A 144,179-nucleotide genomic window follows, 5' to 3' on the forward strand; every position below is an offset into this window, starting at 1 on the left:
GCGCGCATTGGCGCCTGTTGAATGACGTCAATCCCACGCGCCGGCGCGTTACTAAGACGCGATTGTATTTATATTAGATATAAGCTACAGGCGCCAATGCGCGCTTTGCAGGCACTATTTAAACTGCTGTTTTATCCGCATTTCTCACCATGCCACCAACGAACAAGCATCTCGCTTTTAACATAAGGTATGCCTAATATTACAGCGCTCTATAATTTGACTATTATGATTGTGATTAACTCTTTCATGCTCGTATCTACATTCCACTATTCTCTCAGCCCAGTATCTATGTATGTTTGTCTGGTATATAACATATACCTCATATGTCCTTTTTTGTAACTGACTGTAAATGCACAGCCAACTGATAGATGGTTATCCTTTTGTTATCTAAACCATTATGTATCTGCTTCTAGTAATATATAACTAGTTGTGAATGTATTTGTTCAATATTTTAATTATATATGATATGAAACGACTCCTTTCTGTTATTTATCCATTATACCTGGCACTAGACATTTTTCTATTTACCTTTTATTTAATATTTAGCTAAAATTATATACTTGTTTGTACTTTCTTAGGCCGTGATGAAGGTCCCGGGTGGACCGAAACGTTGGCCCTGAACTTAAGTGACGATTTACTGTAAAACTTGGTGGTGGCTTATAATAAAATACAAAACCGTGAAAACTATTTGCGTGTGCCGTGGAATATTCTTCAAGATTTATTTAGTGGCCTGACAGCCTCTTCACGTAGCACCCTTAATTGGACTGAAGTTATTCTGGCGGAAGTGCCATTCAGTTTATATCAATTATCTTTACAGGATGGACACTCCGAGGGAGAGTAGCAGCAGTTAAACAAATATTATATTTGTTTAATTGTGCATTAGGACGCATACCCAATACACTTTTTTCTAAAGCTTAGAGTAGCAGCAGTGCTGAACTTTCTCCATTTATAGACAATTTGTCTTACTGCGGACTGATGAACAGCAAGGCTTTTTGAGATACTTTTATAACCCTTTCCAGCTTTATGCAAGTCAACAATTCTTAATCGTAGGTCTTCTGAGAGCTGTTTTGTGCGAGGCATCATTCACATCAGGCAATGCTTCTTGTGAAAAGCAAACCCAGAACTGGTGTGGGTTTTTTATAGGGCAGGGCAGCTGTAACCAACACCTCCAATCTCATCTCATTGATTGGACTCCAGTTGGCTGACACCTGACTCCAATTACCTCTTGGAGATGTCATTAGTCTAGGGGTTCACATACTTTTTCCACCTGCACTGTGAATGTTTACATGGTGTGTTCAATAAAAACATGGTAACATTTAATTCTTTGTGTGTTATTAGGTTAAGCAGACTGTGATTGTCTATTGTTGTGATTTAGATGAAGATCAGATCACATTTTATGACCAATTTTGTGCAGGATTGAGGATTCAGGCCATTATCACATGTCATCAATATCGCTCCCTATTTTACCTTTGAGCCGACTCCACATCCGGACTCAGCTCCAATGTTATATTGGAACCGACGGTCTGGGGCCAATGCATTACAGCCCGTACCGCGGCTCCTTGACTCCAACCGTATTTGTGCTCAGCTCCCCATGTTGAGTCTTCTTCTGAAGGTGAAGCATGCATGTAGGGATAGATAGGAGCAGGGCTTACTAGAGCTACTTATTTTAGGGCAAGGTTCCTGACAGGGTCGCCCTTATCAGGGCGGGTGCTCTGCTGTTAGACTGCTACCTTTGTTTAGCCAACAGGGCCAGAACAGCACCCCCCATTTAGGGCTCAGTTAGGGATTTTTCTCCCCATTCGGTCATATATAATCACTACGTCATCTAGCCCAGGGATAGCTTCTACCTCAGTTTTGGCTTCCTTCCTGGGATCGTTGATGATCATTGGAACCTCCCGGGTTGTGGTAGGACATTTAGTTATTGATATTAGGTGCCGCCGCGCACCTGCCCTTTCCTACCACATTTTTTGTGTATTGCGATATATTATTTGATTTATTTTCAGGGATATCTCATATTAATAATATGTATTAAAAGTTATGTTTTATGCTTTACATACTTCATATGATTGCCTCTTCAGGTTGTTCACCTTCCCCTAAAGAAAGGTGCCTGAGCAACATATTCTAATTTGCTAGTGTCCTGACTTTTTCTACATTTGTCTGCCTGTGTACAGACTTCTGTTTCCTGGATTTTGACCCTTCGCTATCCAATCTGACCTCTGCTTGATCTCCATTCTGACCCTGAGCCTGCATGTCCTTACCTCAGCCTCTTCCCGACTATAGTTTCATCTGGTCTCTTGGTTCTGTACACTGGTGTTTCTTGACCTCCACGGGTTAGCCATCACTTGAAAAGAAACTACTCTAAGAGGTAGTGTGGTCTGATGGTTGCCCTGAAGCGAAGTCCAGATCCCCGTACAGAGTTAAAGGGTGAATAACGGGGGAGGCCAATTAGATAACGCCCTAAGTCAAATCTGTTCAAGTTATAAAGTCGATTTGGATCCGCTTTGCTTACCATGTATTTGTAAAAAAACTGTAGACAAACTCTTTCTTACAAAACAACTTTTAATAAAATACTGGTGTTAATGTGATATTGTTACACACAGATCTCCAGCTCCAATATTTCGGTGACAGAAAAAAAACTAAAATCCTATATCTGTAAATCTGACAGACCATACGTTTATAAAGAAATTTCTGTACAAGGCTGAAGGCATTAAAAAAAATAACCTTGGTATTCACAAAATAAGTTTAAACCATTTACTGCCACTACAGTTTTAATACATTATACTGGGAAAAAACTAACAAAAACCAAAACTATAGCTTTTTTGTAAATCACATAAAAATAAAAAAATAATTAGTTCATAGCTTTCTTGCCAACACTAAAACACTGGGTAATTCTACCCAGTCTGAGGTAATGGATATAAGTTTGTGATGGTGCAAATACTATGGTATGGTAAGTAAAGTGAATGAGAAAAAAAAATATAAAAAAATCACAGTTCTTTTCATCTCATTACAACTCATCGTGGTTCCTGGTGAGATCTTCTCCATAGTTTGTGGCCTGGCTACCCACAAACATATTCCAATTCTGCAAGATCTCATCTTTGGTCAACATTTTATCCTGCAATCATAAAAATGTAAAATTATAATAACAAACAAAAAAAATATATAGCGTTATTACAATAAAGCAGCATAATAAAATGCATTCCAAATGTGGCGGTGATTTACACAGTGATACGTAAACAATTGTACTTATGTTTTTCATTTTTATACAATTTTATTTATATTTTAATCGAGATTTTATCAAGATGTGTGCTGCAGAAGAAAATATGATGCCCGTGGATATAATCGTGTGGATCCTGTTCCGGGTACGGAGTTTACCTGCCATGCTTGTCTTGAAGCCAGGAGTGAAGCTCACACATATGGGGTATCGGTGAGCTGGCTGTTTACGTTTTTTATTTATATTTTGCTTAGTTTTATCTTACGCCTTAGTCTACTTTCACACTGGCGTTTTGGCTTTCCGTTTGCGAGATCCGTTCAGGGCTCTCACAAGGGGTCCGAAACGGATCAGTTTGCATTCTGAATGGAAAAAGATCCGCTCAGAATGCATCAGTTTAGTCTCCATTCCGTTTGAAAGACGGACACCAAAACACTGCTTGCAACGGATCCGTCCTGGCATACAATGTAAGTCAATGGAGACGGATCTGTTTTCACTGATACAATCTGGCACAATAGAAAACAGATCCGTCCTCCATTGACTTTTAATGGGGTTAAAGACGGATCCGTCTTGGCCATGTTAAAGATAAAACAAACGGATCAGTTCTGAACGGATCCGTCCATGACGGATCCGCACAAAACGCAAGTGTGAAAGTAGCCCAACCAATCCTCTGACACTCCCATACTGATGCACCCCAAGTCCCCGATTGGTCTGTTCCCCTGATCCAGCGATGACGTGTTGATGTGACTGCTGCAGTCAAACACTGGGTGCAGTAGTATTGACATATCACCATTGCAGCCAGGTATTGATTGCAGCAGTTGCATGCCATGTCGACACGTCATCGCTGGAGTGTTGGCACAATATTAGAGGGCAATTGATAAGGTGAGTATACACAGGATGGGTCATAAGTCTGATTGCTAGGGGTCTCACAAATCACAAAAACAGGGGTCTTACCCCCGCTTTGAATACAGCAGTCCATGCACAAATGAGACTGAAAAAGTTGCACTCAGCAATCTGTATCGGTTCTATAAATTTGGAATAAAAAGTGACCGCGGCTCAATTCAAATGATTAAAATATTTACATAAACTATTGGTAAAATGGTATTTGCATGAATAAATGTTATATTTCTCTACTCTGAGCATGCAAAACACTACATTTTTCAACTGGAATTGAATAAAAAAAGATGCTACTGCTGCCCACATACTTGTTATGTCGCCCCCTAGTGTTCTTTTGCTCTCCAGTCAAAACATTCACCTACTGTGTTCAGTACTGGTGGTCACACATGCTCAGTAAGACCAACTGGACACATTAGGTGTGTGTTCTGAAAGGGAATTAAAAACACGTATGCAACAACATATTTTAAATGCTGGTTTAAAAACAAACTCCAATTAAAAAAAATATGTTACATTTTGTGCGATCTAACAGGGAAATCTAATATTTAACTATGGGACAATCTCATTAAAAAACAGGTCTAACTGGTTCAGTCGCTGTAGAAGTGAAATACCTTGTCCCCATCAGACTCGTACATCAGATGCCTGGCTTCAGCCTGAGCATGGTCATAATCTTGAGGGAGAATCCAGTGTCGGATTTCATCTTTGTCCATTTTTCCGTCCTTGTTAAGGTCACGGAAATCGGAAAACTGTTCCCTTTCGGTGGCTACCCAGTCAGGTTCTGGAGTACCTTCTTCATGTGAAAACATGTCCGCTGCAGACAAAAAGGGCAGTCAATTATCTGCACAAATATTAGTTTCCTAGATATAGATATATAAATGGACCTATAAATATTAAGATATTCAGCACAAGTAGTCCAAAATTCAAAACATTAAAAATGCACAGAACACAGTTTGGGGACATACAGTCAACTGCATCTTTAGGCCTCATGCACACGACCGTTCCGTTTTTTGTGGTCCACAAAACACGGAAGCCGCCCATGTGCCTTCCACAATTTGCGGAAAGGAACAGGTGGCTCATTGTAGAAATGGCTATTCTTGTCCACAAAACAGCCAAGAATAGGACATGTTACTTTTTTTTTTGCCGGGCTACGTAACGGCTCCATTAAAGTGAATGGGTCCGCACTCGAGCTGCAAAAACTGCGGCTCGGATGCGGACCAGAACAACAGTCGTGTGCATGAGGCCTTATGCTGAGACTTCTGCTGGGAAGGGGAGAGAGAGCTGCAACATTCAGTGTCTGGCCACAGAGCTCCTACATGCTGTGAAATTCCAGTAGCAGAAAATTTGCATTGGCATACTACCTACCTGGGTACTTTTTGTCTTTTTTAAGGAGTATCTGCCCCCAAATTTTACAGTACAGGCTGCATATATCATTAGATTAATCTTCTACGATCTAATGAGGCTATGTCAGAATGGCTGACATTCCTGCCTGATATTAAAGTGAGCAGTTTACATGTCCAAGCAGGGAAAAGTGTCTCCCTTCTAGTTTCTCCCTGCCTGGCTTTGCGTTATTGACAGGATTGTCCCTGTTTGAAGACAAGGTTCCCTTTAAAGGCTATGTACACCTTTGGGGGCAATTTTTTTTATTTTATTATTGCATTGTACTTCTGAGCTAAAAATAATTTTTTCAATTGGTCTTTATTAAAAATATGGAATACTTTTTTCTGCATATAGTGGAGATGCTGTAGTAGCAGCCTGTGGATTTTTCCGTCATCTGGGGAGCTGACGGGCTCCTTATCTCTGACATTATAAGAACTGAACTGTAATGAGCGTTTATCTTGCGGATAAGAATGTGGCTTAAACAAGTGTTTATGACTTCTTAGTAGTTTAGAGGTAAGGTTTATTAGATGTGAAAGTACCAGTCACACAGTGAGAAAAAAACTGTTAACCCTTTGTGACAGAATGGCTCAATATTTTTAATAAAGGCCAAATGAAAATAAGATTTTTAGCCAAAAATGAGTAAAATGCAATCATAACAAAAACTGCCTCCGAAGGTATACATAGCAGTTAACTTGTTGACCATCCTCATGGGCAGGCAGCATACTCATCCTGCTGAATGCACTGGCACTGCACATGTGCGCGTATGAGCAGGCCAATGGCAGTATTACACAATGGAACCCTCCCATTCTGATTGCAGAGACTTTAGCAACTAAGAGGGAAGGGGCTGCTTCTGTCAGCCCCAGCAGCTCCCTGTAATATGATCACGAGCTGCTGATGTTTACCATGGCGCCTGGGGGCATAACGACCAGCCTTATTGGTACATGTTCCAAAGTATTACAAAAGCAATCAAATGATCTCTGCTTTAAGTCCCTAAGGGGGCCGAAAAAAAAAAAAAAAAAAAAAAAAACACACAACTCAGCCCACAAAATCCAAGTCCTAATACATCTACATAAACAGAAAAATGTAAAAGTTATGGCTCTTCGAATGCAATACTGAAATTATGACGAAAATCGCTGGTCCTTAAAAGGAGTATTCCAGCCTGTAGATACCGATGACCTATCCTCATGATAAGGCTACTTTCACACTTGCGGCAGAGTGATCCGGCAAGTAGTTCCGTCGCCGGAACTGCCTGCCGGATCAGGCAATCTGCATGCAAATGGTTACATCCTGAACGGATTTCTCTCCATTCAGAATGCATTAGGATAAAGCTAAATCAGTTATTTTCCAGTATTGAGCCCCTAGGACGGAACTCAGTGCCGGAAAAGAAAAGCGCTAGTGTGAACGTACCCCTAAGTCAATGACTGTTAGATCAGTGGGGGTCAGACATCCGGCACCCCCATTGATCAGCTCTTTTCAGCATCCACTGCTGCCAGAAACAAAACATTTGACAGAGCCAGAAGCAGAAGGCTAAATCCAAGGTGTAGAGGCCGTTCCTGTGCAGCTCAGCCCCATACATCAACAATACCAGACATGGACAAAAGTTGCACTGTTTGTGGTAAAAAATAATAATCCTAGACAAAATCTTTCACATTAAACTTTCTAAACCCTGCAAACGGTGCGAACCCAGTGTGAAGTATTCCGAGAGGCCGGCTAAAGGTTTCATGCGGCGAAGGTCTCTTATTAGCAGGTTGTGAGCTGTGTGTGATGAGAGTTATATTTATACCACTTTACAGTGAACCGAGAGAGGATCTTAAAATTAGTCATGGCCATCTTCACGGCGGGTGGGATGAGAGGATGAAATGAATAGCTCTCCTCAAGGGGCTGTCTCTAAAATTAGAGCTCGCAGATCAGATTTCTACGTCGCCAACCACTAAATCCAACTCATCATGAAATTTTACCACAGAAGGCTTCTTCTTGAGAGATACCAAGTAATAAAATGAATGAGTTTACCAAATTTCTGTGCAAGTCTGTGCCGACAAGTCAAGCCACGGCTGATCGGCCCATCACTGAGGATGGAAGCAGAGTCAATCTCATTCCTGTCTCAGTGACCAATCCCAGAGCTAGGCGGGTAAGTCTGCTACTCAGCCATGGCAGCTGCGAGTGATTGTGTATGTATCCTACCTACCTCTGTGCTTTGTACCTTAGCTCTAGGACCTGCTCTGTGTACCGACCATGGCTTGTTTTCTGGATTAACCCCTTGTCCACTGATTTAGCTTCTGAACCTCCTGGTATTAGGACCATGGCTAGTTTCTGGAATTACCCCTCATCTGCTGTTTTGGGCTATCTGTCTCTCCTGGTTCTTACCCTGCTTGTCTACTATTCCTTTCACCCTGATTCTGTTAGGTCTCCTTCTAGCAAGCTTGCACCAGTTTTCTGCTAACATACTCAGCAGCCAAGTCCATGCTGCCTTGCAGCTGGCTCTGGTGAAGAACCAAGAGGTAGGCCTTAGCTTCCTACCAACCAGAGTGGTTTAGCAAGAATGGTAACAATTTCTGAGATTGCTGGCTGTTTCGCATGGTGACCATCATGGATTAAGAGTTCGCCAGCCACCTTAAATCCTTCTAAAAACGCTTAAAAACTTTATAAGACGATAGTAGTAATACTCACATTAAAGTGCACCTAAACTTTTACATACACTTTATTAAAATATATTCTAAATGTGATATAAATGTTTGCAATATACTTTATTTTTTTTACTTTTCCATGTGAAATAGCCACATTTAGTTCAGGTGCCTTAGTGTTCTTGAATCTGTACACGCTGACATGTCAGTGCACTACTGGTGTATGGATTCCACCAGGGCCGCACTGAGCAGTGTAGAGGACGGAGCTCACATCACCGCTCCTGCCTGTAACAGCTCTGCTCTCTAAAAGCTCTGTATAGCAAGCACATCATTGATGTGCTATGCCAGGCTTTGGTGGGCACAGGTGGGAGCAGCAATGTGCTATGTAAGCCTCTGCCTCTGGAAGAATACACTAGACCCTACTGCACTGGGTGATAAAACCATGTACCGTAAACAATGCTTGCCAAATAGTAATTAGGCAAATAAAAACTTGACCTGCCAGTTCAGGGGACATGGTAGACTTAATTTAAGCACTAAAAAAAGCAAATAGTAAGACAATTAGCACTGAGGTACAAATTGCTTATTGCCAACTAGAATGTAGCATGGCTATGTCATAAGTGGTAGGCATGAACCCCATGGAGTGTAGCCTAAATTGGTTGTTCTTCATTAGCGTCTCCAACAGAAGAACATACGGCACAGGTACAAGGGAACAAGCCCAGACAAGAACCTAGGAGACCTTACTATTACTATGGTGTCATATCCATCTGCCTCCGCTCCCATATTCTCCCATCTGGATCTCCTCACCACTTACATCATGCGGTTTCACAGACACAAAGCAAGAGAATCTGCAGCTACATCCCCCTCCTCCCTGTCTACTGACCACCTATTAAAGCAGAGATTTTTCTTGTGGGCCAAGGAAACGTCTGGACATTTACTGAGATTCTGTAGGTAGGGACACTACAGGCGGCTCCAACATGAGGGAGATTCCCTTTCTCCTAATAAAAGAACAATAAATACACTTACATAGTTAATACCGTTCAAAAAGGACATATGTCGATCAAGTTCAACCAAGGGATAGGTGGGGGTGTGAATTTTAGAAAAGGGGAGCGAGATCCCGATTTCTACAGATTTTCATAAGCATTCATGTAATTTACTTTCAAGAATTAATCTTAGCTCTTTTTTTAAACTGTCCACTGTCCTGCTGTGAGCACGTCCTGAGGTAAACTATTCCACAGATTCACAGTTCTTACAGTAAAAAAGTTTTGACACGTCTGGAGACTGAACTTTTTCTTCTCCATTCGGAGGCAGTGCCACCTTGTCTTTTGAGGAGATTTCATATTTTTTGTATGGCCCTTTTATATATTTGTATAGGTTAATCATGTCCCTGCTAAGGCTACTTTCACACTAGCGTTTTCAATGCCACTTTTGAGATCCGTCATAGGATCTCAACAGCGGAAGAAAAGGCTTCAGTTTTGTCCCCATTCATTGTCAATGCATTCCGTTCCGTTTGGTTGCGTCCCCATCGTGGACAGAAAAACGGTCCGCGATGTGGTGCGGAGCAAGACGGACACACAATGTAAGTCAATGTGTCCTGACACACAATGTAAGTCAATGGGGACGGATACGTTTTCTCTGAAACAATAGAAAACTGATCCGTCCCCTATTGACTTTCAATGGTGTTCATGACTGATCTGTCATGGCTATAGAAGACATAATACAACCAGATCCGTTCATGACGGATACATGTGGTTGTATTTGGTAACGGAAGTGTTTTTGCATATCCATGACGGATCTGCAAAAAACACTAATGTGAGGGTAGCCCAAGACGTCCATTATCAAGACTAAATAAATTTAATTCTTTTAATCTTTTTCATAACTAAGACCCTCCATACTAATCAGTTTAGTCGCTCTCCTCTGTACTTTTTCCAGCTCCAGGGCGTCCTTTCTATAGACTGGTGCCCAGAACTGAACTGCATATTCCAGATGAGGCCGCACCAACGCTCTGTAGAGTGGTAATATTACATCCCTGGCCCGCGAATCCATGCCTTGTTTAATACATGACAAAATCCTAGTGGCCTAAGAAGCATTGACATTGTATGCTGTTATTTAATCTACGATCAACAAGTACACCCAAATCCTTCTCTATAAGTGACTCTCTCGTCCTTAGACATAAATTATTGCTACCCAGATTCATAACTTTCATTAGCTTTAATTAGGCCACATTATCAATCTGCGCTTCCAAAGAAACATCAAAGATTAAACCAAAATTGAGGAAACTGCGCCCTGCTAATCCTTCAATGCACCTTTCACTGGATATGGATATTACATAAAAATATAACCAAGATGAATTTTTCCGGTATAGCCAGCATATTTAGTCATTAAAAAAACCTGATGATTGAAGATGCTGGTGATATTGTTAGACATCACTACCAAGGGCCGCACTTTTCTACAGGCACAGTAGACCTGTGCCTGTAGGGGGTTCAAGGGGGAAGGGGTCTTCTGAAGGTAAAAACAGTGACACACTGGTCCATAGGGTGCGTTTGGTACTGCATATCTGAGAACTGTAATGCCACAGATAGCCTGCAGGCAAGTGCAGAACAGTTTCTGTAAGAAGGTAGCCATGTCCTTAGGTGTGACCTACTTAAAGATGTTCTCCGAGACCAGGAACCCCTGTTGAGATGGTCAGGCAGGGTGCAAAAGATTGGGGGGAAAAAATTAGTTTCACCTGTCACAGATGGTCCAGTGCTGAGCTCCCTTCTCCTCTGCTGGACAGACGTGTGACGTGCTGTCTACATGCATGCCACTGATGACGGCCAATGACCTCATCAGTGTTGGGTACTGCCACCACTGATTGGCCAGCACTGGTGACTTCTACATGCACGTCACACTTCTGGTCCAGCAGGGAGGAGACGGGAGCTCGGTGCTGGACCAGTAGAGCCTGGGACAGGTGAAACATTTCTTTTTTAAAACTTTTGCTCCTTAAGCGGCCTGTCTTGGAGAACCCCTTTAACGTGCAGAGCCTATGTGTCAGACAATCTGCGTCTACAAGCTCCTGAAATTGTAATCCCTAATAAGCCATGAACCCAATAATAAGCCATTATTCACAGGCTTACTCCACAACAACAAAAAATACAAATCATAATCTAAAATGAAAATAAAATACAAAAATCCAACATTATTATATATTCATTGTTATAAAGCACATAAGGTTGGCAACGGGGGGGGGGGGAAGAACCAAAAGGTCTCATTATGTCAATTTTGATTTGGCCACAGAAAAAAAAAAAATGTGTAAACCTCAAATAACAGAATGTCATTTTTCTGTCTCTCCACCGCTGCGAAAACAACATTCTTGATCAACACCTAAATTAAATTACTTTACCTCTCTCCATTACTGAAACCACTCTGGGAACACATCCTGTCATTACCAAGTGGGGTGCTGACTTCTATAGCACTGTGACATTGTACACAACACAATATACACAATTTGCACTACTTTACGCTCGCTGGGATAACAGCGGGGCAGTAGGTAAGCACCAGCCGAGAGAGAACTTTGACCAAAGAAACATTTTAATTGCCAATAGCCCATTAAACATCTTGGGAGACCGGTCGCCTGCTCTTATAGTCAGATGGATTTCTGCTTCATTTCATCATATACAAAAGGGACACAATTATAGGTCTAATTTAAGCGCACCTGCATTATTTCAAATCAGATGTATATGGATTTAAATATATATAAGAAAAGCCAGGTTTGACTTCTCAGTGTGAGCAGTCAAATCCAGGGAGCAGTTCCAAACTTTTCGTTCTGCCGTCAATTAAATTTATTTTTTTCGCAGTTTCGGAACGACTTTTGTCGCCGGGCAGGTCTACAGTCTGAATCCTTGAATGACCAGACCTTGTGCCACAAACACTAGGAAAGTCTCACATAGGATTTCATTTTTTTTTAATTACATGTATAGCAGAAACAACGCATGGATTTAATATTTTTTTTGTTTCTGCTGCATTTTTGTGGCTTTTGATGGCAAATGCATTTTTATTTTATTTTATTTTTTTGCGAGCCATGCGTTTAAAAAAAAGAAAAGTATGCACCCCAACCCTCTGATGTCACTCTCCCGCTAGATATCTATAAAAAGGCCATTGGAAAATAAAATGTGCTGGAAAAACCACATAAAACAAACAAAAAAAAACATTTGTGGATGTCTATGGCACAAAACAACAGCAAAAGGGCAAAAAAGACCATAGCCAGAACATGCAGCCATGGACCAAAAAAAAAACTGCATCACAAAAAAATAAATAAAAAAAAGGCATTAAAAACAAGCACATGTGTACAGCATTTCCTAATTCTCATAGACTTACAGCTAACATCTGTAGGAGACATAAAAAAAAAAACAAAAAAAAAACAAACAACGTTCCAAAAATGGCCTTAGGCCTCTTGCACATGACTGTACACCGAGGGCCCTGCTTCAAAGCCCAGCCATATGGCAGAGAACCTCTAGCAGGCGACCGTTGTTTACAATTTCTCACCTCCATTCAGCCAGCCAGGAACCCAGCTAATGGAACAGGAAAAACCTCTCTGCGGGGGGTCTAGGCCATTCCCCAGTTCAATGAACGTTATCAGACATCATGGAATCGTGGGTTCATAAGGAATTATGAATTGCCCGTCCATCAGACATAAACCATATACATATTTCTGTCCCTGTGGCCACGATGAACAGGCCCATGGTCATAGCTTGGTGGTGGGATGCCAGGGAGGGGAGATATACATATCTCCCCACAGAAACCAGATAACGGTACGATGCTTGGACTCTACTGGTAGCCGGATTCATTGGTCCCAGAATCACCTCTCTGCGACATTCTGGTCTGGAGCCATGAGCCCTAATCGGTTTTGTGGCGCATCTGCTGACAGCCCAGCAGAGGGGGGGGGGGGGGGAAACCCCTCCCAGAGGCCGGGAGGGGAGCGGTTGGCTACAGGTTAAAAGGCTTGTGCCAGCAAGTGGGCGGGTCTTTTCTTTGAAGGGAGGTCACATTGTGCCATGTGTTTAGAGGGACCTGCAACCTGCTGACATCACTGCTTCCCATGTGACTACAACAAAGAACTCATCACCACCCAAAGGACTCCTATACCTGGTAAACTTGTTCTGCTTAACCCTGTTTGTACCACGCCATCTGTATTTGGAACCTCAGACCACTGTATATCTTCTTTGTGTGTATAGTGTTATTTCTAGTGAGCCTTTAAGGCTGATTAAATATATAATTTAAACTTGTGCCGTCTTGTATTTCGATCACAAATCCCCACGTCCGTATTTCGGTCTAGTAATAAGCTTCCGCGGGTTGGTTTCTTACCCTATATAATCCCATTAGCGGACCGGGCTTATATCAAACAAGAAGCTGGTGGCAGTCTTCCCGGGCTGAAAACGCGCCGTTTCACTGGGGCAGTAAAAAGGCTCTCAGCTTGTTGCCTCTCTGTGCCCATGAGGACCGGAGGATTCTGTGAAAACTGTACCAAGACTGACCTTACCCGCTCCTCCAGAAGGGCGTAACGTCACGCCTTGGTAACCAGTGACCATACCGTATCTCGCTGGTTCTACGTAGTTGACGTCCAATGTCAGTCGGGGTACGGTATTTGTCACACTGCACTTTTCTCGGGCCCCATTGTAGAGATGCCTATTCTTGATTGCAAAACGGAAGTTTTGCCTAAATCTGGAACATAACTGAACACATAATGTGTCCTTAAAAGGTTTGTCTATGTTCAAAAAAAGCGTAGTTTTTTTTTCTGTAGGAACAGTGCCACACCAGTCAATGGGCTTTATGTGGTTTTGCATCTCAGACCTATTCATTTTAAAGAGGAGCTGTCCCCTCTCCAGACATGTCTATTTTAGTAAATACTTGAATCCCCAGTGTAATAATTACGGAGCATCTTTTCTGAGAACTCTGTTATACCACTCCTCTATTATTCCTCTTAGAAATGTAATAAATTGAAAACTGGGTGCTATCAGTTGGGGAATGAATGTCCCCAGTTTGACACTGTCTAATCAGTTGCAACGGACTGTGCGGGACATGACCCTTTGACAAGGAGAAGGTTAAGATCCAGTTGTTGATTAATTGAAATTATATTTAGGAAGGATAACAGAGGAACGACAGAATGCATAGTTCAGATGCTCCACAATTGGTATTTTGATAAAACAGACATGTCAAGAGTGGCGCCAGCTGTCATACTTGCAATACTAGTCACAGTCTGTGATAAGAGTGGCACTGTACCTGGGAGGAAAGCAATATTTATTTTCTGTTCCTGAAAAACCCCTTAAATTGACAACAAATGGCACCACTCTTCAGAATTATAAGGATTACATTCAGAAAGAGATGAATGGTAGGCATATAGTTGGCCAGGTCTAGGCAGGTTTTTATATGGCAGAATGGTTCCCAGCCTAATTAATGAGGTCAGGTCCATGTAGTCTGGAATGGGGCCTTAGCTGGTGTCACAGCTCCGAGCTGGAGCTACTCCCTATTCACAAGAGCTTACCGATATATTCATCTTCATCGACAAACCCATCTCCGTTCTTGTCGATGTCTTCAAGGGTCTCCTATAAAAGTATAAAGGCAAGTTTCATATTTGTTATACATAGCATGGTAGACAGCGACAACAAATTGCCGACAATCAAGTCTAATTTGCCAAAATAATTTTGCTCATATAGTCAAAAGCAAAGAAACATAAGGGTGCAAAGAAAGAAAAGATGGTGGTAGGTATGGAAGAGAGTCAATGCCAGTAAGCTGCCTGCTAAATACCGTATGTCATTGTTCTAAACTGAATTAGTCTCCTATGCAACTGAAGGAAGTAGCTGAGCACAGTTAGTCCCCCGGCTCCAGAACCCCATCATTTGGACCCCCACCAATCTAACATTTATCACCTATGCAGAAAGGTAATTCATGTTTTAGGCTCAGGCTGCTGTGTCCTCCATCTGCCAGTGCACGGCTTGTTCAGTGGGCATGATCTGCACCACTGCAGCCAACGTCTACAAGAGACACATTGCTGCTGAAGCCAGTCATTGGCTCCAGCAGGGCAGGTGACCATGCCGGAAGTGAACAAGCCGTAGACCGCCAGATGGACATATGGGAGCCGTCACGCAGCGTCAGAGAGGTGGGGAGCAGGCAAGTATGATTCTTTCCATAGTGGAGGCAGGCTGCGGGCTCCTGTGAAAAAGTTACTTATTCCCTTTTAAAGGTGTATTCCAGTTAGATTAAGTTATCCCCTATCCACAGGATAGCGGATAACTATTAGATCAGTAGGGGTACTACTACTGGGAACCCCACTGATCACGAGAACAGGGGCCCTGTACCTCCTGCAATGAACAGAGCGGCCGGTCGGGCATGTGTGTAGCCGTTCCATTAATTCCGGATTTAATGTCGAAGATAGTGGCGCTCTGTAATTCCCATAGAAATGAATAGAGCGGCCATGCGCATGAGCGACCAATTGCTCCATTCACTTCAGACGGCCTGCAGGGGGTACAGGGCCCGCGTTCTCGGGATTGATGGGGGTCCCAGCAGGCAAGACCCCCCACCGATCTGTTATCTCCTATCCTGTGGATACTTAATCTAACCAGAATAGCCCTTTAATTCCTTCTTTCTGTTCTCAGTAGTGAACTTCCTCCTCTGATCTTCTCTACTGAGCCTGTGCAGCACAGTTTCAGGCATTGCAAGGCATCAGAATTTGGGGGGTACTTTATCTCCTTAAGGAGAGCGCCTTAATCGGCTCCTCAAGAATTCTGGAGAGAAGGGATGCAAATGAGCTCTTAGCAAGTTCTGCATCTGATGCCTGCTGTAAAGTAGCTATCCTGCAAGTCAATGTTCAACCCTTTAAACAGGCCCTGAAACTTGGATGATAACTAAGCCAGCATCTCATCTGCAGACAGTTGTTTTGGGGTGATTTCCCCTCATCAGTGCAGAGCAGAGAGTACTGGCTTAACTGGGTGACAGCTAAGGCATCAGAGTGATATTACAAAATTGCAACAAAGAGTTTCTTCTCCGGCACTTCATAAAAAAAAAAAAATATCCTTTATTGAAAACACATTAAAAATATCTTGAAAAACAGTAAAAAAAAAAAAAGTGCTGCAGAAGAGACTCTTCGTTGCAATTTTGGAATTTCACTCTGGTGCCTTTGTCTGATCCAGGATCCTTCTCTCAGCACCCGTTGTATTCGACTTTGACTCCCCAGCCCTCTTTCTGGGCAAAACAAAGGCACCAAGTCATGGATTTGCCCCACTTGCCAAAGGGCATCAGTGTGAGTCCCAAGTGGCATATGCATCCCTTTAAGGGGACCTCCAGAAATAGAACAATGAGCACCTATCCTTAGGATAGCCCCTCAATGTTTAATGATCAGTGGGAGCCTAACCTCTGGGGCTGGTCAAACAATTATGACCTATTTTAAGCATAGTCCTTTAGTGTTAAAGGGAACCTGTCACCAGTTTTATGGTGTCCTAACTAAGGGCAACATAAATAAGTGACTGATTCTCTTAGCAAAATGCTGGGTCACTTTCTTTAATTGACCCAGTCAAACTGCCAACATCTTGTATTTAAAAGCTCCAGCTGATAATGATGAGTCCTGAATATTCATGAGCGCCTGACTCTCCCCGCCTACCTGCTGCTGATTGACAGTTATTTTCCATATGAACCAGCAGCAGGTGGGCAGGGGAGTGGCTATAGCTCTGAATTAAAAAAACCAAAACGCTGGACTCACTGACATCACGCTGGACTCAAATCAGCTCATTAGCATGCGGCATCTTTGTGTGTATATTATGAGGTAACCATCTGTCACACCAGTAAGTGAATACATCTAAGGTACTTTTTAGTAGTTAATGATTGTATATAATTAATTAGTTAGATTATACTCAAATATCCACATGACAGGTTCCCTTTAAAGACCTGGAGAATTCCTTTAACATATCTGGATTCCTGTGCTGTACAGAACAGTCCTTCAGGCACAAACTCAAGACCATTCAAAATGTAGCTAAAAAGTGAACATTAACCTAAAGGAATATGCCCAAAACTCCAGTATAATTATTAATATTATAATGTAAAATATTAAGCATAGTCCAGGAGGGCGCTCTTACCAATATAACGGTGTCCTTCATGTGCTCAAACTCTTCGGGATGAAGGAAAGCAGTGAATTCTTCTCGATTCGCTTCGAGATCCCCATTGAGGTCGGCTTGTTTAAACCTCCTTTCATCACGGGGAAGCATTTTCTTGAAGCTAAACTGCTCGGCGGCGTCTTGGAACTCTTCGGGGTTAGCTGCGCGGAAATGGCGACACAAAACGTAACTCAATCACCAGACATTTTCACTGAAAAGAGCCATTATTTCAAGGGGATGACCAGTCTTATCGAATGATGGTAATATGAGAATGTGTAACATGTTACACTATATCCATCTCACAATTCCTTGCCACGTACAAGATCTTTGCTTGCTGTCAGTGGAAACAATCATGACCCAATCCAGTGGAGGACTTGCTATACTGTATCAGTATAGTTAAGAGCCACAAGTCTGGAGTCCACGAAAAGGAAAACTATGGGGCACATTTAGCCGACGGTCTTAATAAAGGCGTTGTGCTGGCGGAGGATCAGCTGGGGTTATAAAGAGGCGCCAGCATCCTGCTCCAGTCTAAATGTAAGACAGCTTTGTCACCCACGCCACAATTTTAGACTTGGCGTGAGAGAGGGGAAAAGTCGCATCTGCACCTGAAATACACCTAATTTAGGCTTATTTCAGATTAATAAATGACCCCTATATGCATGAAAAGGGCCAAATCAAGGCATGTTATGGGAATAAGTGTGTTTCTATTCACCGAGTGCAAGCAGCAATGTTGAAAACATTAAAATGCAATGAGCAGAAGAGGAAGGCACCCGTATATCTATTTCTTGCAGCGCCCCACCTGTCTGCTGCTTGTGTTTGGTATTGCAACTCAGCTGCCCAGAAGTAAATGGGCCTGAGCTGCAATACCACATGCAACCTGTTGACATGTTTTTCTAATCCTGTACAACCTCTTCAATCACATTCACAATCTATATCCACAATGAAGCCAAATGACTCCACATTACAGGTGGTCCCAGTCCAAAAAATAAAATGGTACTTGAGAACAGCTATTTAAAGGAGCAGTCCACTTTGGACAATCCCTTTAGTAGGATCACCTGATGTAAAGCTGATCACACTGCTGGGATCAGCTGTATAAGTGGGGGACCTGGCAGCAGGTGTTCATTTGCCCTGCAGCGCCACTCCAGGAGAAATGAAGCATTACACAAACCCCACTGAAATTAATGGACTAACCATGTAGTGCATGTTTGTCTAAGGGCTCACGCACACGACCGTATGCCCTCCGAGACATACAGTCCGTGAGCGGGCCATATGTCCCGAAGCGGCATACATCGCGCACACGGGAGCGCACAGCATTATAGATTACTATGATGCTGTGCGCATTGGGCCGCCCGCGGGGCTATTGTCCCGCACTCATAACATCATATGAATGTGGGACAATAGTCCCATGGGCGGCCCGATGCGCACAGCATCATAGTAACCTATGATGCTGTGCGCACGATGTATGCCGCTCCTGGACATATGGCCTGCTCACGGACCGTATGTCTCGGAGGGCATACGGTCGTATGCATGAGCCCTAACGAGCACAAACCCTTTAAGAAAATTCCTAATATAGGAGCAGATCGTCAACAGTATGGACACAATAGTTAACTCACCCAGGTAATATCCATACGTGGCTTGCTTGTACTCTTCCCATGATATATGGTTGTCCTTATTGACGTCATAGTCCTTCCAAACTCGGGCCACATTTTCATAGACGTATCTTTTCTGGACCCGCTTAATCCACGCCGTCAGCTCCTCGGTGCTAATTAGTCCATTGCTGTCGCTGTCTATCCTGTTCACTATTTTGCTGGGAAGAACAAAGAGATTTATAAATGGAATATACTTGGGATATGACAACAGGTGGTAGTTATAGCGATGGATGAACTCGGCCACGTCTTTCAGACTTCCTCCCCCAGTGGCAATATGGGGAAGCAGCGCTGGCACCAGTCTAAAGGGCCTTTCAAAGGGGCCGGCAATCAGTGGATAGAGACTAAGGGGGTCATCTACTATCAGAAAAAAAAGCTTATATTAGGCGAATTTCTGGCGCAGATTACGGCAATCTGTGACTTTTCCCCGCTCACGCCAGGTCTAAAAAAGTGGGCATGGGAAGGGCCGGCAGGCTTGTCTCGTTCATCATGTTGTACACCTGTTTTAGGCATAGAAAATGGTCTAAATTTAAGCCAGCAAGAAAGTCGTCTTACATTTAGACCACCGGTGGATGCACCAAAGTTATGTAGAGGTTGGCGCCTCTATATAAGTTTGGCGGATGCACTGCCAGCTAAAGGGCTTATTAAGGCGAAAATGCCGGCCTTATAAATGACACCCTAAGTGTCCATAATGGGACAACCCCTTGGAGTATTTAATGATAAAATAAATAAATAAAAATCAGCAGCAGCTTGTTGATGGTCTCCAGGAATAAACTGGTTTTGCTGTGTGCAGTGTAGAAAAGAAGGTCATGAAGATGTATTACTGACATGCTAGATTTTACATTTGCTGATTACAATGTCCTCAGGCGGAGGTCCCCTTTACTGAATCCCTCAGTTTCTATATTTTACTGGATAACATTTATAACAAGTTTAGGATATTTTAAACATACAAGCAAATACATGGCTGTAGAAAAGCAATGTTCTCCCCTGAACGCACAATATGGCGCTATGTGTCTTTTTGGATTGCAAGCTCTTCTTCCCTTTTTGCAGCCAGCTATTCTGCATAAACTATAAATAAAATAAATAAAAAATACTCAGGAGAAAAAGAGAACATTTTCTTCTGCAATTATGAAATGATGGACTGTAGCAGGAACCGTTCAACTTGGAGGACAATGAATGGCTGGCAGCGCTGCGGTGCCCGCCCTGCAGATACCATCTCACCAAGTCCCCTCTTCAATCCTCCCATTGAGAGGTGTTCACTGATGCGGAGCCAATACTGACAGCTTCACAAGAGCATGTGCCACGTTATCAGCATGGCAAGAGACGCTCCTCTGATCATCTGACACCTCACCGAAGAGGAACTTCCGAGGGTGGACATACAGGGCCTTGTCCTAACGCCCCTTCTGACTCTTACTACACTGGACAGAGCAGAACTATGCAGAGAGGCAAAACCAATACTTGGATGCAGAGAAAAGGGAAGTTCTAACTATGGAACGGCTATAACATAGTACATAACGAAACTGTACTAGGAAACTGCTTGAATAGCAATTCCAGGGCATCACATTACAGGGAAGCTGTAAAGTGCAAACAATGTGAACAGCGCGATAAGGAATTGTCCTTTAAGAAATGACCTAAACAGTCAGGATATGTTCACACGCAGTGGATGTGCTACAGGTCTGCACCCGAAGAACTCTCACCCAGCTTTTCCAGTCTCCTGAATGGCTTACCCTAATTCTGGGCAGACATGCTTCTTTATTAAAGGGGTAATCCATCTGAATAGCAATGAATGTAGAAGACCCTACGCAATGCGCAGTGCGCTCTCTGTTCATATTCTTGAGATAAGAGAGTCTCAGAAGAGGGACCTGCACTTATCGGAAATGTCCCAGTCAGGGGACACCCCTTTAAAACGCAAGACACATTTGCAACTTAGGACAAAAAGCCAAGCGACAATCCCTGCAGAGCTGTAATAGCAGCCGCAACGATTGCCGTCCAGATTTTTGTGCGCAATTTACATCCTCCTCTCTATAACACGGCCTTTTGAGTCTCACCCCAGTCTTTCTTTGCTTTCCTCCGGAGTGAGTTGGTCGAAAGACTTTGCCTCATCTTTCCCCAGGAAGGCCTCGTGATCCAACTGGAAGCTCTGGTTCTCTTCATGGATCTGTGCGTTGAGTTCAGGGTCCAGGCGGATCCTCTCCTTGCGGAACGTGGGTTTGGTGAGGATCTCTCCAGCACAAAGTAGTAAGAGGTACAAAAGTCTAGGAGGCTCCATCTCCCTCCTCCTCACAGCAGCACAGGAACTGGAAGAGCACATACAGGTATACGTTATATATAGGAGAAAGGGGAACGGAGAAGACAGGATCCTAGTGGATCCAGAAGAAGGTCAAAACCTGATTTGGGACTATGCATCTTCTGGTCTTACATACACAGACGCCTACTAACCACACCTTCATAGAACATCCTATACATGGTTAGGACCTGCAAGGGTTTCCTTCATCAGCTTGCAACGTCTGCTGCTTCCATCCACACCCACATACCAGCATCACCACACAGGACTTCTGTCTGTACTTGCTCATGTTCTCCTTCACATCTCGTCCTAACCCTAAATGACGTGTGCAACCTCGGGAGCAGCACAGAGATGCCACCTCTACAATGCTGCTTGACCCCCAGCAGCACAGAGATGCCACCTCTACAATGCTGCTTGACCCCACACCATACAAACCGATCACTGGCACACTCTGATACCGGCTGCCAGACAAACACAGGGGCAAACCGCCGGGTATACTCCAACACAGTATACTGTCAAAAGCAACCAGGTGTCTAAAACGGGCGCATCCAGGTGTAGAACACTGGCACAGCATTAGGCACAAAATACCAGAAGACCACTGGTGACACATCATCACCAGACCAGGCCACCAAGACTAATAATGGGCATACTGTGGTGCAGACTAGCAAACAACCAGCTGTAGACCACCATGCCCAGATGTAGACTTTAAAGAAAACTCTGGCACAGACCACCTGACGAGGTGAAGAAGTGCAACCCACCTGCATAACCATTTGCAGACCACATTCATAGCCTAACCACCAGACACAACTTGGCACAGACCACCACCGACACGCTCCTCTGTAGACCACAACAAGCACACTCCATTGAAGACCACCGCAGGCACACTCTGCTGAAGACCACCACCTGAGGCACAGTCCACCACAGGCACGCTCCACTGAAGTCCACCACAGAGCAGCGCTCCTCTGTAGAGCACCAGACACAACTTGGCACAAGCCACCACCACGCTCCTCTGCAGACCACCGCGTGCACACTCTGCTGAAGACCACCGCGTGCACACTCTGCTGAAGACCACCGCGTGCACACTCTGCTGAAGACCACCGCGTGCACACTCTGCTGAAGACCACCATGGGCACAGCCCACCAGACACACCTTGGCCCAAACCACCACGGGCACATTCCGCTGAAGACCACCAGACAACTTGGCACAAACTACCATGGATACACTCAGATGCAGACCACCTGAGCCACAGCTTGGCACAGATCAGGAAGGGCACACTCAGGTGCAGACCACCAGGTAAATTCATGAACACTCCCTATGTGAGTACATGCAGATGTACAGCAGCCCCTCACTGAGCAGGCAGCATTACAGGTGGAGACCCCTGCAGTCCCTACCAGCACCCACCCTGCCCTCAGACCCCCTCCCCGCACCCACCGCTCACCCGGCCGGGCACCCAGACACCTACACTGAGCATTTCAAGCTTTGCACTTACTTGATCCGGGCAGGGATGGGAACCCGCTATCAGCCAATAGCGTCCCAGGACACATTCAGCCGCCGCCGCTGTCCCGCAGCTTCTGATTGGTCAGGATAGACTCAATGACTGGGAGGGGCCAGCGCGCCACGTTGCAATGGAGCCTGGAGATAGTAACTGTAGTGTCTGCCTAGTACTGGCGGGGGCCACACGGGTGACTGGGGCCCCGGTCACCCCCTGACAAATACCACACGTGTCTTACATCACAGAGCGCACATATAACAGACTGCTGTGTTCTATAATACAGCTTCCCGGGTGTTTCTATGCAGCCAGCATCTTCCACAGCGCAGTGCACAGACTGCAGTGGGTTGTGTGGACATTTTGAGGGGATTTGCCCATAAAAATTCTGCCCTGTCAGCATTTCTAGACTCCTGAACAGCAGGTCACAGTAGTTGTGCCCTTTAGCAATTACTCAGTGATTTTTTAAAAGAAAAATAGGGTCTTTGCTGCGGTTTTTCCCACAGAATCATGCGCCATTGTAATTCAGTGGAGCTGATCCACAGCTTTTGTGCGCGGAATCCATGGTTATAATGAAAAGGCTGTGGATTTTAAAAAATGCATTCATTGGCCTGTGCAGTTTTCTACAGCAGTACGTAAATACGGTATAAAATACTGCAGTCACTTTCATGCACTCGGCCTTAAGTGTTTTGTGGTCCGCAAAACACGGATCCTGACTAGGTGCATGCTGCCATTTATTTTTTTACTTCTGTAGAAATGTTGTATCCATGTCCGCAAAGAATAGGACGTTCTATTTTTGCAGGACTGCGGATGCAGACAGCACACGAAGTGTGTCCGCATATTTTAAGGCCCCATTGAAGTGAAAAGGTCTGCATCCGGGGGCGAAACTGCGTGAAAAAAAACCAAAACTAAATCCGCAAGTAACACATGCGAATTTTGGTGCAGATTTGGAGTGGAAATACTGTGAAAAACACACCAAAATTTGCATAAACTAAAGGAAAATATGCACACGGATTTGTATGTGCAAAATCCACACGTAAAATGCTATAAAAGCCACACATAAGGGGCCGTAGACACAAAAGTTTTACACGGTAAAACCCACTGTGTGAACGGGCCCTAAATATGCACGGTTTTTAGTTTGGCTTTGCTGTGGAAACACATCAAAATCCGCACCAGATTTTTTCAGTGTATTTTAAGAGGCCGATGGTCTATAGCAGTGATGGCGAACCTGTTAGAGACAGGGTGCCCAAACTGCAGCCCAAAACCCACTTATTTATCGCAAAGTGCCAACACGGCAGTATCCTAAATACTACAGTCCAGTATAGTATATTTTCCATGTACTTTATCATTTAAGTATAATGACCTGCCTACATTCAATGTGCTGTCCGTGCTGTTCATAGTGTGCCCAGCGCTGATGAATGGCTGGTAAAGTCCAGAGTATATTGGTACACCATAGACTTTTTCCAGGGTGCGGGTGCCCACTGAGAGAGCTCTGAGTGCCGCCTCTGGCACCCGTGCCATAGGTTCGCCATCACTGGTCTATAGGGAAAAACCTCGATACTAGGGATGTCCCGATACCAGACATTTGCACGAGTACTTGTATTCGTGCAAATGTCACCGATACCTCATGGCCATGCAGCGGGTCCCGTGTCCCAGATCAGCGGCTGCGGCGGCGTGTCCCAGCTTCTCTTCCGGGCAGCGGCGGTGCCGCTGCTCCCAGCCGATCAGCGTGGGGACGGCAGCGTGTCCCAGCTGATCGGCGTGGGGGCGGGACTTCTGTGCTGCGGATTCCAAGTCCCATGCGGTTGCCTAGCACTAGGAGGAAGTTTAAAGCCGCTTCCTCCCAGTACTCTGGTGCATCTGCATGGGAAGGATTGCAGCAGGCCATGTGGGTATGGTGCATGAAATGGAGGAGAAATTCAGTTTAAACCAATTAGAACATTAAACCATGAACCATATAACTTAATAACCACAGATTGGACCAGCCATAAGCTCGGCCTAAATACCAGAATAAAACTCGTCCGCTCACCATTTCAGTAAGCGACTTTACCCCTATATCTAATAAAGCAGTCGTGACAATAAGGATAAAAAAGTGGCGGGTGGGTGCAGCTCCTCACTTGCGGCTTGGCTGACAGCAATATCACCGTCAGCTGCCGCAATATATACACAAATTGATCTCCCTCCCAATAACACATCACCCAATGCCTTAACTGTTGCTGGGCATCAACATTTAATCTGCCCAGTAACGACCCTCCATAGGTGACCTGAATAGCCAATCCCTAATCCTCTACCCAGAGACAATGGATAATTTTAACCAGCCTGACCACCACTTTTGGCGGGAAAAACTCCCGCCAAAACCACCACAAAACAACATGGGATGATCAAAATCCCATGAGGATCCCTCCATATTGGAATTTCGTGATCCTATCATGGGATTATAGATCATAGTCATCAGTGTATAAAGCATTATTCTCTAACCGTCAATAAATATAAAAAAAAATAAGACACGTGGACACTTGACATGGTGGAAAGATTTGGCCACGACCAGCTTTATTAACGAACAGCTTAAACCAATTAGAACATTGAAACCATGAACCATATAACTTAATAACCACAGATTGGACCAGCCATAAGCTCGGACCATATAACTTAATAACCACATATTTGACCAGCCCTAAGCTCGGCCTAAATACCAGAATAAAACTCGTCCACTCACCATTTCAGTGAGCGACTTTACCCCACGGATAATGCCAACTAAACGGGGGGCATGGGCCCCACCCCACCCATAGCTATCTCGATCATTGGGTGAAAGTCCAAATTAAAAGTGTCAGGGCTAATGTCCGACAGGTGAATACCATCAGAGAAATAAAGGACGGGCAAACCTCCTTCCAAGTCCACGTGCCTATATGAAAATCCCCAAACTAAGGGCATACATCTCGCCATTACTCTGTTTATGCGAATCCTAATTCTATCTAGATATTTAAGATTCGCATAGGACAGCCACAATAATCGCTGAACCATTTCAGAAAAGATAAGACGGGAATCAGGAAACAATTGTCACATCCGAACCAAAGTGCGTTTTACGCCGAAGGCCAACTCCATGGTACCAAGCTTTCCCAAGTCATTGCCGCCAGCATGAAAGATATCATCAGGGTCCGGATACAGCGAACACATTTCCAAGATGACATCAAACACCCTCCCAACGAAGTCCTCTAACTCCATTCCAATAAACTTTGACATCATCTGTTGACCATGCAAGGTTATCACCGTATGATCTTTCTGATGCTCTCGGCTGGGCCCAATGAACGAAAGAATGGCCGACGATCCATACGGTGATTCCTTGGAAACCTAAGAAAAACAAACAGCATTAGATGACATCAGGAAACGGACGAACATACAGCTTAAAGCGATTAGAGGACCACCTACCAATCCTTTTAATCAATGACAGCACCCACCCCAAATCGAACTGCTGTAGTTGCAGCCCCGATTCTGAAGGAATGTGAAGTAAAGGCCAAAACCTTCTAAACCCAACTCCCTAAAACATCTATACAAAACCGTCCGAAATTGATATTGGGTTAACAGAGAAAGATCCAGATGAATAAAAAACAATGTAACCACCCGCTGGTCTGCAATACCAGAAACGTGATAACATACTCACCGGGCAGAGATCACCTGACCTGATTCTGCCCACTCGAATCCAAGAACCCCTTCCAGCCTGATCCATCTTAGAATTAGGAAGGAAAAACAGAACATAATTATAATGAATGTGTACATTTTTAAGCATCAACCCTAGGCCAGACCTACCGCTCTTTGGTAACAACTCACTAATCCTAAAAGCACCAAAAACATGCACAAAAAGACAGTAGAGAAAAGCAGAGCCTCATAATCACTCACGCAAACCTGCAGCTGTAGCTTTACACAAAGCAGCCAATAAACCAGGTGAGATAGGACATCTACTATTGGAGGAACAGCTACCTCTCTTATAACCCTTTAAAATTTGCTTCACCATGAAATAATCCAGGAAAGAAGGAACACCCAGAACCTTAAGAAAAAAGGACACACCCGATAAAACAGTTGCATGAGCCAAATGAACCTTAAAGAGTGACAGACAAAATGCCAAAGCAGAGACCTCGCTACTTGACAAAAGGAGACCAACCTCTACATTCCACAATTGACACCAACGACTCCACGAACGGACATAATCAGACTACGTGGATGGGGCTACTGACGATTGCAGATAAGACATACCTAAGACCAAATCAGATTCCACAGATGTGGAGGGCACACCTCCCCTTCCATATCGGCCCCACTCGCCAACGTGCGAAATCTCTGAAACTGAAAGCGGGAAAGGACATCAGCAATAGAGTTATCTATGCCTGGAATATGACATGCTTTTTACCAAAAATTCAATTTTAAACAGAGAAGAACTAAATGACGCAGTAGCTTAACCACAAGTGGACATTTTGAGGACAAACAATTAACAGCATATAATACCCCTTTATTATCCGTATGCAGAAAAATCCTTCTATTAGCAAAGAACCTACCCCATAAAACCAGAGCCACTATAACAGGGAACAGTTCCAAAACCACAATATTTTTAGTCACACCATTAGCCACCCAAGATGAGTGCCATTCAGACGCGCACCAGTGACCACTCCAATAAGCCCCAAATCCAAAAGCACCAGCTGCATCAGTGAACAAATCCAAAGAGGGGGCAGATACAAACTGCTCCTGCCAAAAAGAACGACTATTATAATGCTGAAAAAATTCAAATCACCCCTGCTATCCTTACACAAGCGAACATGAAAAACCGGATTACGAATACCTGCAATTCTAGACGCTAGCTGTCGACAAAAAACCCGACCCATTGGCATGACTCTAGACGCAAAAGCCAAAAGACCCAACAAAGATTGAATTTCTTTTACCGTTGCTTTCCTTCTACCTAACAGATCAGTAATCAATCAATGAACATATTCTAGTGACTTTTTGCTCAGGAAGACGAAACTCACCCTTTACAGAATTGATAGTAATACCTAAATATTCCAAACAATCGACAGGATAAACAGTTTTTTCAACAGGCAAAGGAACACCAAACTCAGAACAAATACAGAAAAAAGAATCTAACAAGTCAGAACAAACTGTTGAGTCATCAGGACCTATAAACAGAAAATCATCTAGATAGTGTGTTACCGCACCTTTCATGCACCTGACAGAGACAACCCATTCAATAAAAGAGGAAAAAGCTTCAATATAAAAACAAGACAAAATAAAATAAACCCTGAAATTGAAAACCAAGAGAATTAAAACAAGAAGGGTGCACAGGCAATAAACGAAAAGCCGACTGAACGTCGGCCTTCGCCATCAGAGCTCCCTTACCAAATGAGCGAACCAGATCAACAGCTGAGTCAAACGTTGCATACTTTACGGAACAGAAAGCCTTATCGATTTCGTCATTCAAAGATGCCCCATAAGGGAAGGACAAGTGATGAATAAATCGGAAGGCATTCGGTTCCTTCTTAGGCACAATACCTAATGGTAAAAGACGAAAATCGATAAAAGGAGGGGAAGGGAAAGGACCAGAAATCCTATCCGCCTCCAGCTCCTTCATCAATTTTGCCTGAACTACTAAAGGAAATTGATTCACTGACGAAAGATTATTAACCCATTCACAACCGGAACCTGAAAATGAAGGCAGATGAAAACCAGCAGAAAAACCCTCAAGAAGCAACTCCGCCATCCTGCGATTTGGGTATTGCTCTAGCCACGGACACATGATATTTACATGAGGAAGGCCATCGACACTGCGAGTCATTGTACGCAAAGCAAGTGCCCTTCCTCAAAGCAGACGGCTGAGAAACCATTGAGGACGGCTGCTGTCTAGGAGCGGAAAAAAGACGTGCGATGCAGCACCAACAAATTTAGCCACAGACCCACATCCTTTGCCCCCCAACGCATGCCAGGGTACACGGCCAATTTTTGTCTAACTCCTTCATTATACGAGAACCATCCGACTCCTCCAAAATTCTTATAAGCTTCTAAAACATTGTCCAAATGTTGAAATAAACCAGAACATTTCTGAGGGAATTTTTCTCCCATTACGCTACAAAAAATGCAATAAGCCTGCAACCAATAATTAAAAGTCTGAGGGATCGGACGCCGTCTGTCTTCCTCTGATTTTTCTTAACTACAAACTCCTTAAATGCGGGCAACAAAGATAAAATATCTACAAATTCATTTCTCCATATCTTCTCTTTTACGGACATGGACAAATGAAAACCTAAAGGAGATATCTCGCAAGGGAGAGCCTCCTTATAGCAAGTCTCCGCCACCCCCTTTCGCTTACAGAATAACGGAAGAGGGAGGGAACCCTCACTGTCAGAATCCCGATCCTCCCTCTGCCCGACCGCCCGCCACGCAGAAGCAACATCATCCACCAAAGCTGTGGGCCCAGCAGGTGGAGAGACAGGAGGCATCATACCTGGTAGAGAAGAAAGGACAGAGGACAATGACGTAAGAACCGGTGCCAAGCTACTAAGGCACTCACCATCAGCCGCTGCCCCAGTCCTGCGAGGAAGGGAAGACACTGTCACCTCCGGTGGCAAAGAGGGACCCTCCTGGCACACATCCGCCCGCTGCTCAACACCAGGGTGGAGCTGCTGGGCTGAACGCTGCCCCTGCTGTCCACGAGTCCTGAGCCTTCGTCCACTTCCGCCGCGAGAAGATGAACAATCCTCTGCCTGTCTTTCCTCCAAAAGAGCTCACAGGCTGAGAGGGACCGCCGGAACCATTAAAGATGTCCTCTGTTGTTTCTAGTGCTTGCCACACCTTCTATCCCCAGGTGTGGCTATTGTGGTCATTTAACCCCTTAAGGACCCGTGCCACACATGTACTGCACAGATGTCTGTGACTTAAGGACCAGCGCTGCACATGTACGCCAGCGGTGATCGGGCGGGTGCAGAAGATGCGCCTGCCCGATCCACGGCAGGGTCCGGCAGTCACTGATAGCCAGATTCTGCTTACGCCGGCATCGGTGAAATCACAGATGCCGGCGCATTAACCCTTGATGTGCCGGCCGCGGTCAGCGCTGACCGCGGCACGTGCGATGTACTTGCAGGGATCGGAGCTGCCATCGGGTCCCCTCGCTGCTGTGACGGGGACCCGATAGCAGGGAAGGCAGCCCGATGCCTTCCTTAGGCATCGTGGCTGCCCTCCTGGGAGAGCCTGTGAGATCCAGCCCCCCGGATCTCACAGGCAAACAGGCTGTAAGTGTATTACAGATTGTAATATACTTACAGCCAATGCATCACAATACAGAAGTATTGTAAAGCATTGTAAAGGGGATTAGACCCCCAAAAGGTGAAGTCCCAAAGTGGGACAAAAAATAAAGTGAAAAAAAAAGTTTTACAAAAAAATAAAAGTTTCATGTGAAAAAAAGCGTCCTTTTCCCAAAATAAAGTAAAACATTTTTTGTAAGAAATAGGGAAAAAAAGAAAAGTAGACATATTAGGTATCGCCATTTCTGTATCGACCGGCTCTATAAAAATATCACATGACCTAACCCCTCAGATGAACACCGTCAAAAAAATAACAAAAACTGTGCAAAAAAAAATATATATATTTTTGTCACATTACATCACTAAAAGTGCAACACCAAGCGATCAAAAAGGCATATGCCCCTCAAAATAGTACCAATCTAACCGTCATCTCATCCCGCAAAAATGATACCCTACCTAAGACAATCGCCCAAAATATAAAAAAAACTATGGCTCTCAGACTATGGAGACACTAAAATGATTATTTTTTGTTTCAAAAATGATATTATTGTGTAAAACTTAAATAACAAAAAGTAGACATATTAGGTATCGCCGCTTCCATAAGAACCTGCTGTATAAAGATATTACATGACCTAACCCCTCAGGTGAACACCGTAAAAAAAATAAAAAAAGTGTCCGTGAAGATATAAGTGAGGGACATGAACATGTGGAGTCACTGTGGGTAGATATACATGGAGCTAAAAACAATAATAAATTACTAATAGGAGTTTACTATAAACCACCTAATATACCAGAGTCCACAGAAAATCTACTACTAAACGAGATAGACGAGGCGGCAAATCATAATGAGGTGGTTATTATGGGGGACTTCAACTACCCAGATATAGACTGGGAAACTGAAACCTGTATATCTCATAAAGGAAGCAGGTTCTTGGCAATAACCAAAGACAATTACCTCTCCCAACTGGTTCAGGACCCGACTAGAGGGACGGCCATACTGGACTTAGTATTAACCAATAGGCCTGACAGAACAGCAGATGTGCAGGTTGGGGGACACCTGGGAAATAGTGACCATAAAGTAATAACCTTCCAATTATCATTCAAAAGAGCGTTTCTACAGGGAGGAACAAAAATACCAAACTTCAAAAAAGCTAAATTTAGCCAACTAAGAGAGGCCATAGGCCAAACTAACTGCGACAAAGTCCTCACAAATAAAAATACAGCCACAAAATGGGATATCTTTAAAAGCATCCTAAAATCTCATTGTGTGAGGTACATACCGTATGGGTAAAAGGTTAAGGAACAAAAAGAAACCAATGTGGATAAATAAAACTGTAAAGAAAGCAATAAATGACAAAAAGAAAGCATATAAATCACTAAAACAGGAGGGGAGCACGGAAGCACTGAAAAACTATAAGGAAAAAAATAGAACATGTAAAAAACAAATAAAAGCGGCCAAACTAGAGACCGAGAGATTAATTGCCAAAGAGACTAAAACTAACCCTAAAATGTTCTTCAATTATATAAATGTTAAAAAGTATAAATTTGAAGGTGTCGGCCCGTTAAAGAGTAATGAGGGGGGAGTCGCAGAGAGCGATGAGGAGAAAGCAAAGCTGTTAAATATTTTTTTCTCCAATGTATTCACTGAGGAAAATAAACTGTCAGATGAAATGCAGAATGTAAAAATAAATTCCCCATTAAAAGTGTCCTGTCTGACCCAGGAAGAAGTACAACAGCGACTTAAAAAGATTAAAATAGACAAATCGTCAGGACCGGATGACATACACCCCCGTATACTAAAGGAATTAAGTAATGTCATAGCCAGACCCTTATTTCTGATATTTGCTTATTCTATACTGACAGGGAATGTCCCACAGGATTGGCGCATGGCAAATGTGGTGCCAATATTCAAAAAGTGTCCAAAAACAGACCCTGGAAACTATAGGCTGGTAAGTTTGACTTCTGTTGTGGGTAAACTGTTTGAAGGTTTTCTGAGAGATGCTATCTTAGAGCATCTCAACGGAAATAAGCAAATAACGCCATATCAGCATGGCTTTGTGAGGGATCGGTCATGTCAGACTAATTTAATCAGTTTCTATGAGGAGGTAAGTTCTAGACTTGACAGCGACGAATCAATGGATGTCGTGTATCTGGACTTCTCCAAAGCATTTGACACTGTACCACATAAAAGTTTAGTATATAAAATGAGAATGCTCGGACTGGGAGAAAACATCTGTATGTGGGTAAGTAACTGGCTCAATGATAGAAAACAGAGGGTGGTTATTAACGGTACACACTCAGATTGGGTCACTGTCACTAGTGGGGTACCTCAGGGGTCAGTATTGGGCCCTATTATCTTCAATATATTTATTAATGATCTTGTAGAAGGCTTGCACAGTAAAATATCAATTTTCGCAGATGACACTAAACTGTGTAAAGTAATTACACTGAAGAGGACAGTATACTACTACAGAGGGATCTGGATAGATTGGAGGCTTGGGCAGATAAGTGGCAGATGAGGTTTAACACTGACAAATGTAAAGTTATGCACATGGGAAGGAATAATGCAAGTCACCCGTACATACTAAATGGTAAAACACTCGGTAACACTGACATGGAAAAGGATCTAGGAATTTTAATAAACAGCAAACTAAGCTGCAAAAACCAGTGTCAGGCAGCTGCTGCCAAGGCCAATAAGATAATGGGTTGCATCAGAAGGGGCATAGATGCCCGTGATAAGAACATAGTCCTACCACTTTACAAATCGCTAGTCAGACCACACATGGAGTACTGTGTACAGTTCTGGGCTCCTGTAAACAAGGCAGACATAGCAGAGCTGGAGAGGGTCCAGAGGAGGGCAACTAAAGTAATAACTGGAATGGGGCAACTACAGTACCCTGAAAGATTATCAAAATTAGGGTTATTCACTTTAGAAAAAAGACGACTGAGGGGAGATCTAATTACTATGTATAACCATATCATGGGTCAGTACAGAGATCTATCCAATCATCTATTTATCCCCAGGACTGTGACTATGACGAGGGGACATCCTCTGCGTCTGGAGAAAAGAAGGTTTGTACACAAACATAGAAGAGGATTCTTTACGGTAAGAGCAGTGAGACTATGGAGCTCTCTGCCTGAGGAGGTGGTGATGGTGAGTACAATAAAGGAATTCAAGAGGGGCCTGGATGTATTTCTGGAGTGTAATAATATTACAGGCTATAGCTACTAGAGAGGGGTCGTTGATCCAGGGAGTTATTCTGATTGCCTGATTGGAGTCGGGAAGGAATTTTTTATTCCCCTAAAGTGAGGAAAATTGGCTTCTACCTCACAGGTTTTTTTTTTGCCTTCCTCTGGATCAACTTGCAGGATGACAGGCCGAACTGGATGGACAAATGTCTTTTTTCGGCCTTATGTACTATGTTACTATGTGTCAAAAAAGCAATTTTTTGTCACCTTACAAAATACCAAGCGATCAAAAAGTCATATGCACCCTAAAATAGTACCAATCAAACCGTCATCTCATACTGAAGAAAATAAGCCCCTAAGACAGTCGCCCAAAAAATTTAAAAACTACGGCTTTCAGAATGTGGAGACACTAAAAAATGTTTTTTTTTTCAAAAATGCTTTATTATTTAAAACTGAAACATACAACCAAAAAAATATTTGTTATTGTCACGTCCTTAACAACCTGCTCTATAAAAATAGCACATGATCTAATCTGTCAGATGAATGTTGTAAATAACAAAAATAAAAACGCCAAAACAGCTAATGTTATAAATAACCAAAAAAATAGCCAAAACAGCAATTTTTTGTTACATTACCTCACAAAAAGTGTAATATAGAGCAACTAAAAATCATATGTACCCTAAAATAGTACTAACAAAACTGCCACCTTATCCCGTAGTTTCCAAAATGGTGTCACTGTTTTAGCGTTTATACTCTAGAGGTGCATCAGGGGGGCTTCAAATGGGACATGGTGTCAAAAAAAACAGTCCAGCAAAATCTGCCTTCCAAAAACCATATGGCGTTCCTTTCCTTCTGCACCCTGCCGTGTGCCCATACAGCAGTTTACGACCACATATGGGTGTTTCTGTAAACTACAGAATCAGGGCAATAAATATAGAGTTTTGGCTTTAACCCTTGCTTTGTTAAAAGGGAAAAAATTGATTAAGATGGAAAATCTGCCAAAAAAGTGAAATTCGGAAATTTAATCTCCATATTCCATTAATTCTTGTGGAACACCTAAAGGTAAACAAAATTTGTAAAATCATTTTTGAATACCTTGAGGGGTGTAGTTTCTAAAATGGGGTTATTTTTGGGTGGTTTCTATTATGTAAGCCTCACAAAGTGACTTCAGACCTGAACTGGTCCTTAAAAAATGGATTTTGGAAATTTTCAGAAAAATTTCAAGATTTGCTTCTAAACTTCTAAGCTTTCTAACGTCCCCAGAAAATAAAATGGCATTCACAAAATGATCCAAACATGAAGTAGACATATGGGTAATGTAAAGTAATAACTATTTTTGGAGGTATTACTTTCTATTATAAATATCGAGAAATAGAAATTTGGAAATTGGCAAATTTTTCTACATTTTTGGTAAATTTGGTATTTTTTTTATAAATAAAAATTAAATATTTTGACTCCATTTTACCACTGCCATGAAGTACAATATGTGACGAGAAAAACTATCTCAGAATAGCCTGGAAAATTAAAAGTGTTTTAAAGTTATCACCACATAAAGTGACACATGTCAGATTTGCAAAAAATGACCTGGTCCTTGAGGTGAAATATGGCAGGGTCCTTAAAGGATTAACCTTCTCTATTTATTGTTGTTTCTCCCACTATGCTATGCAATTTATAGCTTCTGTTGGACTTGTGGTTAGCTTGTGTTTGGTTCTCGGCTGAGTTCCTGGTGCTACCAAAGCTTCATTGAAGATAAGTGTTTCCTTTCCCTTTTGTATTTTGTTTATATATATGTGTGTGTTGCCTTTCCTTGTTGTTTGTCATTAGGCCCGAGGGAGACTCCTGTTCGTCCTTCCCTTTGTAGGAACAGGTAGACTCAGTCCTGACATTAGTTCCAGGGTCCTATAGGGTGAGATAGGATTCTAGGTATTCCGGTGTAGGAACTTGCCTACCATTGGGGCCTGTTCATACTGGTAGTCTGTCAGGATTGGAGTTAGGGTTTTCTCTATGAGGTGTCATTCTTCCTTCCCTAGTTTCCAAGCCTTATTCCGGTATGCCTTTTCCCTCCTATGCTCTGTGTGGTGTTTTCCTCCCACACACGAGTGTGACACTTGATCAGTGTTTTTGTAGCGTTTCTGAGGCATTTCTTTTTCTAAAGATGAACAAATTAATTAAAAAACTTCAGTTTCCAAAGAAACCAAAGTATTATGGATTTTTTATACAAAAAGGCGTCCACCATTGTACATATCAGAATACAGGAAGGATGAGAAGATGGAGGAGGATCACATGACCCTGTCCCGGTGGGCTTGCCTATAATGCCTTACAGTCAGCCTCAGCCAATCATGAGGGACTATAGCTGTGATGTCAATGGGCGTGTCATAGGTAATATATAAGGCTCCAGCCAGGATCGGCCATGTTTTTCTGAACTTGTATTTTGGAGGGATAGCATGGCTGTTAGATTGAGGAAAGAGAATACAGCTAGCTTTGGGTCAGAGGGGCCATTTCACAGTGAAGAGAAGACAATAGCTACTCAGATTTTATAATTGGGAGAGATTTGTCACAGGTTTTTCGGCACACCGTCAGCCATTTTATTGAGAGCTGCTGCATTTAAAGTGACAGTACTCAATTTATAATTAATGTGAATTAGCCTAACACCCCAATCTTCATCACATAATTTATAATCACAGTCAGGCTACCTCAGGGAGTCAGTGTTTCAGTATTGAAAGCTATGTAACTGTAAGCTATATCATGTTTTATTAGTGTGAATCAACCCAAACTTCATCACATAGTTCATAATCACAACAAATCTACAATATTAATCCTGGTGCTGATAGTGTGCCGCCTAATGTGTCACAGTTACCGACCATATATTAGAATGGACTCACTCTGTTCAATTGACCTTTTTTTGGAGAAAAAAATTCAAAGTTTATTTAAAAAAATTGACAGATTGGTGTGCCTGATGTATTGGTCTGTGTCACAGTTAACCACCAGGCAGTGTAAACGTCATCACACCTGGCCCTGACTTCTCCTAAAGTCAATCAAAGTGTAGAGGACGCGGCAGTTGCAGAGAGAGCAGAGCCTCTAGGTGTAATGGCAACGCCCCTGTTGCTCCTAGAGGCTCATTTGCATATATCAAAACATTCTTTTTTCTCAGCAATGCGGGCACATATGAACATGGGACCAACACAGATGCCTTCAGCTGCCAAGTGCACATGTAACAGGTCAGCCAGTGTCATAGGTACAAATCTGCTGACAGATGCCCTTTAAAGGGGTTGTCTCAGGATGACAACCCCTGTCTCTAGAGCACCCCCACCCCCAAATCTATAGGCAAAAAATAAATAAACTGTTCCCTAGATTTTGCTAATTGTTGATCACCGGAGATAGCAAGACCCCGCACTCTGTTAAAAGGTTTCCTCTTCATGACAATGCCATTAATGCACAGTGACCCCGATGAATCTCAGATGCATTGTATTTGAGTAGTGTGTACAACTTTCTCAGTGAATTTCCATTGAGTATTTACAATACTTTTATACTATCTCTAGTGTTGCAGTGTGGTGTCCTGTTGACATAACTTCCCCTTTTAACGCTTCAAAAGGGGGAAGTAACTTTGCAATAGGTACCGACAGTAACCTTAAAGTCAAACACTGTCTTATGTTTAGTGCAGGGCCTAACGGTAAGGGGGGATCTTCTTCTCTTTTTGGTATTTTTTTTATAGTCACGTACCGACGCTTCTGGACCGCCACATTGGGGGAAATTCACTTAGCTAAGTTCAGCAGAATTCTGGCTCAGTTTGTGCCAAAAAAAACTGCATAATGGCTTACACCCGTTTATTGTGTGTTGTAGAGTTTTTGTGCCATGCTTGACAAGGGGACATGGCTGAAAATGCGGCAGGGACAGGTCTTTTAACCCCTTTGCACTCTATGAGGTACTATCACGGCATAGAGTGCAGGTAGTAAATGGTCTGTGCCGTAATAGTACGTCACAACGATGGACGTGCTCAAGAACCTGGCCCATGCTATTGCTTGCCGGCATTGCAGTTTAACCCCTCATATTCCACAGCTTCTCAGAGGTTAGGCAGAGGGAGGAAACGCCTTCTGTCCTCTGATCAGCGGCCTGCAAATGCAATCACAGAGTACTGAGTAATTGTCATGGCAGCCTTCTGAAGGCCCACAGAACTATCGCGTCCCATCCGTTATTGCATCCAGCCTCCAGGCTGACCGCCAGTCAGAATTATTATGCACTGTGATACTACCATATTTTTCACCCTATAAGATGCAAAGTGGGGGGAAAATGAGGGTGCGTCTTATAGGGTGAATACTATTGAGTGATTACATTATTTAAGAGCTCATTAGTACCGGAGGACTGGGAAGCCGTGAATTCAGCATTCCCTGGGCTTTGTACTCACCAATTCCTGGTCCTCAGCTGCTCTCTGACGGCGCACAGAGTGAGGACGTTGGCACACTGTGACCTCACGCTGTGCGGTCGGTTTGCAGCACAGCAGGCGGCAAGAAGAAGAAGAGCGCTGGATGTGAGGAGCAGGAGAAATAATATTTTAGATTTTTTGTTATGTGATCTGAGCATGGGGTTCATTCACATGGAGGTCTGATTGGGGAACTTATTGAGGTCTGATCTGAGGTTTGAGAAGGGGTCATTCATAAGGAGGTCTGATCTAAAGTCTAATTGGGGGACTTATTGAGGTCTGATCTGAGGTTTTAATAGGGGTCATTCACATGGAGGTCTGATTGGGGGACTTGGTCTGACTGGGGGTCATTCACATGGAGGTCTGACCTGCGGTCTGATTGGGGGACTTATTATAATATGGCAAAAAATACGACTAAATGCTGTAGTACAAAAAAAATTGAAAAACACTTGGATAACGTTATAAAATATATGTAAAATATTTTTTTCCCCATTTCACATCTATAAAAAAAGATAAATATAATTAGTATCACCAAGTCCTATAATGACCTGATCTATTAAAATATCATAAAAGTGTTACATTTAAAGCATCCCCCAAAAAATGGAATACAAAAAATATACCTCAAAATGGTATGAATAAAAACTACAGATTGTCCCAAAAAGATAGTCTTCAGCTTTGTCAGTAGAAAATTATAAAATCTATGGGTGTCAGAATATGGTGAAACAAACCAATTTTTTTAGAGCTTTCTGATTTTTTAAAAGTAGTAGAACTTAAAAAACAAAATGTGGTATCTCTATCAATCGTACTGGTCATTTTTGCCGTGCCTTGCATAATGATAAAAATGAAACCCTAAAAACAATGTCAGAATTGTATTTTTTTCACACCATCATCCCACCAAAATTTTAAAAGTTATACAATATAGCATTTCTGACATTATGTTAGTAAATCTGTTGGGCCCTGGGAGGCCACTCTCCTTATGTTAAGCCCCATGCACTAAATTGTTGCACAAAAATGTCAACTTTTTAACACCAGTAAACTCACATACATTCTCGGAGGTAATACCCTCACTAATCCCACATTCATTTCCTCCACGGGTTTGATCCACCACTGATCACACATTGATATCTCCCAGGAGTTTGACCCACTACTGATCACACATTGATGGCTCTCAGGGATCAGACCCTCATGGATCACATATTGATTTCTTTGAGGGGTCACAATCATCCCACAATCACACATAGATTTCTCGAGGAGTCACATCCACCACTGTACACATTGATATCTCCCAGGACTGAGATCCATCACCAGTCACAGATGTATTCATGCCCAAGAGGTCAGGTCCACCACCGATCACACAATGATGGCTCCAAGGGATCAGATTCACCACTGATTATATCAGACCCCTACTGATCCCACATTGATACTGTATCTCCCATGGGTTTGATCCACCACTGATCACACATTTATGGCTCCCATGGTTCAGATCCATCTCAGATCACACATTATTTTCTCTGCAAGGTCAAATCCACCACCGATCATACAATGATGACTCCCAGGGCTTTTATTTACCACTAATTACACATTGATGGCTCTCGGGGATCAGACCTCCATGATCATACAGAGATGGCTCTTGGGGATCAAACTCTCACCAATCAAACATTGATTTTTCCCCGGCGGTCAAACCCCCAGCGATAATACATTGATTTTTCCCACATCTACCGCTGACCACCATTGATTTCTTTCTAGGGTCAGATTCACTACTAATCATACGTTGATGGCTCCCGGGGTCAGATCCACCACTGATCACACATTGATGCCTAGGTCATGCATGTAAACATTGAACATCCAACACTTGCAGTAAAGCGAAGTTTTTAAAAAATTCAATTTGGCAACTTCGCCGAAGTTAGCCAAGAAAGTCGATTCTTGCCAAATTAATTTGTTACAAATTGCTATAAATCAGGTATACTCAGGCCACTTTAAGTTAAGGTACGGCCACATGGAGCAGCCATGCTGCGAGCGGGTTGCGGCTATGCTGTGGTGAAGAACCGCACAGAAAATTAGCCCATAGCTGCCTTTCATTTAATAATGAAGACCGCACTGTATAGTCCTTCTTCATTGTTAATGGCTACAAGGGCTGTTACTAGTATGGGGTTTGGCTGGTTAGGTGGGGGGACAATATGCATATTATTGATGTTCTTGCCTGCAATCTCCTACAGGTTATTTGAAAGTAAACACTGAATATTATTCAGTTCTGGCATACCTACTTCTCCAACCCCAGCACTCTCCTGCCTTACAGGTGGGAGCCCTTCTTCTGCCATCTGCTTTTCCTCCTGTCACGGATGGTGTAACAGAAAACAAGAAGTTACAAATAAGGATCCGACTGGCTTGATCCGAAACTAAGGAACAAAAGGGTGACCCCTATTTAAGCCCTGAAACTCTCCCTGTCTTCTCAGCCCATGCAAAGATCTCTATGATAGAAAATTGCATGCCCTCGTGCCTCGACTGTATGACACCTGAACATCCTATAATAGTGAGGGGACACGACCACCGGCTCCCTACACTTAATACGGAGGGAGTCAGCGTCACCTAGGATCAAGCAAACAGGAAAACACAAATCAATGAACAGACTTATCTGTAGAAGGGTCAGTTGTAGCATCCAGCATGTACACACTCCAGGAAGTTGTATAAACCGCAAAGTGATGCAGTATGGGAAGGGATTTAAAGAGATGCAATCAGTGCAACTACATGACAGCTGAGAGAGGCTAACGAGATGACAAAACTAAAGCAAAACAAAAGAACCTCAAGCAGGAGGTTCTGAAGAACGTCTGTCAGAGCTTCTCAGATGTCTGGTGGTGACACCTCCTTTTCCACATCATCTAATATTGATGAGAATATGTCATCAGGGACATCCAGCTCCTTCTCTCTCTGCATCTTGCTGACTTTTCTAGGACATGGAGACTTTGAAGGATGATTTGGAAAAAGTAAAGTCAGCAAAAGGTGAGGATGGTCATCATTAAGACCTGGCCCCCCTAAGGGGTGCAGACCGGATGGCATTGGTTGGCACGCTGGCACTGGAATAATAAAGGCTTCCACCTTATTGGTAGTGAATTCCATATCTTAGTTTACTGCTGATGTAGGAATAAGTAAATGTAGGAATAAATAAAACGGAATAAGTCTTCCTGCACTCTCCCTCTCCAATATTTTCTGCAACACTGTCCCTAGCGCATGAGCGCTTACCACGTCTCTGCCTATGCTCAGCTCACAGGACAATGGTGCAGGATGAGGGGTTTATAGGGCTGTGACATCACACAGGATGGCTATCTGCGGATTGGCTGGTTGCACAGCATTATGGGTCATCCCGGGCTTCTTACTTTCACTTTGTAACACGTGCAGTCGCCATTTTAGGAAAAACTAATTTGTTACCCCAAAGCATGAGGAAATTCGGATTCGTTGCGAATCAAAATTTTCCTAAACTTTGGACAGCTTCGAATGCTTTCGTTTTGTTCAACACCAGTGCATGTGAACCTCCTTACATTTCCTGTGCTGTGGAACTATCAGAAGGTGGGCAAAGAATAATAGTCAAAATTTTTAGTAAATTCAAAATTACCGAAGCAAAAAAAAAAACTCCCAGTCACAAAAAATTGACAAGACTCTCATTCGGTGTGGCACTTGGCTCAGAGCAATCATTTTGCGTAAGAATTAGCAGATACATGTTCTCACTTAGCAATTTGCTATCTCATCACTTCTTCAGCCCCAGTCACAACCCTTTCCTGGCATAACTAGTGGGGACAGAAAATTAAGCAAAGTGTAAAAATGTGGATAATGAGGAGACCACAGATCTCCCTGGGAGGGAGAACTCTTCCTATGTGATAAATGTTGCGGACAAGGCTTTCACTACGAAAGTACATTCTGTAAGCAAATATAATGATGGAGGACTCTAGGAAGCGAAAAGTACTGTGCTAGATGGAATCCATTTAGCAGCCTAGAAATCAGAAGAGAAATGCTTGTCTTCAGACATATGATGATGCTCGTATGTGGGTTTATGATATTATACAACGTAGCATTTTAATTGGAGATGCATTGGCTCCATCAAAGATCCAAGGAGCTCAGACCTTCCAAAAAACAGAAGTAATAAGGTTGAAATATACAAGTGTGCAAGAGGCCTTAAAAGGGTTGTAGATATTGATGACCCATCTTTAGGATAGTTCATCAATATCAGTTCAGTGGTGGTCCGGCACCCCCACCAATCGGCTGTTCGCTGGGTTGTCTGTAGTGTCCTGGTTACTGCAGCTCAGCTCCCATTTATCTTTCCTAAAGCATACGGCAAACTTGTTGACAGGGCTCCATTTACTGGACAAACTGCGCCCTTTTGGTGTCCGCTTGGCAGGTATGTGTAGGTACATCAGGTCTGTATTAAAAAACTGCTATAGGCCATACATTTCCCCTACAGGGGAGATGTGGTATTACAGGTTGTCCATTCGGATGAGTGGCCAACCATGTCATACATGGACAGACGGAGTCTGCGAGAGCCACTCCACTCTAACTCAGAAGAGAATCCAGAGGGCGCACTTTCTATCTTATGGGTTCAGCTTCCAAAAGATAAGGATGTAATTCATGAATGGTCTGAGTCAGCCAGTACAGAAAATGCTTATACAAAGTGGTTCTCCATTCCCATTCATAGAGGGGTTTTCTACTGTGGGGTTTCACTCTATGATGTCCAAATTTGCCTATGGAAAGGAGTTATCATCATGAGATAACCTTTTAAGCTATGTCACTAGACTAGAGCATAGCCAAGGCAGGTTTTCAGCCATATTCACACATTGAAAGCATAGGTCTTATAAACAGTGGCAGTGATGAATGGAAATACAAAGTATATTAGGAACCTGCATAGCTTTTCATTATAATATCATAGACCTCAGAAGTCTGCCCTCTGTGCGTCCAAAGATCTAGGAGAAGTACTCAAAATATATGATAGAAAACAAAAAAAATCTCCTGAAATGTAACCTTTATTGCTACAATTAGGCTACTTTCACACTAGCGTTTTTGCTGGATCCAGCAGGGTACTGATAATACAACAATCTGCATCCGTTATGAACGGATCCGGTTGTATTATCTTTAACATTTCTTTAACCACTTCACATCCGGGCCATTTGCCCCTTCCTGACCAGGCCTAATTTAGCAAATCTGACATATCTCACTTTATGTTGTAATAACTTTGGAAACCTTTTACTTATCCAAGCCATTCAGAGATTGTTTTCTCATGACACATTGTACTTCATGACAGTCATAAATTTGAGTCAATATATTTCACATTTATTTATGGAAAAAATCCCCAATTTACCCAAAATTTTGAAAAATGCGCAATGTTCAAAATGTCAATTTCTCTGCTTTTAAAACAGAAAGTGATACCTCATAAAATATTTATTAGTTAACATTCCCCATATGTCTACTTTATGTTGGCATCATTTTGGAAATCTCATTTTATTTTTTTAAGACGCTAGAAGGCTTAGAATTTTAGAAGCAATATAGCAATTCTTAAAATTTTTAAGAAAATTGCCAAAACCCACTTTTTAAGGACCAGTTCAGGTCGGAAGTCAGTTTGTGGGGCTTAAATAGTGGATACCCCCATAAATGACCCCATTGTAGAAACTACATCCCTCAACTTACTTAAAACTAATTTTAGAAACTTTGTTAACCCTTTAGGCTTTCCACAAGAATTAAAGGAATATGGAGATCAAATTTTTTAACTTCACTTTTTGGGCAGATTTTCCATTTTAATCTATTTTTTTCTTTAACACATCGAGGGTTAACGGCCAAACAAAACTCAATATTTATTACCCTGATTCTGCGGTTTTTACAAAAACGCCCCACATCTTGTCGTAAACTGCTGTATGGGCACACGGCAGGGCGCAGAAGAAAAGGAGGTCCACATGGTTTTTGGAAGGCAGATTTTGCTGAACTGGTTTTTAGATGCCATGTCCCATTTGAAGCCCCCCTGATGCACCCTTACAGTAGAAACTCCCAAAAAGTTACCCCATTTTGGAAACTAGGGGATAAGGTGCCAGTTTTATTAGTACTATTTTTCGGTACTTATGATTTTTTGAACATTCAGTATAACACCTTATGGGCAAGGTGACCAAAAAACTGGTTGTTTTAGCACAATTTTTATTTATTTATTTATAACTGAGGGGTTAGGTCATGTGACATTTTTATAGAGCAGATCGTTACGGACGTGGTGATACCTAATATGTATACTTTTTCTAATTTATTAAAGTTTTACACAATAATAGCATTTTTGAAACAAAAAAATTATGTTTTAATGTGTCCATGTTCTGAGAGCTATATTTTTTTTATTTATTTTTTTATGATTTTCTTATGTAGGGGCTAATTTTTTGCGGGATGAGGTGACGGTTTTATTGGTACCATTTTGTGGGACATACACCTGCGCTGTCCAGCCTCAGTGCAGGGCTGATCGAGGTCTGTGAAAGACCTCACACAGCTCCTGCACTCACCGGCCCCGGTGATCACATGTTTATACAGCGATCTAGAAGGCAGGAACACCTGGGAACTGTCCCTGCCTTCTCTAAGGGTTGCCCTGCTGTCACTGACAACGGGCAACCCTATCTGCAGCTGCACTATTAGCGTGCATCTGCAATCTCTGAATGGACGTTCAGAAACGTCCATTCAGAGATAGAGAACCACCTCACGGACGTTTTTAGTCAACGTGCGGACAGGAGGTGGTGAACATAGCCAAAACAGATCCGTTTTGAACTCCATTGAAATTTAATGGAGAACAGATCCGTTTTCTATTGTGGCAGATTGTGCCATTTTTCCCAGGATGGAAAGCAAAATACAACATGTTGCAGTTTGCTCTCCGGTATGGGAACGCAACTAAACGGAACGGAATGCATTTTGGAGCACTCCGTTCTGTTCAGTTTTGTCCCCATTAACAATGAATGATGACAAAACGGAAGCGTTTCTTTCTGGTATTGAGCCCCTATGACGGAACTCAATACCGGAAAACTTTAACGCTAGTGTGAAAGTACCCTTCAAAAGATCCCAAAAATATAATCAAAGAAAACCCCAGAAAAAAAACCAACAATGTCCCTATTCCACCCTACCTAAGAGCAGAACTGCCGCCCTAGAAAGCCCTGTGCATTACTGGGGTATCCAGCTACGGGGCTCATGCACACGAACATATTTTCTTTCCGTGTCCGTTCAGCCACCAATCTTTCTAGAGCAGGGATAAGCAACCTCCGGCACTCCAGCTGTTCTAAAACTACAACTCCCATAATCCTCCTTTCACTTCTATGGGAGTTACAAGAATAGCAGAGTAAGTGTGCACGCTGGGAGTTGTAGTTTTACAGCATCTGTAGTGACGAAGGTTGCTGATCTCTGTTCTAGAGGTACGTATGGATCTCAGAGGTGGGGCCCACACCTATCTGACATTGGTGGAGTATCCTAGCGATATGCCACTAATGTCAGAGGTGACACCACCCCTTTAAGAACAGCTCAGGCACGATGGCAGCCTCCATATTCATGTTCAGGAAATAGAATACTAAATAATCTGCAACCAGAAAATAAAAACAGATAAGAAATGTCGCTATCTGGTTTTAACTGGCAATAAAAAAATTGGTGACATATTCCGTCTAGTCTTCATTTACTTGGGCACAAAGGTCCATGAATCATTATAGATTTTACATATAAATTGTGAAATATTTATATAATAACACATGTGATCATGTCAATAGGAAAATCACGCTGCAGCAACAATTTCATAAAATGTTCTGAAAATAGCAAAATATTTAGATTTTTGGAATTTTTAGTCATGCAAATGTGGAAATCTGTTTGTGAGAAAATATGACTATGAAATGATAATTTTTTTAAATCCGGGTAATTTAGTCTTCTGTGAGTCTTCATTAATTCCTTTAGAAAATCTGTTTTCTAGCATGCCAGCTCATTAATAAGCCTGCCTGATAATGAACACATTGTAAGTATCTTTTCTCCGCTGGCATTAAACACTGAGAAATGAGCTCTTCGGGCACATGAACCTTGCCTAGCAGTATATTTAGGAAGCAGCGGGCATGCTGGGAATAATGTAAGCTCTCGTAGGAAGCTTTGAGATATCTACTATTTTAAAATGAATGTCAGCTTTTATCCTCATGATGTTTTTATGATGCCCAAATTTTCCTGAATAGACAGAGCTAAATTAGAAATTCTGCAGGCTTTCAGCCACCACTAGAGGGAGCTAGAGAATTCACTGCATACTGTGTTATTATTCAGTGCTATGTATAGCAGTATGCAGTATGCTTCCTCTAGTCGTTAAGTAGATGGCGTGTTTATTTTTTATCTACGTCTAAGAGTTTTACTAAGAATATATATATATATTAAGAAATTCAAGAATTTTTGTAATTAATTATATTGCAAAAATAGTGTTCAAATGTGGACATTCACATTAGTCCCTTAAAGGACAAGGGCATCTGTCAGCAGATTTGTACCTACGACACTGACTGACCTGTTACATGTGCGCTTGACAGCTGAAGGCATCTGTGTTGGTCCCATGTTCATATGTGTCCGCATTGCTGAGAAACATGATGTTTTAATATATGCAAATGAGCCTCTGGGAGCAACGGGGGCGTTACCATTACACCTAGAGGCTCTGCTCTCTCTGCAACTGCTGCACCCTCTGCACTTTGATTGACAGGACCAGGTAGGTGTTATTATATTTTTATTGCCTCACCCCATCAATAAAAGTGCAGAGGGCACGGCAGTTGCAGAGAGAGCAGAGCCTCTAGGTGTAACACCAACGCCCCCGTTGCTCCTAGAGGCTCATTTACATATACAGTACTAAAACACTTTCCTCAGCAATGCGGGCACATATGAACATGGGACCAACACAGATGTCTTCAGCTGCCAAGTGCACATGTAACAGATCAGCCAGTGTCATAGGGACACTGACAGATGCCCTTTAAGAAGGATGCAGGTTTTTTTTTTGTTTTCGTTTTTTCATTTTTTAGTCCCATCACAATCTTTTTTTTTTCTTTTGTTACATATCTATTGATGTTTGGGGTTAACGTTTTGTTGCTCCAAGTGGGAAATTTATTAGGACTGGCATTTTCTTCCTTTCTTACATCTTAAAGGGATTAACATCATATAGTACACGACAATCTCTTTTTAACAAAGCTAGAACCAGCCCTGTAACCCTTTCCCTTCACAGCTCAGGATCCAGGAAAAAGTCAGAAAGGATACAGGGCTTTACACAGCGCTACTGGGACACAGGACTCCAGGGATATTGAGATGAACTTTACTGGTGTGTATACGACGCGTCTCGGGATGGAACTAAGATACACCAACAGCCCAGGAGGCAGACGAAGGATGGAACTGAGCATGTGAGTCCATCTCAGTGAGGTGGACAGAGAAATAAGAAAAATAACAAACAGCAGGTGGCGCTATACAGATAGATTTCATTGAATAGCTTGGTAGTCTTAATTACATGCAGTTACTAAAGTATTCAGATCCAGGTGCTTGTTTGATAACTGCAGAATGTTTATTGTGGGACAATCTCTTTTATCTTAGTCTTTATGGATATCTCTTAAGAAATTTGGCACATATTTGGCTGTGCGAGAAATTGACATTTATGCATCTATATACCAGTGTCATTTTGCTCAGTAGTTTGCCCAGCCTGTCATCTTAAACTCTGCCCTCTGCGACTTTTCACTCCTTTCGCCATGTGTTCACAAGTAGCGAGAGGAGTGATAAGTCACAACGTGCATCATGATATTTTTACACCTTTAATAATTTTCTCCTTAAGTGCATTCAGTCTACTTTCACATTAGCGGCAGCCTTCTTCCGCAGGCTGTTCAGGCGTGCCGTCGGAAGTCTACTCCGGGAGATCCAGCTGCAGCACGGCCAACATGCCAAGAGGCGGCCGGAATAAAACTACAATGCGACATGGGGTCGGAGTGGACTTCCGGTGGCATGCTCGCACTAGTGGCAGCACGGATCTGGCAGGCTGTTCACCCGCCGGAACAGCCTGGCGGAGAAGGCTGCCGCTAATGTGAAAGTAGCCTTATCTTGTTTTTGTTTTTTTAAATAGGAAGGTGCTTTAATGGAGTGGTATTTCCAGTGCATTTGGATTAAAGGTGTTTTCTGGGACTTAGGTAGGATAGGTCATCAATATCAGGTTAATGAGAGACCAAAACCTAGCACCTCTGTGATCAGCTGTTTCGGGCTGCCGCAGGTGCTGGATATTATTCGGTGGATGGACCAGAAGCAGAAGGATCAGTCCTCTATGTAGGGGCCATGGTGGGGTACAGCAAGTGAATGGGAGCTGAGATGCAGTAGGACCAGCACTGTAAACTACACAATGTACAGGGACTTCCCACTGTGTAGTTTCCAGCGTCGGCGGCTGCCCAAATCAGCTGATCAGTGGGAGTGCCAGGTGTCTAACTCCCACCCATCTGATATTGATAACCTATCCTGAGGATATGCTATCAACATTTAAACACTATGAACACCTTTGGGGGCATTTTTTAAAATAATTGCATTATACTCATTTTGGGCTAAAATCATTTTTTTAATTGGTCTTTATTAAAAATATTCAGACGTTTCTGAGATATAAGGGTTAAAAAATCAGTCTGCTTAAAAGCAGTAACTTTCAGTTTTCTTTGAATCCTGTCACCTGACAGCTTATTTAAAGCTCTTATCTCTAATCTCCTGACCTCATAAACACTTATTTAAGAGATCTACATGAGTCGTGCAACTGTTGGGATTCGAAGAAACCAGAAAGTTTGCAAACCGACTGATTTTTTTTTAAACCTTATATTTCAGAAACGGCCGAACGTTTGTAATGAAGACCAAGTGAAAAAAAATGCTTTTTAGCCCAAAATAAATAAAATGCAATCATAAAATATTCTCCTAAAGGTGTACATGGCCTTTAAGTTCTGGAAAACAAATTACTAGTGTGACAGTCATAATGCTCAATTGATTGATATTTAACCCCTTCCTGCATGTAGATGCAATCTGTGTTCCCTGCTGTCTCTATACATAACGCTTAGAACTGTGGATTGGGCCTTATACTACCCAGTCCGTATATAAAGCGGAAACATTTATATGATTGTCGCCAGATGCCGTTTTATGTAGCATCATCTCACCCATTGATGGCCATTAAATGTCACCATTGAGGATGTGAGCCTCATAGGTGACCCCGACAAGGATAATACTCTGTGTCAAGAGCTGCGATTATTTTTTACATCTATTTCCTATGTGGTTTGCGAGATAAAATAATGCGATGTCAAGTGCACTTAGATCAGCGAGGGAGACAGGGCGTTTTCAGGAACTTCTCTTCCTACAATAAAAAATTATTTAAGTAACAGGAAAAGGCCAGAAATGTATTAGCTTTTTATGTTGAAATTAACATAAAGTGATTTGTAGACATCTGCTAAGCAAGCCAGAGCAAAGATATCCTCTATGTGATCTGCATCACTGCCCTAAAATAACAAGCCTACCGCCGCCGCGCTATTAAACGACATCATTTGCGCTGTGTAGGCTACGGAGAGGAGCGGCCATTAAACACAATGACAAATAGATTCCGATGCGGGATGCTCAGGTACCTATGTAGATGTCCCCATGTAGGCAGAGATGTGAGCTCCATTAACGAGATAATTATAGATATGTCAGCCGTTCGGGAGCATAGCTGCAATTTTACATTTAAAATAATCTCTATTTTATTACGGAGAGGAAAGAAAAAGTGGCAGCAACTGCTGGATTCTACCTCCACATTCAATGTAATAGCAGATTTTAAGGCAACCTAATTATATTAGTCTTTTATATTTTATTATACTGTTCCTTTAAGATACTATTCTACATGATGTTAGGCTCACATGGGGGGAGGTTCTCAGGAGATTTGGCAGTGGCCGTATCTCACCAAGCAGTCAGATGTTGTATGGCAGTGGTTTGCAACCTTTTCACACCAAATACCCCCTAGTGACAAGAAGTTCGAAGAGAGTACCCCTAACAAAGTGAACAGTGATTAATAAGGATGTTCTCATGCTTCTGTCATAGGCTCTGTTCTAAGCCTCTGTGAGCAGTTCTTTCAGATATGACAGGAAGAACTGAGCAGCATGCAGCACTAATCTGTCTGTCAAACTGACAGACACTACATTAGGAACCATGGCGGATGACTATTACTTTTTAAAAGACATTCAGCGCTTTTAAACATACAGGAGAATACAGCACCACATACCTATTACATCCAGTGACTTCTTCTCTGATATGGATGCTCTCTTTCCTCATCTTCTCCATTCCAGACCACCATGATGGCTTCTTTCAGCCACGTCTCGTCTCTGCAGAGTTTGCCATACAGGCATCTTAGTTTCCTACTTTTCCACCATCCTGCCAACCCCAATACTGTACCCTCTGTACTCCCTAATACTAAACTGCAGAAAAAGATAGTCCCCTAAAAATACTAAGAGACACAGACAGTGCCCCCTGCAATAATTATCGACACATAGTGCTCTAAAAAATAACAGCACCCAGTAGATAGTGCCCCTGACAGTAATAGTGGTTTAAACATAGCGTTCCCCAAAAATAATTGTGCTGTGCTGTGCCAGGGTGCCCCTACAGTAATAGTGCTCCCAAAAGTCCCACCAATAGTAACTATCTACCAAAGTGCACTTAGTAGTAACAGTACACCTACAGTACCCCAATAGTAATAATGCCCTCCACTGTGCCCAAGAAGTGAAAATACCCCTATAGTTTCCATACTAGTAATCATCTTCCCCATAGTCCCACAGTAGTAATAAAGTCCACCATAATGGCCTCAGTAGAAATAATTCCCCCTATAGTACCCTCAGGAGATGTACAACCCACCCTAATGTCCACAGTAGTAATAATGCCACTATGTTACTATGTTACTATGTTATAAGTAATAATGCTTGTCTACCATACTCCCAGTAGTACTAATGAACCCTGTAGTGCCCCAGCAGAATTAAAGCCCCCACAGTGTGACCAAGTAGTAAATATCCCCCCTTATAGTACCCAAGTAGTGCCAAAGCCCACCATGCCTGTAGTAATAAAGCTCTCACATTGTGACCCAGTAGTAAATATCCCCCTTTATAGTACCCCTAGTAGTAATAATGCTCCCTAAAGTGCCTGCAGTAGTAATGCCGACCACCATAGTGCCCCCCAGAAGTAATAAAGCTCCCATAGTGTGTGCCAGTAGAAAAAAAAATCCCCTTATAGTGTCCCCCAGGAATAAATAAAAAACATTATGCAATGAAAAATGCCCCCTTATAGTGCCTCCTGTAGTATTAATGTCCCCATAGTTCTCCCCCAGTTATAATAATGACCCCCCTATAGTGCCCTAATAGTGCTGCACCAGGTATAATAATGAGCCCCATTATAGTAGCCCAATAGTGCTGCCCCAGTTTAAATAACACTAATGCATTACCTCTGGGACCTGCGGAAGCCACCTTGACGCTTGGTAGGTGGGCCCGACACGTATGTGCGCTAAGAACTTCCATTACTCATTTATAGTCGGTATTGTACCACTTTTATCTAGAATGACCCCCATTTCTTAGCTCTATTGTTTGCATATATAATGGTGTGCAGCCATTTTGTTTTTTGTAATTATGTTTGCTTCATGGATATGCACCTGTGATTCTGAAGGTTTTAGTCAAAATTTTCTTGCAATATATTGGGGGTGGCACCCCTTTTAGACTGGACACGCCCATCTACCTGGGACTTCTGAGCAGAGTACTTTTGTAGCTGGTTCCTACACAGCCCTGAATATTGGAGGCTTTAGTAAGTCCATAGTGAGGCAGTATCTTTAGTGATAGGGACCCATCTGCGGAAGCCACCTTGACGCTTGGTAGGTGGGCCCGACACGTATGTGCGCTAAGAGCTTCCATTACTCATTTATAGTCGGTACCACTTTTATCTAGAATGACCCCCATTTCTTAGCTCTATTGTTTGCATATATAATGGTGTGCAGCCATTTTGTTTTTTGTAATAGTTCCCCCAGTAGTATTAATTCCTTGTATAATGCCCCCCAGGAATAATAAAGCCCCTATAATTCAATAAAAAAATGCCCCCTTATAGTGCCTCCTGTAGTATTAATGTCCCCATAGTTTTCCCCCAGTTATAATAATGACCCCCTATAGTGCCCCAATAGTGCTGCACCAGTTATGGTAACGAGCCCCATTATAGTAGCCCAATAGTGCTGCTCCAGTTTAAATAACACTAATGCATTACCTCTGGGACCTGTCCCTATCTGTAGAATGAGACCTCCAAAGTGAATGAGAGCACACCACACATACGCAGAGGGCTCTCCACTCACTTCTATGCAGGATCTTTAGATTCAGCCCAGAGATTTTTATCCCAGACTATGTACGAACACAGACGGTCTTTTCAACGACCTCTATATTATGCATAATAATATTATCCACCCAACCCGCTTCAGCTCCTAAGTTTTTGGATGCATTGACGTGTGACACATTTATTGGTATGAAGGGTGTTTTTATATCTTTTCGTTAGTTCGGCTCAGGTTACTGCAGTTGGTGTCTAATAAGTAGGAGGAAACGTTCCCTTTGTGGTAGATCCGTATAATGATAACGTGTGCTTATGAAAGGCATGTAAAATCCAGTTTATGTCGATAATAAAGAGGGACAGAAGGTCAGCCATGGAACGTCTTTATTACACTTTAGTATTGGCACTGTATATGTATACCACGGGCTCTGCAGTGGATCGATACTAAAAGTGTCCTAGTAAAGTATACAGAGACAGGGTTGTAGGGGGCGAGACATGTACGGAGCATTTCTCTCCATGCTTATGCCACCATAGGATTTTTTTTCTTACAAACTTGCTAGAGATGAGCGAAATATTGGAATATTTTATTCGGCTGCTTCACCGAATTTTACAAAAAATTACCGTAGGTTCGTAACGAATTACTTCGGCACGAAGCGCATTTCTTTGTAAGTAGTGGGTGCAATGACAAGGAGCTGCGATTGCGCCGCCCCCGTCATTGTAACCCTCAGACGCCGCGTTCATACATGCATTGTAAAATTAACAGCACAGTACATTCCTACTTTATTCGCTCGCGACAGGCTGGCCACCGCTATCTTGATTGAAGATCTGGCGCAAAATCTCGCGCGGCCCGGGATATATAGTCAAAAGTACTGTGTAGGGATACTTGACCATTGCACCCATATGAGCATCATTGGACATTCCATTCTAAAATCATAGGCAGCTTGTTGGCTCTCTTTAACCAGTACAGGACCGCCGTACGCAGGATTGCGTCCTGCCGGCGGCCCTGCTCTTCTGGGTGGACGCATATACGCGTCCTCCCGCGAGAGCCGAGATTTCCTGTGAACGCGCGCACACAGGCGCGCGCGCTCACAGGAACGGAAGGTAAGCGAGTGGATCTCCAGCATGCCAGCGGCGATCGCTCGCTGGCAGGCTGGAGATCCGAATTTTTTAACCCCTAACAGGTGTATTAGACGCTGTTTTGATAACAGCGTCTAATATACCTCCTACCTGGTCCTCTGGTGGTCCCTTTTGTTAGGATCGACCACCAGAGGACACAGGTAGGTCAGTAAAGTCGCACCAAACACTACACTACACTACACCCCCCCCCGTCACTTATTAACCCTTTATGAACCCCTGATCACCCCATATAAACTCCCTGATCACCCCCCTGTCATTGATCACCCCCCTGTCATTGATCACCCCCCTGTCAGGCTCCGTTCAGACGTCCGTATGATTTTTACGGATCCACGGATACATGGATCGGATCCGCAAAACGCATACGGACGTCTGAATGGAGCCTTACAGGGGGGTGATCAATGACAAGTGGGTGATCACGCATATAGACTTCCTGATCACTTCCCTGTCATTGATCACCCCTCTGTCATTGATCACCCCCCTGTAAGGCTCCATTCAGACATCCGCATGATTTTTACGGATCCACTGATACATGGTTCGGATCCGCAAAACACATACGGACGTCTGAATGGAGCCTTACAGGGGGGTGATCAATGACAGGCGGGTGATCACCCATATAGATTCCCTGATCACCCCCTGCATTGATCACCACTCTGTCATTGATCACCCCCCTGTAAGGCTCCATTCAGACGTCCGCATGATTTTTACGGATCCATGGATACATGTATCGGATCCGCAAAACACATGCGGACGTCTGAATGGAGCCTTACAGGGGGGTGATCAATGACAGGCGGGTGATCATCCATATACACTCCCTGATCACCCCCCTGTCATTGATCACCCCCCTGTAGGGCTCCATTCAGACGTCCGCATGTGTTTTGGTATCCATGGATCCGTAAAAATCATGCGGACGTCTGAATGGAGCCTTACAGGGGGTGATCAATGACAGAGGGGTGATCACCCATATACACTCCCTGATCACCCCCTGTCATTGATCACCCCCCTGTAAGGCTCCATTCAGACATCTGCATGTGTTTTGCGGATCCGATCCATGTATCCATGGATCCGTAAAAATCATGCGGACGTCTGAATGGAGCCTTACAGGGGGTGATCAATGACAGAGGGGTGATCACCCATATACACTCCCTGATCACCCCCTGTCATTGATCACCCCCCTGTAAGGCTCCATTCAGACATCTGCATGTGTTTTGCGGATCCGATCCATGTATCCATGGATCCGTAAAAATCATGCGGACGTCTGAATGGAGCCTTACAGGGGGTGATCAATGACAGAGGGGTGATCACCCATATACACTCCCTGATCACCCCCTGTCATTGATCACCCCCCTGTAAGGCTCCATTCAGACATCTGCATGTGTTTTGCGGATCCGATCCATGTATCCATGGATCCGTAAAAAACATGCGGACGTCTGAATGGAGCCTTACAGGGGGTGATCAATGACAGAGGGGTGATCACCCATATACACTCCCTGATCACCCCCTGTCATTGATCACCCCCCTGTAAGGCTCCATTCAGACGTCCGCATGTGTTTTGGTATCCATGGATCCGTAAAAATCATGCGGACGTCTGAATGGAGCCTTACAGGGGGGGTGATCAATGACAGGGGGGTGATCAGGGAGTCTATATGGGTGATCACCCCCCTGTCATTGATCACCCCCCCCCCCCCCCCTGTAAGGCTCCATTCAGACATTTTTTTGGCCCAAGTTAGCGGAATTTTTTTTTGTTTTTCCTTACAAAGTCTCATATTCCACTAACTTGTGTCAAAAAATAAAATCTCACATGGACGCACCATACCCCTCACGGAATCCAAATGCGTAAACATTTTTAGACATTTATATTCCAGACTTCTTCTCACGCTTTAGGGCCCCTAAAAAGCCAGGGCAGTATAAATACCCCACATGTGACCCCATTTCGGAAAGAAGACACCCCAAGGTATTCCGTGAGGGGCATATTGAGTCCATGAAAGATTGAAATTTTTGTCCTAAGTTAGCGGAAAGGGAGACTTTGTGAGAAAAAAACAAAAAAAATCAATTTCCGCTAACTTATGCAAAAAAAAAAAAATTTCTATGAACTCGCCAGGCCCCTCATTGAATACCTTGGGGTGTCTTCTTTCCAAAGTGGGGTCACATGTGGGGTATTTATACTGCCCTGGCTTTTTAGGGGCCCGAAAGTGTGAGAAGAAGTCTGGGATCCAAATGTCTAAAAATGCCCTCCTAAAAGGAATTTGGGCCCCTTTGCGCATCTAGGCTGCAAAAAAGTGTGACACATCTGGTATCGCCGTACTCAGGAGAAGTTGGGCAATGTGTTTTGGGGTGTCATTTTACATATACCCATGCTGGGTGAGAAAAATATCTTGGTCAAATGCCAACTTTGTATAAAAAAATGGGAAAAGTTATCTTTTGCCAAGATATTTCTCTCACCCAGCATGGTTATATGTGAAATGACACCCCAAAACACATTCCCCAACTTCTCCTGAGTACGGCGATACCAGATGTGTGACACTTTTTTGCAGCCTAGGTGGGCAAAGGGGAGCATATTCCAAAGTGCACCTTTCGGATTTCACCGGTCATTTTTTACACATTTTGATTGCAAAGTTCTTCTCACACATTTGGGCCCCTAAATTGCCAGGGCAGTATAACTACGCCACAAGTGACCCCATTTTGGAAAGAAGACACCCCAAGGTATTCCGTGAGGGGCACGGCGAGTTCCTAGAATTTTTTATTTTTTGTCACAAGTTAGCGGAAAATGATGATTTTTCTTTTTTTTTCTTTTTTCCTTACAAAGTCTCATATTCCACTAACTTGCGACAAAAAAATAAAAAATTCTAGGAACTCGCCATGCCCCTTACGGAATACCTTGGGGTGTCTTCTTTCCAAAATGGGGTCACTTGTGGGGTAGTTATACTGCCCTGGCAATTTAGGGGCCCAAATGTGTGAGAAGTACCTTGCAATCAAAATGTGTAAAAAATGGCCTGCGAAATCCGAAAGGTGCACTTTGGAATATGTGCCCCTTTGCCCACCTTGGCTGCAAAAAAGTGTGACACATCTGGTATCGCCGTACTCAGGAGAAGTTGGGGAATGTGTTTTGGGGTGTCATTTTACATATACCCATGCTGGGTGAAAAAAATATCTTGGTCAAATGCCAACTTTGTATAAAAAAATTGGAAAAGTTGTCTTTTGCCAAGATATTTCTCTCACCCAGCATGGGTATATGTAAAATGACACCCCAAAACACATTCCCCAACTTCTCCTGAGTACGGCGATACCAGATGTGTCACACTTTTTTGCAGCCTAGGTGGGCAAAGGGGCACATATTCCAAAGTGCACCTTTCGGATTTCACCGGTCATTTTTTTACACATTTTGATTGCAAAGTTCTTCTCACACATTTGGGCCCCTAAATTGCCAGGGCAGTATAACTACCCCACAAGTGACCCCATTTTGGAAAGAAGACACCCCAAGGTATTCCGTGAGGGGCATGGCGAGTTCCTAGAATTTTTTATTTTTTGTCGCAAGTTAGTGGAATATGAGACTTTGTAAGAAAAAAATAAAAATAAAAAATCATCATCATTTTCCGCTAACTTGTGACAAAAAATAAAAAGTTCTATGAACTCACTATGCCCATCAGCGAATACCTTAGGGTGTCTACTTTCCGAAATGGGGTCATTTGTGGGGTTTTTCTACTGTCTGGGCATTGTAGAACCTCAGGAATCATGACAGGTGCTCAGAAAGTCAGAGCTGCTTCAAAAAGCGGAAATTCACATTTTTGTACCATAGTTTGTAAACGCTATAACTTTTACCCAAACCATTTTTTTTTGCCCAAATTTTTTTTTTTAGCAAAGACATGTAGAACTATAAATTTAGCGAAAAATTTATATATGGATGTCGTTTTTTTTGCAAAATTTTACAGCTGAAAGTGAAAAATGTCATTTTTTTGCAAAAAAACGGTGAAAGTAGTGTAGTGCCGAAGTGTAAAAAGTGCTCTGGTCATGAAGGGGGTTTCAGCTAGCGGGGCTGAAGTGGTTAAAGTGTATATAGACTTAATACGCAAAGTAATACGCACCTAGCTAGTGCCACCTTGTGGAAGTGGCTCCCTATGAGTCAAAATGCCTGTGAAGGTTCTCATTTATCCAGGTCATGGTATATCTGTAAAGAATAAATCAAGGCAACTGGACGTACTGTAGATTTCTTGAAAACGTTTCACTCGTTCTTCCAACGAGCTTTCTCAATTCTGAGTGACTGTACAAGAATTCTCTGGGAATAAATATATGTAACTGAATCAACATCTGGTAATTATACCCAGCATGGGGTCAGAGGTGTTGATTCTATTATCCTAATTGGAGTCAGTAGGGGATAATGACCTCCCAGAAAAAGGTGTCAAGACAACATTGTATGTGGCAGACAATAGATATGAGTCAAAGTTTGACTTTTTAAACAAGCCTTGGGACTTGACAAGGGAAAATAACCCAGCCAAATATCCACCGGTAGTACGGAGTAGGATTCTGGCTGTCTGAGCGCGATGCTTGGAAGCAGCTTAGGGGAAAAGTTTCTCTTTTCTTGGGAGATACTTCTCTGCGTATAATTTCCTACGGAGCACTTCCAATAAGTCTCCATACAGGACTGGTCTCTTTAAGGACACCCAGCACCCGTCCTGAGCTGCATCCAAGGCATCTCACTCAACCAGTCAGAATCCTACTCTGTACTAACAAGGGGCAAGCACCCCTACGGATGGATATCTGGCTGGACTCTTTTCCCCCGTCATGTCCCACGGCTTGTACAAAAGTCAGACTTTGACTCATAGGGGGCCACTTCCACAAAGTGGCGCTGGCAAGATAGTTCTCTTTTCTTGGGAGATACCTCTTTGCATATTCCAAAATCATGAGAGTCTATATGGAGTTTGGCCTCCTGTTGCAGCTGTAACCGTCACCGATGGTGAACAAGATGATCTGTCTGTTAATCAAGTTCATCCCAAAAGTGTTAAATGGGACTGAGGTGAGGGCTGTGTGCCGGCCACACAAGACAGCAAAAAAGATGTTTAAAACATGTTTATGGACCTCAATTTTAGCACAGGGGCACAGTGTTTTTGGAACAGGAAAGGGCCTTCTCAAACTTTTGCCCCAAAGTTGGAAGCATACAATTATGTAAAGTGTCTTAGCATTAACATTACCTTTTACTGAAAATAAGCATTCCAGCACAAACCCCTGAAAAACAGAGCCATGTTATTATTGCTCGTCCACCAAATTGTACAGTAGGCACTGTGTTACAGTGTGTAGCATTCATCAGGTATTAGGAGTGGAATCCGCAAATTTATTTCCCTCTCAAACCAGTAGTTAAAATAGCAGACAGTTGGGGATATGGGAAAGATCCCAATCCGGTTTCCCCTTTATTCAATTGTATCAGCATTCTTAGGACATAGTTACAGTTGGTGCTTTTGAGTGCAAAATCTGTTTATGTAGCTGGAAGAAGGTGTCATGATGGTCTGGACCAGATGTAGAAGAAAAGGAATGAGAAGAATTTCAATCAGAGAAAATGTTACCTGTGAGCCACTGGATGTAAAATTTTACTGTGCAAGTGTGCATCAGACTGCATCTATTCAGTCCTCTAGTCACTAGTAAAGCCTATAGGGACAAGGGAGCAGATTTACTAATCCTGTCCAAAATTTATACATTGTAATATTAAAGGGGTTGTCCCACTAAATTTTTTCTATGTTTTTTAAAACCAGCACCTTGATCTGAATACTTATGTAATTCCATGAAAAAAATAGTATAGCCCCTGAGCAATTTAATAAAATGTATCTGTATAGCGCCACCCGCTGTTTGTTCTTTTTCCTTATTTCTCCGTCCACCTCACTGTGGTGGTCGCACACGCTCAGTTTAAATCTTCAGCTGTCGCCAGTCGAATCTTCTGTTAAAAGCTGTAACAGTTACAGGGAAAGATCTGCAGCAGAAAGGACACCACTTCTGAGCTGTGATAAAGAGAGAGCTGAAGCAAAAAGGACACATCCCCTGAGCTGTGATTGGGAGAGAGCTGCAGCAGAAAGGACATGCTCCCTGAGCTGCCAGCTTGATATAAATCTAGCAGAGCAATGAATGGGGAGATCTCTGGATCTATGTGAGGTAAAGGGCTGGTTCTAGTTTTTTTTAGAAATAGATTGTCATGTGCTATAGGATGTCTGATTTTCATTTTTTTTTACATCAGTCATGAAATAACCCCTTTAAATATGAACTAACTTTATCATGATGTCTCATAATGGACAGTGAATTTGTTGCATGGATAGACACTGTTATCTAACATTATGTCATCACCTACTGGTTGATTTACTTTGCGACAGCATTTTGCGCCAAATTTTGTGATGTGTTAAGCCACACCCCTTTTCTACTAAGCCACGCCCCTTTGTAGCAACACTATGGTCCTTGGAGAGCTACGTTCAGTGGATATTTCTTTTTAGGTATTCCAGAGACAGCTGGATACATCACTCGGCTATTTTCAGGAACACTCCATAGGGTCAGTTCACGCTACTGTTTTTTGTGCGTATTTTGAATCGTATTACGCGCATAATACGTCTGTAAACTGACACTCATTTGATTCAATGGGAGTCACCAGTTGCTTCTTTTTTGCATGCCCTATCTTGGGGCAGAATCAGCGCTGATTTTCCCATTGTAATTAACGGGAAGCAGAAAAATACACATAAAAAAAGGCGCAGAATTTTGAGTAAGAACCTTAGAGATAAATGGAGCGCATTGCTCATTCCCAACCTGCCTTTCCATTCATTTTGGGGAGCTCCGAGGGATACGTGTTAGGGTTAGGGTTATCCCCTTATTCAAAATACCCCTTTATTGACCGTAATCAGGAGAATCACAATATATAAACCCCCTCGCGATATATATACTGTATTTGTACATTATCGGATGCTTTTTAAACTACTGATTGATTATATTTGTTATTTTGCAGTTTTTCTCTTAGATCAGGGATGCTCAACCTGCGGCCCTCCTGCTGTTGCAAAACTACAACTCCCAGCATGTCTTAAAAGCTGTAGGCTGTCCAGGCATGCTGGGAGTTGTAGTTTTGCAACAATTGGAGGGCCGCAGGTTGGGCTTCCCTATCTTAGATTATCAGAGGCGCCACCTGCAGTACATAAGTGGTATTACACTAAAGGAAAATTTGAGCATGAGTTTCGAGATGTAATATTTTTTTAATTTTTCAGCAGAGAAAAAAATGTGTACTGTATAATTTACAGGGAACTAAATCTATATTATTAATGTCCTCTTCAGTATCCAAGTTTCCGGTGATATCTCAACATTTCCCTACTAATATAACTAATCCACGGATATTAGTGAGGACAACATCTAAACACTATTTACGGATTTGCCTGGGGGCATTGGCTTGTTAAAAGGGTGAGCTTATGACCTTCTAATAAGGAATGGGAAAGCTTTCGCCTGCTCCTTCGTGATGGCTTAGAAGTCATTGCAATGATTATTGGCTGAAGTTTCCGAACTTCCGACGGATTCTTTAGTTATAATCGGTAGATAGAGCTGATTAGAAGCAGAAAAGCGCAGAGCGTCTCTGAAAAATAAATAGGGACCTTCCACAAAAGTAAGAGAAGTCAACCGTGGAAATAGTCACAATTTTAATATTTTGTGACAATTTAATGTTGTCGTTTAACTAACCCTGCTCCATTCTTAACTAGAAGGTCCTCGACTATTAAAGGGACAGCGGCAATTAGGAAAATAATGTCCATTATGTCAATGAGGGGGGAGTACTGACTTAATGGTTACTTGTAATGAAATTTGAAGATGACGATTTATACAAAGTCCTTTTAAATACATTGAATTTTCATGATTGAATAAATTCTCGAATTTTCTATTAGGAAAGGCAGATGCAGTAACAAAAATTTGCACTTAGCCCCTAATGGGGTATTACAGTTTGAGAAGATAAAGAATATTTATTGTATAACTTAAAGGGATTATCCCATGAAAAATATTCTACAGTTTTCAAACCAGCACCTGGATCTGAATACTTTTGTAACTGCATGTAATTAAAAATTTATTAGAGCTACTGAGTTATTCACTGAAATCTATCTGTATAGCGCCACCTGCTGTTTGTTCTTTTTCTAATTTCTCTGTCCTGCTCACTGCGATGGAAGCACATGCTCTGTTCCATTCTTCTGCTGCCACCAGCCGCAGCAGAAAGGACACGTCCCTGAGCAGCCAGCTGGAAATAAATCTAAGCTGAACAATAGGAGCAATGAATGGAGAGATCTCGGGACCCATGTGAGGTACAGGGCTGGTTCTAGCTTTGTTAGAAAGAGATTGTCATGTACTAGATTATGTATGATTTTAGTTTTTTTACATTATTCTTGGGATAACCCCTTCAATCCTACAATTTTCCATTGGACTTTTTGCAGCTGTGCTTTCAGGTTTTCAAAAGCTCCACTTGCTGTCGTTGAATAGGAACTTCCAGTGGACTTCCAAGGACTTAGAGGTGTATGTCTCATTGCAGTTATAGTACATTAAAGGAGTTTTTCGGGACAAGCATGAGATTGCCGGAGGTCCAACACCCAGCATCCCCACTGATCAACTGTTCTGAACGGCCACGACACGATATACGGAACTGTGGTGTTCCAGTTCCGTACTCTGTTTTCTTCCAGAACCTTTCAGCTAATCAGTATTGGTGCTGGGTGTCGGACCCCCTCACCCCCTCCAATCACTTAATGATGGCTTATCCTTTGGATTGGTCAACATTATGTTAGTCCCTGAAAACTCTTTTTAGGGTATATTCCCATGGTTCAAGTATACTCTCATCAGAGGTGTGCCGTAAGGAGCCGTGTGACATATGAGGGGAAATGTTTAAAGGGCTTGTCCAGCTGATTACTTAAAAAAAAAGGCTCAGAATGGTGTAAAATAAAATAAATAAAATGTGTCATACTCACCTTACTGATCCCATGCTACTCCCATTTTCACTCTTCACAGTCCTCCGCCACCCCCCAAACCGATCTCCGCAGGAAATGGCCAATCACTGGCTGAGGCGGGTCATTGGTGTGACCATTGATTGGCTGAGCAGTCATTTCCTGTGTGTAGTGGCAGACCGTGAAGCATTGGAATGGGAGCCGCGAGGGATTGGTATGATATTTGAACCAGCTGGAAAACGTTTTAATCACCAAAAGAGAGTAGAGCTTTATTCTATGGTTCCACCTGTTGGCTGTAAATAGTGTTGCTAAACAGTGGTCTGAACATATTCAGCACAGTTACAATGCATTCAGAAAGTCTTTAGACCCTTTAACTTTGTTCACTTTTTTCTATATTGCTGCTAAGAATCGCCAGTTTTGGACAAAAATTGAATCAAATCGAATCAAAAGTCAAATTGAATGAAAAAGTTTAATGTACCCTAAAATAGCACCAATAACAACTACAGTTCGACCCACAAAGAACACGTCCCTATTAGAGATGAGCGAATTTCATATTTTGAAATTTGTTCATGCTTTGTTTGGTGGTAAAAGCAGAATTGCGTTATGGATTCCGTTACCACGGACCATAACGCAATTCTATGACGGAATGCCTAACGGAATGCCTTTAGAGGCATTCCGTTATTCATTCCGTCATAATAAAAGTCTATGAGCTGCATAACAGATCCGTCCCGTTTCCGTTATGCGGGAGAGGACTCCCCTGCATAACGGAAACGGGACGGATCCGTTTTGCAGCCCATAGACGTCTTTTATGACCGAATGAATAACAGAATGCCTCTAAAGGCATTCCGTTATGCATTCCGTCATAGAATTGCGTTATGGTCCGTGGTAACGGAATCCATAACGCAATTCTGCTTTTACCACCAAACGAAGCATGAATGAATTTTTCAAAATATGAATTTCGCTCATTTCTAGTCCCTATACAGCTTTGTAGATTGAAGTATAAAAAAAGTTATGGGTGTCAGCATATAGCGATGGAAGACAATTTTTTTTTCTTCAGAAGTTTTTCTTTTGTTAAAAGAAGTAAAACCAAATTAAAGCTAGGCAAATTTGGTATCTCCGTAGTCGTCCTGACCTGTAGAATGAGGATGTCATGTCATTTTTAGTCTCCAGTTAATGTAATATACATTTTTCCCCGATTTCCAAAACAATTTATAGTAAATGGTAAACTACAGGGTGCCTTTAAAAATTCAACTTGTTCCGCAAAAAAGTCCTCTTATGTCTATTTGAATGAAAAAGTGTCTTTTGGAAGGTAGAAAGGATAAAACAAAAATGCAAAAACAAAAATTGGCCTGATCCTTAAAGGGGTTATGCCATGATTAAAAGGGGTTGTCCTCTTTTTTTCTATCGACGACCTATCCTTAGGTTTGGTTATCAATATCAGTCGCGTCCCCCCGCCGAGCAGATGTTTGAAGAGAAAGCAGCGCTTGCACGAGCACTGCCTTCTCTTCACTGTTTACCTGCTCGCCGTCGCAACTGCAGTGTAATTGTAAGTATGGCGTCCCCATTCACTTCTATGGGACGGCTCTGTAGTATTCACTTGAACAGGCGGAACCGTCCCATAGTTGTAATTACACCACTCCCTGCTGCAGTTGCGACAGCAAGCGGGTGAACAGTGAAGAAAAGGCAGCGCTCGCACAAGCGCTGCTTTCTCTTCAAACAGCTGATCGGCTGGGTGCAGGGAGCTGATTAGATATTGATGACCTATCATGTCAGCTCAGAGGGTCTTTTCTGCTCCTTTTTTGCAGCTCTCTCCCTATCACAGCTTAGGAGGGAATTGAAGGATGGAACTGAGCATGTGCGTCCACCTTAGCAAAGTGGGCAGAGAAATAAGAAGAGGCACAAACAGCAGGTGGCGCTATACAGATACATTTTATTGAATAACTTGGTGGCTATACTCAATTTTTATTTACATGCAGTTGCAAAAGTATTCAGATCCAGGTCCTGGTTTGAAAACTTTTTTAATATTTTTTATTTTAGATGCATTGGAGCACTTAGAGTTTAACATAACATCCATCCTAACATGGGGAAGCATCGCAGTGTGAGGATGCTGAAAGTGGTTTCATTTCTAGAGCAAGATGAAAATAATTTCTTGAAATAAAGCATGTGATTCCCATTAGTAAGCAATGATGCATCTATGACCGCAGTCTATGGGGCTCCTGGAATAGCTCTTTATATCCATTCTGTTGCATTTTGCAGATTTGCATGTATTATATTCTCACATTACTTTACCTACTGTGTAGGCAGAACGCATGAAATTTGCATTGTTGACAAAAACGTAAAAAGGCAGGAATATTTTTGGTTCACTTGGCTGCTGCCCAGGCCTCCATACCATACGTTTAATATTCAAAATGTATGAATATATTCATCTGCAATTAAAAAAACAAAAGCTGATCCCTGCATCCCTTCTCTATCCTTTGTTTCCCGTCCGTCTCTGCTGCTCCCGTTCTGCCATTCTGTGCATCTCGACGGTAACAAAAACCTGATTTGGGAAAATATTTCGGGCTCCTGTCTTCATTATGTTTTTTAAATCTAATTGGTGCAAACGAATTCATGTTTGCTTTTACCAATAAAATAAAATCTCCTTTAATTCTCCCCTAATGCAAATGCTCTAGCGGTTGTCAGATGGGATTTGTCAAGCGCTGGAGATTGTACAAGTGACTGTCATGCCGCTGCGCGTACAATGCAAACTACTGCGGTGTGTCAGCCGAAGACAGTGCTTGGAAAGGAGAGACAAGGATTGTACAGGCACTAATGAATCTGTATCATCAGAACGTGTAATTAAGACAGTGACAAGAGACAATAGTGCCATTGACATGCATATAGCACCCGTGACGTCTCCAAGAACATTCTTCCAGACAAAAATAGCTCTGTTTGCTGTCGTACGGAGCTCGGAAGGAGAACGGTCATGGTGGAAGTGGGAAGAAGGTAGATAGTGCCCCCTCTATCTACCCTGTGGGTAAAAAACTGAAATTGCCCAACAGTAGAATCTGATAATTGAATATATAACTAGCATTGAAAGAAGTTCTTGAAAATTTGATTCGGCTGCTTCGCCAAATTTAAAAAAAAAATTTGCTTTGCGACGAATTAGTTTGTCACGAAGTGCATTTTTTTGTAAGTAGTGGGTGCAATGACAGTGAACAGCGATTGCGCCGCCCCCCCCCCCCACCCGTCATTGAACCCCTCAGATGCTGCGTTCATCGCTGATCGTGGCATCTGATATTAAGGTCTCTAAAAATAAAATCATACTCCCCTCATCCATTTGATCGCCGCCATCTTGATTGAAGATCCAGCCTGGAATCTGATGACGTCATATCGGTCGGCTTGGAAACGTCATTTGTCACCGCGCACGAGATTCCGTGCAGGATCTCCAATCAAGATGGCGGCAGCGGGCTCTTCTTGCCACATGGAAATTCGGCTTCATGGTGAATTAAATTTTCCCTGCAATTTGGATGGAAGTTCACTTCGGACACTTCAATTCACTCAACACTACTGTATATGACATTAAAGGGGTTTTCAGAGACTTTTATACTGATGACCTATCCTCTGGATAGGTCATCAGTATCTGATTGGTGGGGGTCCGACACCTGGGACCCCCACCGATCAGCTGCCTCTGCCCATTAGCTGACTTCTCGCAGCTCACCAAGCACAGCTCAGTGCATTGTATAGCGGTTGTGCTTGGTATCGCTGCTCAGCCCCCTTCACTTCAATGGGGCCTAGGTCATGTGATCCATGAACGTGACAAAGCTGCGAAGGCCGATGCCTTCTCAAGCAGCTGATCAGCAGAGGTCCCGAATATCGGACCCCCAACGATCAGATACCGATGACCTATCCTTTACAGGGGTTTTCCAGACTACTGATATGGATGACCTTACCTATCCTAAAGATAGCTCATCCATACCCGTTCATTGTGGGTCTGACATCTGGCACCACACCGATCAGCTGTTTTCTACCGGTGCAGGAACTACGCCATTCAAAATGTAGTGGCTGCGCTCGGTTACTGCAGCTCCCTTTCACTTCAATTTAAATGGCTTGTCCGGGATTTTTATATTGATGGCCGATCCCGAGGTCACCCATATCTGATTGGTGGGGGTCTGATTTCCGATCCCCCTGCCGATCAGCTGGTTGAAGAGATTGCAGTGACATCACCGTACATCAGTCACATGGTCTAGATCAGTGATGGGGAACCTTTTAGAGACCTAGTGCCCAAACTGCAACCCAAAACCCACTTATTTATGGCAAAGTGCCAACACGGCGAGTTAACCTGAATACCACAGTCCAATATAGTATATCTGCCATGTGCTTTATCATTTAGCTATAATACCTGACTACATTCAGTGCGCCGCCTGTGCCGTTCATAGTGCGCGCTGCGCTGGTGAATGGCAGGAAAAGTCTAAGGCATATTGGTACACATAGACTTTTTACAGGGCGTGGGTGCCCCCAGAGAGGGCTCTGATTGTCGCCTCTGGCACCCGTGCCATAGGTTCGCCACCTCTGGTCTAGATGCTAAAGTGAAAGGGCCGCCATACGATGGATACCAATAGTACCCTAATGTCAGTACCAGAGGAAACAACAATCAGACAGGTTGGATTTTTAACTGATCCATTGTTTTAAATCTTTTATAAGAATATCTGCATTGTGTTGTTCCTCTGTAACTCCTCATGGAAATATATAACTCAAAAAACTACTGGATGTTATGATTCCCTTTGTACTTATACGCTCTAAGACAGGGATGCCCAACCTGCGGCCCTCCAGCTCTTGCAAAACTACAACTCCCATGATGCCCAGACAGCCTGCAGCAGGGCATGGTGGGAGTTGTAGTTTTACAACAGCTGGAGGGCCGCAGGTTGAGCATTCCTGCTCTAAGGCTACCTGCACATGTTGCGGATTCCCGTGCGGAAACCCCACAGCGTAAAACAGTACCAGCAAAGTGCATGAGATTAGACTTTTTCTTTCTGTGCGGAAACTGACCCGCTGTGCGGATTTTGAAATCCGCAGAATGTCCATTGTTTGTACAGATTTTCTGTGCAGCTTTTACCCTTTGCAAGTTTTACCCTCTGCAAGTTATGTATGCAAATTTGGTGCAGAAACGCTGAGAAATCCGCATGGAAATCTGTGCGGAATTTCTGTTTCTAAGGGCACACGACGTATGTTTGGTCCGCATCCGATACGCATTTTTTGCGGATCAGATGCAGACCCGTTCATTTCAATAGGGCCACAAAAGATGCAGACAGCACACTGTGTGCTGTCCGCATCCGTGAGTCTGTTCCGCGACCCCGACAAAATATAGAACATGTCCTATTCTTGTCAGTTTTGCGGGCAAGGATAGGACATTTCTAGAGGCGTTTGAATAAAATGGTAGCATACTCTCGCCCAGTGTCCGTGTTTTGTAAATCCACGGTTGGAGACCACAAAATGGATACGGTCGTGTGCATGAGGCCCAAACCCGCACCCGTGTGCATGTACCCTAATGAGTTGACTGCATCAGATGGTCTGGGAGCGCACAGTTGATAACGTATTCATACATTTCCAGGCGGAATAACAGAGGTACAGCGCAGAGTTCTAAGAAAAGAGGCTTCAGCAGGAGGAACACAAGTATTGACTAAAACAGGCCCCATTAACAACACGCTTGATTCTTGTGACTAAATACATGACGGTAAGACAGTTTGTATGTTTACGTGGCGCCTGGACGTGACATTTAAATATTCGCAGGCGCCGACATCTGGCTGATAATGAGTTAACCCGTAGCACACGATGATTTGCTCGAGCGGGTCACGGCTGCAATCTTCTCACTCATTCTCTGGCTGCTTCGCCAAATATTCAGCATTTACTCTCGTGCCCAAAGGTTTCTTCATCCTATAATGTTTATGTGTTGTGACGGTGACATCAAGCACACGAGAAGTCTTCAATCCCGTGTAGTAAGCAAGTGACACAACAATACTAACTGTGTCAATTAAATTACAACGCCACAGTGCCCGCCGCCCAGGACCGCACCGGGGATCGGCCGCCATGCTAAACAAACACTGCCATCCATCAGCGGATGGGGAAACATTTTTGCACGCAACCGCAGTGCCTGTTCTGTGCCCCCTATAGCCTTGTATGTATCCAGTATGTATAAGACCACTGATTGGGGAGGACCAGAGAGAAAGCGACCAAGCAAAAAAGTTGCAAAAGTTAACTTTTTCATTGCGATGTTCTGTTCTTCCTCTTAGCTCTATACCCTTGCCAATGAATCTACTTTTCTATGACCATCCCATAGTCTAGAACAGCAACCTTCGGCACTGCAGCTGTGGTAAAACTACGACTCTCAGCATGCACACTTGCTTGGCTGTTCACAGAACTCCCATAGAAGTAAATGGAACATGCTGGGAGTTTCACAACAGCTGGAGTGCCAGAGGGTTGCTGGCCCCTGGTCTAGAATATCTCATCCAGCACCAATCCCTCCCCATCGATGCAGGATTAAAGGTTGTGTTGTTACTCTCTTGTTCCTCCGGGAATTTGTATTGATAAAATACCAACTGGGCCCTACTATTCCTCCTGTCAGTAGGATGTATGGCTGCACATTTTGACAATGCTAGCACTGATTGGACAGCGTGTAGGCCTAATGCACGCAACCGTATATAATTTGGGGACCCTGAAAATACGGATACTGTCCGTGCCGTGTTGCATCCCCCTTTTTTTTGGGCGGACCCACAGACTTCAGTTAATCCATAGTCCGCTTTTGCAGCCAAGTTTATAGGACATGTTCTATCTTTTTGCGGAACGAACTTCCAGATGCGGAAGGCATATGGATGAACCGTGTGCTTTCCGCATCCGTATGTCCATTCCGCAAAATGCGGACCACGTACCCATTGAAGTTAAAGGGCGAGGCTTAGGGGGTGCTAGTCGGCGCTGACTGATTCACGCGCATAACAAAACACAAGGTGCATATTAAAATATATAACACTATATAACGACTATATAAACTGACTAGGGTCTCTGCTGCACTGTACCGTATTTTTGCCCTATAAGACGCACCTAGGTTTTAGAGTAGAACAATAAGAAAAAAATATTCTTCATTACACCTCAGGTCAGACCAGCAATCAGACCCCCAATGTTAATCAGACCTCAGATCAGACCCCCAATGCCTCAGATCAACCCCCCAACCTTTAGCCATCTATCAGCCCCCCATGTCAGTCATCAGCCCCCCATGTCAGTCATCAGCCCCCCATGTCAGTCATCAGCCCCCCATGTCAGCCATGAGCCCCCAATGTCAGCCATAAGCCCCATGTCAGCCATCAGCACCCCATGTCAGCCATCAGCCCCCCATGTCAGCCATCAGCCCCCAATGTCAGCCATAAGCCCCCCATGTCAGCCATACGCCCCCCATGTCAGCCATCAGCCCTCCATGTCAGTCATCAGCCCCTTATATCAGCCATATGTCAATATGTCAGCCCCCAGCCCTTATGTTAGCCATCAGCCCCCATGTCAGCCCCCAGCCCTTATGTCAGCCATCAGCCCCCCATGTCAGTCATCAGCCCCTTATATCAGCCATATGTCAGCCCCCAGCCCTTATGTCAGCCATAAGCGCAAAAAAAAAACCACTTACCTCTCCTGCTCCTGGTCACCATCGCGATCCTCCTTATCCTGCTGTCGGCTGTGTATCGCAGCGCACAATGTGAGGTCACAGAGCTGAGGCGAGGACCAGGATGCGGTGAGTACAGATCCTTCACCGCTTCCTGGTCCTCCTGTACTAATGAAGCGCTTCTATAATGGAAGCGCTTCATTAGTACCGCGTTAAAGACTGCCCTGATCGCCTGGCAAACAATCTTCCAGGGCCCGGTCCTGGGCCGCGGCCCGGCGGTTGGGGACCGCTGTCTTAGGCCTCATGCACACGACCGTATGGCTTTTTCAGTGTTTTGCGGCCCTTTTTTTACAGATCCGTTGTTCCATTTTTTGTTTCCGTTGTGTTTCCGTTTCCTTTCCAGTTTTTCCTGTATGCCATGTACAGTATACAGTAATTACATAGAAAAAATTGGGCTATGGCATAACATTTTCAATAGATGGTTCAGCAAGAACGGATACGGAAGACATACAGATGCATTTCCGTATGTGTTCCGTTTTTTTTTGCGGAACCCATTGACTTGAATGGAGCCAAGCACCGTGATTTGCGGACAAGAATAGGACATGTTCTATCTTTTCACGGTACGGAAATACAGAAATACTGAAACGGAATGCACACGGAGACACTTCAGTTTTTTTTGCTGAACCATTGAAATGAATGGTTCAGTATATGTACCGCATGCTGAACTTAAAAAACGTCCAGTATACTGAACGCAAAATACTGTCGTGTGCATGAGCCCTTAGACAACACCTTCAAGGCTACTTTCACACTGGCGTTTTGGTTTCCGTTTGAGAGATCCATTCAGGGCTCTCACAAGCGGTCCAAAACTGATCAGTTTTGCCCTTAATGCATTCTGAATGGAAAAGGATCCGCTCAGAATGCATCAGTTTGCATAAGTTCAGTCTCCATTCCGCTTTGGATGCGGACACCAGAACGCTGCTTGCAGCATTTTGGTGTCCGTCTGACAAAACTGAGCCAAACGGATCCGTCCTGGCACACAATGTAAGTCAATGGGGACGGATCCGTTTTTACTGACACAATCTGGCACAATAGAAAACGGATCCGTCCCCTATTCACTTTCAATGGTGTTCAAGACAGATCCGTCTTGGCTATGTTAAAGATAATACAAACTGATCCGTTCTGAACGGATGCAGACGGTTGTATCATCTGAACGGATCTGTCTGTGCAGATCCATAACGGATCCGCACCAAACGCGAGTGTGAAAGTAGCTTAATCCAGCTCTTGCAAATAGTGACCAGTTTGTTACAAGAAACTCTTGAAAGGGTTTTCTGGGATTCATATATTGATGGCTTACCCTTAGGATAGGTCATCAGTATCAGATTAGTGGAGGTCTGACTCCCGGCAACCCCGCCAATCAGCAACGCGTTCCCTCAGTCTTAGGGCTCATGCACACGACCGTACGTATTTTGTGGTCTGCAAAAAAATACAGATGACGGCCGTGTGCATTCCGCATTTTGCAGAACGGAACAGCTGGCCCCTAATAGAACAGTCCTATCCTTGTCCGTAATGCGGATAATAATAGGACATGTTCTATTTTTTTGCGGAACGGAAATACAGATATACGGAAACGGAATGCAAACGGAATAACTTCCATTTTTTTTGCGGACCCATTGAAATGAATGGTTCTGCATACAGTCCGAAAAAAAAGAAAACGGAACGGATACGGAAAGAAAATAAGTTTGTGTGCATGAGCCCTTAGGCTACATTCACACAAACGAATCTTGTTTCCGTGTCCGTTCTGTTTTTTTTTTTTGCGGATAGGATGCGGACCCATTCATTTCAGTAGGTCCGCAAAAAATGCAGACAACACACACCGTGTGCTATCCGCATCTGTATGTCCGTTCCGTAGCTCCGCAAAAAGCATAGAACATGTCCTATTCTTGTAGATTTTGCAGGCAAGGATAGGCATTGTTGCAATGGATCGGCAAAGAAAAAACAGATGCCATATGGACTTCATCAATTTTTTTTTTGGCGAATCTGCAATTTGCGGACCGCAAAACACATATGGTCGTGTGAATGTAGCTTTATTCGAGTGAATGGTCCTGGACTGCAATACCAAGCACGGCCACTACACAATGTATGGTGCTGTGCTTGGTGAGCTGTGCGGATGCTGCCACGGTCACCGGAAAACCACAGCTGATCACCAGAGTGTCAGTAAAACTTGAAGCCAATTATCGGGTTCATCACCTCAAATGCCACCCACCATCCTTTTTGCGACTCATGATAGTGGTACTTTAAATTAATGCGGTTGTCCGGGATTTCTATATTGATGGTCTCTCCTCAGTATAGGTCATCAATATCTGATCGGTCTGGCTCCCGACACTGGCGTACCCCTGTGAGTGCTGTGGCCTCCTCGCAGCTTACCAAGCACCCCACCGCGCCTCCTCACAGCTCACCAAACGCAGCGCCGTACATTCCATAGTGGCTGTGCTTGGTACTGCAGCTCAACACCATTCACTTGAATGGGACTGAGCTGCGTTAAGGCCATGTGACCGATATATGGTGACGTGCAAAATAACCATGGGTCTTCAACATACGTGAAAGCCCACTGGGAGCAATGCCTTTGGAGACTATGTATGGTGGTATCACTGGCCCTAGGAAGAGGCCAGAGCCCTCAGGTGATCGCTTCTCCCCATCCGACAACCCCTTTAAAGGAATACCTTCCTACCTAAGGAAAGAATAGGTAAGAACAACAAGCCTTGTTCCAAACCTCTTGTCTTAACCTTTAATAACCTCCCCTCCCACGCGTTTTAGTCATGCTGATAAAGCGAGAGCAATCGCAAGATCCTCCTTTGACATTTTCAAGTATTTTTTTGTATTCCCCCCCCCCCCCCCCCCCGCCCCCGGTCCCCCGCCCCTCCCCACCCACCGTCCGTTCCACTTATGGGAAACAAATGGGTCTACTTTGCCTGTATCTAGATTGAGATTTTCATAAAGTCATTACTTCTGTCACACGGACTATTTTCGAAATTGAAAAATCTGGAACAATAAATGACGGGGAGACGCTTAATAACTGTTAAGAAATCACATTTGGAAAATTGCGTTCAAGCAATAACCTTTTCCCTGTAATTAAATGACAGAAAGGTCCCGCTTTTAATTAAGTCAGCAATTTATAGTTATGAAGCCTGTATTTCACCATGCAGATTAGGAGATGATAGGTCACGCGGCAACCTCCCAACATTTTTAGCGGGGCTGATCTTGTAATTACGCCTCTGTTCGCTGGGTGACCACACTGAACCGTATCTCTAGATTAAACAATTTTCTATTTGCTGCTTCGTGGGTAAATTTGCCACAAGGACGAAGGCGGCGAGCGACAAGCATCTTTAAATTAAAATGGTTTTTAAATGAGGGGGTGTGAATTAGCCCAGAAAGGGCATTGCCGCTGAATGGACCACTAGTCAAGGCCCCCAGACAGTGAATGTATATCATTGTTTTTACCAGGCCTCTAGATCTTCTGTCTATGGGACGGCAGATTTACGTGCGGGTAAAATGCTAACGTCCCTGTATTTATAAACGTATGATGGCGGGTTTCATTTATAATTTATTTCCCGCCTTTGAATTAAGCAGCTCGTAAAAACATAAATAAGGGGATGAGATGGCGTGTTGTTGGACGAGGGGGAGGCTTGCTCGTACGCCTTTCACATTTTATTTCACCGGGCCGCTCTCATGTTACACATTGATGATGAGATCGGACGACGACGTTGAACTCTTGTGCCGAGCCTCGGGGGTCTTCTACCGGGATTCTGCTTGTGTCCGTTTGACTTACCCGAGGAGACCGGGAGGCCCGGGGCGCAAGGGAAATGTATGCTGCTTCTTAGATTTAGGATTATGTCGTGTGTGTTGCTAAGCAGTTTGGTTGAAATCTCAGTTCTTATGATACAAAAATAATTTTTTTCTCTAGAATTGCAAAAATTTGGTAACAGAGATGCTGCCCAAGGAAAGCTTGGTGAGAGCCAACATGGCTGCCGTTACGGATGCAGCTTTGCTACGCTCTTGAAAGGCAAATCTACCTTAGGGCTCATGCACATGACCGGTGTTTTTCACGGATCCGTTGTTCCGTATCTGAGGTTTTATTTTTACTGATTTAAGTCCTCTTCCGTTCCGTTATTGCACAAAACATATCCGTATGGTTTCCGTATTTGATCAGTTTTTTGCGGATGGGAAACGGAAACAGTAACTTATTAATCACCAAACACATGAGCAATATGGGCTGGGCATAGCATTTCTACAGTATGGATGTGTTCCGTGTGCGTTCCGTATTTTTGGGCGGACCTGTTGACTTGAATGGGGCCAATAATAGCGCATGCACTACTTTTTTGCGGAAAGGAAATACGGGAACTCAATGCATACAGAGTACCTTCCGTTGTTTTTACGGACCCATTAAAGTGAATGGTTCCTCATATGGTCCGCCAAAAAAACGGAACGGAAGCGGAAAGAAAATACGTTCATGTGCATGAGCCCTTATTGTATAGAGTTACACCGCGCCCTCCATGACTTCTCCTCAATATACTTCTCATTACCATTGAATGAAGAATTGCTGTTCAGGGGTCTAGGAAAGCTGGGTTGGAGACGGCCTGCCGTTACGAATGCAACTTTGCTATGCTCTTGAAAATCAAATCTGCCTTATTGCATAGAAATGCACTGCACTCTCTATTACTTCTCATCATAAAGAATTGCTGTTCAGCGATCTAGGAAAGCTGGGTTAGAGACAATATGGCCACCGTTACGGATGCAACTTTGCTATAGTGCGGAAAGGCAAATCCACCTTATTATATGGAGATGCGCTGCTCTACCATTACTTCTCCTCATTATGCTCCTCATTACCATTGCATATCGAATTGTGGTTCAGGGTTCTAGAAAAGCTGGATGAGAGAAAACGTGGCTGCCATTACAGATTCAGCTTTGCTATGGTCCTGAAAGGCAAATACACCTTATTATAGAGAGCAGTTTTCAGTACTTCTAATTACTACTACATTGCACTGATTGCAGTTCGGGGCTCTAGGAAATCTGGGTGAGAGCCAATATGGCCGCCATTACAGGTGCAGCTGGTCTATAGTGCCTAAAAGCAAATCTGCTTTACTATATAGAGCTACACCGCACCCTCCATTACTTCCTGTCATCATACTACTCAATACCACTGCATACCTAATCGCCATTCAGGACTCTAGGAAAGCTGGATGACACTATACTGTTAGAACTGTTCAACGAAAGCTGGATGGATGGTCCTTATTGTAGCAGCTGGGTGACAGGCTTAGCTGCTAAACCTGGGTGACAAATTATATGGCTGCCATAGGTGCTACTTTCCTGGAGTCCTGAAAGGCAAACCTGCCTTATTATGCAGAGATCCATACCGCGGCTCACTACTGCTGCGTAATAACACTGACTTACTGTTCAGGGCTTTTGGAAAGCCGGGTGACATTGGTGACAGTAGGACTTTTTAAATAATCTGGGTGACAATCAAAATGGCCACTATTACAACCATAGCAAGTCTTTCCTACAGCCCTGAATGGCAGATCTACCGTATTATGCCGTATCTACATCTCATTCCCCTGCCGTGCTGCATAGTCAGGCAGATGTGCCGTTCATGGCTCTAGAAAAGCTGGGTGACGGGAACGGCAGCGGAAGCGGTTTGTGATTTCTTCTTCTTGAAGCAGGCATAGCATGGTGATATCATGTGCAAGGAGACAGCAAGCCCAGACTTTACATGTGTGGCGGGCAGATTATGGGGGCATCTGTATCTGGCGCTAAAGCAGAGCATCACTTAAGGGGGCTAGCACATAAGGAAGGAATCTGTGGCAGACACTTAAAGGGGGTGTACCACCATTAAATGTTATTTTAATATAATTCAGCATGAAAAACAAGATACTTTTGTATTTACTTTCTGTTACAAAAATGCTCCAGTTGTGAAATATTCTCTTTACTTCGTCATAATGGCACCCCCTGGTTTTTAATCTGTATAGTAATGTGCACGTCCGCCTACTGAGGTGGTCGCACATGCTCAATTCCATCCCTGGACTGTCAGCAGTTATATCTACTGTTAGAAGTTGTGAAAGTTACAGGGAGAGTGCTGCAGCAGAAGGGACATGCCTCCTGAGCTGTGATAGGGAGAGAGCTGCAACAGAAATGACACAGCCCCTGAGCTATGACAGAGAGCGAGCTGAAGCAGAAGGAACACCTTCCCCCCTGAGCTGTCACAGGGAGATAGCTGCAGCAGAAGGGACATGCCCCTGAGCTGTTACAGGGAGAGAGCTGCAGCAGAAGGGACATGCCTCCTTAGCTGTGATAGGGAGAGAGCTGCAACAAAAAATGACACAGTCCCTGAGCTGTGACAGAGAGCGAGCTGAAGCAGAAGGAACACACCCCCTTGAGCTGATACAGGGAGAGTGCTGCAGCAGAAGGGACATGCCTCCTGAGCTGTGATAGGGATAGAGCTGTAGCAGAAAGCACATGGACCCTGAGCAATGTTAGGGAGAGAGCTGCAGCAGAAATGACACAGCCCCAGAGCTGTGACAGAGAGCGAGCTGAAGCAGAAGGAACACAGACCCCTGAGCTGTTACAGGGAGATATCTGCAGCAGAAGGGACATGCTCCCTGAGCTGTGATAGGGAGAGAGCTGCAACAGAAATGACACAGCCCCTGAGCTGTGACAGAGAGCGAGCTGAAGCAGAAGGAACACAGACCCCTGAGCTGTTACAGGGAGATATCTGCAGCAGAAGGGACATGCCTCCTGAGCTGTGATAGGGATAGAGCTGTAGCAGAAAGCACATGGACCCTGAGCAATGTTAGGGAGAGAGCTGCAGCAGAAATGACACAGCCCCAGAGCTGTGACAGAGAGCGAGCTGAAGCAGAAGGAACACAGACCCCTGAGCTGTTACAGGGAGATATCTGCAGCAGAAGGGACATGCTCCCTGAGCTGTGATAGGGAGAGAGCTGCAACAGAAATGACACAGCCTCTGAGCTGTGACAGAGAGCGAGCTGAAGCAGAAGGAACACCTTCCCCCCTGAGCTGTTACAGGGAGATATCTGCAGCAGAAGGGACATGCTCCCTGAGCTGTGATAGGGAGAGAGCTGTAGTAGAAAGCACATGGACCCTGAGCCATGTTAGGGAGAGAGCTTCAGCAGAAATGACACAGCCCCTGAGCTGTGACAGGGAGAAAGCTGTAACAGAAAGGACACTTCCTTTGAGAAAGGACACGCCCCCTGAGCTGCCAGCTTGAAATAAATATAGCAGGGCAATTGCAGCAATGAATGTGGAGATCTCTGGATCCATGTGAGGTACAGGGCTAGTTCTAGCTTTGTTAGAAATAGATTGCTATGAACTAAATTATGCACAGTATGATTTTCATTTTTTACACCATCATGGGATAACCCATTTAAAGACAATGCCTGCGTATATACCCTAATAGAACATGTGGGCATCATGGAAGGTGGGGGGTCAGTTGCTCTTTGCATTGTACTTTTACACCACAGATTGTGCACTGGTGCTCCCAGCATGTTGTAGTTTCACACTGTTTGGACAGCCGTAAGTTGTAGACCTCTACTGTACTTGTCCATGTTCCTCCCATATGAAGGGTTTTTCTATGAACTGAAAAAAAAAGTGTTTGCTTTTTCCCTCCCAAGAAACAGTGTCCCCTTGTCCATAGGTGGTTGTGCCTGGTATTGCAGCAGATCCTCATTAAAATGGATATGTTGAGGTGCAATACCAGACACAGCCCATGGACAAGGGGGGCACTGTTTCTTGGGGTGTGGAAGGGACAGCAGACTTTTTTGTGTGTAATTATGGACAACAGTCTGCCCAGGACTAACGCTGAGGACACGAGCGCTGTGCACGTAGTCTTCTCCAGCTGCTGAAGGTTTCTGGCACCGTGTGAGATGATGAATGACTGTTGCAGGTAGTCTTTTAGTGGAATTACAGTCCATCATGTCTCCACATTTGTCTTCAGCGGATACTTAGTACAGTCGGGATAAACAGTAAGTAGAAGGGCAGTGAACCAGCAACCATTTTTAACAGATTTGTATTTAGAGAATCCAGTCATTAATACTGACCACAATTATTATACCGGCCGGCCGTATTCAGCCAATAAATCTGCTGCCCGAGACTCACTTTACATCTATAACACAACTTTTCTCTGGAGACGGGGAAACGGCATAAAGAAAGAAACATGTTAGATGCTATGATCCATACAAATTTGTATTTATCTATCAAATTTTTTATTTATTTTTTCTATATTTATTTATTTCTATCTCTCTGTTGAATATCTATCTTCCTACTCTACATTTTATCTATCTATCTATTTTTCAATATGTATTTATTTATGTTTGTTCAAATATCTATCTTCCCACCTTTTATCTCTCTATTTATCTATCTATTTAATTTTCTATCTATCTTTCTATCTATTTTTCTATATTTATTTATTTATGTTTGTCTACCAAATATCTATCTTTACCCTTAGGGCTCTTTCACACCTGCGTTCTTTTCTTCCGGCATAGAGTTCCGTCGTCGGGGCTCTATGCCGGAAGAATCCTGATCAGTTTTATCCTAATGCATTCTGAATGGAGAGAAATCCGTTCAAGATGCATCAGGATGTCTTCAGTTCCGGACCGGAACGTTTTTTGGCCGGAGAAAATACCGCAGCATGCTGCGCTTTTTGCTCCGGCCAAAAATCCTGAAGACTTGCCGCAAGGCCGGATCCGGAATTAATGCCCATTGAAAGGCATTGATCCGGATCCGGCCTTAAGCTAAACGTCGTTTCGGCGCATTGCCGGATCCGACGTTTAGCTTTTTCTCAATGGTTACCATGGCTGCCGGGACGCTAAAGTCCTGGCAGCCATGGTAAAGTGTAGCGGGGAGCGGGGGAGCAGCATACTTACCATCCGTGCGGCTCCCGGGGCGCTCCAGAGTGACGTCAGGGCGCCCCACGCGCATGGATGACGTGATCGCATGGCACGTCATCCATGCGCATGGGGCGCTCTGACGTCACTCTGGAGCGCTCCGGGAGCCGCGCGGACTGTAAGTATACTGCTCCCCCGCTCCCCACTACTACTATGGCACCCAGGACTTTAATAGCGTCCTGGGTGCCATAGTAACACTGAAAGCATTTTGAAGACGGATCCGTCTTCAAATGCTTTCAGTACACTTGCGTTTTTCCGGATCCGGCGTGTAATTCCGGCAAGTGGAGTACACGCCGGATCCGGACAACGCAAGTGTGAAAGAGGCCTTATCTATCTATCTATCTATCGCTTTATAAAATCTTCTTTAAGAATCCTTTAGGCTAAATGACTGTAATATTTTAGGGTAATTACTGCAAAATTGTGGCAGAATTCTATGGTTTTCCAAAATCTCTGCCAAACAGCTGCATTTTGCTGCAATTTCCTGGTGATTGTGGTAAACTATGTACAGCGTGTGCCGCGGACGTATCGTTAGAAAAATGTTGGATTTGTGGCAGAGGTAACTGCTGTATTTTCTGGTTGGGTTTCTCCTGGTCAGCGTCCACTCAGATATGAATGATTTAATGAATGATTAAATCTGCCTGCAATTAGTTATTTTCTTGTAAAACTTAGGTCAGGAGACGCAGCGTTTTCCTCCTTCCAATATGTGAATGATCCCGCCACCCCCAGATCATCTCCCTGTCCTTTTGGGATTGAGAGTTATCAAATGTGATTAATGAAAACAGTTATCTTCCACTTAGCTGCCCCTGGCGCCCGCTACCTGTGTAAAACATTACAGCAGAGCTGACATTAGCATTAATCATGGCTGCATACATATTTATCAGCCAGAGCATGGCGTCAGACACGGCTTTTAGGTACAAAGTCATTTCCTGGGTACAAAAACACGACTTTCCAGGAAGCCCATGGCGTGTGTGCTAAAAAACCACTCAATGTTTTCATAAGGACGACACATCATGTTATTCTCCGACTGCGCAAAATTCATTCTTTACCTTCTGCCATGACTAAGAAGTGTCTGCCTATTAAAGGGGTTGTCCACGCCTTCCTCAGGATAGGCCACCACTATCTGATCAGCGGCGGTCTGGCACCTTGCACCCCTGCCGATCAGCAGTTCTGGAGTAACTCTGAACTACAGCTCCATCGGCTGTGCAGTGGACGGAGCTCGTTACTGCAGCGCTGCCCCAGTTGAAGTGAATGGAGCAGCGCTGCAGTTACAAGCTCCGTCCACTACACGATGGACGGGACTGTGTAGCTCGCGGGCAAAAGCTACTCTGAAACAACTGATCGGCGGAGGTGCGGGGTGTCGGACCCCTGCTGATCAGATTTTGATGGCCTACATTGCTGTCTATATTGAGGATAGACCATCACTTGTAAAGGAGTGGATCAGAGTGAGCCATGCGTGCTTAGTGTCCTGTGCTCTGGAGAGTCTGACTGAGATGGCTCCTTGAGTGACCAAGCAGTGGGTGGGCTTACGCTGCTTTCTCAGGGGACAGGCTTAGGCTGCTTCCTCAGGGGACGGAGCTCAGTATATAATTGAGCAGGATGGTGAACAGCGTGAGGGAAGGTCCAGCAATAAATTGTCCCCGACCCCAGATGATGTGAGAGCCTGCCTATAGTGCTAATGTAATTTTTGATAACTAACCCTAGTCTTACAGTCAATGCAATTACTGTGTGTAATAATATGTCATAACTGCTCCCTTTCCTGCATAGACCATGATGGCACACGGAGCACCTTTGGATCTATATTGCAGACTGGTATGGACTTTAAATGCTGTCATATGTTGGCTCCTAGTAGGACATAGCTTGGAGCATCCAGGTCTTGTTGCATGATCTGTACAACGGCCTCCACTTATCACGTGCCAATTGTAATACTGGTCTTCTCACAGGAACCTTTTGGGTCCCCTTAGACTCCAGGGCCGGGGTGTGAATGCAGCCTATACAGCCTTTATCGTTACATCCCTGATAGCTATGCCGAAGTTAAAGGGTTTGTCTAACCAAAAATTGGGTGTGTAAAAAAAATGTAAAAAAAAAGTCACCTTATGAAGGTACAGGTAATCCAGCAATATGGCTTCCATCTCCGCCATTCTGGATTCCTGCTAAACGGGAAGTGATGAAGTGCACTTCCCATTCACATGACCACTGCATTCATTGGCTTCAGTGGTCATTTGTGCAAGAACGGCATTGTCCCTGCAGAGGCTAGGCAGCCACGTGCTGTTCTTGCATGTCCTGAGGCCAGTGATTGGCTGCAGCAGTCACAGCGATTGGCTGCAGCAGTCACATGAGAAGGAACGGCACTTCATCACTTTCCGTTTTGGCGTGGATGGGAACCTTAGCAATGGATCAGCCGGAGTTTCATAAGGAGACTGAGTCTACACCCAGGGGTGCACCTTGCCTTTTTGCTGCCAGAGACAAAAACTGAAACGACTACCCAACCCCCCAAAGCCAATTTCTTAACCTAACCCCTTCCCTCCAGCCCTACTGTTAAAGACATACTTGGAAAACATTACATACAGAGATACAAAACATACAGAGTAATATAGCCCCACATACTGTTCCCACTGTGCTTTCCAGTACTGTACTGCAGAAACAGATAATCCCCCTTCCGCTGCCCCCTTCTTGCCCCTACCTGGTGCTGCCTGAGGCAATAGCCTCACCTTGCCTCATTGGTGGTGCACCCCTGTCTACACCCCAACATCCCCCACCCCGCCTCTGTTGAATTTTAATTTTGGGTTGGACAACCGCTTGCAGCGGTTTTGTGTCCGGTCAAAAAACGGAACAAATTAGAACGAGATGCACCCTGATCTGTTTTGTCCCCATTGACAATGAGTGGGGACAAAATTGAAGCATTTTGCCCCGATTTTTAGATCCTCTGTTGGATCTGAAAACCAGAATGCAAATGCTGATGTGAAAGTAGCCTAATTCATTTTTTTGTTTTATTATGTCTTTATCTATTTTTGCTGTGCATAGCCTGAATTGAAGCGGGAGGAACGTATTCTTATAGCACTGAAAGAGTTAATAAGGATGACTTCTACAGGATCCTGCAAGTCAAGTTTGCTTTCCCTTTAGAAGACAACACCAATAATATGCTACTGCCAACAGGAAACATCTTGCCCGGTCTCTCCATTAGATGGCGCTATATTTCTCTTTAAGCTAGCCCAGAAATAAAACGAGGAATTCCTAAAATACAGCCATGGAAATTGAATTTTGACCTCTTTTATGTTTGTTTGTAGACATCTCGGAGCTATGATACTGTCATGAAAACATGCACAGGTGCTGGTGAATGTGTAATGGGAACTTTCACAGAGGAACATTCAATTTTCCTTTTACAGATTTTAGATTGAGTTATTAAAGTGAAGAAAACAAAGGCGGGAGCGATGCAGAAAACGGGCGCCAAGCAGCCGAATCATAAATGATATGTGATTGCCTCACTCACCTTTGCTCTTGATTTCTTGTACAGGCTGACTGATTGTAAGCTTATTGGTTCACCGTTCCTTGGCCAGGACCGTAGACAGGGGTTGTGGACAGATATTATGGTTCTGTAAAATCCTCATAGTCCTGTGTGACTCCCCTTAAAGTCCCAGGAAGGTAACAATGGTCTATTCAAATCAGTAGCCCACAAAGCATTTCTGGAGGAACCTGTCTTGAAGTGACTGTATTGTGGGGTTCAGTGATATTACGCACATGTTCACTATATGGTATTAATACCACTATTATGTACCTCCATTTTATTCCACTACGCTGTACAGAGATTATCATCGCTCATACTGGCCCCTGTCCTCATTGGGGCTCACAATCTAAATTCTAAATTAATAAATATATATATATAAATATATATATTTATATATTGTTTTAGTGTATGGGAGAAAACCGAAGTACCCAGAGAAAATACCAGCAAACACAGGGAGTGCATACAAACTCCATGTGGACGTTGCTCTTGGTCAGATTCAAACCTTGGACCCCAGTCCTGAAAGACAGCAGGAGTGGGGTCCTAGGTCTCTTTTTTCATTGGTGAGCCTGGATTTCCAAAAGCATTGCCAATTGTACTGTCCCAATGGTGGCAGAACCAAGGGACACATAAAGTTAACTTCCCTTTGCTTCACATGACCACCAGTCTGACAGCTGTAAGTATAGTCCCCAGTAATTCCCTAGTCAGTCTCCTTCCCCCTCTGGCAGCTGTAAATACAGTCCCAAGTAAGTTCCCACTCAGTTTCTTTCCCCATCTGGCAGCTGTAAATAGACTCCCCAGTAATTCCCTAGTCAGTCTCCTTCCCCCTCTAGCAGCTGTAAATACAGTCCCAAGTATGTTTCCAGTCAGTCTCATTCCCCATCTGGCAGCTGTTAATACAATCCCCAGTAAGTCCCCACTTAGTCTACTTCCCCCTCTGGCAGCTTTAAATACAGTTCCCAGGGGCGTAGCTAACGGCTTATGGGCCCTGGTGCAAGAGTTCAGTTTGGGCCCCCCTTCCCTCAGTGCATTGTGTGTCTTCTTATGTGGCACAAGGGTCTTTGGGCCCCCTCAGGCTCCTGGGCCCGGTAGCGACTGCTACCTCTGCACCCCCTATAGCTACACCCATGGTTCCGAGTAAGTCTCCTTCCACCTCTAGCAGCTGTAAATACAGTCCCTAGTAAGTTCCCAGTCAGTCTCTTTCCCTATCTGACAGCTGTAAATAAAAATCTCTAGTAAGTTCGCAGTCCTTTCTCCTCTGGCAGCTATAAATAGAGTCCCCAGTAAGTTGTAAGGGGGTGGTGTTACTTTGTAATGTTACTCATGATGCCTGATGTGTGATGTTTACTAAAAGACAACAAGGGGGCACACTGAAAGTAAGCTGGAGTGCTAGCCGCGGTATTAGAACCAAAGAGTCCAAAATTAATAGAAGAAAAAACACACACAAAGGCTGCACATCACTATGTAAAAACGAATACTTATATTTTATTGTACAACACAGAAAAAGGTTAAAAACATTGTATACAATAAAGACCTTGTGCTGAACAGAAACATATATCCAATGCACAACCCTATGTACACCAAGTCCTAGGACAAATGAAAGCCACCAGAAAAATACAGAATACAGAATATATGATAAATATGACATCAAATAATGCTGAATACTTATCAAATGTAGATACGGGTAAGCATGGTGCATAGGTAAAACGCCCCACGCGTATCGCTGGAAACACCAGCTTCCTCAGGGGTCTCTAACCGAAACTGTTGTATTACAGATATATTTATATACATCCAATAGTAGCACAATAAAAATCACCTGGTGTAAGGCGCGATATTGGACAGGGAAAAAGTGGAATATTGTCGGTACAATAAAATATAAGTATTAGTTTTTACATAGTGATGTGCAGCCTTTGTGTGCGGTTTTTCTTCTATACATTTTTGATGTGTGATGTTTAATACAGTACTGGAGTTCAGGTACCCCTGGGTGCACACAGTGGGAGCTGACGAATCGTTACCTTGATGGTGTCACCATTACTGTGTTAGTTGATGTCACCAGGATTTGCATCAAGGGCTCCTTTTCTTGGTGCCCCGTGCTGACTCTAGAAGCGTTGCATCACAGCATCTGTAGGTGGGGCTGAGGTAGGTCTATATACCGCTGTGTTTGGTGCCTGTGCTGAGTGTATGCACAGTTAACATAGGAGGGACAGCTAGGCCTACTGTGAAACTGCCCCTCGAGTAGTATGTCAGTGGGCTATGGGATGGAGAGGCCAGTAGAGTGACTGCAGCCTAAGAAATAGTGAACCCTGTGTAACCAATCATTACCTCTTTGGTCCACAAAAAAACCTAAAGGTGAGGACCCCCATTGCGTAGTTAAAAACAATACTAAACCCCTAACCACATGGCACATGAGGGGGCTTCCCACTACTATCCCCCCGAGTCTGCCGTGCAGCGGAGAGTCAGGGCTCGGCACTCCCATGAGAGCCGCTCTCCTGCTCTAAGGGCTAGGTATACAAAACATGGACAGCACATGGATGACATCTGTCCGGCCGTGCCACAAATTATATAACCTGTCCTATTCTTGTCCATTTTGCGGACAAGAATAGGCTCTTTTTTTTTTACAGTGTGTCTCGCGAAAATTTCGGGATGCAACAGGACTGCATCTTGCGAATCTGTGATTTGCGGACTGCAAAACGGACACGGCCGTGTAGAGTAGAACTTAAACTGTTTTTGCTCAAATGCCACAGTCTTTCAAAGATAGTTGTTCGTAACCAGGAAACATGTCAGTGTTTCATGCTGTCCACGATTTGGCCGGCAGTATCCTCCTGACAGGTTCCTGTCAATCAAGATAATTCACCAGTAGCTGTGAAGAATTACAGCTCGATGAATGGAGTGATAATTCACAGTACTTCAGTCCCCACATGTAAAGGACCACTCACTGTCGGTGACTCTGCAGGATAAGTGGAGGAGCAGTGGCCTTATTGTTCTCCAGAGCTTGACTGTTACTTGAATGTTCTCAAGAACCTTTGAATCTTTTCAAGGGTTCTTCATCTGAGCTCCATTGTAAATGGATAATGTCCATGAGAGAGATGAGACCCAACACATTAATGAAGTAGTCAACAACGAGGACTACTCCAGCTAATTGAATACTAGTCCTTTCATACCACATCAAGTGCAAACCTATACTAGTATTACATACTTACCAACATTTTACTTGGTAAAATTTGGGCATTTAGGCCCCACTCTGCCTGGAATCGCCCACTTATGGGAGGGTTTATGTTAAACCACCTACTTTTCACTCAAGACAGCCGAATTTGCTCAAACTGTCTCTGACAATCAGGGACTGTCCCAGTAAATTTGTCAAGTGTGGTATGAAACAGGATTTACTGGATGAGGACCCCCCATTGCGTAGTTAAAAGCACTACTAAACCCCTAAACACATGGCACCTGAGGGGGCTTCCCACTACTATCCCCCCCGAGTCTGCTGTATAGCGGAGAGCTGGGGCTTGGCACTCCCATGAGAGCCGCTCTCCAACGGCTCCCTCTATCTCCCATCAGCACCCCATGAATGAGATCTCTGGCGCAGCCTGCTGGTAAATGTCAGTATAGCACTGACATTAAAATAAATTGCACTACAGGAATAGTGCAATGTATTTTTCAACCAATTAAAAGATCGCCTATTATAGTCCTCTTGTGGGATTATTAAATAGTTAAAAAAAAAAAAAAGTTTAAAAAGTGTAATAATTTTTAAAAATCCAAGTAAAAAAAATACCTTTTTTTATTGAAAGCAACGCTTTTCAATAGAAAAAAATAGCAAAAATAAAATCTCCACATATTTGGCATTGCCACGTCTGTAACGACCCACACTACGCAATTATCATTTAATCCCATACGGTGAGCGATGAAAATGCCACAATTTCTGTTTTTTGCTTATTTGATACCAAAAAAACGGAATAAAAGCAATGATACCAATAAAAATACAAGTTGTCCTGCAAAAATAAAGCCATCACACAGCTCCGTAGAAATGAAAATAAAAAAGTTATGGGTCTTGAAATGTGGCGATGCAAAAACATTTTCTTCTTTTAAAAAAAATTGTTTATTTCTTGCAAAAGTAGTAAAACTTAAAAAAATTAAAAATATGTATTTGGTATTGCTGCAATCGTACTGACCCAGAGAATAAAGATATTAGGTTATTTATGCCCAAAAAATTAACGCTGTATTGCTGTTTTTTCTTATCTCACTCCCAGAAAGAGGTAATAAAAGCAGATCAGTAAGTTATGTGTACTCGAAAATGACACCATTAAAAGCTATAACTTGTCCATCAGAAAAACAAGCCTTTATACAGCTACATAGCTGAAAAAATAAAAAAAAGTTATAGCTCTTGGAAAAGAAAAAAAAAATCGCTTGGTCAGTAAGGCCCCAAACAGCCTGATCACTAAAGGTTTAATAGATTTCTACTTTTTTTTTTTAAATAAAAGGTTTTCAAACGGACAAAGTTATGCACTGATAAAGCGAGAATATCTTTAATCTCCACTCCCCCTATTCTGCCTGGGAATGCCCCTAAAAGGGGCTTTAAAGCACCTCGTAAAGAAGACCTGGTCTCTGGATGTGCTTACATCCCCCCTTACATAACAATTCTGGAATATCTTTACTTTGCATTGAACTCTCCATTGTAACGTTCCTCTGTTCTTACTCCTGGAAACGTATACATAAATTGTCAACTAAGCTCTGTCCTCCTAGACAGGGGCGTATCTATCGCGAGGCAAACAAGGCATTTGCCTGGGGCGGCACTTGCCAATGGGGCGGCAAAATGCCTTGTTTGCCTAGTTAGTTAACGTACACATCGATCCGATCCAATCCTTCACTATGCTGCTGCGAGCGGCAGCATCGCCGGCGCCGCATAGTGAAGGAGTGACTTACTTACTCCCTCCTCCTCCTCCCGCCCCCAGGTGTTTCCTGAATTTTTACCTACCCGGCCTTGCTACCCACGTCACTTCCAGTAGTGACGTGGGAGGTGCGTCTCTCCCCTCCGCTCCTGACTGGCTCTGCTGGGGGTTTGTCGGCGCAGGCAAGGAGGATTCCCCCGTAGCAGAATATTCCGGCCCACTGCGCATGCGCCGAGTCGTCTTTTTTGCGCATGCGCAGTGGGTCAGAATATTCACAACACAAGCGGCAGCCACAGCCAGCCGGGAAAAGTCCGGCTCCCTCCTCACACATCCGTCAGACTCATAGAACAAAGTTGGCCACTTTGCCTGACTCCCGGCCTACCCTGCGAGGAATGTCCAGACAGAGGAACAAACAGGAGTGAGTGAGTTAAAAAGCAAATCGTGCACAGTGAGAGTGAGACATAAATAAAGGTGGTATGATGTCAGACTGACTATGGTGGCCCTGGCCTCTCCTTGAGGCTGCCCCATACAGACTGGGGCAGCCTCAAGGAGAGGCCAGGGCCACCATAGTCAATCTGACATACATACCACCTTTATTTATGGGGGCAGTCACAAGGAGACACTAAACTGTATGGGGGCTGCCACAAGCAAATAGTGCACTCTGCACTGTGTCATAAATAAAAGGTGGTATGTCAGACTGTCTATGGTGGCACTGGCCTCTCCTTGAGGCTGCCCCATACAGACTGTATGGGTCAGCCTCAATGAGAGGCCAGTGCCACCATAGACAGTCTGACATACCACCTTTATTTATGACACAGTGCAGAGTGCACTATTTGCTTGTGGCAGCCCCCATACAGTTTAGTGTCTCCTTGTGGCTGCCCCCGCCCCCCATACAGTATATCGTGTCCTTGAGGCTGCCCCAATATAACGTCTCGTTGAGGCTGCCCCAATACAGTATAACGTCTCGTTGAGGCTGCCCCCATACAGTATAACGTCTCGTTGAGGCTGCCCCCATACAGTATAACGTCTCGTTGAGGCTGCCCCCATACAGTATAACGTCTCCTTGAGGCTGCCCCCATACAGTATAACGTCTCCTTGTGTTTTTTTCTTTTAAACAGGTATTTATTGTGAGATATATATATATATATATAGTTATCGCGATACATTTTTGAATATTATTATGCAAAACAGGAAAGGGTGGAGCCTAAAGAGGAAGGGGTGGGGTTTACAGAGGAAGGGGTTTGGCCGTGACAGGAAGGGGTGGATCAAATTTATATTAGGGGGGTGCCCGAGTTTAGTCTCGCCTAGGGCAGCACAAAACCAAGATACACCACTGCTCCTAGATCCTTGTGATGCTGTGAGTTCAGGTCAGATAAACCAGCAGTCAGGCCATGACACACCTGAGAAATACGGATGGATAACACGACCGTTACACACATCCGGTCTTGGCGTTTCCATTTTTCTTGTCAATGGGGCCTGTTCCTTCATGTTCTGATACTATCAGTGTAGGGGTGTGCTAGAGGAATAGTAACACTTGGCTGCAGGAATAGTAAAACTCTGTTGTGAATGTATTCATACATTTCAAGGAGGAATATCAGAGTAAAAGTGCAATGCAAAGATCTAGCAAATGGTATGGATGCGGAATACACGTATTTACTCACACATATCAGGAGAGACTTGACTGTCCTTTTAAAGCGGTTATCCATGATTAATGCAAAAAATGAAAATCATATAGTGTATAACAGGAATGCTCAACCTGTGGCCCTCCAGCTGTTGCAAAACTACAACTCCCAGCATTCCCTAATAGCTGTAAGCTGTCCAGGCATGCTGGGAATTGTAGTTTTGCAACAGCTGGAGGGCCGCAGGTTGGGCATCCCTGGTGTGTAAAATGCTCTTTCTAACAAAGCTAGAACCAGCCCTGTACCTCACATGGATCCAAAGATCTCCCCATTCATGTTCCAGTTGCTCTGCTAGATTTATATCAAGCTTGCACCTCAGGGGGCTTGTCCTTTCTGCTACAGCTGAGGGGGCATGTGTTGTCTGCTGCAGCTCTCTCCCTATCACAGCTAAGGAGGCAGTGAAGGATGAAAAAGAGAATGTGCGTCCACCTCAGCGAGGTGGACAAAGAAATAGGGAGAAGAACAAACAGCAGGTGGCGCTATACAGATACATTGTATTGCAGCTCTACAAATGTTTAATTACATGCAGTTACAGAAGTATTCAGACCCAAGTGCTGGTTTGAAAAATGCAGATAATTTTTCATGGGACAACCCCTTTAACGCTAATTAGCCAAATCACGCTCCTCTTGTGATTCAGTTGGTGGAACAGTTCCGGAAAAATTGCAGCAACTTTAAGAAATGTATTTTCTCTCCAAATTGCTTATACCCACTGGATAGTCCGGAAAATTTGATAACCGGGCACCTGGTCATCCACCCTAAAAAAAGTTTTTATATTTTGCATGGATTGTGACGGTTTTGATTGGAAATAAAGTGTTAGGACCACAGCGTTTCCGTTTGCTTTCCCAGGAAGAATAATGGAGTGTAACAATACAGATTTAAATGGGGAATATCAGAAAGTCAATATTTGGATGGCAGCAGAAGAAAGAGCAAAAAGCAGAACACATTTCTGTTTGAATTAAAAGATAGTTTAATCCATCATCCGCAGCGTAGTCTTCTCCGTCTACAATTACTCCGAGCGCCTTATTCGCCGTAGAATGGGGAGAGTGAATTAGCTTCCCAACCCCTGGCAAGTGATTGTTAATGAAGTGTGCTCACAAATCACCTTCCATAAATAATAGGAATAACTGGAAGGATGGAGCGCCAGCGAGGGTAATGACTTTTACTGGTAATCTAGTGAAGATTCTCATTTCTCATAATGTAACATGGATGCCATCCTTACGGAGGAGGAAGACGCCCCTGCATCGGGCAATCGAATGAATTACCATAACAATTTATGTTTTACACGGAAAACGAGTCGATGGCCTTTCCGTGGAAACTGCAGAATCCTTGTCGCCTCCAACAACTATTTCAGGATCCCTCGTATTAGGTCTCATTCACACGGCCGTTGTCCCGCTGTGCCCGTGCTGTGGACCGCAAATTGCAGTCCGCAATGCACAGGCACCGACCGTGGGCCAGCCGCATGCGGATCGCAGACCCTTTCACCTGAATGGGCTCCGCGATCCGTCCGTTCTGCCAAAAGATAGAGCAAGTTCTATCTTTTTGCGCTATGGGGCACGGAACGAACCCCACGGAAGCACTCCGTAGCGCTTCCGTGGTATTCCGTTTCGTGCTTCCATTCCGTTCCGCACCACATCTCCGGATTTGCTGACCCATTCAAGTGAATGGGTCCTCATCCGTGATGCGGAATGCACACGGCCGGTGCCCCGTGTATTGCGGACCCGCCGTATGTGGGCCAGAATATGGCAACGGCCGTGTGAATGAGTACTATAGTTATTCCTTAGGACAGGGCTACATGGCCACTCAGATCACAAATATCACTCTGCTAAATCGCAAATTACGATGGCGAGTGTGGTCGTGTTGTGGCATGCAAGATAAAGGGCATCTGTCCATTTCGTGGACTTCGATCCGAGCTTCAGGGAACATTCGATTCACTGCAAAGCCGAATTTCTTTGTGCTTTGTGGTAGCGAATCAATTTTACCTGAAATAGTGTAGAAAACTGAAAAAATTATACTTACCTCATCCATTTGCTCGCGATTGGCTGGCCGCCACCATCTTGATTGAAGATCTCACACGAAATCCTGTATGCGGTGACGTATGACATCATAACGCCGGCCAGTGAGAGATTTTGCGCCAGCCATCGCGAGCAAATGGATGAGGTGAGTATTATTTAACTTTTAGTTTTTTACATTTCACATCTGATTATTGCTATCAGATACCACGATCATGTATGATCGCGTCATCTGAGGGGTACAATGACTGGAGGTGGCGCAATCACTGCTCCCTGTCATTGCACCCACCACTTACAAAGAAATGCGCTTTGTGATGAAGTAATTCGTCACAAAGCATTTTTTTGTAAAATTCGGCAAAACAGCCAAATCGAATTTTTTAATACTTCACTCATCTCTAGTCATCACATACCACTATGTCAAACAATCGGCAGCTGTCCATCCGCACTTTGAAGCAGAGTCCCTTAATGTCTCTGCCATTTCCATATGTTCAATTAATCCTCAGAAAACATGCTTTTTATAATATGCAAATTACCCACTAGGTGCAACAAGAGTGGTGCTGGTGCACCTCAATGCCCCCAGAGACTCCCCTCCCTGTTTTCTAGGCAGCACCCCCACCGCTGTGATGGACAGGCCAGGCAGACCCAGGAAGTCTCGCGGGATTGCATACTGCACATGCGCAGTGAAGGGATGGAGACTGCCATGCAGATCGCGATCCCACAACACTTTAGGGACTGCCTGGAATGTCCATCAAAGTGGTGGGGCACAGCACAGAAGACAGAGAAGGGAGTGTCTGGGCAGGGCCGGCTCCAGGTTCATGTGGGCCCTTGGGCGATAAAGCCTCAGTGGGCCCCCCTGTGCTAAGGCCCCTTGCAGACAAGCGTTCCTCCCGCAGCGAGTCCGCATCGCAGCACCCGGCCTGACCTCCCAGCACTGATGGGATTCACATAGCATTATATTGATTTATGATGCTATGTAACCCTTATAGTCCTGGAATGTATTAGATGACACTAACAGCATTATGCCAGTTATCCAATACATTCCAGAACTTTAAGGGTTAGATCAATCAATATAATGCTATGTGACCTCCGGCAGCGCTGGGAGGTTGGGCCGGGTGCTGCGATGTGGACTTGCTGCGGGAGGAACGCTAGTCTGCAAGGGGCATAAGGGCTCTTTCATACGAGCGGATGCCGTGCGGGTAATCCGCTGCGTGAAAGAGTGCCAAGCCCCGTCCAGGACAGCAGAGACACGGAGCAGTAACATGATTGATAATGCTCTTTGCCTCTCTGTGATAATTTTACTACAAAATCACAGTGACAACTGTATCTCACTGTCATTTTGTAGTAAAAATGTCAGAGAGAGGCAAAGAGCATTATCAATCATGTTACTGCTCCGTGTCTCTGCTGTCCTGGACGAGGCTTGGCACTCTTTCACGCAGCGGATTACCCGCACGGCATCCGCTCGTATGAAAGAGCCCTTAGGCCTCATGCACACGGCCGTTGTGCATCCGTTGCGGTCCCCAATGCACGGGCAACGTCCATGCAGTGGCCGGGACGAATCCGGACCCATTCAACTTGAATGGGTCCGTTAACCGTCCGCCCCCCGCAAAAAAATTGAATAAGTTCTATTTTATTGGGGTGCGGAGGCACGGCCAGAAATACCACGGAAGCACGCCATAGTGCTTCCATGGGGTTCCAATCCATGCGTTCGTTCTGCATCTCTGTGATTGCGGACCCATTCAAGTGAATGGGTCTGCATCTGTGATGCGGAGTGCACATGGGCCGGTGCCCGTGTATTGCGTTGCGGACCTGCTGTATGCGGGCCGCAATACAGCCATGGGCACACAACGGCCGTGTGAATGAGGCTTAAAACAAACTCCTATAAGAAAATGATAATCAATAATACACTTTATTGTCAAAAATTCATAAGAGGAAAATTTCCTCTTATGAAGTTTTGCCAATAAACTGTATAATTGATTTCATGTGTTCTGGTATTTTCTTATAGGAGTTTATATTGTGTTTTAGGCCGAATGCACACGTCCGCGTTCCACGGCTGTGAGCGGTCCGTGGTATCCCGGCCTGGCATCCTGCTGAGAGCAGGAGCGCACGGCGTCATTGGTTTCTGCTATGACGCTGTGCGCTTCATGCCGCCGCTGCACTACAGTAATACACTCGTATGATCTATATGAGTGTATTACTGTAGTGCAGCGGCGGCATGAAGCGCACTGCGTCATAGCAGAAACCAATGACGCCGTGCGCTCCTGCTCTCAGCAGGATGCCAGGCCGGGATACCACGGACCGCTCACAGCCGTGGAACGCGGACGTGTGCATTCGGCCTAAAACACAATATAAACTCCTATAAGAAAATACCAGAACACATGAAATCAATTATACAGTTTATTGGCAAAAATTCATGAACTGGTCTTGGTATGTGACTGTTACTAGTTCACCTTAATTCTAAATGTAAAACGAGTCCAGCAGCAGCATTCAGCTCCTCCAGGTTTCCTCTGGGCTGGGCGCCAGGTTTCCTCTGGGCTCGGCTATCAGGCCTGCTGCTGGCTGGGGGCGGGCTTACAGTGAGTCAGACTCAAATGAGGATCATCGCTGGATTCGTTGATCTGTGCGGCGTGCGGTGCCTGGACTCGGAATCAGAAGAGAAGAGGATCACGTGAGAGAGGGGGCGGGCGCTGCGCTGCGCAACATGAATAATTATGGCTCGGACGGCGAGCAGGCGCTGCGCTGCGCTGCGCTGCGCTGCGCAAATATTTCTGACAAACATTTTAAAGGGGCCGCCGCGGAGACGAGTGGGCCCCCTAACTTACAGTGGGCCCCGGCACTTGCCCGGGTTTGCCGGGTTCTGACGCCGGCCCTGTGTCTGGGTGCCCTTTAAAGCAACCACGACACTAGAGTCACCAAAACTCCAAACCAGCTGGATTTCAAAGCAACCACATCCATCATTGGATTTGGCCAAATTGGCCGGGCATTTCAATTTGGGCCTAGATAATCTAATTTGCTCAAACTGCCCTGTAAAGTAGTAGATGACACTCTGGGGTCTCCTAGGGCTGTATGCAACTCATTTCAAGCTCTTTATTGCCAAGCCAGTATTAATAATATTAAAGTGACGGTGACATATCATGGCTATGGGTAAATGTCTAGTAGCTGGTGGGAACAAGCAGCCTATACTGTAGGATTTGTTTATGCATTTTTTTTTTTTTTAAAAGGTCCAACATTTTTCACCATTCGATCCGCATTTTTAAAAAATCTGGTCAAATTCGATTAGTCTATAATCGACTCGATCCTGCAGGCTGTTCCGGCAGAGAATGCTGGGAATGGGGTGGACAAAAGAGTGTCGCTATTTTTGTCCGGGTGAATCCCAGCATATTTGCTTGGCATTGGCTGGATCTCCTCTGGATCCCATGATAGTGCAGCTTGCCTGCTAGACCTCATTGACTATCAGGCAATGACGGATCTGGAGAACTCCGGCAGGCTGAACTTTGCGGGAACAGCCTCCCAGAGAGCTGTGCAGCAAATCTGAAACTAACCTTAGTAGTGAGACATTTGCCATCTCAAAAGGGTTCTCCAACAGTAAGACTTCTTATAGAAGGCTCTGCAGGAAATCACAGCTCAGCCAATCACTGACCAGTCTTATCCAGTGATTGGCTGAGTGGCCATTGTCTGCATATCGAGAGGGGCCCATCATTTTCAGTTTGGTCAACCAAACAAGCACTAGTCTACGCCATCTCTTAAAGGGGTTGTCCGGGTTCAGAGCTGAACCCAGACATAGCCACTTCTTTCCCATTCAGCCCCTCTGAATTGAGCATCGGAGCATGTATAGCACAGGGCAAGGGCTTTTTCTTAAGATCCGGTGAGGTACAAGGTTATGCTAGGCTGAGGCTTCCTTCTAGCAGTTAACCCGGTGACGTCACCGTCACTAATGGGTGGTCTTTAGCGCTGCCGTAGCCTGTAAAACAGGCTAGGGCAGCTCTAAAGACCGCCCATTAGTGCCGGTGACGTCACAGGGATCACTGTTTGGCAGAAGCTTCCGCCTAGCAGTGTAAAAATGTAAGCAAACAGCCCTAGCCCTGCTGTGGTACAGCGCAGGGCAAGGGGGAGCATCGGAGGATGAAATGCTCCACTGCTCAACTCAGAGGGGCTGAATGAAGAAAGCAGGGATTATGTCCTGGTTCAGTTCTGGGCATCTGTCAGTAGATTTCTACCTAGAGCAGAGCCTCTAGGTGTAACGGCCACGCCCCTGTTGCTCCTAGAGGCTCATTTGCATATACTAAAACATCATTTTTCTCAGTGTCATAGGTACAAATCTGCTGACAGATGTTCTTAAGAAGTTTTCCAGCCGTCATTTTTGCTATTGATCTGTATCGCTAATTTCCCTTCAATCGATTGAGAGATTTAGCTTCACGTCATGTCTCATCGAGCAATTTTCTTCTTGATAGCCTATTTTTATTTTTTATTTTTTTTACAAATTGCCATCTGAGTAGTAAAGATTGTTGGTGAAATGTTCTTTCACTCGACCACTTTCTACTCAATCACCTAAATTGTCAGAAAGGAACATTGTGCCATCGTTCGGCGGGATGATGATTGCATCCCGCATCTTGGTCTTGTCATTTCTGACCTAAACAAACTAAGGTGTCGATCAGCAGAAAACAAATCATTTAAATAATAGCAACTACTCAGAGGTCATTCATAACCTGAAAACTGGCCAAAGACATACAGCTCAATCTCCTCTGGAGCCATCATTCATGGCTTTTCCAATTTTACCAAGAGGCATTCCGGAGGTGGCTATGCTACACTGTGTCTGTAAGTGCATGGGAGTTAAGGAAACATTATAGCACAGCCCACTCCATAACTCCACACACTTCTGGCCGATAAGGAATGCCCCTTTAAGACTCCTGTTTCATGCACAAGTCTTAGACAAAAGATTATTGGTGTAAATTGCACCAAACTGATCAAAAAGTGCACACCTCATTTGGAGCAGTTTGGTCTGTTCTTAAAAGGGGTATTCCCTTCTCAGACATTTATGGCACCTTTGGCACCTGCTCCTATCTCCAGAATAGGGCCACCAAAATTAAAGAGAGCATGCACGTCGTTCTTTCCATTCACTACTATGGGAGTTCCAAAAAAAGCTGAGTGAGCGCGCTCGCCTATTTTCGGAGGTCCCATAACCACCTCCATCTCTGCACAGCCACCTTTCCATTCACTACTGAAATAAAAATTAGCCAGCGCTGCAGTACTTCCATAGCGGTGAATGGAAGGTGGTGTCACGGATGAGAATGGGGGAAACCCTCAACCGTGCGATGTCAATAGGATAAGGGTAGCTGCTAGGCCAGGACGACAGGATCAGGGAGCAGGTCACGTCCATAATTCTGACCCTGACTCCTAACCGTATGAGCCAACCCAGATGGTAGGAGTGCTCATACTCCGGAACCTAGGGTCCCTACTAGCCCTCAGGAAATCCCTGGACTAGGAGCAGGGTAAGACGACCTGTTCCTCCTAAACACGGACGAACAGGAGTCTCCAGTGGCCAAGGAGCAAGGAGATGGGAAACATATACCGCATATGGATATGGCAGGTGAGTTAAACCAGTACTACACCTACCTGCCACAGACACGCTGACTGGAACCCGTGCACAAGTACTGATGTCCACACAAACACTAAGGACACAGCACACACCACAAATCACACCGGTACCCAGGACACCCATAGCTGCAAACAACATAGAGAGCATAAAAACATCTTCTTAACATCATACATATATTTTTGACCACAAGGGTGGCCCTCACTGGATAGATGGCATATGAGACCAGGAGGATGCCTCCAGCATAAAGCATGGCTGGAGTACCCCTCAGCTACAGGCATCCAAGCTGCCACACCCACACACACATACTAGGAAAGGAGTTAACCCTTCCAACACCAGACAAGGTAAGTGTCACTTAAAGGGGAAATGCACACACAACTAAATCCCGTGCAAACCAAACATGGAAAGTGAACACATACAAACACACGTTGCTAGATGCAACCGCATGCCTTGACAGCGAGCCGCCTGGCAACCAGCTCAGGCTGCTACACTGCCAACAACAACATGTTGCCAGCGGCAACCAGCTCATGAGACAACATACTAACTGCCCTCACCTGCGGTAGACAACAAGCAGACCGCTGACAACTGCATGCGACACAAAGAGTCACGACCAAACACATAGTCGTGACACGTGGCCACGTTTGCGCAGTGTGCTCTTCTTCACTTTGGGGTGACCCGTTCTGGAGGAAAGAACAGGTCCCAGGGGTAGGACCTACACCTATCTGACACTGATGAAGTATCCTAGAGATATGCCATCAATTGCTGAGATGGGGATACCCCTTTAAGTCAGAAAATGAAATCTACACCTGTTATGAGGAAGTCTAGATTTGGGCTAGAGTAGGACTTTAGAATGAATACATCTTTCAGAATATTGTCAGTCATGTCCCCCCTCTGGTCATCTCATGCACACATTCCTCAGCACTTTTCAAAACTGTGAAGTGCAGACTTGCAAATGTTTTTTTCCCCACAAATATGGCGTGCCCCATCATTTACGAACCGAAGCGATTGTAGTCAGTGCAATATCGAGAAGTTGACTGCAGTAATAAATTATAGTCTAGCGTCTAGTATCTGGCAGTTGTTGTTTTGCGGTCCATTTTTCACTGATCCATTGTTCCGTACCTGAGTTTTTTCTCTCTCTGATTTAACTCCTCTTCCGTTCCGTTATTGCACAAAACAAATCCGTATGGTTTCCATATTTGATCCGATTTTTGCGGATCGTATACAGAAACAGTAACTTATTAGTCACCAAACACATGAGCAATACGGGCTGGGCATAGCAGTTCTACAGTATGGATCCGCAAAATATGGATGACATACGGATGTGTTCCGTGTGCGTTCCGTATTTTTTTCAGACCCATTGACGTGAATGGGGCCTCGGACCGTGATTTGCAGCCAATAATAGGACATGCACGATCTGCAGTGGAGTAAGCACCTGAAAAAACACAAAAGATCTCAGGCTCCCTCTTGTTCCCTCTTCTGCTCCAGTCTTGGCCTCATCCTCCCCCTCTGGAGGGACAGTGGCACCTGCCACCCCGCAAACAGAGGATGTGGCAGCAACACCACCACCTCCACCACCGTCACCCCGCATGTCCACACTGTCCCATGGAAGTGTTAAGCTGTCTATCCCCCAAACACTGGAGAGAAAGAGGAAGTTCCCCCCTCTACCCACCCTCGATTCCTGGCCTTTGAAATGCTGTCATTCTGTCTGGTGAAAATGGAGACTTTTAAAAACCTTATGGCGGTGGCTGTCCCACAGTACGTGGTTCCCAGCCGCCACTATTTTTCCAGGCGAACCATCCCTGCCCTGCAAAATCAAGTAGCGGACAAAATCAGGTGTGCACTGCGCCAACGCCATCTGTGGCAAGGTCCACATAACTACCGATACGTGGACCAGTAAGCATGGGCAGGGACGTTATATCTTAACTGCATACTGGGTAAATGTAGTGGCAGCTGGGCCTGAGGTGGATAGCAGTTTGGCACGTCCTACCGCCACCGACGATTGCAGGACGTTTCTCGTTGCCTCCTGTTGCCTCCTCCGCCTACTCCGCTTCCTCCTCTACTGCCTCCTCATCCGGTCAGCGTAACACCTTCACCACCAACTTCTGCACAGCCAGGGGGAAATGACAGCAGGCTGATTTGAAACTCATCTGTTTGGGGGGGGGGAAACCCACACCGCGAAGGAGCTGTGGACGGGCATAGAACAACAGAACGATGAGTGGTTGGTGCCGCTGAGCCTCAAGCCTAGCCTGGTGGTGTGCGATAACGGGCGAAATCTCGTAGCAGCTCTGGTGCTAGCCGGTTTGACGCACATACCTTGCCTGGCGCATGTGCTGAATTTGTTGGTGCAAAGGTTCCTAAAAAAATTACCCCGATATGTCAGAGCTGCTGCAGAAAGTGTGGGCCGTCTGTGCGCGCTGTCGGTGTTCTCACCCTGCTGCTGCTCATATGCAACGTACCCACAAGGTGGAACTCCACCTTGCACATGCTGGAGAGACTGTGCGAGCAGCAGCAGGCGATAGTAGAGTTTCAGCTGCAGCACGCACGGGTGAGTCGCTCTGCGGAACAGCACCACTTTACCACCAACGAGTGGGCCTCTATGCGGGACATGTGTTCCGTGTTGCACTGTTTCAAGTACTCTACCAACCTGGCCAGTGCCGATGATGCAGTCCTCAACGTTACTATCCCACTTCTATGTCTCCTTGAAAGAACACTTTGGGCGATAATGGAAGAGGATGTGGCAAAGGAGGAAGAGGAGGAGGAAGAGGGATCATTTCCACGGTTATCAGGCCAGTCATTTATTATTTCCTGCACCAATAGAGGCCAGGTACACAACTGTCCAGCCAGGGCACAGTTCTGCAGGATGATAAGGAGGAGGAACCGTGTTCACAGCAGGGTGGCACCCAAAGCAGCTTATGGGCATCAATGTAGTGTGGCTGGGGGAATACAGAGGACACAGATAATACACCTCCCTCAGAGGACAGCTTGTCGTTGCCTCTGGGCAGCCTGGCACACATGAGCGACTACATGCTGCAGTGCCTGCACAACCACCACAGAGTTGCGCACATTCTAACCAGTGCTGAATACTGGGTGGCCACTCTTCTGTATCCCCACTACAAGGACAACGTTCTGTCCTTAATTCCGTCACTGGAGCATGATCGGAAGATGCGCGAGTACAAGCGCATGCTGGTAGACGCAATGCTGATGGCATTTATACCTGACAGCGGGGGCTCAGTGGAAGCAAAAGGAAGAGGAGGAGGAGGAGGAGGAAGAAGTCGCCAATGCAGCTGTGGCACCGCCGGCACTTCAGAAGGGAGGGTTAGCATGGCCGAAATGGGGGAAAGCTTTGTCAGCACGCCACAATAACCAGCACCACCAGTTGATATGGAACGTCTTAGCAGGAGGCATTATTTCAGCAACATGGTGGAACAGTACGTGTGCACACGCCTACACGTACTGATTGATGGGTCTGCCCCCTTCAACTTTTGGGCCTCCAAATTGGGCACATGGCCTGAGCTTGCCCTTTACGCCTTGGAGGTGCTGGCCTGCCCTGCAGCAAGTGTATTGTCCGAACGTGTGTTTAGCACGGCAGGGGGGTAATCACAGACAAGCGCAGCCGCCTGTCCACAGCCAACGTGGACAAGCTCATGTTTATTAAAATGAACCAGGCATGGATCCGACAGGACTTGTCTGTACCTTGTGCTGAGTAGACAAGTATACCGGCCTCACCCAGCCATTGTTATACTGCAGCGAACTTTCTCTTTGCATTCTCTTTTCTATTTCCCAATGTTTTGGGGTCTTCCCAAATTTATAAAAAAAAATATAAATAAAGGAAAAAAAATAAATAAAAAAACCCAACAAAAACGGTGTTGGCTACCTCCTCCTCCACCACCGCTTCCACCTACACCTCCTCATCCACCGCCTCCTCAACGTGTTCTTTGACCTCCTCCTCTGAGTTCAAGATTATTATTTTTTATTTTTTTCTATTCTGTTATTTTAAGTCATTTCCCTATCCACATTTGTTTGCAGGGCAACTGTCCTGCTCTTACCCCCATATTGCTTCCTTTTGCAGCCCTCTAGCCCTTACTATGACTATTTTACAGCCATTTTAGTGGACCAAAGTTCAGGTCCCCATTGACTTCAATGGGGTTCGAGTTCGGGTCAAGTTCGGGTCCTGAACCCAAACTTTGACCCAAAGTTCGGCCAAACTCGGTGAACCCGAATGTCCACGGGTCCGCTCATCCCTATTCATGTTCTACACTTTTTCTGAAATTGGTCATGGTTTGGACATTGCTTAGGGGCACGTGGCCTCCTGCGGCTCAGCAAATTTACTTCCGTTTCCATGCGAAAGTAATTGTAAAACTTTTTATGTGTCATGGAGACATATCAAAAGTTTCGATCAGTGGGGATCTGTGTACTGAGACCCCCACCGATCGCTAGAACGAGGAGAGAGAAGCAAACCCATATATATGTGCTCCCTCTACTCACTGCAGTAGAGGAATCAAAACAGACTCAATAGAAAGTTTATGGGCCCTTCTCAATTGTGTCCCCTACAAAGAGAGTGGAGAGTGTGATATGTGAGCGCTTCTTTCTCTCCTTGTTCAAGGGGTCAGCAGAGACCTCAAAACTCAGATCAAAACTTTTGATAGGTCTCTTTGACGTATCAAAAGTTTTGCAAAAACTCAGTCCAGATCAAGATATTCCAGCCTTCATGAATTCCCCCATGCGTCCGTAAGATATCTCATCGGCCCAAGCTGCAAACTTTTTAATGATTACACTTTGGCATGTTCTGTGAGGGCATCATCCCCATCATTAAAGGGGTTTCCCATTGTAGACATGTATGACACATATATAAGATGTGCCGTAGAGCTTTTACTATTGGCAATCCCAGCGGTTGAATGTCCCGTTTGCAGCAGGTACAGTAAATGGCTTTCCATGTGTCACCATACACTATAGAGAACAGAAGATACAGGAACAGCCCAACACACTCACTCAGCTCCTTCAATGTTTCCCATCGGCCACCTGTAGACATGATGGGGTTCACATGATGGGGGTAGTGGATTTGCAGCAGCAGACTCCAGTGCTGCAAATCTGCAGTATTTAACCCTACCATCAAAGTGGAGGAAATTTCAGAAAACTCATTTGGATGCTGCGAAGAAAACACACAGTGTACAGTGCACTACGGGCATGTCTGCAGCATGTCAATTTATGAAACAGGTTTTACCTGGGGCTTTCAACCCTTTGCGATGCAAAGATTTTGTGCAAAGAGGTATTTCCCGAGCAAAGAGAACCATCTTGCTGATGCCACCTTGTGGAAAAGGCTTCCTATGAGTCATAATGCGACATTTTAACAAGCCTCGGGACATGACAAGAGAAAATAGCTAAGCCAAATATCCATCTGTGCTGTAGACAGCTGTTTCGGGGTGCTTGCCCCTCATCATGATGGAATAGGATTCTGGTTGGTGCCTTGGACGCACAAATGGATATTTTCCCTTGTCATGTCCCAATGCTTGTTAAAAAGTTGGATCATGACTCATAGTAAGCCACTTCGACAAGGTGGCGCTAGCAAGATGGTTCTGTTTTCTCAGGAGATACTTTTTGCATATTATTTTCCCATGGAACATTGCCGATAAGTCTCCATACCAGGGGGCGCTTCCAGTAAGTCTCCACTAAGCCAATGCAAAGACTGAAAAGAGGAGAGGACCTGCTGTGATCCCAGCAGCGATTGAATGAAGGTAGCTGAGATGCAATACCGTTCACCACCTGTTGACAATTATGCCGCTATTTCTGCCATGTTTTTCTAATCATAGGCCACCCCTTTAATTATTAGAATACCCTATGTACCCCCTACATTCTTTTTTTTCTCTAACTTTATGATTTCCCATCATATGGTTGTGCAATTTGGCCCAGACCAAAGATTATACTGAACCAGAGACAGAGAAGGTGGCTGAGTTGGGGGAGGGGGGGGGGCATGTCATCTAGCTAGCTGAGAGCCTAAGCCTGATAAGAGAACAGCTTCTGTAGGTTACATAAGCCTCCTGCCTTTCTATAAGTGTGATGTATCCCTCATTATCTGTTCTGTGAGCTTCGGAGCTGAAAACAAACATAGTAGGAAGGAAGGAAAAGGATTCCGTAGAAGGGAGATGTCCCCTGCTTGTGAGAGAAATGCATCAAGCTGTGCAACTGCAACAGGGAATAATTGGGCTGAAAAAGACTTTAGCAAAGCCCAAAAAATATGTATCCCATCATATTTATTATTGTACAAAGGAGCAGAGCCATTATGCAAACTTTTTTGAAAACTCAGGTTATGCTTTGAGTATTTATCGGTCCCGTTTCTTTATTTTTGGAAACTTTGTATGCATGCAGCAGAAGTCTCACAGAAACGCGCCACGCTGCTCATACGCTCCTCCATTTGGTCATGCGTCACTGCGATGTTGACTTATGACTCTGTGTCTGCTTGCTTCCGATAGATAGCGGCTTCATAATCAGAATTTAATCTGCATTTCGCATGCTGCATCTAATACGCTCAGATGTGTGTTTTCTTCAGCACTTTGCAGATCCAGAGACAGATGGGCTACGACCAGGAAACAGTGAAGAACAGACTGGTGGAAATACGCTTGGCATGTAGACTGGGGCAGGTACAGCTGTGGAATGTATTTTATTCAGCATGTCCTCTTCCTGCATCAGCAGCCGGCTGCACCATCAGCTCAGCTTCAACTGTCTTAATGAAGAGCGGAGAGGACCATGAATCCAGAATGTCAGTGGGGCCTACCATGTGAGGACCATATTGGCAAGGAAAGCCGGGTGCCAAGATTTATTTTTTTCTTTACATTAACATAAATAAATCCGGTAACTCTTGCCAAATGTTGGATAACGGATCTGCATGTTATTGACCTTCTAATTCACATTATTTAGAGCAACTACGGTGCAAATGTTTTATCTGTAAAACTTGCAGGAACAGACAGCAATTTTAATTATTGTTCGTTATATGCATAGGGTATTGGAGTTTGCAGTCACAACCAGTGATGGTCAATTCGCAGTGTTTGCCAGCGAACACATGCGGGCTGCCATCTTAAGTAAGGTTAGACTCACCCGTCCGGCGATGCACAGGTAAGCCCTTACCTGTCCCTGTGCCGGGAGCCGGTCTGAAATCAAATGCGGTCATCGGGAGCAGGCAGTTCCGAGAACACCCCGATGAAGGCCCCCGGCGGCTGTTCTCAGAACTGCCTGCTCCCGGTGACCACATTTGATTTCAGACCAGCTCCCAACACAGGCACAGGTAAGGGCTTACCTGTGCATCGCCGGACGGGTGAGTCTACCTTACTAAAGATGGCAGCCCGCATGTGTTCGCTGGCGAACACTGCGAACTGACCATCACTGGTCGCAACCACACCCTTCAGGCCTTCCTAGGAGCCAGTGTGGTGATAGAACTGGGATGTTCACAGGCCCACAATGCCATACCAACTACCTAGGACAGAGATCAGCCACCTCCAGCACTCCAGCTGTTCTGAAACTACAACTCCCAGAATCCTCCATTCACTTCTATGGGTTTTCCAAGACCAGCCAAATAGGTGTGCAATGCTAGGTGTTGTAGTTTCACAGCAGCTGGAGTGCCAAAGGTCACTGATTCCTGACCTAGGGTTTCTCCTATAGGGCCTGTATAGCGTGACGTCACTGACACTGTTCTATTGGCTATGGCATTCACATTGGGTGAATTTCCAGGGACATATTTTATTTTTTTACAAAAACGAGTTTGAAATGGGAAAAAAAGAAAAAATATTACCCTGATCAATCCCACGCTGCTTCAATGTTAAAATACCAGGACCGATTCAACCAATTGTTAAAGGGGTTATCCCACGCTTATGGGGGAAAAAAATGAAAATCAGACATCGTATAGTACATGACAATCTCTTAACACATGGATCCAGAGATCTCCCAATTCATTGCCCTGCTAGATTTATTTTAAGTTGGGAGCTTAGGAGGCGTGCACTTTCTCAAGGGCATGCCCTTTCTGCCGCAGCTGGTGGCGGTTGAAGGATGGAACTGAGCATGTGCTTCCATCTCACTGAGCTGTACAGAGAAATTACAAAAAGAGCAAACCACAGGTGGCACTATACAGATAGAGCCAGTGAATATACAAAAGTGAATATACAAAAGTATTCACAGCCAAGTGCTGGTTTTAAAAATTTTGTTATATTTTTCATGGGACAACCCCTCTAAGAATGGTCATTAGTGGCAGCAAAAAGTAGGATTTCATAAAATAAAATTTAATGTAATTAGATATGATTAGTAATCATAGTAAAATATATAACATAACACTGCAGGTAGCGAGAAATTTGACATAAAATAAGCTAAAAATGAAAAAATCTAAAAATTCCAATGTTGCTCCTTGCTGCTCTTGACATACAGAAAATAGCTTGGAATGCCCGTTCTGTCAATCACTGGTCACAGTGGTGACCCTCCTCGGCCAGTGATTGACTGAAAAGGGCGTTCTAAGTCAGTTCCTGTGTTCCGAGTCGGGAGCAGCTAGGACTGAACCAGCATGGGAATGGCAGTGGATAGGTATCGGTGAGATTGTGTAATGCGTCTTAAATTTTTTTTTCCCTGGCACCTTTTTAAAAAAAATATTAATAATTCTAGGAAAATGTGGCGATCGGGTGTAAGAAGTGACCCTTAATGTGAATGTCCATTCTTTTGAATCTAAAAACGAATTAAAAACTCTGTTTTCTTAATTGTTTTTGTACATATTAAGGATGAAATCAAACATGCATTTTTGTGATAGTGTTTGATGCAGCTTTTTGAGCCAAATCCAAGAGTGGATCCAAAAAGAAGGAGATACTGATACTGCTCCTCTCTTTTATAGTCAATCCTGCCCCAAAAACTGCATGTGTGATCCCTGCCTTTATAGTGGTCGGAACTTTTTGTTCTTTTAGAGAGCCCCTGGACATTGACATAAATTAATACATTTTGCCTTCCAACAACCACCACTAGGGGGAGCTTACTGAATATAATGTATACAATTAAAGTGATTGACCCATTACAATAACTTATTCTCTATCCACAGGTTAGGGGACAAGTGTCTAATCAATGGGGGCCTGGCCGCTGGGGCCCCAATTATCACGAGAGAAGGAGCCCCTGCTCACCATTGGAACACGCATGTGTGTCCACCACTCCATTCAACTCTATGGGATTGCTGGGGACAGCCAAGTACAAGCCCTGTAAGGCTATCCTTAGGGACTACAGCAGCCTGTCAGAATTTTATCATTTGATTTTATCTATGAAGTGGACCTCCGCCTCTAGAAAAAGAGAGCTGAATGTGTTGTCAGTATATGTTAAAAGGTGGACGATGGACAGGACCTTTAAAAAAAAGAAATGGTAATTTTGTATTAAAATAAACACAATACTAGACCATTATATTGAAAGGTTTTCCAAATGGCTTTAGGTAAATCTACTCCAATATCTAAAGTCAAAATGGCAAATTCGGCTCTGCTACATCTGTACGTTAACGTGCATAGCTATTGCTCAATGGTGTTGAAGATCGACCATGTATGAATACGAAGGGAAGGTGACTGGTGTGGGTGAGTAGGACTGTGTAATCAAATGATACGCTTTCTAGGATTTCCATACAATTATCATGAAACATTCCTCCTGGGCAAGTGAATGTATGCCAAGTCTGAGCAGTGAACAAGGCAAAGAGTTTTATAATTTGCCAACAAAACACCACAAGAGCAAATGATGAGATAATATTGTGTTAATAACACATTTAAAGGGGTTTTCTGTGTTTGTTTTTTTAAATGTGCCCCCCAGCCAGCTGCCTCTATGAAGGAATCCATCCTCATCTGCTCCCCGCCCCCCTGTTCCGGCCCCCAAGCTCCGTTCAATGGACTTCCAGTCCCCATCTGTCTACATGGACAGGGTCACGTGCACTGCTGCAGCCAATGACCGGCCTCAGCAGTGACACTTACCCAAATGGCACATCATTGTTGGGTCACATGCCTCTTGGGGACATGTCACTGCTGAGTCCAGGTGTTGGCTGCAGCAGGGCACGTGACCCCTTCCGTGCTGAAGTAGATAGATGGCGACTAGAAGTCCAGAGAAGAGAGGCAGGGAGCAAAAACGGAGCAGCAGGAAGCAGGAAAGTATAGATTATTCCATAAGTACAAGTGGTTTAGGCAGAAAATTATTTTAAAAAAAACCTAGACAAGCCCTTTACCATTTATGACTTAGGCTACTTTAACACTAAAGTTTTTTACAGATCCGTCATGGATCTACAAAAACGCTTCCGTTACAATAATACAACTGCATGCATCCGTCATGAACGAATCCGGTTATATTATGTCTTCTATAGCCATGACGGATCCGTCTTGAACACTATTGAAAATCAATGGGGGACGGATCAGTTTTCTATTGTGCCAGATTGTGTCAGAGAAAATGGATCTGTCCCCATTGACTTACATTGTGTGCCAGGACAGATCCATTTGTCTCAGTTTCGTCAAGCGGACAGCAAAACGCTGCAGGCGGCCTCCAGAGCGGAATGGAGACGGATTGGAGGCAAACGGATGCATTCTGAGCAGATCCTTTTCCATTCAGGATGCATTAGAGCAAAACTGATCCGTTTTGGACCGCTTGTGAGAGCCCTGAACGGATCTCACAAACGGAAAGCCAAAACGCCAGTGTGAAAGTAGACTTACAGTATCTAGGATACTTAAAGGGGCATTCCGGTTATAGAGGATAATTATTAGATTGGTGGGGGTCCTGAAAATGAGACCCCGTACCCCGTGGAGCTAGGGGTGGGCGATATAGGCGATATGCGATATAAATTTGTGCCACGATATGGATTTTGTGCATATCGCCTATATCGCCGGACCGCGATATCACGGAGCGGAAGTTCTGATCGGAGTCCCAGCAGTGTAATGCTGGGGCTCCGATCGGTTACCATGGCAGCCAGGAGTCACGCTACTGAAGTCCTGGCTGCCATGATATGTCAGTGAGCAGCATTATACTCACGTGCGCCGTGGCCGCCGGGCGCTCCTTCTCATAGGTCTGTGCGGCGCATTGCTAATGCTATAGGCATTAGCAATGCGCCGCACAGACAGAAGAAGGAGCTTCCGGCGGCCACGGCGCACGTGAGTATAATGCTGCTCACTGACATATCATGGCAGCCAGGACTTCAGTAGCGTGACTCCTGGCTGCCATGGTAACCGATCGGAGCCCCAGCATTACACTGCTGGGACTCAGATCGGAACTACTGCTGCCACCAATGATGTGGGGAAGGGGGCCCTGCCACCAATGATCAATACTGGGGGGGGCGCACTGCCCACTGCCACTAATGATGGGGGGGAGGGGGACCCTGTGGCCACTGCCACCAATGATGAATACTGGGGAGGGAGAGGCTGGGGGGCTGATCAGAGGCTGGGGGGCTGATCAGAGGCTGGGGGGCACATGAGGCTGGAGGGCGGATCAGAGGCTGGGGGGCACATGAGGCTGGGGGGCACATGAGGCTGGAGGGCGGATCAGAGGCTGGAGGGCACATGAGGCTGGGGGCGGATCAGAGGCTGGGGGGCACATGAGGCTGGAGGGCGGATCAGAGGCTGGGGGGCACATGAGGCTGGGGGGCACATGAGGCTGGAGGGCGGATCAGAGGCTGGGGGGCACATGAGGCTGGAGGGCGGATCAGAGGCTGGGGGGCACATGAGGCTGGGGGGCACATGAGGCTGGAGGGCGGCTCAGAGGCTGGAGGGCACATGAGAGGTTGGGGGGCACGAGAGGCTGGGGGCCACATGAGAGGCTGGGGGGCACATGAGAGGCTGGCTGCCATAGTCAGCTCCCTGCTGCTGTGTGCACAACGCACAGGGCAGCAGGGAGAGTGTAAAGTCCTATTCACCCTAATAGAGATCTATTAGGGTGAATATGACAAGGGTTCTAGCCTAATAGTTTTTTATTTACTTTTTATTTAATAACTCTTAAGGAGGCTAATAGTTATTAAATAAAAAGTAAATAAAAAAGTTTAACCCCTCCCCAAAATATAGAAAACAATATATCGCGATATATATCGCATATCGCACATGCTTAAAATTATATCGCAATATAGATTTTAGGCCATATCGCCCACCCCTACGTGGAGCCATCCAAAATAAACAGATTGGCTGGTGAGGCATGCACGTGGCCACTCCATTCATCTCTAAGGCAGTTCCTATCGATAGCTGAGTCCTGTACTCAGCTATCTTCGAAGCGCCCATTAAAAATTAATATCATTTTGGGGGGCTCCATGGGATACTGGGTCCCATTCTCGCAATCGGTGGAGGTCCCAACAGTAGGACCCCCACTGATCTAATAGTTATCCCTTATCCTATGTGTTTAACTGTAATACCCCTTTAAAGATGATATATCACCTATATTATTATACTATTTAAAAGCAGATCCTATTCTTCTGTTCTAATTTTTCATTTATTTCTTTTCTGTATATTTTTTTAATTCTATTTTCTGTATATGACTACGGGGCCGGCCATCTTGCTTTAGCTGCTGTTACAGCATTCAGGAACGCTTTACAGAAACCATATAGGACAAAGGAACCTGTAGACTGGAGATGACCTGTTGATATGGAAGAGGGGGCATGCTCTGTGACCTGTGCAGAGGTCATTGTGCAGGGAGGGAGTTGTGACCTATTATGAATGTTGGAATTATATATACTGCCTATCATTGTAATCCTGCCTGTGATGGACATAAAGATTTTTTCCAAATATCTCAGAACCTTTTGCAAGCACTAAAAATGGTCTACCATGAGTAACACTAATGACAAAGGGTCTACCATGAATAATACTAAAGATGAAGGGTCTACCATGGAAGAAAGGGTCTACCATGAGTAACAATAATGACAAGGGATCTCCCATAAGTAACACTAATAAAAATGTATCTACCATGAGTAATACTACAAATAGTCAACCATGAGTAACACTAATAACTACTACAAAGAGTCTACCATGAGTAACACTAACAACTACTACAACGAGTCTACCATGAGTAACACTAATGACAAGGGGTCTATTATAACTAACACTATTAACAAAGGATCTACCATGAGTAATACTACAAAGAGTCTACTATGAGTAACACTAGCAACAAGGGATCTGTGATAAGTAATACTAAAGACAAAAGGTCTACCACGAGTAACACCAAAGACAAAGGATCTACTGTGAGTAACACTAATAACAAAGGATTTTTGATGAGCAAAAGTAATGAAAAAGGGAATATGGGGCATTGATGAAAAAGGGTATACGATGAGTAATAATGATGACGAAGGGTCTACTATGAGTAGCACTGAAGGCAAAGGATCTACCAGTAACACTAATAACAAAGGGTCTACCATGAGAAACAGTAATGACGAAGGGTCTACCATGAACAACACTAATGACAAAGCATTTACCATGAGTATCAATAATGACAAAGGGTCTACAATGAGTAGACACTAATGACAAAGAGTCTACAAAGGGTAGCACTAATGATAAAGGGTCTACCATGAGTAACACTATAGTTTAAAGGTCTTCCATGAGCAACACTAATGACAAAGGGTCGCCATGAGTAACACTGTGTAGCTTTGGCTGGTTGAAGCAATTGCATTTACTGTGATGTACAAATGTCAAGATACTGTAGTTCTGGAGTCATACCCAAGTCCTTCCACTTGACTGTAATTACTTATTTACAACTTGAGTAACCCATGAGACCCCTAGGAAGGACCTTATTTTCCTTAAAACCCAGTTCGGGAAATACTGTCTGAAAATACAAAGCCAAGCCTATGACGATTTTGTCTGCCAGTTACATAATTTCCAAATAAAAGTACTCACAAAGCAATGTGTAACAGCAAGTTCTTACACCCGAATCGTCTACTCGACTGGTCAGTTACACTGAGTGTGTGGTTGCATTTTTCTTATTTTTAATAGTAACTTCAATCTGTTTCTCAACCTCAATTTGTGACATCAAACAGACAGCAAGTGAAGCAAATGGATATACTGACCTCGAGGGAGAGGATTATTTATCAGTGCATGAGTGAGTCTGAGCAGATGGTCAGTGATGTTTTCCTGAAGTCATTTCTTGTGCCCACCATTTAGTGTCAATGCCAGGAACAAGACTTGCTATCCTGACATTGAACATCTTTATAATAAATTTACTAATTGGAGACTGATACCAAAGGCTTTATAAACTGCTGCGTTCCATCAGTAGGACTCGAGATGATGACTTGGTTTTAGATTGAGGAAATCTACTTGGAGACAGTTAACGTTATCTTGTCCTTAGGACGGGTTTTAGGAAAGTTCAACGCTATTTATGGTACATATATTTCTGGGGTAAAAGAAAAAAAATGCATTGGGTGACCTGATCTTTTGCTTGTGGCTAATTGCACTGGAAATTTACCGAAAGGATGCCTGGATGTGACACTCTGATTTTGCAGTCTGCTTTTTGTAGTGTTCAACAGGACCACTGAAATAAGTAAAGTAGAGAACTCGCAAGGAAGGCATTGGGTAAAATTCCCCTCTGGCCACCTCGAACAGTCATTAAGAAGGCTAGACTATGACTTTTTTTTATCACAGTGGATAGTGTTGTGGAGTCACTGTATATAAAAATCATCGATGCTCTGCATGTAGTTTCAGAAGCTGTGAGAGACTGGAGTTATTGGAGCCACCAGAGGAAATGTTTCTGAGGGCTTACTTATCTAGGGGCTACCCCATGTAAATATCTATTACCTATCCACAGGATAGGTGATCAATGTATGATTGTTGGGGGCCCTATCTCTAGGACTCCCACTGATGACTTCAATAGAATTCCTACTCCTCCATTCTGGAAGAGCTATAATGGAGTGGTGATGCCTTTCATTGCCTTTAGGGCATCTATTTGCGCTCACTTAGGCTCTTTAAGAACTAGAACATGCACATTTATTTTTCTCATCTACAGGCTGGCTATCCAGGGTTAGTTAGGGGTTCCTGAGAAAAGGTTCTAGCACCCCAGGTCACTTTAGCTTGTTTGTCTGTTCCGTGTACCAACTTCTGCCTGTTTACTTAATTGAACACTTCACTGCCTGACATGACCTCTGCCTGATCTTGGTTCTGACCCTGTACTACCTGCCCTAACCTGTTTATTGGATTGCACAAATCGTGCCTGCCCTGACTTTGGGTTGACCCTGACTATAGTTTTGCCTGATCCCTTGGTGCTCCGCACTGGTGTCTCGACCCTCGTGGGTCAACAGTCACTTGAACAAAGACTACTCCAAGAGGTAGCAGCCTGGTAGTTCTCCTGTAGTGGAGTCCAGATCTCTGTACAGAGGTTAAAGGGTAAAGACTAGGGGTATTACTTAGATAACCCCCTTATGAAATGTGTTCAACATCCGCTTCATTATGATTGGATCCACAGTCAGCTCCAAAAGAGGTTCTGTTTTGATGGACATTTAGGGGTCCATTATTGTGTCACTGCTTAGATCAATTGCAAGATCCTCTGGTACTCTGTTGGACAAGTCTGATCCTGCCTGGTAGAAAATATGATCATACATACACATACCCATAACTGCAAATAGTCTAGATGTAGTACATTTGATGCAACTGAAAATGTGAGCCACAGGTAGGCATGTGATTGCTTGAGGTCCTATTTGCTATATAACTGACTGCTTCTATATGCAACACAGACTTGTTTCAGCTACCTACAAGGCAATTCATACTGCAGTAACTGGCATGGCAGTAAGTTACTGTATGTTCTGTATAGGGTCCACTTGGGGTAGACATTGTGTAGCGAGTGAGAAGAAGACCATAGCAGTGAGAATTAATGACATAATATTATAGACTATGGGGTTCAGAAGTGGAAGGGCAAGGGTAATGATACCCCTAAATGTAGAAATAATAACTTTTTTGTTATTTTATAAAGTTTCTTTACTTTCCATAGGAGACATTATATCTATGTTAATACCCTAGCGTAAAACATTCCTAAATATTAGTTCAGAATACCTTAAGTGTTTCACAAAGATGAGATCATTAGTGAGAAAATAATGATTAACCTTTAAAATCACAGTGGCATTTCTTTTTTTCCTTCCAAATGTAGAATTAATACACATTTTTTAATCATTAGTCTAATTTTCAGCTGATACTTTTGTTCTTTTGGTTGTTGAACTGTTACGGCTGCTAGTAACCCTTCAAATTGTTTGTTCCACTCATGCATTCTACTCTGAATTATTCATTAGGCATTATAATCCAAGCGTGGAACACCTCATTTAGCACGGGCGATCTTTTCCCTATGTGTAGCTGACAGGCAATCAAAGTTTTTATCAGTGCAGAAAATTTGCAATTCAGAAATCTAGTAGCGGCAATTAGTAGCTATCAGGTAGTATGGGAAGTACAGCTTCATAAAAAGAGAAACATGAATAGACTCAACTGATGGTAGCAGAAAAAGTAATAGATGAAACTAACCGGCTGTTTCTAAATTTGCCAAATGGAACATTCCTTTGCTCGGAGCACAAAGCTTTAATTAACTTCATGATATGTGTGATTTCACAAAAGAAGGCTTGGTGACAATGTATCTCAATTGAGTGCTTCACGTTCAAGTTTGGACTGAAGTGGAGAGTCAATTGATAAATGTTCCATCACCTCGGTCGTAAACGAAGATGACTGGGAGTTTTCTTTGAGTAGTAGAAATTCTAGACAGGGAAAATTAAAGGGGATGTGCAGAATTAGGAGTAAGTGTCTGCTCTTTTATCTTCTAGGATCAACACCACTCTTGTCCAAAGGCTGTTTCTGGCATTGCAGCTAAGCCCCGTGTACTTGTATGGAGCTAAGCTGCAGGACCAGACACAACCCATGGACAGTAGTGGTGCTGGTTCTGGAAAAAAATCTAATTGTACTTATCCTCTGCAAAATGGGGTCACAATTTCACAGTGAATTAAAACAAAGGTCCATATAAGGTTAGAAAAATCAAAAATATGCAGTGGGTAAGTCTCCACACAAGTATGGACAACTTTGTGAACATAACCTAACAATTATGCTACAGCACATGGATAATGCACACAAGGGTTTGCCACCATAGTAATGAATATAGTGATGTCTCGGTACAGGGACAATAAACACAGTGATGTCACAGTACAGGCAAAATAAACACAGTGATGTCACAGTACAGAGATAATAAACACAGTGATGTCATAGTACAGAGATAATAAACACAGTGATGTCACAGTAGAGGGATAATAAACACAGTGATGTCACAGTACAGGCATAATAAACACAGTGATGTCACAGTACAGGGAAAATAAACACAGTGATGTCACAGTAGAGGGATAATAAACACAGTGATGTCACATTACAGATATAATAAACACAGTAATGTCACAGTACAGGAATAATAAACACAGTGATGTCACAGTACAGGTATAATAAACACAGTGATGTCACAGTACAGGAATAATAAACACAGTGATGTCACAGTACAAGGACAATAAACACAGTGATGCCAAAGTAGAGGGATAATAAACACAGTGATGTCACAGTGCAGTGATAATAAACACAGTGATGTCACAGTACAGAGATAACAAGCACAGTGATGTCACAATACAGGAGTAATAAACACAGTGATGTCATAGTACAGAGATAATAAGCACAGTGATGTCACAGTACAGGAGTAATAAACACAGTGATGTCACAGCACAGGGATAATTAACACAGTGATGTCACAGTACAGGAGTAATAAACACAGTGATGTCACAGCACAGGGATAATTAACACAGTGATGACACAGTACAGGGATAATAAACACAGTGATGTCACAGTACAGGGACAATAAACACAGTGATGTCACAGTACAGGGACTATAAGCACACTGATGTCACAGCACAGAGATAATAAATACAGTGATGTCACAGTACAGGGGTAATAAACACAGTAATGTCATAGTACAGGAATAATAAACACAGTGATGTCACAGTACAGAGATAATAAACACAGTGATGTCACAGTACAGGGGTAATAAACACAGTGATGTCACAGTACAGGGATAATAAACACAGTGATGTCACAGTACAGGGATAATAAACACAGTGATGTCACAGTACAGGGATAATAAACACAGTGATGTCACAGTACAGGGATAATAACCCCCCCCCCCTTTGTCAAAGATATTTTATTCTATAACTTGGAAAGCCCTTTCATAATACAGATACATAAGTTTGACATTTTTTGGTTGCCGTGTTCCACTGGATGCTGTAATATAGAAATATTCTCCTCTACAAGGATTCAGAGCATCTGCATGATATGGTACCATCAAGGAGCTGAAGAGACTCTTTATGCCACCTTACAGCCTCTAGGCGCTTAGTTCTGCCATGTACATTACTCTTCAGAAAAAAAAAAATATATAAACAAAATTATTTAGCCCCAGAACACAGGTCCTAAGACTTTTGGAAGACGAGTCCAGCTATTGGTTACCCTAATGTACTGTATGAAATTAGCCGAGGTTTCTGCTTTGTTCACAGCCTAATGAATTCAAGTCTAAGCCTAATATGCTTACACACAAGGATCCCAGTTAATAAGGTCTTAGTAACACCTGCAAAGTGGGCCAATTTGTTTATCACTTAAGTGGGCCGCCTTGATTCAGTAGAATATTATGTTGTAGGGTCGGCCTTTTTATTTTTAAAACTGGTGTAAGTTTTGCATTTGAAGGTAATGAAACAAACCATAAATTAGAATCTGAGGGTTTCTTTTTATCTTAAAGCAGCTAAATTTGCATCTTTTTTTTCTTGGTGACAAAAAAAAAGCAGTGGTGCAGCCTGGGACTCGGAGGTAATTGCTTCTCAAGAAAAGAGCTCGGAATCTGTAGTCATTAATTGCAGAGTTAATCATTGGGATTACACTAAATAATACTAGTGAAAATAATCCAGCTACGCAAGTTTTCAGATCTATAACTGGTTTAATATGGTAATCACATGCTCAGATGAACACAGCCATGTGTAGGACTCTGTGTAAAATGTTCAAAATATATAATTTTTCCCCTTTTCTGTGTCTAATTTCACGTCTTCTTCTTGCGCTTGTTTGATTTTGTGCTCGAATCTCTCATGAAGTTTTCATCGAAATAGTTTTTTTTCCCTCCAACTATATTATTATTGTTGTTTCTGTCTTTTTTTTAAAGTGTAAAATATAAGGTTAGTTATTTCTTAAAACACAAAACTTGGAAGACAGTTGAACAACTTTTTTTTAGGATTTTCTAGAGTTTTTGGAAGCTTTTGTAGGCAGAGGCGTATTTTGATGCTGCAGGGACCCAATGCAAAATCTGTAACGAGACCCCCCCCCCCCCCCCCGTACCTATCATATGGCACTTATAGGTGTCTTCTTATGGGACCGAGGGGCCTTTGAACCTTCTTCAGGCACCAGGGCCTGGAAACATCTACCTCTGCACCCTTACAGCTGCTCCCCTGTTTGGAGACTTGATTTAAATGAAGTCTACGTGGGGTCATACTCATAAGTAGTAAGATCTCATGCTCACACAGAAATGTATGGTGGCAAAAAGAGATTCCTTACTAACCTCCAGACACTCCTTGTGCCACCATGTCATGTCTATATGCAGCACAGTGGGATGCCATCACCTTCATGGGCAAGATGAATGAGGGTACCCCAGGAAAAAGTATAAAAAGTGATTGTATAGTACCAATTTGTCAAACCTGCACAAGATATGGTCTCCAAAGGGACTGCAATAGTAGCCAGCAAGGAAGTAGAAAATGTACTTCCACCATAACAACTTATCAGTGGGGTTCTGGTTCATTATGGTCCAACTGCTGGGGCCCCACCGATCATAAGAATGCAGGTAACTAAGTGAATGGAGCAATCATCATGTATGTCCGCTTCTGTCACACTCTGTGGGGACGGTTGGGGATAGCCAAGCATTATACTTTGCTTCTCTTTATCAGTCCCATGGACTTGAATAAAGACTCAACAGTCATAAATAACCGTAGCTCCATTCACTTGGGAGAACCCAGGAAACCTAATTATTGTAGTAGGTGGAGGTTCCAGCAGTCAGATCCCCAATGATCAGATACTTATCACCTATTCTGTGGTCAGGTGATAAGTTGTTTTGGTGGGACAACTGCTTGAACTACATTTTCTACGTCCTTGCTGGCTACCATTGCAGTCCCTGTGGAGACCATATCCATGTGCAGGTTCAAAAAATTGGTGCTATACTTACTATTTTCCTGGGGTACCATCATCCATCTTGTTCATAAAGGTGATGGCATCCCACTGTGCTGCATGGAGAAATTACATGGTGGCACAAGCGTGGTTCACATATGCGTTAGGGAACTCCGGTAGTCTGTTCTGGCAGAAGAACAGGCTATCGGTGTTACCGTATGTCATAGCATTTGCATGCCGTGCATGTAGCATTTTATTTTCCAGCAGATTGCTGGCATTTATGCCGGAAACCCGGTAGATGCCATTATAGTAAATGGGAATCTGGTGGTGCCCGACTAAGGGTTCGTTCACACGACCCTTTCCCCCTCTGTTGCCGTATTGTGGCCCGCATTTGCGGATCCGCAATACACGGGCACCGTTCCGTGTGCATTCTGCATCACGGATGTGGACCCATTCACTTCCAATCCGGAGATGCGGAACGGAACACTAAGGAAGCGCTATGGAGTGCATCCGTGGGGTTCTGTTCTGTACTTCCGTTCTTCAAAAAGATAGAACTTGCTCTATCTTTTTTGCGGAACGGACGAATGCAGAGCCATTCAAGTTGAATGGGTCTGGATACATCCCGGCGGCCGTACGGCGGTTGCCCGTGCATTGGGGACCACAAATGGGATTGGGGCGCCAGCTTAGAAATATGGTGGTATCAAGCAGCTCCATATAGGGGCCTGTTTCTATTTTCTTTTTTTTATCATTAAAGCCAAATATTCTGTATGTACAGCACTGCAGAATGCAAATGGTATAACGTGATTATTATTGGTTATTACCGCTACATCTATGTCTATATTACATAGGGTCCTCCTGGAATATGGACGGTAGCTCTTCTTGTTAAATGCACGTTACAGTAGTAAAATATTACTCTTCTTTATTTTTTTACATATACTTTCAAGTAAAATGATTCCAGCTCCAGCACAAGGACCTACTGAAATATCCTGCGCTTGCTGTATATTGAAATAGGAAGCTGAATGGAAACGTTCTTTAAACCAATGTGTCACTTTGAATGTCAGGATCATCTCTCCTGATAATATTGCACTTGCCATTCCCTCCCTCCGGCTCCTAATTCAATAGGGAGAAAAAGATTATGACCAGAAGCAAAGTCTCTCTGTGCCCGTAGAACTCTCTAAACTGTTGTGAAGCTCCACGTAGAGTAGACCTCTGCGCCTCTGGAGCTCTCACGTGTGAGCAGAATTATCCCATCTCACTTTGACTCCTGTAATTGGGCAGAGGGACTATTAAACGGTAATTCTCTGTGATGTGTAGGGCACCGTGTCTTCAAGAGGTTCATTCAGAACACTTTGCTTCCTCTCTTCCTCTATGGCTATGACTGCTGCTCGAAAAAATACAGTGAAGAATATTTGTTATTACTAATATATTTCTAATGATCAATTAATTATTGGCCTAAAATAGCAATGATAATTATATAAAAGAGTCAGACAACCCACAATGGAGATCATACAAACCTGGTCCCCGCTGCTGGGTTCGGTCTAACGCTCCCAGACCGGCTCCACCTCTCCTTGCCGCTCTGAGATCAACATTCTTCCATAGGGGTTCACATGACCGCTGCAGCCAATCTCATGGTGTCAGGTAGGTATGGTATCTCCACTATGTGTCGGCCACTTAAGGAAGTCTGACTCTTGGATAACCCCTTTTATACAGTGTATATATTATCCCCTATACACAAGAGAGGGAATAACAATTAGATTGATGGGGGTCCTACCGCTGGGCCCCCCAACCATCAGGAGAATTGGGATTTGCGTCACCACCCAACCCTTGGTTGAACATGATGGGCTTATGTCTTGTTTCAACAAGACATAAGCCCATGTAATTACTATGTTATTAACTATGAGAATGGGTACCCCATACCCCACAGAGCCCCCGGAAATAAATGGAGCTGCAGGTCGAGCATGTGCACTTCCGCTCCTGCCACTCTATGGGAATTCTACAGACAGCCAAGTACAATACTTGGCTATTTCCAGGACTCCCATAGAGATGAATGGGCATGCTTGAACCTGCTGCTCTGTTCATTTTGGTGGCCCAGTGGGAAACAGGGTCCCAATTCTCATGATTGGTGGAGTTTCCAGCAGTAGAATCCACACTTATCTAATAACAGGATAAGGGATAACTTTCTACAACTGGAATACACCTTTAATAATGTGTGACCAAGCTTCTAATTATCTGCAGCAATTTTGATCCTGCAAAAACTGCTGACAGTCGTAGATAAGAGACCTCTTTAAACATACTATCTCGATAATGTTGATACTAAGAACATAAGCAAAGGTATGTTTAAATGGGTCCTCAGTTCTTCTATGGCAAAGTCTAAACTCCAAGTTTTCACAAAGAGAAGATAATATGAATTGCTATATTTCTATTAATATATAGAATAATGTACCGAGCGCCAACACAAAAACAGTTGGTGATGTAAAGAACAAAACCACTGGGAGTGCTAGACTCGTGACTCACCTGCACTCCCCCGCTTGGCTTCTCTCTGGTGTCTAACCCCAGAGGCTTGCTTACATTTTTATGTAGTCCAGCAGGAGGAGGATGTATGTTCTAAAAATCTTAAGCTTTGCAAAACCATCATGCAAAAAAGCATGGTGAAAGTAGGCCAAAACACTGGATGTCCATTCAGTGGGAGCGTCCTGGTCAGAGACACTTCACTAAACACAGAAATAAGAATAAAAAAAATAAAAGCCAACCGACTGAGCTTGGTGACGCCTCTGTGAAGCTACAGTGTCTGATCCATGGGGACACTCAAATTCCTCAGGATTTCTTCCTGTGTTTTGACCCACTTTTACATACTATTTGGCCCCGTAGAAGCTGCTATGCTTGCTGCCCTGGTAGTTAGGTCCATGCTCCTTACCAAGGCCAGTTCATATGATCCAATTCTTCAGCATTTTATAGGTCTGCTCCTGGTAGTCATTATGTATAGTGTTTATTCTGCTCATCTCTAATGACTGTGTGGGTTTGGGGCTTTGTAGGACCCCACTGAAGATGTCCTGGGGCTCCTTGGCACAAGCCAAAAACAACTTAATGGTTGCTTAATGGTTACAGACTCTGAAGAGGTTTAGAGAAACAGTAGAACAGTTGTGGCATGCTTCATAGCTTCTAGGTTGAGACCAAGTGGTCATGCTTGGCAATGAGATGGCTGCCAGGTTTCACCCAACCCTACATACCACTATGGGTTTAAGCGCGTTGACTCCTAACCAAAGCATACCCCGCCAAAGTGTTTATTTGCAGGGCTGCACCAGCCATTTTTATAGGATGCCCCGGCTCCACACACTTGAAAGTACAGCAGTTAACACAGTCCAAGTTCACATTGATGGTGACTTTCACTATTTATGATCTTTATCTCTGTGTTCATCTTGCACCTCACTCTCTTTGAGCTCAGCTTTTGGGCTTGCATGGACTGTGAAAAGCTTAAATAGTGTGGCACCACTACATGGCAAATATACATGGCACCACTGCACTATACCACTACATGGCAAATATACATGGCACCACTGCACTATACCACTTCGGTCATCACATGGTCCGTCACATGATCTTTTTACCATGGTGATGGATCATGTGATGGCCCATGTGGATTAAGGTGAGTTAAATTTTTTATTTTTTTTTAACACCTCCAGCGCTATTGTACTATGCATTCTGTATTCAGAATGCTTTTATTTTCCCTTATAACCATGTTATAAGGGAAAATAATACGAAAAAGAACAAAGATTCCAGCTCTGCACAATAAAAGGCTTCTTTATTCCACTTCTTTAAAAACAGACATCAAAAGCAGAACAGTATGCTGTGACGCGTTTCGGGCTGTTACATCTTAGCCCTTCATCAAGACAAATACACAAACTTAAAATCTCCCAGCACCTAACCCAAACCAGAACTTCTGTGAAGAAGTTCGGGTTTGGGTACCAAACATGCCGATTTGTTCTCACGCGAGTGCAAAACGCATTACAATATTTTGCAAAAAACTTCTGCGCATGTTCCCGCAACGCACCCGCACCTTTTCCCGCAACGCCCGAGTGAACTCAGCCTAACTCACTTCCTGATTGCAGCCCTTATTTATAATCTATGGTACTACAGAGCTGCCCAATGTCATCTTGATGATGTTTCCTGTACAATCATTACTCATCATTCTCAGGCATGTCTCATCAGAACTGTATTAAGGGTTTATCTCAGTGTTTCCCAACCAGTGTGCCTCCAGCTGTTGCAAAACTACAACTCCCAGCATGCCTGGACAGCCTTTGGCTGTGCGGGCATGCTGGGAGTTGTAGTTTTGCAACAGCTGGAGGCACACTGGTTGGGAAACACTGGTTTATCTAATCTCTCTGCAGCTATTTCACTCACATTAGCGCCTCCTAGGTCTCCTCCTTTGTCAGAAGCTTTCAATAGGAATCCCACCATGCTTACAGCCAAGCTCTCTGTTCTCCTTAGCACAGAGCACTTCTGCCTCGCACACATTGACTGACTTCCTGCTTACAGCCCTTATCTATAATCTATGGTTTTACAGAACTGTCCATTGGCAAACATTAACATTGCAGACATACATATTGTACATTGAATTAAATGCAAACTAATCCTATAGGATTCATATTTACCTTCCGTATGCAGATGCAGTACACAACTGACCATGGGGCAAGTTTGTCACACGTCCAGTAATCCTGTCCAGTTAAGTAGTGATAAATGAACATCGGCCGAGACGTTTCGCGAACGTGTGTTCGCGATCAAATGTTTGCGAACCGTGCGTTTGCGGTGGGCCCCATTCACTTTAATGGCAGGAGAACCTGAAAAACCTTCAGGTCATATTTTCAGCCACCAAATACTTACAAGAAGTGCACAAATAGTCCCACAACATGGACAGTGACATACCAGAGGGGGATCAATGGCCAAAATTCCCACCAAAAATATGTATTTTAATCAGGGGCCATTTTTATGCATCTTAAAGTGAAACTCTCAAAAATGTGCCCTGTGGAGCCTAGAAAATTTTTATTTTAGGCCACAGGAGTACAGGCCCAAAAAATTTGGCATTCACCTGACAGAAAAGAGCAAGTGATTATGAGGCTGGAGGGACATTAGGCGGTCACTGAATAACAATTTTACTGTAGGCTAGTGGAGTACAGGCCCAAAAATTTGGCATTCACCTGACAGAAAAGAACAAGTGATTATGTGGCTGGAGGTATATTTGTCACAGCCTATGGTGTACGCCGTGACACTGTTGCCACGCTTGCAGTTGCCCTTGGCAAAGTGTTGCTGTTATAGCATGCGGGGGAAGTGTCACGGCCTTTGTTGTGTGCGTCATGACATGGATGCCACGCAGGTTGTTACTTGTTGGCTGGTGTGTGCACTTCCCCTTTAAGTTGTAGCCTCCGTCTGTCTGGTGCTGGAAGGGTTTACTCCCTGACTTGGTGTGGTCACTTGGGTTTTTTCTCCTGTGGCTTCCTGGCTGGAGTCTGTGGTACTTCAGCTGTTGTTGGTGCTGGAGCTCTGCTCCAGTCCAGAGTGTTTCTCCAGGCTTGGTGTGTGCTGGTGGTTCACTGCTCCTGGCTCTACCATCTGTCCAGTGAGGGCCACCATTGTGGTCAAGGTCTTCCCTGTGTCTCTTTCCCATCCTACCCTTTGTTGTTTGGTGTGGGTTTTGTCCAGGGTGTATTTATGTCTAGTGTGTTGTGACTGTCTGGTCTGTTTATGTTGTGTCCAGCATGTCTGCTAGATATTCCCCTGTTGTATGGTGTACCTCCGTGAGGGGGCTGGTTTCCCGGAGGGGTGAACCATAAGCCTGCGGCTGCTGTGCACCTTGCTGCATGGGGGCCCAGGCAGTAACTTGTATGCTGGTTTCCGGTATGCGTTGTTTGTGTTGTGCCCTGTTTGGTGTGTGGGCTCGTATGCACGAATTCCAGTCGTGGTGGCAGCGGCAGGTAAGTGAGTTTTCCGGTGTTCTTTCCTGCCGATCCAGTTGCTGCATATGGTCTTTTCCTTTCCACCTGTTACTATCCCTGAGGAACTGGTTGTCTCCTATTCCTGACCCTTATGCCAGGGACTGTCAGGGTCAGCAGGATCCAGGTTCCAGTGCATGAGCCCTCTCACCTTCAGGATTCGCTCATGCGGTCAGGAAATCAGGGTCAGGATTAGGGCGGCTGTAGGTTGTGGCCTGCTCCTTTAACTGTAGTCTGGCCTAGTAACAGTTCCCACTATACGGTGGGGAGTTTCCCCCGCTCTCCACCGTGACAATATTAGATGGTCAGTGGATAACAATTTTGCTATAAGCCGGTGGAGTACAGGCCCCAAAAATTAGGCATTCACCTGACAGAAAAGAAGAAGTGATTATGTGGCTGGAGGTATATTAGACGGTCAGTGGATAAAAATTTTACTGTAGGCCAGTACAGGCCCCAAAAATTAGGCATTCACCCGACAGAAAAGAACAAGGGATTATGTGGCTGGAGGTATATTAGGCGGTCACTGAATAACGATTTTACTGTAGGCCAGTGGAGTACAGGCCCCAAAAATTAGACATTCACTTGACAGAAAAGAACAAGTGATTATGTGGCTGAAGGTATATTAGACGGTCAGTGGATAACAATTTTACTGTAGGCCAGTACAGGCCCCAAAAATTAGGCATTCACCTGACAGAAAAGAACAAGGGATTATGTGGCTGGAGGTATATTAGGCGGTCACTGAATAACGATTTTACTGTAGGCCAGTGGAGTACAAGCCCCAAAAATTAGGCATTCAGCGGACAGAAAAGAACAAGTGATTATGTGGCTGGAGGTACATTAGGTTGTCATTGGATAAAATTTTACTGTAGGCCACTGGAGTAGAGGCCCCAAAAAGTAGGCATTCAACTGACAGAAAAGGCCTTTTACACCGCTGTATATACATAAGACAAGGACCAGTCTTTGTTCTGTGTGGTGGCGGATATGTGTGGGCTGGCATGAGGAAATTCAATTACAGGTGTTGAATTCCTCCGAGATCCATGCCTCATTAATTTTTAGAAATGTGAGGTAGTCCACACTGTCGTGAGCTACGCGAGTGCGCTTATCGGTCACGATTCCCCCTGCTGCGCTGAACGTTCTTTTGGACAGGACACTTGATGAGGGCAAGCCAAGAGTTCCATGGCAAATTGTGCCAGCTCTGGCCACAGGTCAAGTCTGTACACCCAGTAGTCCAGAGGTTACTCGCTTCTCAGAGCGTCCACATCGGCCGCGGTAGGATTGATTCCCGCACCTGTTTTGCTGTGGGTGGAAATTCCTCTGCCAGCGCCCGCAACAGCAGAATGCTGCATCTCTCGCAGCAAGGCCTGAAAATGCTGCATTCTGCCAGCCCTCTGTGATGCTGGTAACATGTCCGCCATTTTGTGTTTGTACCAAAGGTCTAAGTACGTTGCCACCCAGTACTGGTCCTTGCCCTTTATGCTTTTTATACGGGGTCCCACTTTAAACACTGGAGCATGGAAGCCCCCATTTGCACTAAATTGGAAGCGGTGTAGCGCCCTGGCTCCTGCTCATCACCCAGGAGAATGTCATCCTCGGTCTCCTCCCCCCAGCCACGGACAACACCAGGGATCCCCGAAAAGTTTAAATTCCCCCACATAGCCTGCTCTTCTTGCTCCTCCTCCTCCCCCCAGCCACCATCTTCCTCTGACTCCTCTTCACACTCATGCTGACTGGTCTCAGATGGAGTAGGCCCCTCTGGGAATTCATTCAGCATTGCGACTTCCTCATCTTCCAGCTCCTGCTTCTCGACAGCTTGATTAATGACACGACGCAATGCACGCTTCAGAAAGAAGGCGTAAGGTACGATGTCACTGATGGTGCCCTGGCTGACCAGTTTGGTGATCTCAAATAGCCGCAGAAGTCTGCTTGAGTCGTGCATGAGCAGCCACTGGCACGGTGAAAAGAAACCAAGCTCCTCAGAACCTGTCCTACTGCAGAGTTCGTACAGGTAGTCGTTAACAGCATGTTGCTGCTGGAGCAGCCTATCAAGCATATACAAGATGGAGTTCCAGTGTGTCGGGCTGTCACAAATCAGACGCCTGACGGGCAAGTGGTGTTGCCGCTGAACGTCAGAAAGGCGAGCCATGGCTGTGTAAGATCTTCTAAAATGGCCAGAGATTTTCCTGGCCTGCCGCAAGACGTCCTGGACCCCGAGGTATTTGGCAACGAACGTGTGCCATGCACGTGTGTCATTTTGCCCTCTTTCGCACACCACTTTACCAACGGTCAAATTGAGCGGGGTTAGCCACTGATCGGCCTGTGACCGCACAGCTGAAAGCAGTGCAGGACCGTTGTGGCTCTTGGCTTCCAGGCACAACAGCTGCAGCACAGCATGGCAACGTCTTACCTGGCTTGTCAAATTGGTTCTGGGGAACTTAGGGGGTGCAGCGGAAAAGGCGGTAGCATGGAAAAAGGATGAGTCAGCCAAGGAGGAGATGGAAGATGGAGTAGGAGGAGGAGAAGAAGAGGCAGGCCTGCATGCAATCCGTGGCAGTAACACCTAATCCACACGGGTGCCACGGTTTACATGCTTGACGGCTGTCAGAAGGTTCACCCAGTGGGCACCGTTCTGGTGTGCCACACATTTTCTAAAGACCTCCGAGTCCACTAGTTTATATGGCAGTAGTTGGTGGGCTAGCTGTTCCGACAAGCCAGCAGTCAGCCGTTGGGCAAGAGGGTTATCCGGCGTCATCAACTTTTTACACTCGAACATTTGGGCCACGGAAGCCTGCCTTCTGCCAGATGAACGCAACAACGGCATGGTGGAAAGTGGAGTGGAGGACAAATGGGAGGAGAGAGGAGAAGTAGAAGGAGAAGAGGCAGGACGTAGAGCATCGGGAGTGTAGCTTTGTGGGTTCTGACAGCGTTGCTCCCACTGGGCTCGGTGATGGGAGGCCAGATGCTTTCTTAAGGCGGTCGTCCCTAGGTGAGTGTTAGGCTTACCGTGACTTATGCGTTGAAAGCCCACACTGCAGAGCCATGTGCCAGCGTCCTGGGAGCGCAAGATGTGACCGTGCATGGTGGATGGCTCGCTCCAAATACATTTGCAGTCTGCTTTTTGCCTCCAGTGCACTGCGAGTTCTGCTCTATATCTGCTGCTCCGTCTCTCCCTCTGAACTCCCCTCCTCTTCCTCTCTTGTGTGCACCCACGTGACGTCCATCGACACGTCATCACCGTCACCTTCACCACCACTGACATTAGAGATCTCGGAGTAGGCAGCAACAGCGGGGACCACCCTGCTTGGGCTGATCTTGGTACTGTCGTCTGACCGCTGGGTGGTGGCCGTTGCTACCTCCTCTTTCTCATCCGATGCCATGAATAGCTGGGCATCGGTAAGGTCTGGGAATGGATGGGAAAAAAATTCCTCTGACTTGAGTGGAGGGGCTTTGGGGGTGCACACAGCAGAGAGTGAGGAGGGTTCAGATACAGAGGATGAGGAGGGTGCAGAAGCCGAAGGCTGAGTGAGCCACTCAACCAACTCTGGTGCGTCCTTTGATGTAATCGCATGCATCTTTTCCAACTTCCCACTTAGGCTCCGGCCTAGTGCACCTGCCCGACCCCTACCAACCCTGCGGAATGGCCTGCCTCTTCCTCTGCCTGTCATTTTAAAAATTACCCTGTGCCAAAGTCCCTAGAAAAGAGTAGTATTTGTGGAAGCAGGTATATTGCACCCCTCAATCTGTTTTTTGTGGAAGCAGGAATATAGAACCCCTTAATCAGTATTTTCTGGAAGAAAATGTATCAATCCCCTTAATCAGTATTTTGTGGAATTAGGTATATCGCACCCCTCATTCAGTATTTTTTGGAAGCAGGTATATAGAACCCCTTAATCAATATTTGATGGAAGCAGGTATATCGCACCTCTCAATCTGTATTTTGTGGAAGCAGATATATTTTACCCCTTAATCAGTATTTTGCGGAAGCAAGTGTATCGCAGGCCTAAATCAATATTTGGCGGAAGTAGGTATATCAATCCCCTTAATCAGTATTTTGTGGAAGCAGGTGTATCGCAGACCTCAATCATTTGGTGGAAGCAGGTATATCACAACCCTCAATCTGTATTTTGTGGACGCAGGTATATCAAACCCCTTAATCAGTATTTTGTGAAAGAAGGTATATCGATCACCTTAATCAGTATTTTGTGGAAGCAGGTATATAGAACCCCTTAATAGTGTTGATCGAGCATGCACGGCCGAAAACCAAATGTGCTCGAGCTCGATGCTAGTGTATTTAAATGTAATTTGGCATCTATTTCTGAAAAGTTTCTGCCGGGATCCAAACTCCCAACCCCTTGTACATTAGAGGCAAGGACGTTAGCCACTACACTATAGAGCTACATGTTAACCCGCACAGAAATATAAAATAAGTCGTCTGCTGAATAGGAATACTCTGTACATCAGAAACTTCTATGAGGTTTTTCGGACACAGTTTAGCATTCAGCCTTACAGCTGAGTGGATAAGGTCCTTTCCTCTAATGTACATCGTTTGGAGTTCAAATCCCAGCAGAAACTTTTCAGAAATTAGATACACTGAGGTGTTCCAAAGCACTGACTCAATATATGGATATAGCTATATGTGGACTCAGAGCTGGGACTCCTAAGCCGAACTAGAGTCCTGACACCCTCCCCTCTTCAGAGCAGGGGGCGCCTGTGGTTCTCCCTTTGACTTCCATTGTGCTTGTGTGCTTGGTAGAAAGTGCTCAATCAACACTAACCCTTAATCAAAATTTTGTGGAAGCAGGTATATCACATATCTTAATCAGTATTTTGTGAAAACAGGTATATCGCACCCCTCAATCAGTATTTTGTAGAAGCAGGTATATAAAAAACCCTTAATAAGTATTTGGTGGAAGCAGGTATATCGCACCCCTCAATCAGTATTTTGTGAAAGTAGGTATAACAAACCCCTTAATCAGTATTTTGTGGAAGCAGGTATATTGCACCCTCAATCAGTTTTTTTTGGGGGGGGGCAACAGGTATATCATACCCGTTGCAAATAGTTGTTCCAATAGCAAAGAATCCAGAACGTTTTTAGAAAACAGTCAAAGTGGCACTGCATCTTTTCCCCCTTTTTTATTATATGTATGTTTAACAGTAACCATACAGTGTTGACCTCGGGTGTAGCTTATCATCAAGGTGGTGCTCAGCCTTGTAGACCTTTTAATTACAACAGCGCAGAAGAAAATAAAATGGCAGCACTCACCGGAGATGCAATCTTCTTTTTATGTCATGATCTTATACGTGGCTACATCAGACGGCATGGGGCGGACAAACATACCAAGCAGTCAAATAAGTGTGGCCACACTTATTTGACTGCTTGTTATGTTTGTCCGCCCCATGCCGTCTGATGTATCCACGTATGAGATTGTGAAATTAAAAGAAGATTGCATCTTCTGTGAGTGCCGCCTTTTTATTTTCTTCTGCGTAGTTGTTCCAATAGCGCTTGTCCCTCTATATACCTGCGGTATTGCAGCAGAACCGCACACAACTGCTGCACAATACAAATGCACTATAATATACTTTCTATGTTAGAAAGTTTATTATAAGTATATCACACCCCTCGGTATATCACACCTATTGATAGCACACCTCTACCAGTCCTTAAAGGGGTTGTCCAAGTTCTATTTATTGATGACCTATCCTCAGGATAGGTCATCAATATCAGATCGGCGGGGGTCCGACACCTGGCACCTCCGCCGATCAGCTGTTTAAAGAGAAGGCGCGCGTCGTGCCAACGCTGCCTCCTCTTCACTGTTTACCTTCTAGCCATTGCATCTGCAGCGGTGAGCAGGTGTAATTACACCCAAGCCGTCCCATGAAATGAATGGGACGGCTTGGGTGTAATTACACCTGCTCATCGCTACAGATGCAACGGCTAGAAGGTAAACAGTGAAGGGGAGGCAACGCTGGCACGGCGCGCGCCTTCTCTTCAAACAGCTGATCGGCGGGGGTGCCGGGTGTCGGACCCCCGCCGATCTGATATTGATGACCTATCCTCAGGATAGGTCATCAATAAATAGAACTTTGACAACCCCTTTAAGGAGACGTGTGTCATTTGCTTGGCTGTCTTCATAACTCCTATAGACTTCTTTGGAGAGGGACAATTGTATGCATGGTCACCATTCCTATATGTGGTTGCAATAGGGGGTCTGGTGGGTGGGATGGGGGCCCCCACCTACCTTACACCAACCCTTTTTGTAATCAAAATACATCTCTTTGGATACCACTAATGTTACATTCTTGGGTAAGAGCCGGGCAGCCTAACATGCCCCCAGATCACGATATAAACTTTCATCTCTTAGAGAAAGAAGCATTTACTGTCCTCCATTAAATAAACTGGCATTCCTATTAAAACACAAGTCAGATTTGTGTTTAATGATCTTGAAAGGAAAGTAATTGCTTAAGTACTGCCACTGAAACAAATGTCCTCTGAGTGCCAGGAAATATTAACTATCCATTTTACACTATGTAGCTGATAATGGAGAAAGCAGAGTAAAAACTGATTCCTTGAACGGGCATCATAGCAGATAACTGCGCAGACAACACTTAGACTAAGGGCTAATATACATGGCAGAGCCGTTTGCAGGGAACTTGTACTGCAGTGTACAGAGGCAGGGGCGGAGTGGGAACTTAAAGTGGCCCTGGAAGAAACCTAAAAGAGGCCCCATGCTGTAGGTGGGACCAAATTGACAGAAGTTTGGGGAGCACAAGTAGATGGAACAAGCAATACCGTAGTGCAACACAAAATACTGCCCCAGCAGTGTAAAATACTGCCGCCCCCGCTGCAGTCCTGAGGCAGGCGATACAGCTGAATTCAGGAGGGCATCTGTGGCTGTCGGCCAAATGATTATTGCCTGATGGTCCGAGCATAGTTATACTTACAGCAGGAGATTGTTATGTATCCATCTGCAGGCCATGAGGAGGGCTTAGGTGGCCCCCTGGGCATTGGACCACTGGGAAATTTCCCTGTAGGTTCTATGGCCAGCCTGCCCCTGTACCAAGGAAGTGCTGCTCCCTAGTACAAAGCCATATGACCACCGTGCGCTGATATACACACTCCATTAGGTGCCTTGATCTATCCATACATATGGTATCTGATGGGGTATGCCGGATGAAATTGGAACCATATGGAGTAGCCCCCATGCACTAAAATGGGAGCTCTATTATTTCTCCATACAAAACAGCCATGGCATTGCCAAATGTCCATTTACAAACAGCCAAAATGTACCCACATTGTGGCATCTAGATTATGGTTGAAGCACCCAGAACTCTGCCGTTCTATTGATGATCTTAACTTAGATTGCTATTGGCTTTTATAGACATCCAGATTCAGTTTAGTAGAGTCTCCCAGTGTTTCTGCTACAACATGGGCACCAAAGTGTGGCCGTTCTATGCTCATGTAACACTGACCTCTCCTTTCTCTCCCCAAAAATATCTGTGATTATAGTGTTAGGCTGCACTCCCATCCTAATGCATGGGGCCTTTACTATCTCCTTATGCCTCTGATTTAATGTGGAGGTATAGAGAGCCTTTTCTGCTGGATTTCTGGCATGTTCCGTTAGATGCCATATGTATGGCATATGTGCTGCTGTAAGGACTCTTGCATATGAACCTTATAGAGAACCTGTCCCCATTCCTGACATGTCTGTTTTAGTAATTACTTGCATTCCTCATGTAATAACAATTCTGGAGCATCTATTCCAGGGATGGCCAACCTGAGGCTTTCCAGATGTTGCAAAACTACAACTCCCAGCATGCCCAAACTGCCTACAGCTATCAGTCTATAGCAGGGCATGGTGGGAATTGTAGTTGTACAACAGCTGGAGAACCACAGGTTGGCCATGCCTGATTTATTCTTATGACTCTATGTTGTGCCATTCATTTATTATTTCTTCTATAAGTTATGAACGAATATCCAGTAGTTTGCAGTGAAGGTCCCATCTGGACATTTATTGCAAACTGCCAATAATTCTTGACTATTTTATCATGATCGTTTGGTCCTCCTGGGAGATAAGACACCTCAAGAAGTGTCTGGCAGCTGCTTTCTCCACTCTCCCAAATGAATACACGAGCCAAACGTGTATCAGTATAGGGGAGAGGAGGAGAATTCAGCCAAATGATAGTTTGGCCAACAGGTATGAAATATGTCTGGCTGCCCTAAGGTCACCATGGAAACCTATGACCAAAGTTCTGTACAGTTGAACGTCGGTGGTTATCAGTATAGGGGAGAGGAGGAGAAGTCGGCCAAATGATCGTTTGGCCAACAGGTATGAAATATGTCTGGCCGCCCTAAGGTCACCATGGAACCCTATGACCAAAGTTCTGTGCAGTTGAACGTCGGGGGTTCTCAGCTAAAATAGGTCACAGGGATGAATTGCCAATAAATGCTAACTCAAATGCATATACCCATAATTTTAAATATATTTGCCATCGACTTTCATTACTTAATAAAATAATTACTGTAATAAATAAATAAATAAAAATAAATTTACTTTATGTATATCTTCAAACAAAAAAAAGACTAAAAGTATTAGAAGTATACTAAAAAGGTGTTGTACCAGGGGCTATAATTGGGGCCAGAATTAAGACCATTAAAGAAGTCACAAATATGAAACAAGAATTCCGAGATAATAAAAATCTGAGTTCGAAACACTGAAACGAAGGCAAAATAGGAATTCATTTTGCATATAAAATTTGATACCCTTGCAATCATCTTAGTTGTTTAATTCCATGGAGTTTGTACACAGCTCATTACATAGTCATGGCGTTCATAAATAATGAGCCTGATTACGGAGGAACTACCTAATTAATATTCCTCGGCACAATGGCGCCGCCCACCACTCTGATATTTCAAAGTCTAAGAGTTTTTTCATAGCAACGCTCATTACCGAGAGGCAATGAACAAGTTGACTCTGTTTGGTACCTTTGTCATTCACTTTCCATTGATAGTCAATTTTCCCCCAATTTAAATGTCCTTTCCTTGTGAATGGCTGCCTATAGTCTTTGAATTATATACTCATGGATCCCATTTATAATTAACTTGCTCCCAATGAATTTCAAAGCGGATAGGTGTCAGTGTATCTATTATATCAGAAAATGTACTGACAAGGTCTGTAGAATGTGGATTTTATGTCATGTTTTTGGAATTTTTGACATATATTGCAAGCATTGTAGTTCATATTTTTGTAAAATTTCCTTAGAGAATCATGCAAAGGGATATCCCAAGAAAGAGAACCATCTCGCCAGCAACACCTATTGGAAGTGGCTCCCTATGAGTCAACATCTGACTTGCCAACAAGCCAACAAGGAAATATAGCCAAGCCAGATATCCCTCCATTGACAGCTGTTTCGGGGATCTTGTCCTTCATCAGTACAGAGTAGGATTCTGTCAATCTCAGGACCATGCCTTGGAAGCTGCTTAGGCAGGGTGCTGGCTCTCCTTAAAGAGACCAGTCCTGTATGGAGACTTACTGGAAGTAAGCTGCTTTCAAGGCATCACGCAGAGCTAGCCAGAATCCTACTCCATACTGATGAGGAGCAAGCACCGCAGAGCTCTAGTCAAATGGGGAACAGGGAATCCCCAGTCTCATGATCGGTGCGTTTCCCTGGGGTCGGTCTTTCACTGATCCAGTGGATAGAGAATGCCTAGTTGTTAAAAGGCTACCCCTTTAATACAGTGCCTATTTGAGTGTATGGACTTTAATGTACATTTGCATGCCTCCAGAGGTCATTGCTTCATCTCCTTCTCCATCTCCATTCATATGGAACCTTCTATGCAAAGAGGTATCTTCCATCTTCTACAAACTTGCTAGCGCCACCTTGTGGAAATGGCTTCCTATGAGTCAAAATCCGACCTTTTAAAGGAGTTCTCCGGGCTTTTAATATTGAAGACATATCCACAGGATAGGTTTTCAATATCAGGTCAGCAGGGGTCCGACACCCGGCACCCCCGCCGATCAGCTGTATGAAGGGAAGGCGCGTGCATGCCATCTCCCTTCTCTCTTCCTGCTCGCTGCTGCTAAAACTATGCCAAGCAGGAAGAGAGAAGGGAGATGGCATGTGCCTTCCCTTCATACAGCTGATCGGCGGGGGTGCCGGGTGCCGATCTGATATTGGTGACCTATCCATCAATATTAAAAGCCAGGAGAACTTATTTAGCAAGCATTGGATGCAGCTTAGGTAGGGTAATGGCTCTCCGTAAAGGGAACAGCCCTGTATGTAGGTTTACTGGAAGTGCTCCATGGTATGGAGACTTATTGGCAGTGCTCCATGGGAAAACAATATGCAAAGAGGTATCACTCAAGGAAAGAGAGCCATCTTGCCAGTGCCACCTTGTAGAAGTGGCACCTTGTGAACCAATATGGCAGTACATGAGGGCCATATGGCTCCATAATTGAGCGTCGTACTGCCCATGTGTACTACTGTACAGGCTCCATGCACAATGCTCTGCCAAGATCACGAGTCCTAAAAGACCAAAAGTAAATTTTAATGGCTCTTTATGTTTTGTGTCACAAAACTTATGTAAGAGAACACAACACAATTTGCAAGTTGGTAAAAAAAAAAAATTGCAATGTGAAAACTGCCCAATGCATCCATAAAGTGGGGTCTCTGACCTTGTAAAGTATTGAAGGCTCCATTTGTAGACTGAAAAGAAATGTGCCTAACGTGGTCACTCGCAGCATTTCAATAAGTCATCTGTCTTTTTGTCTGTGACAGTTGTTTGAAGGCTACTGGGCAGAGTGTGGGATGGTGGGCTGTCATTTAGAGGAGGTCCCGGGGAGAACACTCCTTGCCTCTTCACACAGAATGTTATTTAAGCTTGATGGCCAACTGGTGGTGCTAATGCTCCATTGGAAGAGGGGTGAAGGTTCAAACACTTGCTAAGTGTGTGCAGCTTGCTTTACACGAGACTCTCTCACACTACGCAGCAACACTCAGCAGGAAGTTCAATCTGAATGCAAAATGCAAAAATAAATCTAAAACAAAAAAAATGGATAAAAATAAATAAAAAGTAGGATAAAAACCCACATGTAAATATTTAGAACTTACAAGGTCTACTGCAAGCTTGCCACACACCATAAGATTGCATTAAATAATTTGTCATTTTATCATATTAATGATAGATTATTTTATGAAAAAGATCAAAAAACTGAAAATTAAAGAATAGGAGAAAAACTGATACAACTGCACCTAATTATCCTAATTTCTTAGGAATCTACATGTATTATTTTATAGATTATAAAGGATTTAGGGGGTCACTTACTAAATGATATATGCCAGTTTTCAGGCGTATGTCTGTTGCAGTTTGTGGTGCAAAGGTTACTTGCGACTTTTCACCACTCACGTACTCGCGCCGTAATCTGAGACTTTTCTCCACTCACGCCAGGTCTAAAAAAGGTGGCGTGTCGAGGAATGGGCCGGAAGGCCCATCTCATTCATCATTTTCTGAGCCTGTTTAAGGCATAAAAAAATGGTCTAAATTTAAACCAGCATAGAAGCTGTCTTACATTTAGACTGGCAGTGGATGCGCCAAAGTTATGGATGCGCCAAATCTGCAAGTAAGTTGTGGACTGGTGGCCTTCATTGAGTGTTTTATAATCATTGTCTAATCCATCAGAACACGTCCTGTGTACGCAGGAGAGCCACCTGCATGGAACCATTGTGCACTAATAGAAATCGTACAGGCTCTGTAGCATGCCTTATGCAGACAGCTATTCTCTACCATAAACAACACTTCTAAGGGAGAATACCTTCATACATACAAAGTCCAATGAAACATGCCAGCAAAGACCTCCGTGTACCTCTGTATGAAATTGAAGGTACAGTGATGGCCTCATGCGTTCTCTATGGAAGTCCAATTACTGCTCTGTCACAATTGGGAGCTTTAGTACAGTCATGTCCATGGGGATATTTAGGGTGCCGTGGGATACATGTATTTACAAATCAGTGAAAATTATGCGAATTGTGGCAAATTTATTAAAGGTGCTTACCAGGATTAGAATATTGATGGTCTATCCTTAGGATAAATAAATGTATGATCAATGGGGGGGTCAGACCCCCAGTTCTCCTGCCGATAAGCTATTTAACGAGGCTGCAGTGCTCCGGTGAGCGCTGCAGCCTTTTCTCAGCTTACCAAGCACAGCGCCGTACATTATATAGTGGCTGTGCTTGGTATTGCAGCCCAGGCTCGTTCACTTGAATTGGACTGGGGTGCATCTAGGCCAGTGATGGCTAACCTCCGGCACTCCAGCTGTGGTAAAACTACGATTCTCAAAAGGTACACTTGCTTGGCTGTTCACAGAACTCCATAGAAATGAATGGAGCATGCTGGGAGTCGTACTTTCACCACAACTGGAGTGCCGGAGGTCAGCCATCACTGATCTAGGGCATGCGACCAAAGAACGTGAACTCTTCAAAGAGCTGATCGTTGAGGTGCCAGGAGTCAGACCCCCACCGATCAGATATTGATGACCTATCCTGGGGATAGCTCATCAATGTTCTACTCCCAGAAAACCCCTTTAAAAATCGTGAACGTGGCATGGTCAACCTGGCATACATTGCTTAGCGAGGAACTTTTTCTCCTCCTTGTGTACTTTACTAGAATATTTTGGGGTACACATCATTCATACTCTGTATTTATGACAAGTCTAAGGCATCGTCCTGCAGATCCGCGCTCCCGTATGTTTTTTTTTTTAGAACAAAGGAACGATAATATCACAGCAGAAGGGAAAACATTAGGGACCTTAGTGTAAAAAAAAATGGTTCTCCTCCTTGTGTACTTTACTAGAATATTTTGGGATACACATCATTCATACTCTGTATTTATGACAAGTCTAAGGCATCGTCCTGCAGATCCGCGCTCCCGTATGTTTTTTTTAGAACAAAGGAACGATAATATCACAGCAGAAGGGAGAACATTAGGGACCTTGGTGTAAAAAAAATGGTTCTCCTCCTTGTGTACTTTACTAGAATATTTTGGGGTACACATTATTCAAAATGTGTATTTATGACACGTCTAGGCATCGTCCTACAGATCTGCGCTCCCGTATGTTTTTTTTAGAACAAAGGAACGATAATATCACAGCAGAAGGGAGAACATTAGGGACCTTAGTGTAAAAATCTGTGTGTTCCAGCTGTTTAACAGAAACCTGGATCCTTTAGCTTTTAGATTTTAGAATTTGTGTTGTTCTTGTTATACTATAAATTGTTTCCAGAATTCTTTGTGAAACGTTACAATGTTTTTCCTGGTCGCTGATGTCTGCGTGTGTAAAAGGGTCGATTGTTTCAGTCCTACCAGTTCTTATGAATGGCGGACGTAGACTGTACACCATGTCCCATTCATTCGGGCCACAGTTTGCACAAGTTCAACTTCAGGTTATGTTACATCAGCAAATGTGCAGAGGGAGAAAGGGAAAGTTTTCATAGGGAGAAGAGGTCGCAGTTTGTCGCAGCCGGCCTCCTGACCCCCTATTGTGAGATGACAATGGGAATATGTTTAGAGCATTGCTGAACCTTCCTCACAGACTGGTCCTGTTTATACAGGATATCATTCCTGAAATGGGGATTATTCCAAGATTACATAACTAACACTGAACTAGGAAAAGGATTACAGTCAGATTTTTGTCTTTTCCATGCAGTGTTTAAACATGCAGCCTGTTTAGGTTGAAGTGTTTTATACTGATGTCCTATCCTCAGGATAGTTCATCAGTATCTGATCGGTGGGGGTCTGACTCCCGGCACCCCCCACTGATCCGCTGCTTGAAGAGGCTGCAACGCACCGGTGAGCACTGTGGCCTCCTCGACACTTACCCTAGGCCAGGGATGTCACGCTCATCGGTCATATGGCCGAGGTGCAGCTCAGTCTGACTCGAGTGAATGGGGCTGAGCTGCAATACCAAGCGCAGCCACTATCCAATGGACAGCGCTCTTGCTTGTTAAGCTGCAAGGAGGCCGCGGCCCCTCAAACACCAGAGGTGCTAGGTGTCAGACCCTCTCTGACCAGATACTGATCAAAGAAGTGTTCTGATGGTCATCAGTATAAAAGATTAAAGGAGTTCTACACTGATGACCAGGGCCGGGACAAGGTATTTCAGAGCCCTAAGCGGAGCAGGCAAATTGGGCAAACCCTCCTTAAATGTATAGATAAAAAGATTAAAACACATTTAAAAGAAGCAGTGAAGGGCAGATCCAGTGACAGGCGACGTCTCCACGGATGTCAGTTCTTCACTTTCCTTTTCTCCTCCATTTGATCCAGACCATCAACGCAGACGTCTTTGCTTAGTGGTGTGCTGCCCCCTCTGCTATATAAGAAGTGGCGCATGAGGGACTTTTACAGATTTTGCAAACCAGACCCCAAATTTATACAGACCACTGTCATCCTGCTGCTACTGTGCCTGCTGTTCTCCCCCATGCCGACAAACACTATACTGTCAGAAATAACAGTGCCATCCAGATAGTCCACCCATAGTAATAGTGTTCCCAGACTGCCCTCATTAGCAATAGTGCCCCTAAGGCCTCTTTCACACGGGCGAGATTTCCGTGCGGGTGCAATGCGTGAGGTGAACGCATTGCACCCGCACTAAATCCGGACCCATTCATTTCTATGGGGCTGTGCACATGAGCGGTGATTTTCACGCATCACTTGTGCGTTGCATGAAAGTCGTAGCATGCTCTACTTTGTGCGTTTTTCACGCAATGCAGGCCCCATAGAAATTAATGGGGCTGCGTGAAAATCGCAAGCATCTGCAAGCAAGTGCGGATGCGGTGCGATTTTCACGCATGGTTGCTAGGAGACGATTGGGATGGGGACCCGATCATTATATTATTTTCCTTAATAACATGGTTATAAGGGAAAATAATTACATCTACACAACCTTGAACCCAAACCTGAACTTCAGTGAAGAAGTTCGGGTCTGGGTACCACATTCAGTTTTTTTTCACGTGCGTGCAAAACACATTGCACCCGGGCGATAAAAATGGAGCAACGGAACGCAAAACTGACTGCAATTGCTTACCTACTCGCGTGGGTTTGCCACATTGCACCCGGGACGCATCCGGAGCCAAAACGTGACGCCCGTATGAAAGAGGCCTAATAGTGATAATACTCCCCAAGAGTGCCCCCATTAATAGCAATGCCCTCTATATTGTACCCAGTAATAATAATGGCCCACAGTATTCTTGGTAGTAATAATGTCACCAGTGCCCCCAATATTAATTATGCCCCTCCTGTAGTGTCCCCTGTATTATATAGCTCCCCCATAGTTTCAGTATATAATACTTCTCCACCCCCCCTCTATAGTGCCAGTATATATATGTCCCCTTGTAGTGCGAGTTTATAATGCTCCTTCGCTCCCCCACAGTGCCAGTATATATGCCCCCTATAGTACCAGTATATACAGTATATATATAATGTCCCCCGTAGTACCAGTATATAATGCTCCTCCATGCTTTCCTTAGCCCATGTGATGCCGCGTTCATCTATCACATGGCTTAGACGCAGCTCAGCCCCATAGAAGTTAATGGGACTGACCTGCGGTACCAAGAACAGCCGCTATCCAATGGATGGAGCTATGCTTTGTTTGCAGAGAGAAGGCCGTGATGCTACTGCGAGTGCCGGTGCCTTCTCAATCAGCTGATCAGCGGAGGTCCCAGGTGTCGGACCCCCACCGATCAGATACTGATGATCTATTCAGATAATATGTTATCAGTATAAAACTGCTTTAAACTCATTGGGGGTCATTTATTAATCTGAAATATGCCTAAATTAGGCATAATTCAGGCACAGATGGTGGCACAACATTTAGTGGCGCAGCCATCTGCAACTAAAATTGTTGGTGGGGAAGGGGGCGTCCTTCAAGAAAGCTTCCATGTCTAGCACCCAGCTTTCCTAGACCTCTGAATGACTAATTTCCTTAGTTCTGCAATGTAATTGGGTTGCAACATGTATCATTGCATGAAGTCCGAGAAAGCTGGATGACAACCCTCATTACAGCTCCAGCAGGGGTTATCTCCCCAGCTTAGAATTGCCGACATGCGAAGTTACATAGTTATATATCCCAGTCTCCTATTGCAGTATAATTTGGCAGATTTGCCATTCAGGAGTTTGGGAAAGCTATAACAGTGGCCATATCTTATAATGTGATTACCTGTCAGTAGTACATACCAAATGTTTATGATCGGTGGCGGTCTGACATCTAGGATGGCCAGTTGGCCACAATCCTGAAAATGAAAATGGAAATATCCCTTAACCCCTTAGTGACCAGCCTGTTTTGGGCCTTACTGACCAAGTGTTTTTCTTCCTTTTTTCATCATCGCGTTCCAAGAGCTATAACTTTTTTATTTTTCCGTCTATTTAGCTTTATGAGGGCTTGCTATAAATTTTACGGCATTCATTTTTCGGTATAAATAACATAATATCTTTATTCTCTGGGTCAGTACGATTACAGTGATACCAAATACAACTTTTTTGCACTAAAACCCCATTTTTTTAAAGAAAATAATGTTTTTGCATTGCCACTTCCCAAGACCCATAACTTTTTTATTTTTATTTATATGGAGTTGAGTGAGGGCTTGATTTTTGGGGGACGACTTGTATTTTTCACTGGTATCATTTTGGAGTAAATGGCACTTTTTGATCGCTTGTTATTAAGTTATTAACTAAGAATAAATTAGCAATTATGTCTTTTTTTTTTTTCTTTTTTTAACGGCGTTCACCATAGGGGATAATTTACATGATATTTATGTAGTCAGTGTTGTTACAGACGTGGCAATACCAAACACATGGGGAAGATTATTATTTTTTGCAATTTATTTCATTGAAAAGTGTATCTTCAATGAAAAAAAAGCTTAATTTTTGTTTTATGGGATTTTTTTATTGAATAAATGAGTTTTTTTTTTTTTCATTTTTTTGATTGCTTTTAAAATGCAATGCACTATCCCTATAGTGCATTGCATTTTAATGGCAATGCTATTCCGACATTGACATTGAAATTACTCAAGGCTGGTCTGGGGCCTACATCAGACCCCAGGCAGCCTTCACACACATCGCCCTCCCCCGCGATCGCATTTGCAGGGTGCCGATGGGAGACAAAGGGAGTCTGCTCCCTTTGTCAACACTTTACATGCGTCAGGCGCCATTGCCCACGGCATGTAAAGTGTTAAACAGCCTGGATTGGCACTCCTGCCGATCCGGGCTGTAAGAGCAGGGGCGCGGCTCTCATGTGAGAGTCGGGTCCTTGCTCCCAGCTGCACGGGGGACCCGTGCAGCACTTAGACTGGGCCACAGTAAAAAAGTGGCGGCCCAGCCTAAGGCCCAGTGACCGCCGTAAAAAGGCGTATGGGTGGTCACTAAGGGATTAAAGGGTTCTCCGGGAATTAAGAAAATGAAAATACTTAAATATTACTTAATTATAAATATATTCCCAAATACCTTACATTACTTATAATGTCTCGTTTTGTCTGGGGAGCAATCATTAGGAAAAACAAAATGGCTGCTATCCTATTAGTACACACAAAACCTGTCCTAATCACACAGCAGGATAAGTTACTTCACAACACTGAGGTAAATAGCTGCCTCATCCTCCTCTCTGCTCTGCTTGTCAGGTATTATCATCCTGAATACAGTTTAATATGGTCATCTGCTGAATCTCTGTAGGAATGGATTTCATGAGCAGATGTGGCTAATGAGCAGCAGCACTTGTGTGCAGTCTCCATTACCACATTCTGTCCTGTCCATCCTTTCTGTACTTCATGTCTCCTCATGAACTCCATTCCTACAGAGATTCAGCTGAAGATCTTTTCATCTGTATTCAGGATCATAATCCCTGACAAGTAGAGAGGAGGATGGAAAAATGAATAAAGCCAGTATAGGGGGCAATATGGACAATCACGATACATTAGTAAGTGCCTCATATTAACTTTCTCTACATGATAAATGCCATTTGCTGAAGTTAGACAACCCCTTTAAGTTACTTGAAAAAACGTCTGTCACACAGGGTGTGAACGTGACCTAAAGGGGTCATATACCAAAGCAGGGACATCCTATCTGAATGAGGCTGACCCAATGTGAAGTTTAGGATATCTCAGGGATTTTCCCTCAAACAGAATGTATTACCTTCCCACAAGATCGGTATGTTGGACCCCCAACAATCCTGTCTACGTCGGTCCCCAAGTTCCCTGTCTTAATAGAGCACGTCAGTCCATCTCTCCATTCACGTATATGGACTGATGTAGACGGTGCTCTGTCAGTCCCATGGAAGTAAATGGACTGACATGCGTGCTACCTCTCCATTCAGAGATGGAATATGGGGACTCCATTCTCAAGACAGATGAGGTGGGTCCGGGCAGTAAAGCCCCCATTATCGGACATTTATCTTCTATCCAGTTGATAGGGCTTTCGCTTTTTAAATGCAAAGTACCAGAGGTGTTACTTGAAGCTCCTGGGCCCCGATGCAAAACCTGTAACAAGGGCCCCTACCTTTGACATACAATTTATATTCCGGGGGTCTTCCAATGTGGCAGAGGAACACCGGGAACCCCTCTACCACCAAGGCCGTACTGCTATCTCTGCACCACTATATAGGTATACCTCTGTTCCCTGCTATAATAGGAGCTTCAGACAGGACAACCCATGTGTCTGGCTTCAGAGAAGATAAAGCTTTCATAACTCAAGCCTATGTGACAGGGAAGACGGGGTTAAATCTACCTGTCGCGGCCAAAATAATATGCGCTCCTACTTAATGCTCCAGACTTGTTGCTGTAATAAAGTGACGTCCCCGCGGAGATGACTAATTTATCATTGCACAAAACGAAAATTATGAACTCTCAATATTTAATGCTGCGTCACGATATCAATAAAATATTAAGATCGCCCCTCACGTCGGTATTGTCGCGTTTAATATTTAACCATTAAAAATGAATTTGAATTAGGGGCAAGGTGTATACCAGAGGCTCCCCCCCCCGCCGGATCCTTTGGGGCACCCCCATACTTTGTGTCTCATTTCACCTGAACGACAATGTGCCGGGCCGGAGAGAGATGGGGGCACATGGACCCGGTAGGGGGGCCGAGAATGCCCCAGATTTTTTTTTTTCAACAAGGTAGATTATTTTTACAAAAAAAAATTATTTTCATTTCATTTAACTCTCTTATGATTTTATTGTAGTGAAATTGTAATTGACAGTAACAGCGATGGTTTCGTAAGGCAATTGGTAAAAGTATTCCGAATGTCTCTCCTGAGGACATCAATGTAAAAAGGCTGCACAACCCCTTTAAGTTCACTCACTTCAACACTACCTATGGTGGTGTCAAAGCTGTCCCCTCTCCTGACATGTCTCTTTGGGTAACTACTTGCATCCCCCATGAAATAACAATTCTGGAGCCTCTATTCTTATAATTCTATGTTTTCCATTGTTCAATCATTCCTACTAGTAGTTTATGAGTGCCTTAGCAGCAGTCTGCAATAAAGGTCCAGCTGGGTGTTACCAAATGGGGGTATGTCTCTGCACTGTCTGACACTATCCAATCAGTGCGGCCAGTGACAGACATGCAGGGACATGCCCCCAGCTGGTAACACCCATCTGGACCTTCATTGCAAACTGCTGGCAATTCATTCATACATTTCTAGTAGGAATAAGACAGGAATGGCAAATGCACAGTTTTATAAAAGATATTCCGGAATTGTTATTACATGGGGAATGCAAGTAGATACTAAAACTGACATGTCAGGAGAGGGGACAGGTGCTCATTAAAGGACAGAATCCCTGTGCCATGCTCCACCACCACTGGCCTGGTCTAAAACAGTGAGCCTCATTTAGGAAAACCATCTAATAGTTAGACTATTGCCCATATCAACGATACTTACCAACATTTAAATTCCCAATATCGATACATTTAAAGGGGTTCTCCAGGAATTTGATATTGATCATCTATCCTCAGGATAGGCCATCAATATTGGATTGGCCCATCAATATTGAATTGGCGGGGGTCCGACTCGCAGCACCCTTGCCGATCAGCTGTTTTGAAGAGGCCAACAGCGCTCCTGTGAGCGCTGTGGTCTCTACACATTGCAGCTCAGCCCCATTCACGTGACGTCACATGACCTAGGAAGAGGTCTTAGCGTTCACGGAGTGCTGCAGACTCTTTGAACAGCTGATCGGTGGAGGTCCCGGTACTCCTGCCGATCTGATATTGATGACCTATGAGTATAGGCCATCAATATTAAATTCCCATGTAACCCCTTCCAGTTTTGCCCAGGGACATCCCCAAAATTGTACTTTTGGGATAAATTTGCCTAAAACAAACAAATCTGCAGCACATCTAATGCATGTGGATTTTGCCATGGACTTTGCTGCGGAAATCCACAGCAGAAATTCCACCCTTTGTGGCCGCACCCTTAGGCCTCATGCACTCAACCGTATGTATTTTGCGGTCCACAAAAAACGGATCTACAAAAAATACGGATGACGTCTGTGTGCATTCCGTATTTTGCAGAACGGAACAGCTGGCCCTTCATAGAACAGTACTATCCTTATCCATAATGGAAATTCAGACATACGGAAACGGAATGCACACGGAGTACCTTCCGTTTTTTTTGAGGATCTATTGAAATGAATGGTTCCGCATACGGTCCGCAAAAAAACCCGGAACAGACACAAAAAATATGTTCATGTGTATGAGGCCTTAGGCTTTCTAACAAAACTAGAACCGGCCCTGTACCTCAGAGATATCCCATTCATTGCTCCAATTACTGTGGTAGGTTTATATCAAGTTGGCAGCTCAGGGGCATGTCCTTTCTGCTGCAGCTCTCTCCCTATCTCAGCTCAGGGGCATGTCCTTTCTGATGCAGCTCTCTCCCTATCACAGTTCAGGGGCGTGTCCTTTCTGCTGCAGCTCTCTCCCTATCACAGCTCAGGAGGCAGTTAAAGGACAGAACTGAGCATCGGCATCCACCTCAGCGAGGTGGACAGAGAAAGAAGAAAAAATAGCAAACAGCAGGTGGCGCTATACAGATAGATTTTATTAAATAACTCAGTGGCTATGCTAGATTTTTTATTACATACAATTACAAAAGTATTCAGATCCAGGGGCTGGTTTGAAAACTGCAGAATATTTTTATCGGAAAATTCCTTTAAAGGGGTTATCCGTGGCTGGAAATGGACCCCCATATGCCCAGGCCCCTCGCACTGATTTTACTTACCTGCCTCCACGCACTGCTCCTGGTCCCCACACTGCCACAGCTTCCATCCCTCCGACACCGGATATCTTAATCCGTGCAATGGGTGAAGCAGCTGCCGCAGTGCGGGGACCAGGAGCGGCGCAGGGAGCCAGGTAAGTAGAATCAGTGGGGGGGGGGGGGGCAATCAGATAACCCCTTTAATGCCTCAGAGATTAAATTCAGATTTGTGTAGGGCCAACTGCACTTTTGTTTACCTGTACATTGTTTTTATAGCGCCCACATGTCAGTGAAGCAGTACAGAGAATGCATGTCATGCAGTCTTTGCTCAGTTACAAACACAAGCAATGGTTTATACTTTTTATTTTTTCAGGAAAATCCTCTCGACCTACTTAAATTATTTTTGGAATGCATGAAGAAGGTGAAGAACCTAAAGGAGAACCACCTTGATATGGTTAGAACAGTCCATGCAGACATCTTCTAGTCCAGGTTTATGGTCCATGAATGCAGAAAACTGTGAAATGGTTGTGACATTGACCCTATCCAAAAGAACAAGTGGGTCAACAGGCTGTAGACTTCTGTTCTCCTGCTATATGTAAACCGAAGGCTTCAACCTAAGGAAGTGTTTGCAAACTCTATAAAAGACAATTGCCTTAGTCCCCAAGGACAACCCAGGTTGTGCACTCATGGTTGTACAACCCATACTTAATTTTAATTATGACAT

General features: G+C 44.2%; 2 protein-coding genes across 4 annotated transcripts; one reads left to right on the plus strand and one right to left on the minus strand.

The window, feature by feature from the left end:
* Nucleotides 1-2,550: 2,550 nt before the first annotated feature.
* Nucleotides 2,551-22,732, minus strand: RCN1 (reticulocalbin 1). Of its 2 annotated transcripts, none has more exons than XM_044270804.1 (7): nt 22,639-22,732; nt 20,914-21,162; nt 18,833-19,026; nt 17,202-17,380; nt 14,618-14,678; nt 4,714-4,913; nt 2,551-3,112 (listed from the first exon to the last, which is right to left on the minus strand). In XM_044270804.1, exons 2-7 carry the CDS (start codon nt 21,132-21,134, stop codon nt 3,005-3,007), a joined length of 963 nt encoding a protein of 320 aa, XP_044126739.1. In that variant the 5' UTR covers nt 21,135-21,162; nt 22,639-22,732; the 3' UTR covers nt 2,551-3,004. The 2 variants fall into 2 exon arrangements, with proteins under 2 accessions (XP_044126739.1, XP_044126740.1); XM_044270805.1 differs by lacking the exon at nt 22,639-22,732 and adding an exon at nt 21,253-21,262.
* On the plus strand, nt 3,122-105,455 carry LOC122920960. 2 transcript variants are annotated; one of them, XM_044270806.1, is made up of 3 exons: nt 3,122-3,424; nt 102,657-102,884; nt 105,174-105,455. In XM_044270806.1, the coding sequence occupies exons 1-3, from the start codon at nt 3,246-3,248 to the stop codon at nt 105,376-105,378; spliced, it is 612 nt and encodes a 203-aa protein (XP_044126741.1). In that variant the 5' UTR covers nt 3,122-3,245; the 3' UTR covers nt 105,379-105,455. The 2 variants fall into 2 exon arrangements, with proteins under 2 accessions (XP_044126741.1, XP_044126742.1); XM_044270807.1 differs by having other exon boundaries at nt 3,122-3,418.
* Nucleotides 105,456-144,179: the final 38,724 nt, after the last annotated feature.

The sequence above is a fragment of the Bufo gargarizans genome, chromosome 10 (genome assembly GCF_014858855.1).
Source record: "Bufo gargarizans isolate SCDJY-AF-19 chromosome 10, ASM1485885v1, whole genome shotgun sequence".
Classification (NCBI taxonomy): Eukaryota; Metazoa; Chordata; class Amphibia; order Anura; family Bufonidae; genus Bufo; species Bufo gargarizans.

What these genes read in the sequence shown, in the direction of transcription:
- LOC122920960 (XM_044270806.1), top strand. Translation starts at nt 3,246, where the DNA reads ATGTTTTTCATTTTTATACAATTTTATTTATATTTTAATCGAGATTTT. An exon ending in CTCACACATATGGGGTATCG is followed by an intron (nt 3,425 to 102,656) that starts GTGAGCTGGCTG and finishes TGTTTTCTTCAG; the next exon opens with CACTTTGCAGATCCAGAGAC. An exon ending in ATGTCAGTGGGGCCTACCAT is followed by an intron (nt 102,885 to 105,173) that starts GTGAGGACCATA and finishes CTCTATCCACAG; the next exon opens with GTTAGGGGACAAGTGTCTAA.
- RCN1 (XM_044270804.1), bottom strand. Translation starts at nt 21,134, where the DNA reads ATGGAGCCTCCTAGACTTTTGTACCTCTTACTACTTTGTGCTGGAGAG. An exon ending in GAAAGCAAAGAAAGACTGGG is followed by an intron (nt 19,027 to 20,913) that starts GTGAGACTCAAA and finishes TGTTCTTCCCAG; the next exon opens with CAAAATAGTGAACAGGATAG. An exon ending in ACGAGTCTGATGGGGACAAG is followed by an intron (nt 3,113 to 4,713) that starts GTATTTCACTTC and finishes TTATGATTGCAG; the next exon opens with GATAAAATGTTGACCAAAGA.